The following is a 118574-nucleotide window of genomic DNA, read 5'->3' on the forward strand; positions in this document are numbered from 1 at the left end:
TTTTAGTACTCTATTAGAGATGCTCTAAAACACTAATAGTACTTAGTACTATCTAGATGTGACATTTTGTAAATAGTTAACGATATTATATAATAATTATTAAATTAAATTATATGGGACTTAATATTTAATTATATTAATAATAATAATAATAATAATATATTATTTAGAGTCTACTAGTGCCTTTTAACACTGTTTTTATTACCCATATAGAAAAAACATCATTAATATCATGTGATGGTGAAGTTGGTGTTGTTACCTATCATGTATAATTAAATAATATAGAAATATATACAATGTTTATTATTCTAAAAAATAAAGTCATCATGCTTCGCTAATGCTTGGCATGAGCATGCGTATGAGATATGGTTTTTAAAAGTATTTTGGAGAAATTTTTAGTTTTGTTTTTCTTTTATTTTCAACTGTGTACGTTATAGTTATTTAAAATTATTTATAAATTTTTTAAAAAAATTAAAAATAATTTACGATGTCGAAAATAAAGATCAAATAGTTATTTACCATGCTACGTAAATATTTGAATTTTATTTTCAGAACTAGAAACTATTCAAATTTTTTTAAAAATTTATTAATAATCTAAAATAACTATAACGTACATAATTATGAAAAAAAATAAATTAAAAATTTCTTATAAATAAATAGTAAGGGATCTAGTTACATATTTTTTTTATTTGGGTAAGTCTATGATCCTAAAAAAAAAAAAGGTTTATTATAACATAATAAAATATGTATGTAAATATATTCAAGATTGAACAACAATGATCAACTTTCTGAATTTGGAAAAGAAGGATCATTATTTATTTATTGATGAAAGAACTATCATAATTAAAGATTAGAAATAACACCTATAAAGGAAAAAAGAGATTAAATAATATTATCACATCTATCGATCTACTACTTTTATATAGATTTATAAGGGAAATTTCATTTTTAATGCTTAATAAAATACCTTCTAACAAAATTTAGACTCATAATTAATTTATACAATTTAATGCTATTGTTTTCAATTTCTACCTAAAATACCCCCCTTTCATTTTCCTTCTCTCTTTGTCTCTTTCTCTTCCTCACTCTCTTTCCCTCAAACTCAGGCAGACCACCAACCACCACCACTGAACCTCTTCTCCTCCACCACCGAATCTCCTCATCTACCCAAAACATAATCCAACAACCCCCAAATCTCAACTACCCAAATCTTTTTCTCTTCCTCCTCCTCGACTTCTCTCAACCACCATCGCCGTTCGCCACCGCCCACTTAACCCTCCCCCAAGCAGAAGCTCATTGAATTCGTATTTGTTCGAGACATTAGATGGTGGTGGAGGGTATGATTTTCTGGCCAAAATGGAATTATCGATGGGTTATCGATACTTTGTCGATAGTTTATCGATGGTTTTGTCTGTACACTGCTTTTTTTTGTGTGCAAACAGAAATCATCGATAACCTATCGATAACCTATCGACAACTTATCGATAAATGTCATCGATATACTATCGATAACCTATCGATAAATGTCATCGATAAACTATCGATAACCTATCGATAAATGTAATAAAAAAAATCCAATAAAAAAAATAAACACGAAGATGAAGACGGAGACAGAGGTTCGGGGCCTCTGGGTTTTTCGATGCTTGAGTGCTATGGAGGTCCGACCGGTCTTGGGCCTCTGGATTTCGTCTGGGTTTTTGGATAGATGAAGAGGTTCGGTGGTGGAGGAAAGGAGGTTCGGTAGTGGTGGTTGGGTGGTCTTGGTGCCTGGGTTTGGCTGGTCTTGGTGGTGCGAGGAAGAAGAAGAGAGAGTGAGGAAGAGAAAGAGACAGAGAGAGAAGGAAAATGAAAGGGAGGGTAGTTTGGGTAAAAATTGAAAATAATAGCATTTAATTGTATAAATTAATTAGGAGTCTAAATTTTGTTAGAGGGTGTTTTTTTTAGCATTAAAAATGAAATTTCCCATTTATAATCAGGGGCGGAGCCAAGCCCTAGGGGCCAACTATTAATTTTTATTTAAAAAAATTTATCAGTTTTGACATCTAAAAAAGTCTTTTAGTACATTTTTTTATTTCATAATCTCATACTTTGTAGTTTTCTCGTACTACTTGTAATTTTTCAAAATTTTTGTATAGTTTACGATACCGAAAAATATAGTTTAAATAATTACTACCACACAAATTAGAAAAATAGTCACGTATATAACAAAAAAATTCTTTATTTTCGGCACTATAAATAATTAAGAGTTTTCTAAGAATTCTAATTAAATATAACCTAAATAATCTTGAAAATAATTTGGACTTAAAAATTTTCTTGGATACAAAAACAAATTAAGAGTATACCAAAATAGTTTAGAAGATGTAATATAGAATTACCCAATAATTTGTGTAACATGTAATAACTAATAATTATATAAAAAAAAAATACTTTATTTAACATATAGTACACCTCTTAAATGGTCGTTTTGGTATATCACTATCTATTTTGGTATATCAAAGAAATTTTTTTATTCTATTTTGTTTTTATGTTAGTGTATATTTGTAATTATTTTGTTGCACTTATATTTTTTTCTTTTATATGCGTGGTAATCAGTTGCTTAAACTTTATTTTTAGTATGTAAAATATTTAAAAAAAATTTAAAAAATTATTGGTAATCTTAAATAAGTACAATGTACACAATTATAAAAAAAAGAAAAAACTTCGTTTGTAATATAATAGAAATTACAGAATAAATTTTTAATTTTGATAAAAAATATATAACTTAATTGATTTATTTTTAATTTAATAAATTAAATATTTAATTATATATTTTAATAGAAAAATACTAATATTTATATTAATTATATTTGTATAAATATATATTTATCACATCAAAAAGTAATAATAAGTTACTAAATATACGTGTATATATATAATTTCATTTTATTATATATCCAAATATATATATATATATATAAATATATATATTTATAACATTTAGGAGGCGTTTGGTTGGGGGGAATGAAAATATAAGAATAGGAATGAGAATAGGAATAGGAATAGGAATGGAATGGAATAAAATTTAAAATGCATAAAAAAAATTAATAAAAAAATAATTAATTTTTTTTTCTTGTTACATTGGAATGACCATTCCTTTCCTTTTTAAAATGGAATAGCCATTCCACCAAAATGGTGGAAAGAGCATTCTATTGGAATACCATTCCAATACTTTAAAATGCAACCAAACAAAGGAATTGAATGAAAATTATTTCTGCAAGAAATTAACTATACATATATATAATGAATTCATTTCTTTAAAAATTTGAGGGGGCTCCACGGCCATCCCACCTTATACACTGCCTCCGCCCCTGTTTATAATACAAGATTAATTAATTTGATGATGTAAATAAATGAGCTAGCTATATATATATATATATATGTTGTAGTGAATATATTTTATTGTTAAGTATTTGGCTGTATTGGCTTGGCTTATAAGAAATTAATTGAGTGAAAAATTGTATAATATATATTCCCATGGAATATATATTATTGTATGATTCTTGCTTTTTTTTTTTAATAATTATTATAGTTAAGCTTGGAGTGTACGAATAGCAAAATCATTTAGGCAGAAGACCAGTTTGGGACCAATTGGAGGTGGGTCCAAGTGTTTTAAATTAAAAAATATATAAAAATAAATAAAAAAGAATGTGTTATATTTGATAATGACAACATTAATATGGGTTAATTTTTGTAATTTTTCAAACTGTAACTACATCTCGAAACTGTATAAGTTACAATGCAAAATTTTTGTGTAGTAAAGTGTAAGCAGTTTGTACTAATTACCAAATAATTTAATAATTGAATATATAATAAAATTTTAAAAATTTATTACTAAAAAGTGTTGAAACAAAGCAATACAAATTAATGACAAACTAATTAAGTTACAATTTATGATAGTGAGAATAAGATTTACGATTTATTATTATGGATGTATAAATTTGGAGACAATATAAATTATGTGAATCGATATGTATATATTATGATTACTGTTATGATTTGTATATGTTGTATGTTGTATGCTAACGATAAATAAATGACCATAATAGGATATAATAATATGGAATAATATTGTTGAATATAGAAATACTTTACCCTGTATTTATTTGATTCGTGTATGATATTATAATAATAAAATATGATACAACAATGTATTTTTTTAATAAATAAGAATTTTATTAAAAACAATCAACTTTTATAACTTTTTACAACCAAATGAGTAAACTATCTAAGTTATACTCAAATTGTACAACCAATCAATATCTTCTATACAAGTTTTCTCCCTTTTAAAATGAGAAAACTTAAAACAAATCTTTCTCTTAATTTTACACAAGAAATTTTACACTATACACATAGGCATTCCAAAGAGCATTATTAAACTAGAGCATATCCAAGACAGCCACATAAACTTCTTATCCGCTTTTAGTTCTTTTACAGTTTTTCATCCATTTCAGATTATTTGAAAGATCATGATTATGAGCAGGGCCGGCCCTGAAATTTAGTGGGCCATAAGAAAAAAAAATATTTTTAAACCCTCATTTAGAAAAAAAATATAGTATTTTTCAAAATTAATAAAAAAAAATGTGTAAATTTAAAAATGGACAAATTTTTTTTGACCCCCTGAGCTAGGTGGGCCCTAAGCACAACGTAGCCCGCCTATGCTGAAGGCCGGCCCTGATTATGAGTAGGGAAATTTGCATGGTATACTAACTTTTGTTATTTTCTTACAAAAATACTGTCAGGCGGTATTTTTTACTTTTTTACTGTGTTTTTTTATAAGTTTCATACTGCAGTATACTGTGTTAAGTTTTCACTGGTGTTCTACTGGTGTTTTACTAGTGTTCTACTGTTGTTTTGAGTTGTTCTGCTTTGTGTTTTACTGGTGTTTTATAAAAATACAGTATTTTTAAAAAAAAATCTGTGTGACAGTATTTTTGTAAAAGTTAACCCAAATTTCAGTATTTTTGTAAGTTTTCCTATGAGTATTCATCCCACACCAATTACAAAGCTCCATTTGAATATGCTTACTATACTTGCAATTAAAGAAAATATGCTGCTCTATTTCTAATAATATGTTACAAAATAAGTAATTCACCTCAGTTAAGTTGACAAGATGATCTTTAGTGTAAAAACGGTTCCAACAAGCAAGCCAAGTGATAGATTTGTGTAATATCCAGATTAAAATAGTATTTAATTTTTTTTTTTTTTTGGATATTAATTGAGCGAGGATAATTATCTTGTTTCTTTGTGTTGTTAGTGAGTTGATATTATTGCTTAGAGTAGTTGTACCAATTTTCTAGAGAGAGTTAAAGTTGTATTAACTACGAAAGTAAAATATTATGGTATTTTTACAGAGTAAGTAATCGTTTAATTAAAGCCCAATATGAAGGTCCATTAGGGTTTTATAATATATTTAGTGAGTTTAATTAATTAATGTTAAAAATTAGTAGGTTTGGATAAATTCGCAGGATTAAAAACTGTTTTACTAAAATGATCATATCTGGAGTTCTAGAGCTCAGATTGAGGTGATTTCAGTGGCGTTGGAAAGATAATTTAAAGATCTATAAATTTTGTAGAAATAACTATATCAGAATTCGTAATTTTTCTAGGTCAAAACTAAGCCCTAAAGTTACGAGATTGAGAGCTTACAATTTAAATTTAAAAGTTAGATATTTGTTTATTTAATAATTTATCATATTATTATTGTTATTATGTTTATATTATTATTATTCATAAAACTAAAGCTAATAAGAGTCAGAATAGTATAGGTTTCATTAACCCTAAAATTATATCGTTCTATTCTTCCCACCTATCTGAGCAAGACTAACCCTAAAAATTTTCAAGTCATCTTTCCATTACATCCTTAGCCAAATCTATACCACTCTTCACTCTCATCTTTGATCACCATCATCTTATGTCTATCGATCCAAGTAGCTTGATGTAAGAAACTCTACATTTACTTATTTATTGATCACAATAGGAGAATTTTCGTAGGTCTCCTTTTCTTATTTTTCAGAATGAAACATGTCTCAGTAAAACTGTCATATCTCTTTAAATACTCATCTGATTCTCGCAATCTTGGTGTCTATAGAAAGCTTATTAAATTTCCTATAATTCTTATGAAGAAAGGTTTTACTGAATCGAAATTTATCTATGTCAAAAATTAGTATTTTTACGCTATTTGTTGTAAATCGTTTTTCATATTTTCTATATAAGTTGTTTCAGTAAAATCCGAATATCTCTCTGAATAATGATCCGATTCTAGCGATCTTGGTACTGTTGAAGAGATAATTCAATTTTCCAAATGTTTTATGAAGAAACCATTCACTAATTATTGATTATTCTAAGTCAAAATTATTGTTTTATTGCTGTAGTTCGAAATCCATTTGTTTCAGGATTTCTAGAAAACTGTTTCGGTATAATATCTATATCTCTTACGTTATAACTCCGATTTTAAAGATTTTAGTGTCATTAGAAAGGGAATTTGATTTTCTAAAACTTTTATGAAGAGAGTATTCTCTGATTTGGAATATTTCAGTATCAAAACTTTGTATTTCCGATGTCTCCTGTAATTCGTTACTCCATATTCCTTCTCAGAAATAGTTTCAGTAAAACTATCATAACTCCCTCAGTTTTAATCCATTTTTAATGATCTATATATCGTTGGAAAGATAATAAAATTTCCTATAATTTTTATGAAGGAAACTTTTACTGAATTCGTGTAGTTATTGGTCAAAAATAGTATTCTTTCTGCTGTACTGTAAGAGTGTGAATTTTAATGTTAGGGCCTTGACCCATGTGTTATTATAGGTAGTAGTGACGAGATAACAAGTTTAAGCAGCGGGATTTGAGGTAAGGAAATTAGATAGTTTTGTATGTGTTTATCTACATAAATTTAAATTATTTATGTATTGAAATATGACTTATGATTTATTTTTATGAATATGTATATGGTGCGAGAATGTGTGGTATGGACACAATATGAGTTTGTGAATTGATACATAGATTATGGTTGTATGACTTGTATATGTTGTATGTTGTATGTTGTGTATTGTATGTTGTATGGTGTATGGTTTATGTTGTATGTTATATGTTGTATGCTAACGTCTCAGGTAAAGTGAGGGACCATGGTGGGGTATGATACGGGATAAGGCCGTTGAATGTAGAGATACCCTACCCTACATTTTACTGAGTCGTGTATGAGATTGTTATGGTGGGTATGATACGGTGATGTTACCTTGTTGAATATAGAGATACCCTATCCTCTAACAATGGTAGGGCTGCATAGGCCCATGTTATTATATGGGCGAGATTAGGCCCGGGATATTGTAGGGTCGAGCTAGGCCGGGTTATGTAAGTAATGGCTATGATATGCCAATGTTGTGATAATGTTATTATTATCTATAGTATTGATATGATTATGTTATGAGTATGATATTGGAGTTATGATCTCTGTATATGTATACGGTGTGAACAAATAGTATAGACTTGTATGATAAAGGTTTCCATATGTACAGTTATTTGGTTATAGTTATAAAAGAGCATGTATGATATTGCTAAAACTTAATAAATACATTAATGGTATGTGTGATATTATATGGTATTGTTTGATAAGCATTTCCTTGCGAGCTTTTAGCTCACCCCCTTACTTTCCCCCTACGGGTATTAGACGGGGAAGTATGTATAGTGAGCGGGGGTCGGTTACGTATATCGTGAGCGGCTACGGGCGGACAAACGATCTAGAACGCCGGTGGTGCCTTAGTTTTATTTTAAGCGAGTTGATAAATCTAAAACAGTGGAAATGCAGTATTTAAAATTATTTACTTACTGTATCTTGTTTTACAAATGAAGGATCCTTCTCTGTTGCATTTTGATTTTTTTTAAAATCCACTGTTGTATTTAAATTATTTTTTTTATCTTTTCAAATTATGCATGAAAATAGTATTTTTGTAAAATAAGGCGAAATATCGGGGCGTTACAGTTGGTATCAGAGCCGATCGTCCGTTAGCCCGAAGGATACTCACGGTATACATACAGAAGACTGAAAAAGATCCCTCTCACTATTATGTAAGTGTTAGTTTTAATTTTCTTGGTATTGCCATTAATAGTTTTATATGTGATACATAGATTTTTGTTAAAATATGTTTCCTAGAATTAGTGCCTCATCTGTAGTGGGTGCTTAGAGAAATTAAGAGTATATTACCTGTTATGATTGATTACACTTTTTATGAAGAATATGAATAGGTTTTATTTTTCTTTATTGTCTTGAATTGAAACTAGGAAGGACAGTGTTCCTTTCTTGAAAATTTAGAATAAATTATATTAGGAATTCATAAGACTTTGTTTGATAAATAGAATATTACTAGTTAAGCTTGACAACATTAAGTTTAGATATATTCATGGAATCTTCTCTCCCTATAATTGAACTCTTTTGTTTCTATTAAATTAACCTTTCTTGTAAGAGCTCACACATGAAACTAGAAGATCAGTTAGAATCAATGTGAAAAGAACGACCAATAGAGGTGGGGGCTAAGGATGTGTGTTCCGCTGACCCACAGATGGTTGATGTTCTAGAATACCCAATAATAGTTAAGGCTAACGATCTAATAGAGGTATTTGAAGGACTACGAGCATGACTAAGACAATTTGTTGAAGAGTTTTCACAGGCTTAGCAAAATATCACCAACACTAGTAGTGGAACTTGAAGCACATAATGAAATGTACCAATAGCCAACTAAGTACCGACGCATATATTTTCACCTATCTATGAATGGTTGAAGAAGCGGTCTCTACACCTAGCCATGAATGGAAGCCCAACATATAGGAAGTAGGGATGACTTAGAATAGTAGACGTTATACCAGACTGGGACAGTATAATTTACGAAACCTACTTATTAAGAAGGATGAAATAATAGATCTTTAAGGAGAAGGTACTATCTTGTTGGATATTCTATAAGTTACACATTCTTAAGTTAGATGGTAAGAAGTATGAGTACTGTATGCAAAGACATTGGAGATAAGTATGTTATAGAAATGAGTCAGGAGAGGACGATGCCATCATATAGAAAGGAGTGTAGTGTGCTGAATAGAATCCAAAATGAGAAGTTAGAAAGAGACATGATAAAATTACTAGAGGTAATAACTTATGAAGGTATCTTAAACACTAAGAGATAAGCAGAGCATCAACAAATATTAGATTACCGAAGGAAAGTTGTAAACTTTAAACTCAAGGTCATCTACTTGGTGGAGGAGATAATAGAGAAAAATGTGTATGGCTTCGACAGAGACTTTTTCAAAGGAGAAAGACAAAAAAAGGTCCAGGCACGGCTAACAATTTGGGTACAACATGAATGAGAGACAACTAAGAGGGTGACTACTCGGAATTGATCACAACTACACAACTAAGAGATTGTGGATGCAGCTTTGTGGCGGGTGTACAACAAACAACTATAGAGAGTAGATCGCAAATTCAAAACTTGAGAAAGAGGAGGAATTAGCATTCAAGGGTGACATCCCTAGATTCCAAATACTCACTGATGCAACAACAATAGTGTGGAGTATAGCTCAATGAGAAAATGTTAGGAAAGCCTCACTTAGAGACAGGAGAAAAGTGAGACACAATTAGGACCAAAGTAACATATATTGAAGAATGTCATGGCATGTCAAGGACTATACAAGTTTTTGATAAGTGTTGGGATTAGAAAATACACTCATGCAACATAAAGGAATTCAAGGCACAACGTAAGCAAAGGATACTACAATCCAATTACGACTTATATTATGGGCAATAGTATAAGTATGTTGGAGTGTCATCTAATGAGAAACTAAGAGGAAAACTCACAAAGTCCAGCCCCGAAAAGAGATGGTGTTTCTAGGCCCTATAGTGCCCGAGAAGAAAATGACTATGGATTTGTCAAAAGCTAAAATTGTTAAGAGCAAAAAAAAAAAAAAAAGGAAAAATATTAGATATTTTTCTCAATCTAAAAAGCCAGTAATAGAGATCTTTGGAAGGACTCTCTCAAGCTGACAATAACTAACTTATTGCACACTACTAAGTCTTGTCCAATTGAAAGTGCAAAGTTAGAAGAAGAAAAAAAAACAAGATAGGTATTGATAATTTGGTTGCGTTTGGATGTAAAATGAGACGCTTGAACAAATTATTGACTTGTGCTTAAAGGTAGTATGGGAAGTAAGAATAAAAAATTCCTGACTAAAGAATTATAAATAGTGAGTCTCCCGTAATAAATCAAATACAAGTAGGGATATAGGAGGTATAATAGTGATGGACAGAGTAAGGTCTGTTCGGCATAGTTTGCAAATTATATATATAGTATCCTTACCCTGATAACTTGGATGACCAATACATTATGAGATTGGTATGGTTGACTTATTGTTAAAAGTCAACAAATAATAAATAGTTGAGCTACGATAAGCTATGGTAGGATTGAACTTATTTTAAAGGGGTTATTAGTGTGCTTTCTATGTTTTAATACATATATGTTATAGTCTTAAGTAAATAATCAGTATTGGAATGTATGTTTAAGAGATTTGGAAGATTTAGAGGTACAATTAAGAAGTTGAGATATTTTTTTTTTGGTGAATTAAAGAAGGCTACAATATATATAGGATATGAATATGGCTGGAATAATCAATGCTATGATAAGTATGAAGTTATGTGATACCTCAGATGGCTGGTATATTAGAAGAAGCAATCATTGAACATAACTATCAGAATCTATCGGCATTACAGATTTAAACTTCATCACTATATCGATGTAATACCAAAGTAGATAAAAGTTAGTATAGAAAACTAGCTAATCTCATAATCAAGTCAACTTGATTGAAGGGGGTAATGGAGGACCAAGCACCATAAGAGAGATTAGCAAAGAAAATACAATAGAGTGATACAAAAATCAGACAACAAAAGGATCCAAAGACGATTATCTTGGAAAATGGGAAGTCATGGCAAGTGCAACGAATGCATGGATAAATGAAATTAAGAAGTGAACGTTAGACAAAAAGGTGGTCGGATAGATAGTTCAATATTTATACATAGAAGACCTTTTAAAGAGATTCCATGTTTATTTCCAAGTGCCATGGAAAAAGTATCTATCGATGAGTAACAACTATGAAACTGCAAGAATGACACTGTAGCTTTACAGTGGGAAAAAAAAAAAAAAGACAAAGAGAGAGTAAGATTTTAGTCTGTAATAACATTCAACGAGAGAATGGGAATAATTAAAGAGAAGTTTGCATAAGATCTTTTACCCTACTCTTTGTGTTTGTTATTTTGTATTGTTTAATGTGTTCTCAAGTGACATGTAAGGATGTTCATTTAGAGAATAAATATTGTGACTCTAAATGGCATGTGAGGATGCTCATAGAAGAATAAATAATTTCACTCTTAATGGCATGTAAGGATGCTCATAGAAGAATAAATAATTTCACTCTTAATGGCATGTAAGGATGGTCATAAGAGAAAGAAAAACTTTTCATATATTACGAGCATGTGATTGCAAAACTTATGTATTCAAAGCATGTATATGTAAGTTATTATGATGGAGTATATTTTGGTATTTAAAGTAATGTATAGAGAAATAATAATACTTAATTAAGTTGTGTATATTTTATGTGTTATGGATTGACCGATAAGACATAGGTTAAATGCATGTTTATTGGGTCCATATATATATGGTAGATAATGAGGTAATGTAGTAAGTGGTGAAAGACATGACGACTCAACACCCCGAGTGTTGGTAAGTTAAATTTCGAGGACGAAATTTCTTTTAAGGAGGGTAGAATGTAATATCCAGATTAAAATAGTATTTAATTTTTTTTTTTTGGATATTAATTGAGCGAGGATAATTATCTTGTTTCTTTGTGTTGTTAGTGAGTTGATATTATTGCTTAGAGTAGTTGTACCAATTTTCTAGAGAGAGTTAAAGTTGTATTAACTACGAAAGTAAAATATTATGGTATTTTTACAGAGTAAGTAATCGTTTAATTAAAGCCCAATATGAAGGTCCATTAGGGTTTTATAATATATTTAGTGAGTTTAATTAATTAATGTTAAAAATTAGTAGGTTTGGATAAATTCGCAGGATTAAAAACTGTTTTACTAAAATGATCATATCTGGAGTTCTAGAGCTCAGATTGAGGTGATTTCAGTGGCGTTGGAAAGATAATTTAAAGATCTATAAATTTTGTAGAAATAACTATATCAGAATTCGTAATTTTTCTAGGTCAAAACTAAGCCCTAAAGTTACGAGATTGAGAGCTTACAATTTAAATTTAAAAGTTAGATATTTGTTTATTTAATAATTTATCATATTATTATTGTTATTATGTTTATATTATTATTATTCATAAAACTAAAGCTAATAAGAGTCAGAATAGTATAGGTTTCATTAACCCTAAAATTATATCGTTCTATTCTTCCCACCTATCTGAGCAAGACTAACCCTAAAAATTTTCAAGTCATCTTTCCATTACATCCTTAGCCAAATCTATACCACTCTTCACTCTCATCTTTGATCACCATCATCTTATGTCTATCGATCCAAGTAGCTTGATGTATTTGAGGTAAGAAACTCTACATTTACTTATTTATTGATCACAATAGGAGAATTTTCGTAGGTCTCCTTTTCTTATTTTTCAGAATGAAACATGTCTCAGTAAAACTGTCATATCTCTTTAAATACTCATCTGATTCTCGCAATCTTGGTGTCTATAGAAAGCTTATTAAATTTCCTATAATTCTTATGAAGAAAGGTTTTACTGAATCGAAATTTATCTATGTCAAAAATTAGTATTTTTACGCTATTTGTTGTAAATCGTTTTTCATATTTTCTATATAAGTTGTTTCAGTAAAATCCGAATATCTCTCTGAATAATGATCCGATTCTAGCGATCTTGGTACTGTTGAAGAGATAATTCAATTTTCCAAATGTTTTATGAAGAAACCATTCACTAATTATTGATTATTCTAAGTCAAAATTATTGTTTTATTGCTGTAGTTCGAAATCCATTTGTTTCAGGATTTCTAGAAAACTGTTTCGGTATAATATCTATATCTCTTACGTTATAACTCCGATTTTAAAGATTTTAGTGTCATTAGAAAGGGAATTTGATTTTCTAAAACTTTTATGAAGAGAGTATTCTCTGATTTGGAATATTTCAGTATCAAAACTTTGTATTTCCGATGTCTCCTGTAATTCGTTACTCCATATTCCTTCTCAGAAATAGTTTCAGTAAAACTATCATAACTCCCTCAGTTTTAATCCATTTTTAATGATCTATATATCGTTGGAAAGATAATAAAATTTCCTATAATTTTTATGAAGGAAACTTTTACTGAATTCGTGTAGTTATTGGTCAAAAATAGTATTCTTTCTGCTGTACTGTAAGAGTGTGAATTTTAATGTTAGGGCCTTGACCCATGTGTTATTATAGGTAGTAGTGACGAGATAACAAGTTTAAGCAGCGGGATTTGAGGTAAGGAAATTAGATAGTTTTGTATGTGTTTATCTACATAAATTTAAATTATTTATGTATTGAAATATGACTTATGATTTATTTTTATGAATATGTATATGGTACTGAGAATGTGTGGTATGGACACAATATGAGTTTGTGAATTGATACATAGATTATGGTTGTATGACTTGTATATGTTGTATGTTGTATGTTGTGTATTGTATGTTGTATGGTGTATGGTTTATGTTGTATGTTATATGTTGTATGCTAACGTCTCAGGTAAAGTGAGGGACCATGGTGGGGTATGATACGGGATAAGGCCGTTGAATGTAGAGATACCCTACCCTACATTTTACTGAGTCGTGTATGAGATTGTTATGGTGGGTATGATACAGTGATGTTACTGTTGAATATAGAGATACCCTATCCTATAACAATGGTAGGGCTGCATAGGCCCATGTTATTATATGGGCAGATTAGGCCCAGGATATTGTAGGGTCAGGCTAGGCCCGGGTTATGTAAGTAATGGCTATGATATGCCAATGTTGTGATAATGTTATTATTATCTATAGTATTGATATGATTATGTTATGAGTATGATATTGGAGTTATGATCTCTGTATATGTATACGGTGTGAACAAATAGTATAGACTTGTATGATAAAGGTTTCCATATGTACAGTTATTTGGTTATAGTTATAAAAGAGCATGTATGATATTGCTAAAACTTAATAAATACATTAATGGTATGTGTGATATTATATGGTATTGTTTGATAAGCATTTCCTTACTGAGCTTTTAGCTCACCCCCTTACTTTCCCCCTACAGGTATTAGACAGGGAAGTATGTATAGTGAGCGTGGTCGGTTCGTACGTATACTGTGAGCGGCTACGGGCGGACAAACGATCTAGAACGCCAGTGGTGCCTTAGTTTTATTTTAAGCAGTTGATAAATCTAACACAGTGGAAATGCATTATTTAAAATTATTTACTTACTGTATCTTGTTTTACAAATGAAGGATCCTTCTCTGTTGCATTTTGATTTTTTTTAAAATCCACTGTTGTATTTAAATTATTTTTTTTATCTTTTCAAATTATGCATGAAAATAGTATTTTTGTAAAATAAGGCGAAATATCGGGGCGTTACAATTTGTGCCTGGGTAGCTTTGCCTATTCTATATAAGGGAAAATCACTTTCTGTTCCCCTTATCTCTCGACCATATTAGATTATAAATGGCATAAATACTAAATTTCATGCTAGTAAAAGTAGCAGCTCTGTTTTACCTCTAATGTTATTTTTTTGTCATTATAAGTTTCTTCTAATACCAACTAAAGTTCCATGGAGCCTCATAGTTCTATCAATTTTGATCTTTGATATATAATGAATGTGCCTATTTTACCCAAAAGTTATCCTTCCTCGTAGCAACATTCCAAACATATTTACTAAGGGCTCCAATATTCCAGTGATATATGTTTCGAAAACCAAGCGCACCATCTTTTTTTAACTGACAAAAGAAATTTCAAGTAATAAACTCAGACCTAGTTGAATCTACCTCACTCTTATGTAATTTGAGCCCAATATGTATGGATCGTACAACGATGTTGGTGTTGAAGGTAGAGATACACTTTTCTATAGCAATGGTAGGACTAATTGCCTAGATTATTGTAATGTTTCCGCTTCATGCTTCTATTGGGTCTTCCCCCATAAACTAATGACTTTTATACACGAGTGCGTCATTCTAGCTACTTATTAGAATGAAGACTAATCCTACAAACCAACACTGGTATTTTTAGTAGTGTGCTTTGTCCTCACTTAGACACACCCTAGGAAAACCCATTTTAAAATTACTCCAAGTAAGCACACTTAATTGTAGAGTTCTTTTATGATGGACTAACAGAAAATAAGATGCACCTTGTTAATATATGTAATACCAATAAATCTATTTAAGCCCTCTTCAACTGTGTAGTCCCATACCTACACCAATGCCCCTCAAATTCCTAAAATGTATAGATAAATATGAGTTTATAAATTAAATTACAATATTATTATCCCAGCACCTTCTAGAGGTGACGCTATACAATTTGTTAGTAATTTTTCCTAAAAGTTATTACATTAAATTATATGGGTCCCGATACTTAATTGCACCAATGACGATATCACACATAGGACAGTGACAGTCAGAGTCCCACAATCCGCAAAGAGAAAGATTGAGAGCTGTACAATCCGACATCGCTTGGGAAAGTGAAGTGTAATGATTCTTAGACCGTGTAGGCGTGGGACTACACAATTGAAGAGGGTTTAAATTGATTGATTGGTACTACCTGTATCAATAAAATGTATCTTCTTTTTGGTAGCCCATCATGAAAGAACTCTGAAGTTAAGCGTACTTGACCTAGAATAATTTCAAAATGGGTGACCTCTTGAAAACTTTTTTCTATGAAGCAGGCGAGTAAGGACAAATCACATTGGAAAGACTCGTATTAGTTTGCAGGGTCAGTCGTCATTCTATGAAATAGCCAAGAGTGACGTTCCCGTGTATAAGAGTCATTAGTCCGTGGGGGAAGGCCTAATAGAGGCTTAAAGCGGGGAGGTTACAAATGGTATTAGAGTCTTGACCTAACTAGAAGTGTGGTCGACGAGAATATCGAATTCATAAAGAGAGGTGATTGTGACAGTCAAAGTCCCGTGATTCACAAGGGGAAAGATGGGAGCTGTGCAATCCAATATCGCCTGAGAAAGGTGAAGTGTGATAATTCTTAGACTGTGTAGGTATGGGACTACACAGTTGAAGGGGTCTTAAATGGATTGATTGGTACTACCTATATTAACAAGATGCATCTTCTTTTCGGTAGCCTATTATGAAAGAACTCTAAAGTTAAGTGTGCTTAAGCTGGAGTAAATTCGGGATAGGTGACCTCTTGGAAAGTTTTCTCAGAAAGCGGGTGAGTGAGGACAAAACACGCTGGAAAGACTCGTGTTGGTCTACAGGATCAGTCGTATGAAGCAGCGAAGAGTGGCGTACCCATGTATAAGAGTCGTTAGTCCGTAGGAGAAGACCCGATGAAGGTTTGAAGCGGGACGTTACAGAGGGTACTAGGCACCAGTGGTGCTTAATTTTTAGTATGCCTAATACTACTTACAGGTATCATATCATTATTCACTACAAAAAATGTCACTTTTGCCGACACATTTTTGTGCTGGCAAAAGTTAGTATTGTACTAGTAAAATAGAATTTACTTGTGCTGTGTTGGCAAAAGGGAGTTCGCAAATCAATGTTGGTATTAAAACTTTTGCCAGCATAAAATGAAAAGCACTGGCAAAGATGACTTTTCCCAGCACGTAAATGCGCTGGTAAAAGTTAGATTTTAACCACTGCAAATATACGCTGGTAAAAATTTGACCTCTTTGCCAGCGCAGTTTGCAAAATGCGCTGGTAAAAGTTACTTTTACCAGGGCAATAGCAAACTGTGCTGGTAAAAGTAACATTTCTTGTAGTTTTTGATATAAAATATTCACGCATGCAACACACTGTTTGAACGTAGTTTTTGATGTATTAAATTTTTTCGAATTTCTTAAAATTTTGCATGATGTGTTAAATAATTATAATTTACATGACCATAAGAAAAAATTTGACTAAAAATTAATTTCGGATACTAAAATAGATAAAATTATATTTGTGCATTCTTCTTATAAGGGGGTGCAATATAAAATTTTTCCACCCTATATAACCCAAAGAAAACCTAAAAAATAAAACATGTACACTTTCCTAATAAACTCTCTTTTCATTTCACCGAGAGTTTTTGTATCTATTTTTTTTTATATATAAATGTATGTTATTTTAAGGCCATTTATAAATTTAGTTTAAAATTTTTTTGAATAGTTTACTCTTTTTAAAATAAAATTTAAATATTTTATTGTATGTACGTGTGTGCTAAGTAATTATTTTAAATTTATTTTCAGTATTGTGAATTATTAAAAAAAAAATTAAAAATATATACATAATTTTAAATAACTACTTCGTACGTAATTATGAAAAAAAAATTAAACTAAAAAAATATTTAAATATCGAAACAAATAAAAATATACTGAAACACCTTAATAGTAGCCACCCTTGAGAAGGTATTCTAGCATACCACCAAATTACATAATTCTGATTGATTAAAATGTGAAGACATAATATCTATGATGGGGTATTTCAACTACTTCTTATATAAACATTTAATGGCTCGTTTAGAACGCCGTATTAGGTCGTATTGTATTGTATTGTATTGTATATTGAATTGGATTATGTATCATATTTTTATATAATACTATATTAAACTTTAATTTATACTAAAATATTATATATTTAGGTGTCCATAAAAGTTAATATCACATATAGTTTTACATAAAAATATCGCATAAAATACAATTCAATATAATACAATACAATACAATACGACTTAATACGGCGTTCCAAACGAGCCCTAAAATATTAAATAAGTGCAACACGTGTATGTCACCACATATATATACATCAAATTTTAATTATATTAATATAATGTATTTTGTATCATGCATCAATAAATGTTAGCAATCATTTCTTATATTCTTCTTTTTTTAGAAAAACTTCACCTCATTAAAATCTTCCGAATCATTTTTTATTATTGGACACTACTAATTAATTTAATTTATGGTGTTTTTATATTATATACTATTTTTTTTTAATTTTTTTTTTTAATTGTGGGATAGAATTTTTTTTCAAAAAAATTGTATATTTTTTTATACTGTATACTGTGTTAAGTTTTTACTGTTATTTTTCAGTTGTTGCGCGGTTTTTTCTAATTGTTTTATTTTATTATTTTACGGTTGTTTATAAAAAATATATATATTTTTATAAAAAATTTCGTATAGTAATATAATTATAAACTTTTGTCTAAAATTCAGTATTTTTGTAAAAACTCCTAAATTTATTTATAGTAGAAGAGACCTTTCACTAAGAACTAGGGATATATATTTATAAAATAGCTGATCCAATCCGCACGATCCAATTCAATCCAATTTGCAAAGTGCGGATATTCGCACTTGTGCGGATTAGATTGGATTGAAAAATTCAAAATTCAGTGCAGATTGAATGTTATTTGACATGTAAAAGTAACAGATCAAATCCAATCCACACACATTTATAAAAAAAATTAAAAAATTATATATACAATTAATATTTTAATGTGAAAAAATAGTAATTTAAAAGTCTAATACATATAATATAATTTATTAAGTTTTTTTTTTAATAAAAAAAAAATTTAATAAATTATACTCCATTCTTATATATAATATTTTTTTATACATACAATTTAAAAATAAATTAAAATTTTTTTTATACATACAATTTTTTTTTTTGAATTTGTTGTTAGAGAAATGAAATAATAATAATATGTTTTATTGTTTTGCTGAAAAAAAAAATATGTTTTTTATAAATATTATATACTAAAAGTAACCAATCTAAAATAACTGATCCAATCCACATTTTTGCGGACTGGATTGAATTGGATTTGAGCTATTGTGCGTATTAGATCCAAAATATGAAATCCGCACTTTCTGCGGATCGGATGCACTATGAGCAAAATAGGACGGATTGGATTGAATGAGCACCCCTACTAAGAACTTCTCAAATCTCAACTTATATATAAACTACTCTTTTTAATTAACTCACTATGGTTTCACTTTAACTGAAATAGCATACAACATACAAAATACAACATGCAACATACAATATATATATATATATATAAATCATAAATCATAAATCACTTTCTTAATTTTTAACTCAAACCCAACTTTTTTTATTTCTCTCTTAATCCGATGGAATAATCTTAACCATATAATTCATAAATAAATGATTTTTTTTTTTTAAATAGATAGCAAAATTAAGCATAGTTATTTCTCAAATTTTCTAATATTAATACTCATACGTGCCAAATACAAAGCACAATAACATTAAAATACAAAGCACATGAACACAACCATATAGTGCACCCATGCATATATATAATTTTACAATTACAATCTCTTAGCAGAATTTGAGCACAATAACATTAAAATACAAAGCACACATGAACACATATACTAGTACTCTAAAAAATACCAGCAAATTGAAATTATTCTTAGTACTATTAGCTTAGCTAGACTAATATTAATTAATAGCATTCATATAACTTGATATCCATCTTGAGACGAAAGTAGAAATCACCCTGCAAAGTATCAGTCTCTATAGTAACAATTCCTCTAGCCATGAAGAAATCTCCAGTGCCACCAACCACTGAGAGATCTCTAGTCTTTTGGGGCATCAAATCTGCTCCCATAATGTTCAAAGTACCTTTGTACTCACTTGAGTTGAACACCAAAGTGAAAGCAAACCAAGCATTGTACTCATTTTTCTTGTCATAGAAGAAAAACCCTTGTGCTCTACCAACTGGGGGAGAAAGCAAGTGATTATCTTTAGTCATTGGATCATCGAAAACCACTAACATCCCGAAATTGAAATCACCTAGACGAGTTTTGTTAGCTACCGTTGCAGATGTGGCATTGGCTGCATCTGTGCCGTTGAAGAGGGTGTCATGGTAGTAGAGCACAAATCTCTTGCAGGGTGATTTTTCATTGAGTGGTAGTTTCTTGGATGCCAAGGTAGATTGAGATGATAATGCAATAATGATCAAAATGGGGAAGAGAATGAAAGAAAGGGCTAACTTTTTTGAAGTTTCTCCTCTCATCTCTTTGGATCGATGATATTATTGTATGACTTCTAGAGTATTTATAGGAAAAATTTTGAATTGGGGTTTCACTTTATTTATGTTTAATCATATGAGTGAAGAATATAACTTGTTGATAGAGTTAGTATGCAAACCCATTTATGAGAAATGTGAAGGGCACCATCACTACGAAATGTAAATATATTATAATTAATTATTATAAAAAAGAAACTACTAACTATTCATAAGATTATTGGAAGAATTCTTTAGTTTAATTTCTTTTATTGTCGTCTATATTATAGTTATTTAGAATATTCAATAAATTTTAAGATATTCAAATAAATTTAACATCCGAAAATAAAATTTAAACAATTTATTTCATAGATATAAAATAAAAGAATCTCGTTGTAATATTTAAATCTTGTTATACATTTTGAAATCTCTCAAAATTTTAGAGAACATAAAATGACCATAAAAAATTGAACTAATAAAATATCTCATGCATCGATAAACCCTTCTGGGTGCATATGGTACTTATAGTGCTTCTTTGCAGTTACATATATATAGTGTTGCTGCAAAAAATAAAGTCATGTACTTATTACTACTATTTGCATGTTAAAAGTAAGCACGCTTAACATTGTTTGAACTTTGAAGCACATACAAATATGTACGAACAAATTCATGCAGGTCATCACTACTATAGGTATAGGCCACAATCATTTCACCAATATTTTTTTACTTATAATTAGATTTGTAAGAGAGAAATATGTTTAATTTCAAAAATGTTAATTAAGAGTAACTTGAGGTGTCAAGAGATCATCGTATATTGTTATTAGTGTAATTTAATATCAAATCTTACACATTTTGATTTAATAAATAATATAAAAATTTATTACCACTCACAACTTATTATAATCATTGTGGTGTTAATAATCCAATAACAATGCTTAGCATGTGTCTCACTTTTTTTTTTCTTTTGGCAAATATATATATATAAATGAATTCTTTTGGCCAGCGGCTAAACTATTCCAATTATCGTTTCACTTAATTTAATCCTTTAAACTCAAATTTTGGCAGTAAAATTTTCCAAATTATTAAACTGTGTTAGTAAATTATTTCAATTTGTCATTTGATTAACTGACATTATAGACTACTTATATATATACACTTTTATACACATGATACTTTATATTGGTACACCTAATCTTATTATTTTAAAGTTTATTTTAAAATTAAATAAAATTATTCTTGAGAGAAATATTTGTAAAAAGATCATTGATATAAGCTTAATAAAGTTGACTAATGAACTATGACTCGTTAGCACATAAAAATTGCTTGATTATTTCTTTTTTGTCCTTAATTTAAGCTCTAAATCTCTTCTTTAAATCAGTTTCTAAAACACTCAGCAAACACAAACTAATGTCAATTTTAAACTCCTCAAAAAAAAAAAAAAGGTTTATATATTAGACCCACACACACATATTAGAGAACAATTACATCTAAAAAATAATGAACCCTACAATAATAAATAAATATTATTAGTTGAAAGTATTTGTCACCGTATTAAAGAAAGTGTGGGAGCTATAGCCCCCACTAAAAAAAAAAATTAGTGTTAAAAAAAATTAAATATCTTCTATTTAATTAAATAATTATACAACAAAATAGTAAAAAGCACCCCCCCCCCCAAAATAATTATAATTTTAATGTAAAGTAAATAATAAATATTTTTATGATAATTAACCCCCACTAATTAAAAATTATGGGTCCGTCACTGTTTGTCACATATATAAATGTGTGTGACACACCAAAAATTCACACTAGAAAACTTAACTTTCACTCTCCCAACTTAAAAAAATAAAAATAAAAAAAAAAAATTATGTGCTTGTTTTTAATTAATAGATGAGGGAGTCTTGTCTTTTGACACCGTAAATGCGTAGTTTTAAAATTTTGAGCTAGCCCACAACAAAAATAATAATAATTATAATATGCAAATCCAAGAAAAATGCTAACCAAGACGACTCTTGACTAAAGCAAGTTAAGCTCGTGCCTAAAACTCATTCATATAAGGCTCAAATAAAAAATATATTTTTTTAATAAATATACATATTTCTTGTATTTTTTTTAAAATACCATATACAAGTCCAAAAATTTAAATCAACTCAAGGCCAACTTTGATGCCAATATATTCACTGTTTACATAAAACCACAAAATGAAAAACTCACTATAAATATATTTACAAAACCTCTTAATCAACAAATACATAAAACTCTTTTAAATTGACTCACCCTATATGTAAAACAAGTTCTCCCTCATAAAAATGGCATAATTAATTTCCTATATATATGTATATACATATTATAATAATCCCAATACATCAACTCCACCACAAATACTAATTGCCTCTTGTCTAAGTTGATCAATTTCAGCTTGAGCCTGTGCCCTAATCTCTGCATTGTATGACTCCAAACTTGGCCTCAAGCTTTCTATTTTCCTTGTAATACTTCTGATCTGTAATTAATTAATTAATAAATTAGACCCCATAATATATAATTGTAACAAAGTTTATAATATATATAAATTAATTAAGAATTAATTAATTAACCTTTCTATAAGGCCATCTATGCAAACCACTTTTACGACAAATCTTTTTTAGAACAGTTGGGCAAACATTCATAGCCTTTGCAGCATCCTCGATTGTAAGATGAAGATAATCGCGTAGATCCATCAGTGTCAACCTTCCTGTTCTTTGTCTCTGTATTCAATCCAATCCAATTCATCGAAATATAAAATTTTGATTTTTAATTTCGACTTTCACTACAAAAAATCATAATAACTAAGAAATAAAAAACCAAATAAGCATAGAATTAAGAATAAATTTTAGTGGATGCACACACATTTTACACACTTAATTTGTACACTATGAATGGTTTTAAATGTATGGTGTGTAAATTAAGTGTGTATCTATTATTAACATTTAACTTAATAATCACAAATTATAATAACTTTGACTTTGACTACAACAAAATCACAGTAAAATATTGAAATTTTTAATAGTCAAATTATATTATATATTCCAATCTACTCTCCTAAAAATTAATTAGTAATAAGAGAAGAAATTAAACAGTACTATTCACTACACTCAATAGATGCACACACATTTTTACACACTATTAAGTATATATCTATTATTAACATTCATTTTAATAATCACAAAATATACTAATAAATTAAGACACAGATTTCAAATTACTAATCAGCACTAAATAATTTTGAGTTAAATCATATATTTAAGAAATAATTAAGAACCTGTTGAGCAAGAGACAGCCTGGTATTATTATTCCTTTCTAAATCACTCTGCTGGGCTGGTTCAGTTTGTTCTGGCCTTATCACTTCTTCTTCTTCTTCTTGTTCCAAAAAATTAAAATCTCCTAATAATAATTAACAAAAACACATAAAAATGTAAATGATAATAAAAAATGGTATTTTTCCAATTTATTTTTAAAAATGGTATTTTTCTAATTTTTTAAAAAATGGTTACCTGAATTGAGTGGAGAAAGGGGAAAGAATGGAAAATCATCCCATTCTAAACCAACACACAAAGCCTCATAAAAAGTAGCCAATGGATCATTTATCATAACATAACCTTCTCTCTTTCTTTCTGAACAATAATCCACTAGAAACCTCTTCACTTCTTCTATGCTTTGTCTACAAAAACTGTTCAAAATTCATATTTTTATTATCCATACATATAAATATAATCATTAATCTATATATATATATAATCATCACTTACTCAAACATTTGAAATCGAGGATTTTCTGAAGTAGAAGTAGAAGTAGAAGACTTAGTCTCACAAAGTGCATGACAAATCATACCAAGTCTTCCATGAATCTCAAGTTTCATGTAGTTGTTCAATAATTCTTCAAAAGAGACAAAAACGACATTAAGTTAGTCAAAACGACAATGAAATCACTCATAATAAAATGTGACAATAATTAGTTACCATTGACATGAATGATTTCTCTAAGAACTTGACAACAACTACAATTGAATGGAACAGGAGAAGGAGGCCAATTCTGAAGCAACATTGGATAATTACCACCACCACCACCATTATTATTATTATTATAATTAATATTATCATTATTATAATTATAATTAGTACTAGTATTGCCTTGTTCAAAAAATGAATGATTATTCTCTACTGATAATAAAGCAGGATCAATATTAGGATCAATTGGCAAACTATCCCAAGTAATCATTGGAGGAGGAATTTGATTATTATTATTATTATTATTATTGTTATTATTATTAATATTATGATCGTGTGGCGGTGGTAAATCCATCAAGGTTGGATTTTGATCTCCACCGTTCAAAATCATTGAAATGAATTCTGAAAATGGGCCATCAAATGATTCGTACAGAGATAAAAACAGGGCCTCTTCATCTGTTGCCATACATGGCGATTTTCCCACTTTTTTTTTTCTTTATTTGGGGGAATTTGTGTATATATATATATGTATATATGTATGGTGGTAAGTAGTAGTAGTAGTGGCGGCGCGTGTGAACCAAGCGCCACCACTGAAGGGGGGTGTTGAAGAGAGCACCAGTGATGTTTGGTGATTCGGAGAAATTGAAGTTTTGAAGTTTGAAGAATTTTATGTGTGTGAAGAGATGCTTTGGTGATATTATAATTTAAGAGGTAGTTACTTACCGTTTGGTTGGATTCAAAAACGGTTATTTTGGTCTTTTTGAAAAACATTAATTTATTATTTAAATATCAATGTTTGTTTGTTTGTACTTCAAATGATTTTAGCAACGTCACCACTTCTTAATTAGTTTGTTAATTATGGTCTTAATTATTATTATTATTATTATTATTATTATTATTTGGGAAATTTACATGGTATACTAACTTTTGCTATTTTTTTACAAAAATACTACCAGGCGGTATTTTTTACTTTTTTACTGTATTTTTTTATAAGTTTCATACTGCAGTATACTGTGTTAAGTTTTCACTGGTGTTCTACTGGTGTTTTACTAGTGTTCTACTATTGTTTTGAGTTATACTGCTTTGTGTTTTACTGGTGTTTTATAAAAACACAGTATTTTTGAAAAAATTTCCGTGTGACAGTATTTTTGTAAAAGTTAATCAAAATTCCAGTATTTTTGTAAGTTTCCCTTATTATTTTGAGATGATGCTTAACTAATTGTAATTTGTAGGTTACGGGCTTTTATCTAATTTCTTTTTACTTGAGAGTGGAAAATTTTACAATGCACCATTTTGGAAGAGGTATACTGATGTGCACTTTTTTTTTTTTTTGAGGGAATACTGATGTACACTTATTTGTTTTGGTATCTTGAAAAAAAAAATTAGTCTATTGTTTTTTATTATTGTATATGGTGTAATTATTTAAGATATTCTGTAAAATTTTAAGAAATTTTTAAAAAATTTAACACGTTCAAAATAGGGTTCAAAGAGTATGTTGCACGCGTGATCTTTTTATTTTAAAATAATTAGTATTTTTGTCTTCTAAACTTTCAAAACTACTTAATTTTGCTCTCTAAAATTTATAGTTTGTTAAAAATCCTCCCTAAAATATAATAGTTACATAATTATGCCTCTTCTGTTCGGTTCTATTTCTTTTACCGTAAAAATTAGTATTTTTACCTCTTAAACTTTGATCTATACAAAATTTTGTTCTCTTTGATAAAGAAATTAATTTTAAAAATTGTAATGCTATATTAATTAAAAAAAAATTATTAAAAAGCCTGATAAAAATATTAAGTTTACTTAAAAACCTAAATTTTTTTTTTTAAAAAAATATTTTCAAATTTTATTTTATTTATAAACATGAATCTTAAAAAATCAAACTAAAATTATTTAAAATTCATCAAATAATTTAAACAAGCTGAGATTTTTTTAAAGATAAATTAAACTTATTTATATTTATAAACTCATATCTTAAAAAATAATTAAAAATTCTGTAAAAATATAAAATTATTTTGGAAAAAAAAATTGAAATTAAACTAAAAAGAAATATTATGTTTATTGAATTCTATTACAAATTGACCTTTGAAGCTCTGCTAAACAACCAATTTTACTCTCTTTTATTTATTATTTTACTCTCTTTTATTTATTGAACTTCACAGCAGAGAAGTTGTTATTTTCTTTCTTAATTTTGTTAATAATTTTAAGACAATCACATATTATACAAGACTAATTTGTGTCTTTTAATATTATAGAATCTATTACAAGAGTTTAAGCATCTTTAGTATGTTCCACAAAAGTTTCATTTGATGCTAACCAAATAAGAAAATAGCTAAAACATAAGTTTAAAACATTAAGAAAATCTCATATTTTTTATTATTATTATTATTACATATTATCTCTAGCTAGACTAATATTAACTAATAGCATTCATATAATTTGATATCCATCTTGAGACGAAAATAGAAATCACCCTGTAAAGTATCAGTCTCTATAGTAACAATTCCTCTAGCCATGAAGAAATCTCCAGTGCCACCAACCACTGAGAGATCTCTAGTCTTTTGGGGCATTAAATCTGCTCCCATAATGTTTAAAGTACCTTTGTACTCACTTGAGTTGAACACCAAAGTGAAAGCAAACCAAGCATTGTACTCATTTTTCTTGTCATAGAAGAAAAACCCTTGTGCTCTACCAACTGGGGGAGAAAGCAAGTGATTATCTTTAGTCATTGGATCATCGAAAACCACCAACATCCCGAAATTGAAATCGCCTAGACGAGTTTTGTTAGCTACCGTTGCAGATGTGGCGTTGGCTGCATCTGTGCCGTTGAAGAGGGTGTCATGGTAGTAGACCACAAATCTCTTGCAGGGTGATTTTTCATTGAGTGGTAGTTTCTTGGATGCCAAGGCAGATTGAGATGATGATGCTAAGACAATAATGAGCAACAGAATGAAAGAAAAGGCTAACTTTTGTGAAGTGTGATCTCCTCTCATCATTATTATGTTTGGATGATATTTTTGTATGGCTTAATTCTTAACAATTTTTCTAAGACTATTTATAGGGAAAACTCTTAATTGGGTTTTATACTTTGTAATTGTTTATGCTTAATCATTTGAATAAAGAACACTTTTTTATTATTATAACTAAGTAGAATATTATTTAGTTTCGGATTTTTTTCTATTTATTATAATCATTTATTTGTTATAATTAATTGATTGTTGTCTCTATCAATCAAATAAAAGGATCGTTTCTATGGAAAGAACTAATAACAAAATTTCAAAATATGCCCTTGTTGATAGAGTTAGTGGTTAAAACAGTGATAGCTAGACTAAGCCTAATAGAAACAAGAAGAAAGAAATTTTATTAAGTCAATATTAGGAAAGTGCATAAATTGATCCAATTTAATTATAATTGACCACTAAATATTAAATATGTAAATGTGATTGTTGGATCATATTGAATGTTATTTTTGAATATTAGATTGGATCAAATTAGATGTTCGATGGAGTGTATAAAAATCTATTACATCCAACATCCAATCAAACTAATTAATATTTTTATTTTGTTTAGATGAATAATTAAATTTTATATTGTCATACTTTATATGGATATAAAAAAATTAAAATTAAACTTTTACTTTTTTTTTATTAGATTGGATGGATCTAATTCAATCCAATAAATATTAGATCTAATACCTTGGATAGATTCAATCCGATCTAAAGATACTAGGTTTAAAATATTGGATAAATTTAAACAAATTCAAAAAAATATACAAGAAATACATTCAATGGATGTTGAATCAATCGGTTAACTGAAATTAACTGAATCTGATCGGATAATAAAATTTAATATTCAATATATAATTAGATATCGAATATGAATATTAAATGTGGTCCAATAAATACCCTAAGGTAATAAAACTAGTCAAATCCCCATCCAATGTATTCTTTTGTGACACTGCAATTTTCCATTTCCTTTTTGGCCTTTTCTAGCTAATTCTTGACTAATGACATATAGAAAAACTGTTCAGAAGAAGATAATAACAACAATTCTATAAGATAATTCCTTGTTGGGCGGCTGGTGTGGATTTTAACTCATTTGTGTTCTTTTCTGAAAGTGGAAATAAAAGGTTATGTTATGAAGATTAAGAACTTAACATGGCTAAGATTATTCAACTATGTGTTATTAGATCAGATTCGGTAAGAAATTCAGTGCTGGTTTGGTAGGTTTATTGTATTGTATTAATTATTACGATGTAAATAATTATTCGTTTGTATCATAATATTGTTCCTTAGTGCTTGAAAAGTCAATTTAGATTCGTCATGCTAACTTGCTAAGCCAATAAATATATGATTAGCTCAGCCAATAATTCTAAGTAAGGCAACTTTACTTGTCTTGTCATTTTCATCTATAATTTCTATTGATTAGTTCAAACACAACACTACTGATCTAAAAGTCCAAAAGTAAGAATCTTTTTAATAAATGAAACCCTCTAAAGTCTAAACTAAGAAAGACCCAGGTTCTCTTTTATGGCTATGTATGTAAATAATATAATGAGGTAAAAAAAAACAAGTCCAAAACTCATAAAACCAGTAAAAATCCATGAACTAAAATTTAAATATATGTTGTCACATATTTTATATGATCGTGTGTGCTAATTTCAAGGGAGTTAAAAGGAGGATTAATGTTACTCAAAATGGAGAACCAAAATATCAAAGGCGCATTAGACCCAGGTCGGGATTGAGATCAAATTTGTGGTAAAAATAATGTAATTTTACACGAGTTATTAATACAAGTCAATATCAAACATAATATTATATAATAATACTAATACAATATAATTCAACACGATAAAATACAACACAATACAACACGACGTACCAAACATACCCTAAGAGACTAAATTTGACTGCTGCAGGTGACATAACAATCCTACAGTGGCTAAAAGTTTCAACTCGGCCAAAATACAAGCTAAAACAGGGAAGACAGTTATCGAAAGGACTGCACTCATGAAGACACTAATATATAAAATTAAGAAAGACTTGATCAAAAATCTAGATACGTTGAGTTTCTTTGTAAGCTGTCAATGACTATAAAATTCAAGCTAAACTCACTTTGAACCACATAATTTACTTCCATAAAATCTGTCCTAGTTTTCATAGGCAATAATCGTTCGTGACAAAACTATAAACTCAGTTACATTACATTCAAGCAAGAATAAGAACGAGAAACTTACGATAATCTCAGCAATCACATGTGGTTGTCTTAGCAGCTTCTTCATGAGGAATGCTAGAAGTCCAGTACAAGAGGAACCTCTCCTTGAATGCACCGTTTGAAGTAGCCCTCATAGGATAAGACTCGAATAAATGTGTCCTACTAAAGGCCGACTCTAAGAATATATGAGCCTAAGGACATTTAATAATGTATCATACGTACTAATCAACTAAGATATAAGATGTGATTATTTACTATTTACAATACACTTAAATAAAAGACTAATAAAACCTCTCATTTTGTATTTTGAGCTCCCGTAATCTCATTTTTTATTTTGAGCTCCCGAAAAATGTAGGCCCTAAGCACAAGCCTAGCCTACTTATGCCTAGGACCGGCCCTGATCCTGCCAACGTTGGTGGGCATTTTAGGAGATCAAGTTCTATAATTGTTTCATTCTTTTCTTGTTAGGCCATTAGCAAAATGATATGCAACATAACAGAAAAGAAACACAATCAACAATTCCAAATGCAAATCATTCTAAAATTTAAGGGCTTTATCAACAAACCCATTTTGAGTTTGATTCCTTTTTTTTTTTGGTAGATGAGTTTGATTCCTTTGTTTCATCTATTTCGTCAAGTATTACATACATATACAATTGAACTTTCAAACAGTTACTGTCAATTAATCAAACTCAAATCTAAAACAAAAGTTACAATATATTAAGTTACAGGTTTAGTCATGGACACAAATTGACCATATAGATCACAATCACCTTGCCATTTTGAGAATTGTTTCTTCAATAATTTGTATGCCTTCAACTCCTTCATCTCAAAATTCATAGCAAAAGTATCATCAAACGACAGCTTAATTGGGCAAACACTATCGAAAAATTCTAACCCCATAGTTTCCGTAGTATCAACAGAAGCATGCTCTTCACTTACTTTAGAAATCAAGGTACCAAATACCTCATCCTTGTAAGCAGATTGCTCGTCTGAATGGCTGATTGTTCCGGTGTGAAATGCACCCGGATGGTGTAAAAAGAACGGTTTTGCTGTTTGTGAGACATTCTCTTCTCTATCATCATCAAGGGAGATGACATGATCTTTGTGTAGTTCAGAACCAGAATCTGAATTAGCCACTTCGCGTGCTACTTGCTTAACCTCATCACAACAACGTCTGAGCTCTGCTTCTGCTGTGAAACCAGCAGATTGCTCTTCTGTACTTTGACAACCATTATGAAACTCGTGAAGGGCAAGTAAAATAGGAAGAGGAAGCACTGGACCGACAAGGAGATCGGGAGGTTTAACTTTCTGTGACCACTTATTGCTCCGCAACGAAGGGTTCCTAAGAAAGAAAGGAGGCAGTTGAGGATGGTCTGGTACAGCCAAAAATTCCAAAGACATTCGGTTACGAGCCACAAGCACTTCAAGGACTTCAGAGTAGTTTGAAAATGCCATCTGTAAAAAATCCACAGGCAAGTCTGCCCACAATCTCCTCAAAGCAACCTCATGAATACTTGATGGCAAATTGATATCTCTGAAAACAACAGTAACTGTAGGAGATGACCGTGATCGACTAAGCCCACACAAATTCAACTTTTCACATAATATTTCATGAAACTCTAGACTAAAATATTCTTTTACAACTGAACCTGAGCCTGTCAATGGAAGCTTCATTTTCGAAACTATGATTTCATCAAGATTACCATTCAAATAGCTATTAAGGTAGCCAAGATCAAGGTAATGATAAGTTTTTTGAAATTTGTATTCCTCATCGAATGGTGGGAACATTAAATAATCTTCAAACTGAGACAGCTTTTCATGGGGTTCTTCTATAAGTTTTATGGATTCCCATGAGGCAGAGTATCTTTGTAATTCAAGTTTTCCAGAAGACAAAAGCCTTACCAGCATAAAACCACCAAATTCATCAGGTTTCGAAACCAAGGAAGATAAATCTTTGTTTATGATCCCAAATCCTAAAATTACTTCTTTCTTCCGCTGCCAGTCAATCCATGCTGGAAGATCATCTTTTAAGAACTCTTCTTTCACAAGACAGCTTCCACAGGGACACACATGACCCGACAACAAGAGATTCGACGGGTATCCCCATGCATAATAAGATTTGTCAAACTTAGTTGCTCTATTAACTGTTGATCCATTTAAAGCTTGAGATGAAGGTCCATAACAGAAGAGATTAAATTCACAATTCCAAAATGATCCCACTATAATACAGAAACCTGAGTCAGAAGCCCACTTGTAAATGTCATCCTGCAAGTTGGATCTTAAATCAGACAACCTAAATACATCAATGTGGCGCGGATTAGAAACACCATGAGCCCATTGCAAAACTGGTGTTAGTGGCTTCCGCACATCACAGAGAAGTAACAAACTATCAGAAGCTAGAGCAAAATGGAAACCGTCAGGTCCAGCCTTTTTCACAGCTTGAAATCGTTCATTTCCAATTGATGTGTACATATGCAACATCTCAATCTTTGCCAAGCAATTCACATTGCATTGATCATATCTAAAATCAACTATAAAGACTGCATCAGAACGTGCAACAATAAAAATTCTCGGATGCCAGCTAAACTCGCAACTCAGCCACTTATGATCTCCAAAATGACTTGAATCTTCCCAGGAAACTTTCAATCTACTTCCTTTGCAATTACCATTCAAACCATCTGTTTTCAAGGCAGATTCCATATCAAACAAGAATAATGCTCCATTCTCTAACAAAATAATGCTTTCTTCCGGTAAATGTGGACTCCAACATGCATGAACAATGCAGCAAGTTTTAAAGACCTTAGAACCCACATAAGTTAAACTTGGAACCTCAGTGTCTGAACCAATTTCTTTGACTTTTATAACATACCAATGAATAGAGTACAATGTACAAGCAAACAAATATCCAATAGTGCCAAACGAATTTTCTCTCGAAGTTGAAAACTCAGAACCAGAATCCAAGACAGGGTTTACTGAGATCCTCAAAATCTGATGCTTTAAGTTAAAACTAGCCATGAAAACATCACCATTGTCACGAACATTAGAACATGAATCTTTCACTTGCAAAAGAAGAAATCCAATTTGGTCTGAGTTTTCACCAGTAGGAAAAAAGATAATGAGGTTGTTTGTACCTGGGCAACGAAGTAACTCAAGGCGATTGTTTAAGAAATTAGAAGTAACATTAGTTTGGTGATGGTTAGTGCCAAAGACTGAAACAATGGAGGAAGAAGTAGAGGGTGGTAGAAAGGAGTCAAAAGAAGATGTGAGAAGGAATTGAGGAAATGAGAGTTGGGGAAAAGGATGGGAAGGAGGCAAAAGAGAAGAAGAGAAGGAAAGGGATGATATAGTATTGGGTATGGGGTTAAAGACAAGAGGACCTAAAATGGGTTTAATGGAAGGGCTTGAAAGAAGGAGTGGAGACTTAAACACTGCTGAGATTGGGAACAAGGACTTCCACTCCTCCGATAACTCCATTGTCTGCGGTCAATGAAGTCCCATGAGAGATTCCATGTAGTGAAGCAATCTGAAACCTGTTAAATCGAAAGCAAAGTTATGAATATAAGCAATAACACACACACAACAATAACAATATATAACCCACAAACAGTTTGAAGCAAATACTTATTAAGGAATTTCATCACACAGTTCATGTGCACAAAAATTTTGTAAATCTTCATGCTTTTATAAGAACATATTATATAATCAAAAGAACCAGTAATAACTCAATAATTATGTATAAAAAATATATATACATAAATACACACAAGAGAACTCAATAATTAATGTTCTTGCTCATAGGGATCAAACACAGCATCTGAACTTAGTGGAAAATTAGAGCCACCTCACTCACTAAATGGATCAAAACAAAATTAACCTTGAAAATTATCACAAAGACCGTATTTGGTAGGGGTTTTAGGGTCCGAACAGTCTCGAAGTTGAACCCGAGAATAAGGAAATCACAAGAAAAAACGAGGAAGCTGAAAATCCGTACGAATCAAACTCGAGATAATATATTGAAATTCAATCAAAACACATTATTTATTCATTTATAAAAGGCAAACAGAAATAAATACCAAATGAGCTCAGATTCAGAACAGGAAGAAAAGAACAATGGCGTGGGAAAGAGGCCTCCTATTTCTTGCCGTGAAGTGCAGACCAACCCCAAATCTGATCCTCGAAGAAGAAAATCACACGGCCAACGGCGAAAGCGGCTTAGAACGGCGGAGGTTTTGGGGTTTTAGAAAAAGAAATCAAATCAAATTATTTTTTAAATTTTATATTAACCTAATTATTTTTAAAAAAAAAAAATTATATTTTTAACCTTTGAAGAATTTTATTTTTTTATATTTTTACGGTTTTTCGTAGATTCAAGAAAATAATAAAAAAAATTACATAAAAATAACATCAAACAACAACAAAAAAAATAACTTAAAAATAACAAAAAATCAACAACAAATTAACAAGAGTACAACATAAAAAGACTGTATTTTCTGTAAATAAAATCAAAAAAATTATAAAAATTTTTAAAATTCCGTGAAACTGTATTTTTGTAATTTTTTTTATTATTTTTGTGTATTTTAAAAATAATCCCGAATTATTGAGACAGTTACATTAAAGAATTTTTATTTAATATTAGCCGTATTTGCGGCGAATTTTTTTAATATTTATGATTGTTATATATATAATTTTAATTAAAAAAAATGGCAGTAATATTTTTTTAGATTTTGTTGCAACAATACCCTTTTAATTGTTAAATGTTACATAAAACACAAGTGTCAATATATTATTATACTACATGTGAAATACTTAATTATTTATCTTATTTTTAATTTTTTTTTTTAAATAAGATTAATTGATAAACAAAATAAATTATAAATAATAAATAATTTTGTAAAAGAAATGTAAATTCTCTCTCTTCTTTTTCGTCGATGATTTTTCATAAATATTAAGAGAATTTTACTGTAAATATCACATTTTATTATTAATTATTTTTGTATCAAATAGTCTTTCCTATACTTTAATATGTGTATAAAATTATGCTTATAAATTATCATTCACGTCATATTTCTATTAAATAAAATTAAAAAGAAATCCTTCAATCTAATAATTTTAATAGTTCAAAAAAAATTTTAACGATTTATAAATCCAAAAAACATAATTTAAAAAATGTCAAATTTTGAAAGCGAAAATACTAAGTAGTAATAATAATAATAATAATAATAATAATAATAATAATAATAATATGTTACTTTTAATATTTTTTTTTATGTTTTTTAAATATTTTTACTATTTGCAATTTTAAAATCGTATAGTGCAGTCGCGGTTTGGTTTAAAAAAATAAACTAAACCTGTCGCAAATACCAAATAAAGATTTGATTCAGACAAATAAATTAAATATCAAAAAGTGATTCAACCAAATAAAAAACAAATACTCTTAATGAATACAAATATATCATATTTATTTCTTTTTCTCTTATTAAGTACAAACAAATGCATCTATACCTAGTAGGAACAAGAAAAAGAAATCTTTTAAATTTATATAACCTCCCTTGAGTGGATTCTTTTGTGACATGTTATTTTTCTCTTCATAAAAGCAAAGCATGTTTTCATATCTTTCTGACTAATTAGGATTTCTGTCTCTTAAACTTCCACATGTATCAAATTATGTCCCTGAACTATTTTAGTCATTAAAAATTCGCCTGAACTATTGAGATTGTTAGATTTAAGGACTTTTGTCTAATTTCATTCAATTTTACTAATTTCATAATTGTCCATGTACTAAATCATGCTCCCCAAATTTAAATATCTACTAAATCATATCCATCGAATTTGACATGTACCAAATCATATCCCTAAACTTTCATCCATATTAAACTTTCTTCACTAAATTTAAACAAAAACCCTTAAATTCGCAATCTCAATAATTCAAGAAAAATTTTAACGACCTTAAAAATTTGAGGGACAAAAATTCTAATTAGCCAATCTTCCCTTTTAAACCTTTTCTAAATGATCTCATTTGTGTATTTTAACTCATGTGTTCTTCTCTCAAAGTGGCAATAAAATGTTATGTCATCATATATTATTCATTTGTTGTATTACTAATTCACACAACAAAGAAATAAAACATACAAAGATTTGAACAAAAAAAATTATGTACTTACTACTATTCAGCATGAGGAATAACAAAAAATTGTTTATGAACAAACTTCTTTTCTCTACTAAATTATGTGAAACAACTACATCTTGTGATACTAAAGACAACTATTTTCTAGTAATCAAACACAAGAAAAGACATTATTTTGAAGATAAAAATGTGGGGTGAAGCTGGAATATTCAGCTATGTTGTTATTAGATCAGATTCAGTAATAAACTAAGACACTAAAGCTAAGTTGTTGGTTGATTTTTTCATTCTCAATCTGTTGAATCTTCCCCATTTTCTGAATCCAAATCCAATGGGACTTGACCACTGTATTGTTGCACAACCAAAACTGATGCTGCTGTAGAGAAATCTGGTGAAGTCAATAGACTACCAACAGGCCCCAGTTCAGGACACTCACTCCTCTTGTTCAAAGCCAAGGCTACTTCACCAACTGGATTTCGGCCAACCAAATACAGATTACAGTTGCCAATTTCGCGAATGGCAGCAATGACTTGTTCTGTGTTTTGAACTAGTTTCTCTTCGTATTTGATTGAGTTGTCATTGGCCACCTTAGTCTTCTTAAACTTGGCCAAGACATCGTTGTCCAGTGAAATCAACTCGGTGTTTGAGTTACTTTCCACATTAACAATGGCAACATCCCCTGCAATGTTTGGTTCCACTAGAAAGCGGATGACCATTAGTCTAATGCCCGGGTGTTCGGCCATTCTGCAGCCATAAGCAAGGGCTTCCCTGTCATCTTGGCCACCAAAGAAGAGAACTGTGACGAAACATGACACATTACTTGCAGCCACATGGCTATTTCCACCGAGCCCTCGATCAACAAAGATTCCAACCGAGCAAGGTGCATGCTCGAGTACCCTTCTGTTAACCCAACGAAAATCACTTCTTGTAACTTCTAATGAGCCATCCAACCTTTGGTGCTTGTGGAAAGGAAGGATAACGATTGCAGCCCTTTTCGCCTCAGCAGTTGAACAAACATCCTCATGCATATTTGACATGGAAGAGATTGATGTCATTGGCTTAACCGACACCCTTCCTAGTTGTCGGTAAGTCTCAAATGCCACAACAACATTCCCAGAGTCTGAACGATTGCCCTTGTGCCAAAAGGGCAATCCGTTTCTTCGTGCTTTGTGCACCATCAGAATAGCTGATGACCTCTCGGAAAGCTCCATGAGGTGAAGTGCATAAACAGAAAGTTCTTCTCTCTTTTCGGTTCCTCTTGAGGCCTCAAGCAGGTTAAGCAATGATGCAATGTTTCTTGTACTATGGAAACAAGCCAATATCCTAAGTTGGGTGTTTGGATTTTCTCTTTCAACTGTTCTATGCTTGTAATTAGCAAGTATTGCCCTTTTTGCTGGCTTATACACTGCAATGACAACAGGTGTGGTGATGAATGTAGTAAACACAGCCATTAGTACCATAATGGAAAATGTTTGATCATTTAAAACCTGCAAAGTTAAGAAACATAATGTCAATATTTAGTTACAAAAATAGTATCTATATTCAAAAAGGCAAAGAATCAAAAACTTACATTTCTGTCTTTACCAATGTTAAGAACAATGAGTTCCACCAACCCTTTAGTGCTCATTAGAAACCCGAGTGTTACAGCTTCACGAAAAGGAACTTTGCAGAAAAGGGACACCACAACAGTTCCAACTATCTTCCCAAAACAAGCTGTGAAGGTGACTAGACCGAAAAGACCCCACGATTGGAGCCCCCGAATGGTGGCTATATTGGTCTTCAAACCACTTGAAACAAAATATAGAGGTAGAAACAGACCGGACACAAGATCCTCTACTTTCTCAACGAGAGCTCCTGCGAGTGGACTGTCATTCGGGACAAGTATTCCAATGACAAAGGCACCGAACATGGCATGAATTCCTATAGTATCGGTTATAAATCCAGCAGCCAAGACAGCAGCTAGTGTTGCACATATGTACACCTCATCTACTGGCTCGCCTTCATGACATCTCAATGTCATCCATTTGAAGATTGGAGGGGCAATGAGAACACAACAAATTACAAAAACGCATCCAGATAGAAACACCCATAAGGAGATAAGAGGCGATTGACCAGCCCCAGATAGAGCAACAGCAAGAGCAAGTAGAATCCAAGCAGCTACATCGTTGACTGCTGCAGCTGACATAGCCATCCTACCAATATCAGTAGTTAAGAGTTTCAACTCAGCTAGAATACGAGCTAAGACAGGGAAGGCGGTTATTGAAAGGGCTACTCCCATGAATACTAGAAATGCAGCACTGTTTACATCTTTAGATATGGTTTCTTTAAGTACAAAAGAGGAACCGATTCCTAATCCAAATGGGAGGCTAATTCCTGCCATGGCAATCATCAAGGCTTTTTTCCCAGTTCGACGAATGGATTTAGGATCTAATTCTAGGCCTGCTAAGAAGAGAAAGAACAAAAGACCAAGATTTGCTAGAGTTTCTAACACAGTAAGACTTTTTGGTGGAAAAATATAGTTAATATACTTTTCATTCCTTCCTAGTGCTGATGGCCCCAGTAAAATTCCTCCCTGAAATATGACAACATATAAGGTAAAACAACTCAAAATACAATCTTTTTACTAGAGGTAAGTGTTCTTAGTTTTCATAGGCAATAAAAACAGCTATATTACATTTTAAGCAAGAACAAGAACAAGAACAAGAACAAGAGCGCGAAACAACTTACGATGATCTCAGCAATCACACGAGGTTGTCTTAACGGCTTCATAAGGAATGCTAGAACTCGAGTGACAACAAGTACTAAACATATCTGTAAAATAGCTAGAGGAAGTGCAAAATGAAGAGGATCATCTCCTTGAAATGCACCATTTGATGTAGCTTTCATAGGACCGGGACAAAGGTGTCCTACCCCATTAGTAATGTTGGTAACCATTTTAGGAAGATCAAGTTCTTTATGACAAAACCAACTTCAGTTAAGATCATTCAACACAAGGGTGGCTATCTGAAATAGACTTCAGTTCTACAATATATTCAACATAACAGAAAAATATATGATTACTTAACTTATCAACTGAAATCAAAGGTTTGAAAGAAACACAATCAACAATTCCAATAATAAACAATAACCAATGGTTGTAAAATCAGGATCCAAACAAGTCATTATACATGTTTAATCTTATCCACACGAGCAAAAAACATACAATAATTTGATAGGAACAAAATCAAAATTCCTCACTCAAAACCCAATTTGAATCTATCTCTTTACACTTAACACAAACACTTTCCATACAAGTTTCATTAAGTGGTACATTTTATACTATTACATTAGAATTTACAACAGTGAAAGAATCTTTAACTATTCACAACAACAAAGACGTTAAAGAAAGAAAAATATGGGAAGTCAACCAGAGAAGAAAAGCAATAGAACAAATCCAACAAAAACCATAGACAATGGTTGAAAAAGCTTACCTTTACAAATGGGTCTGTGTTGTTTTGATTGAAACAAACTTAAATCGCTTAGAATCAGAGCTATGAATATAAACCGACTGAAAAAACAGAGCAAAAATAAATAAAAATACAAACTTGAAGATGAAGTGAATGACAGGCTTTATGTAAGTGTGAGAAAAATAAAGATTGTATTTTTAACCTTAAAAAGAAAAAAAGATTGAAACTTTGGCAAATTGGCTTTACTCCTATTCCAAATGTAGTTAGAAAATTTTGGAAAGAAAAGTAAAAAAGATTGAAACTTTATTCCTAATGTAGTTAGAAATTTTTGAAAAGAATAAAAATAATACATTTACTATGGATCACTCTTGATTTTATTTACTATTTAATTTAAATTTAAAAATAATAAATATAATAATAATAATCTTCTACTTCTGGTCAATGCTGTCGACATTAATAATAAATATACTAACAAAAGTCAAACAATTCCACTTCCAATTTGTTTGTATATAATTTTGGAGACTTTTATTTAAAATTATTTTAGGATTTTATTTATTGTTTTTGATTTGTATAAAAGATATATTTTTAATTTATATTCGTATTCCCTTTATTTTTTTTTTAGTAATGATATATGTAATGACATATCATTAATCTTTTTCTTACTTAGCGTTCTTAAAAAATACAAATTTAGAATAAAAATATTTTAAATATCAAAATAAATATCTATATGTGCAATTTTATTAATGTAAAAATAAATACCTATATTATTTTAAACACAAAAAGAAATATATATATATATATATGTATAAAATATGAATAAATTATAAAAATCAACTAATTTTTTTTTTTTAATTTTTCTAATATTAGGTTGCCAATATAAATTTTTAAAGTGTAGTATATTGACTCATATATATTTTTAGTAATTAAATAAATATTATGTGTGTGATTGAACACGACAAGATTTTTATAGAATAGAGTCAAGAAAATTAGGTACGAGTCAAAAATTAGTTAACACGACTAATGCAAAATAAAAATAGGTCAAATATGACACGATTCACTTAATACGGACTTTACACATTTTATACGTTTTTTTTTAATAAAATTAAAAAATATTGATATGTAAATAATAATAACAATATAGCTATGTAAAACTACGACAAGACTCAAATACAAAATAAAAATAAGTCAAATACGACACGGTTCACTTAACACAGATTTAAAACATTAATATTTTTTTTTAATAAAACAAAAAATATATATATTAATGATAATATAGCTATATTATATAAAACTATATATACAGTGATATAATGTTAAGTTAAAAAAATTTAAAACTAAAAAAATTAAAAATATATTAAAAAATGTTTTTATTATACATATTAAAAAATTATACATACATATGTATAAATTTTTTAATGGACTTTAAATTTTTTTTTTTTTTGTACAACTTCAACTTTTATAATAATAGTAAAAAGGGTGTGGGTCAACACAAATATAGTGTGTTTTTATATAGGGCTATTTACAAAAATATGGGAAAATAAATATAAGTTTTGATATACATGGCATAAAAACTTAATTACACTAAATATGGCATTTTTTAAAAAAACTTACAAATATGGGAAAAAGTCTTGAGGAATGCCATAAAAAACTATAAATTTGTGTTTCTTTTTATTTATTATTTCTTTTTTAAAAAAATAAAATACTAAAATAAATAAAAAATGATCTCAACTATAGATATTATTTTTTTTTTACAGAAATTAAACTTGTTTTTTTTTTATTTAAACTACTATTTTTTTTCTTTGTTTTTTTTGTTAAAAACTAATTATTTCATTAAAAGCAGAAAAAAAAAAACTAGTTTCATCAACATCATCCTGAAGAAAAACAATCTAAAAAATTATAATCTAAAGATAATATAAACTTTAAAAATCAGTTTCATCAACATTGAAAGAAATTATTAATTTCATTAAAAGAATAAAAAAAATAGTTTCATTATGTTATTAGAATTTTTTTCAAGGTACTTTTTTATTATTTTTTTTCTAGGTTGGAAACTTACATTTATATTTTGTTATTAAATTATTGGTAGGCATTATGTGTTGTTTTGATTATATTTGTAATTAGTATTTTTTTTTTTTTTGTATATTTGTGTGTGTATGGTTTTATTTGATTGTCTGATGAAACTGGTTTCAATTAACTTTATTATTAATATTTATATTTTGTTATGATTTTTTATAACGTCAAAACTGGTTTCACATGTCGAAACTGGTTTCACAGATTTTAACTGTTCTTTAATAGGGTTGCTCAATTTTTATGATATTATTATATATTTTTTAGTTTGTATAAAACCAGTTTTCTTATTGTATGATATTTGAACAACAATTTTTATTTTATTTTAATTAATCAGTTTCTGACACACATATTATTTTATTATTTTCATAACTGGTTTTTTTAAGTAACTAGTTTTTATAACTAATTTTTTTTTTATTGTTGTTCATAATTGAATTTTATTCAATTTTTTATTAATTTATTTCAAGAAACTGGTTTTTATTTGTTTGTTTTTATTTTGGTTGTTTTACTAACTGGTTTCTCACATTCCACTGTTTTTTTTTATTATTCTTTTATGGTTTTTATTGCACTTTTGTCTCTTTAATTTTCTTTGTTTCTTTTTTTTTTTCTCTTTCATTTTAATTTATGATTCTCTTTGTTATATTTGCTGCATATTGTATGTTTAAATTAACTCTAATTTTTGAACAAGCAAATAAAAAATTAAATGCCAAAATAAAGAATGAAGTTAGAAGTTTGATTATTAGGTCTTGATATAAAATTTATATGTTCGAAACTGGTTTTAGTATCGTTAATTTGTAAAAGTTTAGTTATTAGGCATTGTGTATTTTTTATTATGTTATTGATGAAACTATTTTTTTTTTTTTTGCCTCTTTTAATGAAATAATTCGTTTCTTTTAATATTGATGAAACTAGTTTTTAAAGTTAGTATCGTCTTTAGATTGTAATTTTTTTCATTATCTTGTTGATGAAACTATTTTTTGTATTCTTTAAATGAAATTATTAGTTTCTTTCAATGTTGATGAAACTAGTTTTTAAAGTTTGGATTCTTTTTAGATTATGATTTTTTATATTGTTTTTTTTTTCAGGATGATGTTGATGAAACTGGTTTTTTTTTCTGCTGTTTTTAATGGAATAATTAGTTTTTAACAAAAAAAAAAAACAAATAGTAGTTTAAATAAAAAACAAGTTTAATTTTTGTAAAAAAAAATGAAATAAAAAAATGTACACTTATTATATATATTAAGAGAAAAAAATTAGGTTGAGAAAAAAAATTTAAAAAAAAAAAAAGAGAGAGACACAAAAAGAAATTAAAAAAAAAACAATAGAGAGAGATAAGCGAAAGAAAGAAAAAAAAAAGTAGCTACTGACTTAAAAGTTGAAAAGAAAAAAGAGAGCCAAAATTGACTAAAAAATATATAAAAAAGACAAAAAAAAAAAAATTTGAAGTTTCAATAAGTAAAAAAGAAAAAAAAAATTAATAAAAGTATAAAAATAAAATGTTCTTGTCAAATTAAAAATGTAATATTTGGTGTGAATTTTTCAAATAAAAAGAAACCCTAAAATGTAAGTGTAAAATAAATTAAAAAATAAATAAAACTAATTAAGCTAAAAACAAAAACATAAAATATGGGATTGGATAATAAGTTTATAAAAATATGGCATATCAAATACCATAAAAAATCTTAAATGTAAAAAAATGCCATAGAAGAGTGGCAAACTTAAAAATGCCATATTTTTCTAACTTTGTTATGAAATCCCATATTTCATGTAATTTTCACTTTTATATATATCCGGCTAGGATTGAGAAAATTATATGCAAAAAAATATGATACAAAGATAAAAATTATCAAATAAAATATTTTATTAGTTAATTATTTAATTTTTTTGAGGCATTTCTTATTCATATTATATACTTGAATTAGCAGTTCGTGTATATACTCAGAGTAGATGACGAGTCAATTTGGATAGATATTTTCACATTTTTTTCCGATGTTAATGTATTTAATTAAAATTATTTTCAATGAATGTTCATTGTCAAAAAAAAAAATCTTGCCATAATAATAGCTCCTTTTATTTTTAAACAACACTAATACACTTTCAAAAATTTTGTTTTTCGTACAAAATGACATGTGGATCTACTTATTATTTTTATTTTTCAGAAAAGGCATCTACTTTAATTTGACGTATCATAAATAATAAAAATAAATTTATCAAGAAAAAATTGATGATATGATATGAGAATTGATATAATTCAGTAGTGTCTTATGCTTTTAATAATGGTGATTTCTCACTCTTTTATTGAATCAATCAATGTCCTAGTTTTTATTTTGAGTGATAAGAAATTTTAAATTGTTATTAACCCCTTGTTTTATAGATTTCGATAGATTTGATAAATTTTCTTTTATTCTACTTTGGAAAATGGTGTCTCTATCTAAATTTTATTAAAAATTGATATATAAGTATAAGTTGATACATATTAATATGAGAGATAATGTAATGAACTATGTGTGATTTACCCATTAATAAAAATTTTCATTTACTTTTCAAATAATAATAATAACACCATATAACAAAGAAAGAAATAATAACATGTACATTATAGTAATCTTCGTAAATGATACTTTCATGATAATTTTTAATTTGCTTCAATAACAATTATCACCTTTACGTAATGTTTGGAAGAGATTGAATATAATTAAATTAGATTAAAACGATAAAGAGAAAAAATAAATGATCATTTGTCAATAATAATAAGATAATTATTCTAAATTTTTCGAGGGACTAACTATTAAGTTATCCCATACCAAAAATTATTTATGTTGTTATTAGAATATTAATTGTTTCAATTAATATCTCTAATCATTAATATATCAAACAATCAATAGAGTATTTTAGTGGTATGTGTTTCAATTTTCTAGTACTTAAAGATGGTTTTTTCAGTTTACCATTAAAGGGTGTAACTGTGTAAGGCACTACTGGTGCTATTATTTAGCATTTCTCTTTCTATTTCAGAACATTTATTGCAACCTCTCTATATATTTGGAATTGCTCCATTTATTGAAAAGTATGAGAATAGAGAGAATAACAGAGGGAAGAAATCAGAGCTGTTTTATTATATTCTCAATTGAAGATTACAACTGAAGCAAGAGCTTATATAGCTCTGTAAGATAGTTAAACCAGCAGAAAATGTTAGTTGCAGAACAACTAACTTACAACCGACTCTGACTAAATAACAAACTAATTAACAACTCTAACAGAACCTAACTAACTTGTACCAAAGTGTTTCTAAGAGCCCCCCTCAAGATGGAGTGTAAATGTTAATTAAACCCATCTTGGATACAATATTGGAAAAATGAGTAGGCAATAGAGCTTTGGTAAAGATGTCAGCGAAGTTGTGTTGAGAAGAAACATGCATTAGTTTGATGGAGCCATCTTGGACCTTCTCTCGGATGAAGTGGCAGTCAATCTCCACGTGTTTGGTGCGTTCATGATAGACGGGGTTTTCGCTGATGTGAATGGCAGCGGTGTTGTCACAATAGAGTGAAGCGGGAGTGGAGTGGTTGATGCCAAAGTCTTTGAGGAGAGCGAGGATCCATGTGAGTTCGGAAGTGGCATTGGCCATAGCTCGATATTCAGCTTCAGCAGAAGATCGAGAGACGGTTTGTTGTTTTTTTGATTTCCATGAGACGAGGGAGCTGCCAAGGAAGAGACAATAACCTGAAATGGATCTCCTTGTGTCTTGACAAGCCCCCCAATCAGCGTCAGAAAAGAAGGAGATCTGAACGTTTGAGGGAGATAAGCTAGTTTCAGCATATGCTGAAATAGATGGTGTGGTGTTTGATGGAAAAAACAATCCTTGTCCAGGTGTTGTTTTGAGGTATTGCAAGATGCGATGCGCAGCTTGGAGATGGGGGATTCGAGGACAAGTCAAGTATTGGCTAAGATGGTTGACGGCATAAGAGATGTCTGGCCGTGTTATGGTTAAGTATATTAGTTTGCCAATCAGACTTCGAAAAACAGTAGGATCGGGAAGGATGTTTCCTTTGTCCTTACTTAGTTTTAAGTTGGTCTCCATGGGAGTAGAAGCCGGTTTGACACCTATATATCCCGTGTCCTTGAGTAATTGGATGGTAAATGGTCGTTGAGAGACCGAGATGCCATTTTTTGTTCTTCCAACTTCAAGATCAAGGAAGAATCGAATGGTGCCAAGGTCTTTAAGTTTGAACTTGTCATGAAGATATGTTTTAAAAAAGGAGATGGCATTGTCATTGTTGCTAGCAACAATGATGTCATCCACATATATCAAGATGGCAAGAAAAAAGGTGTTGGTTCGTTTTGTGAATAAAGAGTTATCTGAAAGGGATTGGGAAAAACCATCAGAAATGAGGGTTTGGCTCAATTTGCTAAACCATTGCCTAGAGGCTTGTTTTAGGCCGTAGATGCTTTTATTCAATTTGCATACCGTGTTGGGAGGAGCCTTGTAACCTGGGGGAATTTTCATGTAAACTTCCTCATGAAGATCCCCATGGAGAAAGGCATTGTTGATGTCCAATTGGTGAACGTTCCAATTGTTCATCGCTGCAAGGGCTAAAAAAATTTTGAGAGTGTTGAATTTAGCCACGGGAGCATAAGTTTGAGAGTAATCAATGCCATGTCTTTGAGTAAAGCCCTTGGCAACTAGGCGAGCTTTGAACCTTTCAACAGCCCCACTTTCATTATATTTGACTTTGTACACCCACTTGCATCCAATGGCTTTATGGCCAGGGGGTAGTTTAGTGACAACCCAAGTATTGTTTTTTTCAAGGGCATCAGTTTCTTTGTCCATTGCTAATAGCCAATGTTTAAATTGAGATGCCTCAGCATAAGATTGAGGTTCAACTTGGGAATAGGCTGCAAGGACAGCTGCTCGAAAAGTGGGATGTAATTTAATGTAGGAGAGATATTGCTCAATAGGATGAGCAGTTGAAGAGGCATGGCAGACATAGTCTTGCAAATGTTTTGGCTTGTTTAATGCTCTGCCAGTCCTTGTGGTATTTATGGAAGATGGTTTAGGAGGGATGAAACCATCTGTTGTGAGATGTGATGAAGTGGGTGCTGGTATGAGTCCAGCAGGTGGTGGATCGGGTGTGGTCTGTGCTGATGCATCAGGCGTTAGTGCAGCAGGTTGTGGTGTGCAATCATCTGCTGGGGTTGATGTTGCATCTGAATTTGATGTGCAACCATTGGCTGGGTGTTGTTTTGTAACCAGAGCTGGTGATAAAACAGCTGCTGGAACATGTTTTGGTGATAAATCTGGTGTTAAAACACCAGTTGGAGTGACACGGGGATGTGTAGATGGCATGCCAACAATGTGGTGCTGTTGTGAAATGGAATTTTTGGTAGAAAAAGGTAACAACACATCGGTAGGAGCATGAATGTGTTGAGTGACTGGTTTTATGGTGGGAAGGACATTATCAGAAAGGATTTTGTTAACTTCAGAAGGGGATGTGAGTGAAAACAATGGAAATATTGTTTCATAAAAAATCACATCTCGTGAAGTGTAGATATGTTTACTTTCAATGTCAAGAAGGGTATAGGCTTTCATGCCTTGAGGGTAGCCAATGAAAACGGAGGCTCGACTTCTTGGTGTGAATTTATGCCTTTTAGAAGGAAGGGTAGAACCATAGGCTAAACACCCAAAACTTCTAAGATGGTCATATTTGGGGGTTGTACCATGCAAGAGTTGATATGAAGTCAATCCTTTAAGCATTTTTGAGGGGGTTCTATTCATGAGATAAGTGGCGGTTTGAACTAGGTATGGCCAATAGACCAGAGGTAGATTGGATTGGAATCCTAGTGCCCGTGCTATGTTTAATATGTGTTGATGTTTCCGTTCAACTACGGAATTTTGTTGTGGTCTTTCCACACAAGAATGGTAATTGAGGATGCCTTTGGAGGCAAAAAAAGATTGTAAATTTAATTCTTTAGCATTGTCAGATCTAATTGCTTTAATGGAAGTGGAGAATTGGGTACAAACCATATGAAAAAAAGAGGGAATAATATGTTGAACGTCAGATTTATTCTTGAGCATATAAAGCCAAGTAAATCTAGTTTTGTCATCAACTATGGTGAGAAAATACTTGTAACCTTCCACACTTAGAATGTGAAAAGGGCCCCAAATGTCCATATGAACCAAATCAAAGATATTCTTTGAAAAATTATGATTGGAGATAAAGGGTAAGCGTTTTTGTTTAGCCAAATGGCATATATGACAATGTTTAATAGAATTTGGATGTGAAATATTATGTTCTTTATTAAAGAAACTTGAGATACACATCGAAGGATGTCCAAGGCGATTATGCCATTGATTTACATTGGTTTTATTGAAAGAAAAAGGGAAAGTAGCAGCTGCTGTAGCAGTGGAGTCGTCTTGTTGAATCAAGTACAATTTCCCACATCTTTTAGCTGTCCCAATCACCACATTCAGAGTAAGATCCTGAATTTCACAAGAATTTCGATGAAACACAATGTCATTAGGATTATTGAGTATAAAATCGGTGAGAGAAAAAAGGTTGAGAGTGAACTGTGGGATGTATAACACATTCTGTAGAGTTATGTGCGAATTTAGCTTGACAGTTCCAACCTTTTGAACAGGTATATTTTGTCCATTTGGTAATGTGACAAACTTGGGAAAGGAAACATTAGTAAAAGAGGAGAAACAATTAATGTTAAAACACATGTGGTGGGTAGCCCCACTATCAATTATCCAAGAATTTGCAAAAGAAATGGATGTTGTACCTGCTAGATTCGAAGCTGCAGGGGTCGGGGCTGGGGTTTCAGCATTGCTGGTTTGGCCAAGTTGTTGGCTAAGTAGTGAAATTAGATGTTGGCATTGAGAGGTAAGATCAGTATGCACATTGAGACCTTGAACATCAGATTTCGAGTTGTTTGTAGAGGCAGTATTGGCCTTGGCTTTTCCCTTGTCTTGCTTTCTTTTGTCACCATATCCAGGAGGAAACCCATGTAGAAAATAGCACTTATCAACTAAATGGCCTGGTTTTCCACAGTTGGAGCAAGATGGGCGAGGCTTCTTGGATCTAGGTGGGTTGGTGGAAGTCGAGGCAGCAGCAAGGGGAATTGTTTCAGATGAACCGAGGGATCTTTGACGCTCTTCTTGAGTGATCATAGCAAAGACTCGGGACAAGTTAGGGATTGGGTCATTGAGCAAAATTTGGGCTCTAACTGAGGCATAGGATTCATTCAAACCAGTCAAGAACTGAATGACTTGGTTTTGATTGTAAGAATCCAAGAAAATTTTCATTGCACCACAAGTGCAAGTTGTGATTGGTTGAAACTCTTTCAACTCATCCCATAGGGATTTTAGTTTGGTAAAATAAGCAGAAACCGAAGAATCACCCTGCTGAAGCCGAGTGATTTGGGTCTGCAATTGAAAAATTCTGGGGCCATTGCCCTCGTTGAAACGCTCAGCAAGATCGTTCCACATATCAGTGGCTAAATCAAAGTACATGATACTTTGTGCAATGTCGGGTGAAACAGAATTAACTAACCAAGACATTACCATATTGTTGCACCTTAACCAAGAATTGAGATTAGAATTACCAGGTTCTGGCCGAGGGATAGAGCCATTGATGAACGAAATCTTGTTCTTGGCAGTCAGGGCCATTGTAATTCCTCGTTTCCATGGTTGATAATTGGGGCCGTTGAGGACTGTGGACACAAGCACAAGGCCGGGGTGATCACCGGTGCTGAGGAAGAAGGGGCTGGAATGATCATCAGCAACTGAACGGGAATGAAGTGCTTGAGTTGTGTTGTCTTCAACAATGGTGGCTGAATCTTGCGGAACCGGATCTGGGTTTTGAGATTGAACCCTAGGTTGTGGATTGAGAGATGGAAGAGCTGAGTGATTTGCAGCAGGAAGAGGATCGGAATTGATCTCTGCTGTTTGGGTGTCGACCGTCGATGGAGGAGCACCATCTTGAGAACGTGTCGAAGGTCGGGCCATGGAAGCTAAGGGCCGAAAATCGTCTGATACCATATGAGAATAGAGAGAATAACAGAGGGAAGAAATCAGAGCTGTTTTATTATATTCTCAATTGAAGATTACAACTGAAGCAAGAGCTTATATAGCTCTGTAAGATAGTTAAACCAGCAGAAAATGTTAGTTGCAGAACAACTAACTTACAACCGACTCTGACTAAATAACAAACTAATTAACAACTCTAACAGAACCTAACTAACTTGTACCAAAGTGTTTCTAAGAAAAAGCATTTACATGTCAATTAACATTTAACCTGTACAAGTATATATTTTAAATTTTCTAATCTAATTCAATAGATACTTTGAAGATTGAATTAAATTGAATTTACTATTTTATAAATACTCTAATTAATTATTTTCTTTGGGAAAATTACATAATTTATACAGAACTACTAAATATATCTTAAAAAATAACATTGTTCCAAACTCAACCTAACAAAATCATTTTATAATTTCATTAATTCTTCCAATTCTACAACAATAGACCTCATCATCCATTTAAAACTCCAACCCAATTAGAGTATAGATTGAGTAACATATATAGAAGTAGAGTTTTTCTACCAATATAGGTTAATAGAGTTTTTTCTTCTTTTCATTTGATCCATAGAAAACACAACACATTATAACCTTTTTAAAAACCTTAAAAAAATTATTAAAACACTTTAATCAAAAGAAAAAAAAAAACCATATATATAAACAATCTAAACGCATAGCCAAACTCATATAATTAAAGATAGTTAGATTCCATAGAATTGATGGCATACAATTAATCAAATTACCAATTGCAAACTTATTGAAAGAGCTCCATTAATAAAAAATAAAATAAAGATAAATGATTCTATAATCTATTACTTTTGTTTTAGTTATATATTAATAAAATATATAATAATTTAAAAAATAAAATAATATTAGTTAAGTAAAAACTTAAAATTTTAAAATATAACATTTTTGATTAATTTATTATTTACTTTATAAATCATACACTACAAAAAAAAAAAAAAAAGCTGCTACTTTTAGTGACAACATAAATTTTTTGTAATTAAATGTGACTTTTAGTCACAACAAAAGGTTACTTGTGACTAAAACATAGTATTAAGTAACAAGTATTTGTCACTAATTTAGTTTTATTTATTGTGACTAAAACACATTTAGTCACAACAAATCGTAATTTTTTGTGACTAATACTTTTAGCTACGGACCTTTTAGTCACAACACAATAATGATAATTTATAATTAGCCACAACTTTTTTTTATCTTTAATCACAAGTTTTGTTATGACTAAAAGTAAGTGTGACAGTCAGTAGTCTCGTGATCCATAAGGAGAAATACCGGGTAAGCTGTGCAATCCCACACCACCTGAGGAAGGTCGAGTGGGATGATTCTGAGACTGTGTAGGTATGGGACTACACAGTTGAAGAGGGCAAAAAATGGATTGATTGATACTATACTTATATCAACCAGGTGCATCTTGTTTCCTGGTAGCCCATCATAAAAGAACTTCACAGTTTGGGGTAGTTTTAAGATGGGTGACTTGGGAAGTTTTCTCAGGAAGTGTGCGAGTGAGGACAAAGCACACTGGAAACACTCGTGTTGGTTTGTAAAGTCAGTCATCAGTCCATGAAGCAGCCAGAGTAACGTACTCGTGTATAAGAGTCATTATTCCGTGGGTGTAAAGGCTCAATAAAGGCTTGAAGCGAAGACGTTACAGTAAGATTTTTGTAGTGATAATAGGGATCCACTCTCTCCATTTACCTTAATATTGGCCACACTCATCTTAACCCACTTTCTTTAACTATTAAAAAAATTGCTATCATCAATTTTTACGTTTGAAAATACGTGTGAAATACTTTTTTCATAACAACATTTGTTATAATTATAATATCAAATTTATAAAGTTTTAAGAAAATTTGAATAATTTACCGTGTTAAAAATTTGAATAAAATAATACTCTGGCATATATATTTTTAGAGTGGAGTTTGACATGAACCAAATTATGCCCTACGAAGTTTTAAGGACATTAAAAATTTGCTTTAAATTATTAAGATTATTGAATTTAAAAACTTCCATCAAATTTTGTTCAATTTTACTAATAGGCGCCTAATGTGACAATTATCCATATAAATCTTACTTTTTGAACTTTGACATATATATGTCAAATAGTGCCCTCGAATTTCCGTCCACATCAAGAGTTTATTAGTATAATTAAATAAAATCAGAATAAAATTTTTGAATTCTAAATTCAATAGTTAATTCAGAGAAATAACTTCAAAGAATAAATACCTTTAGTGATAATATTTTAGTCACAACATAATTTTTTTGTGACTTAATGTGACTTTTAGTCACAACTAAATATCACTTGTGACTAAAATATAATATTAAGATACAAGTTGTCACTAATTTAACTTTAGTTTAAACAAGTATAGTGACTTAAAATATATTTAGTCATAACAAATTATAATTTTTGTGACAAATACTTTTAGCTACACGAACATTTTAGTCACAACATAAGAATAATGATTTATAATTAGTCACAATTTTTTTACTTTTAGTCACAAATTTTGTTATAGTAAGATTTTTTGTAAAGAATGTTTAATGACCTAAAAAATTCTAAAAATATGATTTGATACTAATTCCTAATTAGCCAAATTAAATACATTATATATGTATGTATAAATGCAGAGACATAAATATACACTCATGTGCTAATTTTTTTAATCAATTGTATTTATTATAAAATGAGTCCAATTTATTGAAAGTGACAGGTGATTTTGTAGTATAATTTATGTGTACATTAATAAATCAATTAGAATATTGACTAGGACTAATTTTTATTTATTTATTTCTAAGAAGTGAGACTACAAATTTAATTAGTAGCAATAATGAGAATGAATATTTTGTCAATACCGCCATAATTATAGAATATTAAAATGTATTAGATTATATAGTAAGTACGTAGAGGAAAATGCATGCTATAGAAATTGGCATGCAACTTAATTTCACTATAAAAAAAAAAAAAGTTAATTTTAAGGATAATTTTTTAGTCATAATATAATTTCTTTTTTATAATTAAATATGTTATTTAATAACAACAAAATGATACTTGTGACTAAAATATAGTATTTAGATTTAATTTTAGTCACAACAAGTATATATAGTAACTAAAAATACATTTAGTCACAACAAATTGTAATTTTTGTAACTAATACTTTTAGTCACAGATATTTTAGGCACAACATAAGAATATATAATAATTTATAACTAGTCACTTCATTTTTAGTAGGGCTGTACAGAAATTTTCGTAAACCGCCCAACCCGAATAACCCGACTAAACCAAACCGACAAAACCGAAAAAAAATACAAACCGACATAACTTGACAAAATTCTAAACCGCCCAATCTGTAAATTGGGCGCGTTGAATTTTGACCCAAACCGCCCAATGAACCCGCCCAAACCGATTTAACCCGATTAAGAGTTTTTTTTTTTTTTTTTTTATATATATATTATATATATTATATAATATATAATAATATATAATATATATTAAAAAAAACCCAATCCCTAAATTGAATTTAGATTTGGAATATTATGTATTTAATGTTATTAATTTTTATTTTAGTTGACTCTGAAAAAAAAAAAAAAAAAAAAAAAAAACACTCCTAATTCGGTTTGGGCGGGTTAACCCGCCCAACCCGCCCAACCCGTCGGTCGGGTCCAGAATTTTTTTTTTTTAAATTGGGCAGTTTGCATGCAGAATTTTATAACCCGATCTTTATGTCGGGTTGGAAAATATATAGTATAAACCGACTAAACCGACCGATGTACAGCCCTAATTTTTAGTCACAAGTTTTGTTGTAATTAAAAATAAAAAATTTTATAGTATTAGTTGCATATGTATGTTATAATTATTTAAGATATCTAATAAAATTTTAAAAAATTCAAACATGTTAAAAATAATATTCAAATAGTATGTTGTACATGAAAAAAAAAAGTTAGTACGCACGATTATTTTTTCTTATACGCGTGATACTGGTAAGTAACTGTTTAGACTTAATTTTTAGCGCAATAAATTATTTAATTTTTTTAAAAAAATATAAATAATCTTAAATAACTATAACATACATAATTATATAAAAAAATAATAAATAATTTTTTTTAAATGTTAAAATAGATAAAGGATCTACACCCTCATAAATTTCATATATATATTAAATGTTAAAATAGATAAAGGATCTACACCCTCATAAATTTCATGAATTTCATATATATATTAAATAATCAATCACAAAGAATTTTGAAGCCTTATTATTTTTATTTTGAAATTCGATTGTTAAATTTATTCCTTAAAAATAAAGGAAAAAAAGAAAACCTTGTAGTACTTCTTTTTATTTTATTTTATTTTATTTCATGTGTGTAGCTTTCACTTTAAGTTGATGAGTCCTTACTTGGACATCATATATATAAATCCTTAAACTGTCCAAAAATCTAAGCTTGATTTCTCATCATCAATATTGGTGGGGGAGGGGAACCCAAATATATATTATATATATTAATTAAAATGGCAATAATGCAAGCTTTATTATTAATTAGCTAATTATATTTTATTTGCTAATCATACAAACCTCAAACCTCAAATCAACTTATATAATATTTCTACTTGTACATATAATATATGAGGATTGTTATTGGGTACCAGTAGTATTTAGTATTTTTTATAGGTAGTATCCCATAATTAATTAGCAATATTTTTTAAAAATTATTTTTTTAAGTTATATGAGACCCAATATTTAATTACATCAATAACATTTAATACTAAGGAACGTGTTAGACACTAATAATATATTTTAGCAATTCACGTAATAGTTAATATAAAATGTAGAAGATGAAGGAGAACTTTGGGATTGCTTTTTGTTGAATATTAAAGAGTCTCATGTTATAGGACTTTATTTTTATTCTCTTAAAACTTGACACGTAAACACATTGTTAGTTTTTGTTAAATTATATATGTGAAGCACTGAATTAGTACTCGATTATTATCTTTTAAGAAGAGCTAGGTCTCTCTCAAGCTAATTAGTGGTTTTGGGTGAGAAAAATCATTATTAGATTTTTTTATGTAAAAGTTTTTATTTTTTTTTTTATATATATATATTTAGTGGTGAAAAATCAAAAATATAGTATTTAAAAAATAAAAATTGAGTTTTTTTAATAAAATATTAAATGTAGTATTTTTTTAAAAAAAATAGATTAGGCGTGAGTTCTTGCTGTCCTACCCTTGAACCGGCTTGAGAAGAGCCCACGGGTAGGGTACGAGCTGTTTTTGGCCATTGAATGAACGACACATGTTGTTGTTTATTTGAATAATTAATTTCTTTGTGTTTTATGTTGTCTTCACCGAGCATCTCTAACAGTAGTATTTTTAAGATGTCAAAAACTTCTACATCATTGTTTGTTGCAATGTCATATACAAAGTTGCAACTAAATTGAGATGCTCCAGATTGAAACATGTTCTTCCTGAGTTAGTGGCACAAAATCAAGGGGGCTTTGTATAGTGAAGATTCATAGCACACAATATTATGATTTGTCAAGATCTAATCAAGAATTATGGGAGAAGAAATACAAAGCCTAGTTGTGTGATCAAGTTGGATCTACGAAAGGCATATGATACCATTGAGTGGGATTTCTTGGAAGAGATGTTGAGGGCTTTTAAGTTTCCTAATAAGTTCATAACTCTCATTATGAACTGTGTTAGGACTCCAAAATTTTCTCTAATGTTCAATGGAACAATACATGAATTTTTTTAATCTAAAAGAGGATTAAGGCAGGGGGATTCACTTTCCCCTTTGCTATTTGTGTTGGGAATGGAGTATCTCTCAAGGATTATGACTAAGATTGGCCAGAAGCAGGAATTCAAGTTCCATGAAAGATGTGGAAGTCTACAACTCAACCATTTGAACTTTGCAGATGATGTTCTCCTCTTTTGTCATGGCGACTTTAAGAGTGTGTACTTCATGATGCAAGGCTTAAAATTATTCTCTCTCACATTGGGACTTCAACCGAACCCATCAAAGTCAGTGTTCTATTGTAGTGGTATGCAAGAAGCTGAAATTCAGAGGATAATCAATGCAACTGGATTTGGTAGGCAAGTTCTTCCTTTCAAGTACTTGGGAATTCCTATATGTGCTAAAAAGATTTCAGGGAAAGAATGTAGTCTACTTGCAGAAAAGATGGCAGCTAGAATTAAAACTTGGAGTACTAGAAACATCTCATTTGCAGGAAGAGTTGTACTCATCAACTCGGTCTTACTCTCCATACATACCTATTGGAATCAAATCATGAAACTTCCAAGGGAAGTAATTACTGAACTTGAAGCAATATGCCGAGCCTTTCTTTGGAAGGGTCAAAGTATGATGCAAGGTGCAGGACTTGTGGCATGGGAGAAGGTTTGTTCTCCAAAGAAGGAAGGGGGTGTAGGCTTCAGAAAAATACCAGAATGGAATCAAGCTGCTTTATACAAGTACGTGTGGGCATTTAACAAATAAAGAAGATAACTTGTGGGTTCGATGGATACATAGTGTATATATTAAACAAGGAGATTGGTGGGAATATAAGTTCCCACAAAATGGCAGCTGGTATTGGAAGCAGGTGGTGAATGCAAAAGACAAAATCAAGAGCATGATGGATATTCAACGGTTTGTTGGAACCCGATATTCCATTGCTGAGGGATATAAGATGCTCTGTCCAGTTCAGCCGAAGATCACCTGGGATAGAAAGGTTTGGGGAAGGCTAGATGTTATTGCTATATTTTCTAGTTAGCAATGCACAATCGGTTGAGAACAAAAGCAAGATTGAAAGCTCATAACATAGTGCAGGAAGATACTTGTGTCTTGTGCAACCAACACCAAGAAAACATTGAGCATTTATTCTTCACTTGTTCGGTTTCAGCTCACTGCTTGCTAGAAGTAAAACAATGGTTGCAATGGGGCTCGCAATGCAACTCAATGCAGCAGCTGGTGAGAGGGATAAGAAGAGCAAAGCTGTCAAGTTTAAGGAAGAAGGTATTTTCGGCTGTCATTGCTTCTTTGATTTATAATCTTTGGAAAGCAAGGAATGAACACATATGGGACATGAAGATAGTACGCACAAATCAGATTATTCAGCACACAAAAGAGGTTGTAAGGACCCATGTAAGGATATTCTGGACGAAGGAAGTCAAGAAGAAGGATCAAGATTAGTTTTTCAATTTTTAAGATAGAGTAACTAGCATTGATGTAAATAATGATAGATCATATATGATTCATACAGGTCCTTATTTCAATGAGGATGCTATTTGTTTGTACAAATGAGATTTATGAGCAATACAACACTTGATTCATCAAAAAAAATAATAAAAAAAAAACTTCTACATCATTTAAAAATATAATATTTTATTTTATTTCTTTTTTATATTATTTTTTATTGTTTTTGTTCTAAAATATTACAATAGTAAGCTATTATTATTTAATATAGGGGAATCACTTTGTTTATGCTTTTTTCTAATTTATTTTCTATTTTTATGACTTTTTTTTTAGATTTTTCTATATTGTATTTTTTTAACATTTATTTTTTTAAAAAATACTTTTCTATTTCAATTTTACGGTCTCTTGTTTCCATTTTCTGTTAAAAATTTATTAGGATCACAATTGTATATATAAAATGTGTGTTGGGTTATCAAATAAATAAGTTAAATTTATGTGGTCTATTTTAGAATAAAGTTTATAATTTAAGGGCATAATTGTCATGATTTTAATATTGTTGATACTATAAAGACAATTTCTAATTTGATGAGGGGCCAAATAAAAATAGTCAATAAATATTATTAACTATTTTGTGAGTTAGTAATATAAACGGTATTAATAGTTCCCAATTTGCAATTTCCTATCTTTTTATTCTCTTGAAACCCCATCATCAAGAGATAAAGGTTACAAAGAAAGATTTGACTACAAAATTAGAAGATCATACCATTACAAAATCAATTATATGGACACGGTAAGCTTCCTCTCCTCTCTAATTTATTGTTTGATTCTCATAAGACTAAATTTTGATTTACAGTGTTGTTAACATTTCCCCCAATTCTTCTGTCACTCACTCTTTTCTTATTTTTATACTTTGTCTTCTTCTACCCTCTAGTTTCGCTAAAGACCACCAGAGACCATTGGAAGCCAACACCATTACAGACCTTCAGCATCTCTTCCTTCTGCTTTTTTTTATTTTATTATTATGCTTGTTCTCTTATTTGATACCCATTTTAGCAAAAACAAAACACAAAACATTTAAGCCCAATTCGCAACCCTAAATCCCTATTTCAACCCATACCACAAGATTCCTAAAATTGAATTCAATTCACATATTGCAACGCATATTGAAATTGTAGAACAAGAACAGCAAAGGCTTAATCAGGGGTATATATTCTTTCGTCTATTTATATATATAATCAATGTTATTTGAAATCTAATACATCTATCATTTCTTCTTTTTGTGTTTCCTCATCGAAACCAGGCCGATTTTCTTCTATCATTCTCATTCTTTCTTAGCCAAAATCAGATTTGTCTCATCTGCAACCACCTACAATTGCCTAACTTTGAAAAGCCCTCTTATATTATTATCTTTGCAACCTTAAATCGCAACATGAATCTCAGCTCAAATCGTAACCCTAATCGCAACTCAAGATGCAACTCACCAACTCACAAGACATATATATGTTTGCAACAAATTGCAACCCCAATCGCAACACAAGTAGAAATCTATTTTGGTAAATAAAATAAAGATTAATTAAGATTTTTAATTTTTTAAAAAATTATGATTTAGTATATGTGAAAGTTCGGAAAAAAAAAATCTTAATTAGCTTAAAATAAAATAAGAGATATAAAAATTATTCTACCCTTATGAAGATAAAAGTGTAATAAAAGTTAAATTTTGTATTTTTTATATAAAAATTCTTAATTATTTATTATCAACAATTATGACATTTGTTTATTAATTTTTATTTTTTAATTTATTATTATCACTATACTCAAATAATTTATATATATATATATTACTTAGAATAGAAATTTTCTTATTTTTTTAATCATATTTTAAAATAGAAAGTTTTTTAGATCTTCATTCTAGTAGAGTAGCACTCTTCTCTCTTAAGTTATTTGATCGAATTAAATATTATCATGTATCATGTATGTGCTCCATTTTTGCCATAAATAAATATATACATTTGTCACATGGACAGTGAATTTTATGTATATATAATTTCTTTTATTATTATTATTATTATTATCTGTAATCTCTTAAAAAAAAGAAATTTTTACACCAAAAATCTGTTTTGCACATTTTATTACTGTTTTACTCCTACACGCCTACATCAACATTTTTACTTACCATCTTTATTTTATTACAATAATACCACTTACACACCATTCTCATGCACAGACACATGTGTCATCCCCATCACACATCAATCAACTTCCACTCTCTTCTTTCTCTTTTTTTCTTTTCTATCACACATCAATCAACTTCCACTCTCTTCTTTCTCTTTTTTCCTTTTCTTTTCATTTGATTTTGGATTTTCTTTCAGTTTTTTTTTTTGTTTGGAAGATCAATAACCTCCATTGTTGAAGCATAACTACTCATTATTCATCACGATTTTTTCTCTCTCATTTTTGTTCTTCCAAAAAATTTCAACTCTCACTCAACCCACGATTTCTCAAGTTTTTTTCCCTCTCAGTTTATTCTTGTTTCAAATTTCTTTATAAAATGGTCATCACTCGTTCATCCTCATCTCTTTCCCCGATTCGAAAAAAAATCGAAAATGGGCTTGAAATCTTTGGCTAACAAAGCAAAGGGTAAACGTCCGATTGTTGAAGAGAAGAAATCGAAGCTCAATGTGGAGGAGCAAATGGTTGAAGAAATTTCTAGTGAAAAAGCTAGTGCCTCTGCCGAAGTTTGAACAGAGGTTGGTTTTCAGTTTCATTTTCGTTTCCCCCCATTTTAAACATTTTCTTGTATTTCCATTTCATCGTTTTGGTTTTTTCTGGTTTGTGATATTTTAGGTTTTTCATTTTAAAATTTCGTTTGGTTTTCTTTGGATTTTTAGGACTTTATTTTTGTTTAATCAATTTTATTTTGTTCTTGGGTTTGGCATTTTAGTTTGTTTCTTATTATTTTCGTTCCATTTTTGTTGTGTTTTATGTTCTGTTTGTGTTTCTAGTTTTTTTTAGATATTTTGAAACATTTGTTTTTGTTTTAGTGTCTCTAATCAGTGGGTTTTAGTTTTTTTTTTCTAGTTTTTTAATAGTTTAATATGTTTATGTATGATGTGTTTTGGGAATATTATTAGGTATAGTTGTTTGCTGTTCTTTTTTAGGTAACAATTCGATTTAGATGTTTGTAGTTTATATTCGTAGAGTTGTTTCGCTTGTCGGTTGTTTTTAGTTTTTTTATAGTTTTATTATAGTTTGTATACTTGTTTATTTACAATTTATATTTATTGCTGTTAATAAACTATAATAAAACTAAAATGAAACTATTAAGAAACGTTTAAATTTATTTCAGAAACTAACTATTTCTCAAAGTGTTTTCTCCTTTTCTTATTTCCAAAATAAATTCTTGCAAACAATTGAATTAAACTAATATAAAATAATGATGCAACTGTAAATCAACTTGAAAAACCACAACACTTAATTCAATTTAATATAGTTGTGGTCATTGTGCTTTTTCATCAGTTTTATTTGAATCAGATCAATTGAATTAATAGTTGTATTTTTCTCGCTTTGGTTTCATTTTGGTTGTTTTGCAGTTTTGAAACGAGCGCGTATTTTCATCTTCATGGTTCGCTCTGTACAGCTGAAGGCTTAGTGCATGTGGTATTTTTGTAAATATTTGTATGTGGACTGTATAAATGTTTAATGGGCCGGCCCAAAGTATTTTTGTAATTTTTTTTTCCTTTTTTGTATTTTTTTGTTTTTTTCCCTAAAAAAAATCAGTAAAATTAATCATCAAATCTGTAATTTAATAATAATCTTCATGTATTTATATATGTGGTATAGTTTTTTTCTAAATAAAAAAGTCTTCCAAAATTATTATCATTCCTGAAAATTGTTGACTTGCGGATGCAGGTCCTGGAAGGTTTTCTTGTCCTTCCAAGAAGGATCTTCAGGAAAGCTAGCCTTCCTCCAGAAAGAAGTTCCGGCTGGTTAGTTGTTCCTCCTAGAAGGTAGTCTCGGATAGTCGACTTAAGTTAGTTCTTTCCTATCCCAGAAGGTCCTTCAACGAGTGCCTTGAACTGTGTTTTCGGAAACCCTTATACGCTCCCGGAGGCACTCTTACTTAGGCTGAGATTGAGAGATAGAGAGAGATATACAACAATCATATTGAGATTGAGAAATAGAGAGAGAAAAGATTAAGAAGTAGAGAGAGAGAGAGAGAGAGATACAGAAAAACGAGAGAGAATGGGATTGAGTTTTGTAAGAAGAATCTTCTGTAGATGAAAATGATTCTTGAGTAAGAGTATGAGAATTGAAACACTTTGAAAGAACTCATCAGAAAATCGATCTCGACTGTTTTGTACTTGTTCTTGCTCAATCAATAAAGAGAATTTGGTGTTCAAGAATTGGAGTTAGATAACATCTATCTATCGAACTTGAACCAATGTATATCTTGGTGTTGATTTCTTTATTTTACTGCTTTAATAATTTTTTGGTTCTTACTTACTCTGTTCATCCTTGTTTTTTCTCCGATTATTATTTTTGATTTAGTTATTTTATCATTACTAATTGTTAAATTGTTCAAAATTTAGTTAGTGTGATTAGCGTTTTAATTCGTACAATATATATAAAAAAAACCACAAAATATCTAATAAGAAAAGAAATGTGAAAAACAAAATATAAAACTTGAAATCATCATGAGACCATGCCATTATTGAAATTTGTAAACATACATTGTTGTTGTTTTTAAAGGACAACTACTCAGAAACAACCTCAACCTTATGATCATTAGTGGGATTAGAGGTTGTTGGGGTTGAAAACATTTGATGATTTTGATGTTGTTGAACAATCAAAACTGATGCTGTAGTTGAGAATTCAGATGAAACCAACAAATTCCCTAAAGCCCCAAGTTCAGGGCATTCACTCTTCACACTCACATTACTATTACTCAAACACTCACCAATCACACCTTGAGCTGTTCTTCCAACCAAAAACAAGTTGCAACGGTTAAAATCTCTAACACCCTCTACAACATCCCTAAAACTATCCACAAATCTCTCTACATATTCGATCGAATCGTCTTTACTACTCTTCTCCTTCACCTCGAAAATCGCCTTGTTGTTTTCATTTTCACTACTAACAACATCTACTCTCACATTATCTTTACCATCATCATTCAAAAGTTTTGAACTTGGTAAGAAATGAACAACCTTTAAGGAGTTTCCGGGGTGTTCGGCCATTCTTAACCCGAAAGCAAGAGCTTCACAATCATCACTCCCACCGAAAAACACAACGGTTAATTCAGAACAAACATTGCTAGCTGCAATGTGTGTTGTCCCACCAAGTCCTCTGTCTACAAAGATACCAACTGAGCAAGGAGCTTGTTCAAGAACTCTCTTGTTAACAACACGAAATTCGGCCCGAGTTGTCTCAAATGTTCCATCCCATTTTTGGTGTTTGTGAAATGGTAAAATTATCATTGCAGTGTTTTTTCTATCAGCACTTTTGATTATGTCTTCATGCATTGTTGTGAAAGTTGAGATTGCTGTCATTGGACGAATTGAAACTTGGCTCAATTGTTGAAATGCCTCAAAAGCAACAATGATTTTGTCACAATCATTGTTTTTGTTGTTGTTGTTGTTCCAAAATGGCAAGCCATTTTTTCTTGCCCTGTGAACCATTAGAATTGCTGATGTTCTTTCTGAAAGTTCCATTAAATGCAATGCATAAACACAGAGCTTTTCTTTCTTTTCTGTTCCTCTTGAAGCTTCAATGAGATTAATCATTGAAGGTACATTTCTTATGTTGTGAAAACATGCCATAATTCTTAGTTCTGTTTTTGTGTCTTTCTTCTTCTCAATTGATCTGTCCTTTGAAATTGATTTACTTGTCTTTCTAATTGGCTTGTACACTGCTATCACTATTGGAGTTGTGATGAAAGTTGTGAATATGGCCATTAAAACCATGATTGCAAAGGTTTGGTCATTAAGTACCTGCAACACATCAATTAATGATTTGTAATATTAGTAATCAAACTATACTAATTATAAATAGAAAAATGGTAACCTTATAAGAGGTGACATATTGTTATTTGTACAATTTAATGTCATATCTCACATATTTTGATTTAATAAATAATATAGAAAATCACTAATGACTCACAATGTATCATATCAATGCCAAATAACAATACTTTAATAGTATTTGGTAAAAAAGTATTTCTACTTGACTTGATGAGTAGAATTTAGTATTGAATCCTACATATTTTAATTTAAAATATACTATGAGCGACTTATTGCTCGATCGTGTGCCTAAATCATTATTTTCAAATAATTATTACAAAAATAACTGATAGAAGTGGAGAATATTTAGAATTCAATTATAAGCTTTCAAATTAGAATTTAAGTTAGAATTCAATCAAATAAAAAACCAAAATTATAAGCTTTAATACATGAGCATCATAGTACACTATAGGAATAATTTATGTGGTTATAGGAAGATTAGTACTACTACATCTCAATAAAGAATATGTTCCAAGTACGAATTGAAAAAAAAAAAAAAAGCATAAGCTTCATACCTTTCTATCTTTGCCAATGTTGAGAACAATGATCTCCACTAAACCTTTAGTATTCATTATAATCCCCAAAGCCAAAGAATCTTGAAATGGGATTTTGCATAGGAGAGAAACACCTAAGGTACCAAGAATTTTTCCACTACAAGCAGTCAAAATCACCAAGACAAGGAGGCCCCAAGATTGAGCCCCACTTATTGTAGCAACATTGGTCTTCAACCCACTTGATACAAAGTACAAAGGAAGTAAGAGACTAGACACAAGATCCTCAACCTTTTCCACCATATCCACAGCAAATGGCCCTTCTTTCGGGACAAGAATACCAACCACGAAAGCACCGAAAAGAGCATGAATTCCAACAGCATCGGTCGCTAAACCGGCCACCAAAACTAAAGCAAACGTGACACAAACATACAATTCTTTAATTGGCTCTCCCTCGGGGCATCTCTTCGCCATCCACCTAAAGATTGGAGGAATAACAAAATAACAGAAAACTACGAAACCCGTGCCACACAAGAGAACCCACAAAGAAACCATTGGAGAACTCGAATCCCCTGAAAGAAAATATAGAAAATAGTAGAAATGTGAAAACAAGCTCAATAAAATATAGAGGCTGGTTGATTGGACTTTTAAAAGTTACTTTAGAGCTATTATTAGTTTTAAAAAACTATTATTATACTAAGGTACTTGAGAGAATCACTTAGCTCAAGTGATCATAGGAGAGTATGTGTTGGAGGTCAAGGGTTCGAGTCCCAAATTATGCATTGTAATAAATAAACGCTTGAATAAAAAAAAATGTACCTGAGAGTGCAATGGCAAGAGCGAGAAGAATCCAAGCGGCGACATCATTAACAGCTGCAGCCGACATAGCCATTCGGCCAACATCAGTGGTTAAGAGCTTGAGCTCGGCTAAAATCCGAGCCAAAACAGGGAAAGCTGTAATTGAAAGAGCAACTCCCATAAACACAATGAAAGGAAGCTTTTCAACTCCTTTGGAAATTGTTGCCCTAAGAGCAAAAGATGTCCCAATTCCAAGTACAAAAGGGAGACTAATGCCAGCTGCAGCTATACAAAGAGCTTTCTTTCCAGTCTTTTTTATGGCTTTAAGGTCTAATTCAAGCCCAACAAGGAATAGAAAGAAGAGAAGACCAAGATTGGCTAAGGTATCTAACACTGTTAGACTTTTTGCTGGGAAAATTGTGTTCAAAAATTTTGTATTTCTTCCAATTAATGAAGGCCCAAGTATTATTCCACCCTACAATACAAAATCAAATGATGCATATTCAAAAAACCATAAAAACCTAAATATTTTGGTGTTAAATTACACAAACATATCAAATAATCTGGCTCATAAACAACATAGTCATTTCAATATAATAAAAATTAAATATTTTTTTGTACATATAAAAAATTTGATATATATTGATAAAATTTCTTACCCTATTTAAGTATTTAACAAATTATATTATAGGTCTATCAACATTAATATATTTGTCACACTTGAAAAATTAATAATATAATAATTAATTCATGAAAAAATCAACAAAAATCAAACTCTTCAAACATAAATTTATACATATATAATTTATAGAGATACATAGAAATAGTTTTTGAATATTTATAAAATAATTATGTATAACACTTGGAAAAATTAGTATCTTTTCAAATGTCTTAATCATATACACATATGGAAAAACTACATATAATAACAAATTCATGAAAATTTATGAAATCAAACTCTTCAAACATAAATATGCAGTAATTAAGCTAAAGATAATTAGGATTATGTGATTTAATAATTAATATTTACTTACAACAATTTCAGCAATGACACGAGGTTGTCTCAATGGCTTAAAAAGGAAAGCTAGAAATCGAGTGAGTATAAGAACAAGAACTATTTGAACAATGGCTAATGGAAGTGCATATTCAAGAGGATTATCACCCTGAAAAACCCCATTTGAGGTTGCTTTCATTGCATGTACTGAAGAAGAATTAGAAGAAGAAGAAGAAGAAGAAGAAATAGTACTATTATTATTAATTATTATTCCACTCATTTTTTTTTATTTTAATTAATCCCAAACCAAGAGAGAAAAATTATTCTCCAACTTCAATAGGGCCCTTTTCCTGCATATATATAAATATTATTAATTAATTAATGTTTGTAACAAACAAAAAACAGAAAGCAAAACAAACAAAAAAAAAAATAATATATGTGTGTATGTAAATGTATCGAGGAAATTAAGGTTGTAATAAAGTACAGGACATTTATGATGATGAGAGAGAAATCACTAGCTGGTCCCATATGCAATGCATGCATAGTTAATTGCTAATTTTGCTTAATTAATTAATATATTTTTAATTTGCAGTAATTAATAGCAAATTAGACAACGAAATTGGGATGACAAATCCTCTAATAATTAATAAATAAAAAAAATGAATAAACTTTATTCATCAATTACAACTGTCTTGGCAAAATTAAGGGAATGTTAAAATGGAAATAACAGCAAACTTAATCTAATAATTTTATTTTATTAATATCAATCTCTAGCTATTTTTGTTGGAATGACAATTTTATTCTTCATCAATTTTTTTCCTTATATAATAACAATTTTTTTATATAAGTTTTTCTCAGTCTCGATGAAGATTAATATTATCCAAAAAAAAATCATATAAGGAATAATATATAGCAATTATTTAATTAATAACCAATTATTCTAAAATTCCAAATTACCATATATACAAATTTACACCAAGTGGAAATTTATTTGACATCTTATCTTATCTTATAGTCATGACATATTATATTTGTAAAGGTGTTGAATAGTCACAAAAATTATAATTTGTTGTGACTAAATGTATTTTTAGTTACTAAAATTAAATTAGTAATAATTTATATCTAAATTGTCTATTTTAGTCACAAATAATTTTTTATTGCGACTAAAAATTACATTTAGTCACTAAAGTTAGCAATTTGTTGTACTGGGAAAAATAAAACAATAAATACATATAATTAATAATATATAGTTTCATATATATATATATAATAAAGGGAAAGGAATAATAATTATTTGTAAAAAAAAAAAAAGAAAGCAAAAAGAGTGGAAAGTGAAGCTAAATATAATTATATATATATATATAAAAATATATTCATTTAAAAAAATTAAAATAAAATAAAAAAATCCACTCTCCATGTGGAAATGTATATTTATTCTAAAGTGGGGTACATACATGCATTAACTTAAATAAGAAGTACGTATACTAGATCTACCTTAATTTCTATTCTAATTAAATAATATATATTAATAATTATTAGAGTATATATTGAGTAAAGTTAATAAGTTAATAAGTTAATAATAATTATAATAAACAAATTGTTTCATGCAAATGGGTCTACGTTACATAAAAGTTATTAATAAAATATTTAAAGTCAATATATATAATAATAACAATAATTGTGTTCAAGGTGGAAATGCTCTATATATTCCACATCATCATCCCTATAAAAATTTTAACTTCTAATTTTATTCTCATATTGCTGAAAAGTTAGTATTTAATAAGAAAATATTTTTTATAAAATATTATTAATGAAGTATAGAACGTTAAACATAAAAAATATTGGATATCACTAATGTCCAATAACAATACTCGTTTACTAAAACCAGAAAAAAGAAGAACAAACAAGAAGAAAAAATGTATTTATTATTTTTATTCATTGAAACTAATAAAATGACAATTTCAAAGTAACAACATTAATTAATAAAAAAATTTTGTATAAAGCATACCATGCATGAATCAACAAGTGGGAAAAGAGAGAAATTTCACCTGTAAAAATATGTATAATAAATATTCCTGCTTTGATAAAATTGTTAAGCTCTGCATATAATGAATATATATAAGTTTGTATATTATTCACAATTGAGTGAAAAAAATGATATATTTATAATTTTCTCGGGAAAGTGAAGGAAAAAAGTTAGGAGAGTGAAAGTAGAGAATGTTATGGAGGCGATTTAAAGAGAGTAATGAGGCTAAGGAATAGAAAGACTCAAGAGAAGTGAGACACTTATAAATTGATTCGAAATTAGAGGAGTTATATATATATATAGAGAGAGTGATATGAATATGGGAAATTTTATTTACACCCCAAAAATTTCTAAGTACACCTCATTTTAATAATTTTTATTTTATATAAAATTTATATCTTTAATTTTACTAAGTATTTTTAACTTTTTTCTTTCAATTTATATTCTTAAAAAATATACTTATCAAACAAAATTAAATTATATTTTAAAAATTATGACAAAAAAATTAAAAATAAAAAATTATATGATTAGAAAAAAATAAAAAAATATATACATGAGTTTAAAAAAATTATAAAAATAAAATCAAAATAAGTATTGAAATTAACATAAAATAATGTGAGAAAAAATTTTAAAAAAATATTAAGAGTAATTTTTAAAAATTATTTAAGTTTATTTTTTTTTAATAATGGGGTGTATTTATAATTTTATGGGGTGCAAATATAATTCCCCTATGAATATATATTATATAATACCGATTATGCCCTTCGATTATTAATTACAATTATATTCAGATTATATATATAATGAGATTATCCACTAACTATATATAGTAATGTCAACTTTAATTTCCTTAATTTTATGATTCAAAAATAGATAAGAATGTTTTTCTTTACAAGATAAAAATGTATCTAGCTATATAATAATATGTAGGTACATACAAAGTAATATTATTATTATTATTCATTAATCAAATTTAATGATTGTAATAATTATATGAGAAATGCAATATTAATTAGTTCGATCCTTACATTTTAACCAAATACTTTATTTGATTTATACACCTGATTTTGCTCAAGTTTTTAATTTCTTACAATTATTATAGTTTATTTGTTAATTTTTCAAACTTAAAGTAATTAATAATAAAATTAAAGAAATTTAATTAAGAAGTGCAATATGAAATTTTAAAAAATAATATTAATTGTTGTGAAATTTATATAATATGCTTACAAGTGTACAAATCGATAAGTAATCAAAATTAATTAAAATAATTAAATACATGAATATTAAAACTTAATTTTATCTAAACAATTGATTTCAAATGTATTCAGGAATTTAAAATAAATTAACAAAGATGAAAAATAACAAAATTAAGTTGAGAATAATCAGATAAAAACTATTATCAAGATTTCGATTTCACTCTAATCACTACTAGAAAAATAATGAAATTAAGTTGAGTCCTTGATTGAATCTTAAAACATGAACATGCTCAAATTAATGATGTTTTGCTTTGAATTTAAGAGAAAATTTTCAGGGGTTAAGTTGAAAAATACCATTTTTATTAATTAATTAATCAAATTTACCTCTAATTTTATATTTAATTGAAACATATCTCTTTTTATATGTATTGTACCCAAATTACCCTCACATAAGAGAGTCACATGGAGAGTATCTTGAAGTGACATGGGCAAAATTGGTATAATATTTGAAAAAAGAGGTAAAAATGATAGATTTTAAAAAAGAAGGTAAAAATAAAAGAGGACAATATAAAAAAAAAAGGTATAGAGTGTAATTTACACTACTAGAAAATCAGGTTTTAGTGACACACATTGAGTAACTCTAAAAGTGTATAGTGCCACTTCAACGCGCGTCACTAATGAGGGTGACTGGAAAGACAATTTTTAGTGACACTTCACACGTGTCACTGAAACCTTTTGCATTCATTTTATGCGTGTCACTATAGATGTATAGAGTCAGGCTTTCCCAGACGGAAAAAGTAACAGCCACACACATGAAGTGTCACTATATCCTTTTTTTTTCTTTTTTATTAATATTTTTGGAGATATAGTGACACACAAAAAGTGCCACTACATTAAATATTTTTCTAAAAAAAATAATACTTAATTTTATTTAATACAGAATTAAAAATTTAAATGGGTATAATTATCAATTTAAATTACAAATTATATAATTACATTCAGATTTTATTTAAATAATATAAATACATCTAAATTAATAACCAAAAAAATACACAAAAATAATTACATTATAATTAATAGCATTAATACAGTAAGTGATTCAAAAAAAATACAAGTATAATTGCTTTACAAAATATTTTACTTTGGTAAATTGGTACTCTCAAAAGGATAGTTAAGGAGAACTCGCCAGACAGCACAAAATACCCCCCTTTTCTATGGAATTCTCACTCAGATAACGACTAAGCCAATCATACAATAAATAGGTAGACAAGGATCTTATTCATGTGGATCTATAGATAGGTGTTTATTTACAACCAATAATCTTTGTAAATGAGCTCAAAAAAGTCACCATCCATGATAGCTGTACAAAACAGTGCATGCTCTTTGGTGGTGGCAAGATTAAAATGCCTTGCTCCAAATTGAGATAGTTCAAGAAAAACAAAGTGCAAATGATGACATACTTATCCGCCTTTCTCCAGTTGCAATGAGCTTCTCATCACGAAAACTTTCTGAACAACATACTTTCCAAATGGATCTTTCATCATGGCCTGTAAAATTTCATGTAATTTGATACTCAATAATCTACTTTAAGGCCTCAAGACACCACCAGAAAATCCATTTAGTTTACATCCAGTCAGCTTAATACCAAATATATAATAGGATGCCTAAAAGTCTGCCCAATGAGACAAAATTTCATAAATTTAGCTAGTATATATGATGTAAAATTGCCTATCGTTATAATTGTTGGTTTGGATAGACAACAGCATATAAGTAATAAAAAATATATTAATAATGTTGATCTATAAAAAAGATATCAATTCAGCCATATATGATAGATATATATGTTATAATAAGAAAGAATCAGGTATACCTATAAGGGTTCATTTTCCTTGGTGTAACCAAGCATTTCATTCACCAAAAGTTGACGCTCCTCAGCAGCACCGAAAGATAAGCACTTCTTAACAACATTAGAAGCAAATTTCTGCTGACTCATCCGTACAATTCGGCCAGCAAGTTGGCGTATAATTGCTGTCCTCCCTAGTGGTTTACAAGTTAACATAGATTTTATATACATTACTAAAGATATATACACATAATTTCAAACTGAAAATTATAAATTAATCACATAATAACATACAATAGTATAAGCTAAATACAAACCCCCAAAATCAGTTTCTATCAAACAAATAAAAATTGAGATTGGTTATACACAGTTTATATTAATCCAAGATGAATTGATTTTAACTAAGAATTAAAAAAAAAACCCAGAACTAGCAGCTAGTATGAACACATTTCAAACAAAAGAGACCTAAAAAAATTAGATCCAGTGACGAGATTCAAACACTTAGAACCAAGGATTAGATTCAAACAATTTTCACAATCAAAGAGAGAGAAACAGAGAAAAAAATACCGATTGAACGCGCGAGACAAATCACCGGAGGCCATTTGGCCCTACGATTGCACGAGTTCGCCTGAGGAGCAGAGGTGTTGAGGTCGATTGGTGTTTGCACGAGAGAAATGGCCAAAGTTTGGCCTTTTGTAGCACAAGAGAAAGAAGGAGAGATAGCGGTTGAACAATTAGGGTTTTCAATTTTGAGTGATGATGGAGAGAGAAAGAGATATATATGGTATTAATTTTGTGTTTTTTTCTGTCCGAATTTTTTTTTATAATGCTTGATATAGTGACGCGCTAAGAGTGTCGGGTTATGTATACCCAATCGCGTTTGGCGCGTCACTATAAGCCAACATTTTTTTTTAAAAAATAAATAATAGAAATTATGGGAGTTACTCTTTAGTGACTCCTCATATTTTTAGTGACACGCATTATAGGACACTAACACTGAATTTTTAGAGTCATTTTGTGTGTGTCACTAAAACTCACTCCTAACCTTTTAGTGACCCGCACTTTTGTGCGTGTCACTAAAGAGTGTCACTAAAACCTAATTTTGTAGTAGTGTTACTCAATTTTCCGTCATCTAAATTATTCATTGAGGAGCAATACTAGCCCAATGACATGTGTGCCCAACAGGCCCATAATTGATTATTTTTTGGAGTATGTTGAAAAATACTACTTTTATTAATCAATTGATCAAATTTATCTTTAATTTTATATTTAATTGAAACATACCTCTTTTTATATGTATTAAACCCAAAATACCCTGACATAAGATAGTCACATGGAGAGTATCTTGAAGTGACAAGGGCAAAATTGGTACAATGTTTAAAAAAAAAAAAGTAAAAATGATAGACTTTAAAAAAGAGGGTAAAAATAAAAGAGGACAATATAAAAAAGATATAAAATGTAATTTCCTCTTATAGGTACAAAGAAGAAATAGAATTAATGGGTTAGGCCCATAATTGATTATTTTTGTACGTACAAAGAAGAAATAGAATTAATGGGTCAGGCCCATAAATGATTATTTTCTAACTTACACTTTTATAAAAGGGATTATTAAAAAATATATACAAAAGCAACGAAAATAATATAAAAATATTGTTATACCAAATTTTAATATTTTATAATTTTTTAAATTTTATTTATATAAAATATGAACTTTTAATGTATTTTTATGTTGTAGTTTATTGTTGATTTTTTTGTTGTTTGTATGTATTTTTTTTTTATGTTGTTTGGATGTTATTTTTCTTTTTATATAGTTTTTTTTTTTTTTTGCTTTTATAAATACCTTAAAAATATTAAAAAAAAAATTAAACAAAAAATTGTAAAAAATTTACAAAAAATAATAATTTATGTAAATTTTTCAAGAATTAATGGGTCATGCCCATAATTGAATGTAATATAAACTATAAATGTTGTAGTGCATGAAAATGGTTAGTTTTTTCAATTATTATTTTCAATAAATAAAAAAAAAAATTACTGGAGGGCTTTAAATCTGATAATATTAGAACATTTTATCACTTTCAAATTAAACATAAAAATTGTTTCAAACAAAAAAAATAAATAAACATAAAATTATGAAGCATTGACCTATTATTTTTTTGTTTGAGATTGAGAATATCTGATTTTTTTGATATAGTAAATAAAATAATAAACAAGAACTGAATATGTTATAAGTAGGTGTACTTGTACTGTAAGAGATCTATGATATATATCTTTACTCAAAAAAAGAAAGTAATAATTTTGAAATGGACAATGGAATGGTTATGGAGTAGTAATATTCATATATATATATATACTAGCAAAAATCTACGTGCGAGTCACGTATATTAAACTTTATGCTAGTTTTTTTCTATGTTATTTGAAAGTGATACAATTAAAAATTAAAGAAAAAATATTATTAGTTATTAGGTGAGATTATTATTATGTGTATAGGAAGAAATCACAAATTAATTAATCTTATAATCTTAACTTTAATCAAATAGGGTTCTAGATATATGAACAATAAATAATCACGTAAAAATCAAAAATAATTATTTGAATAAAAAATTCAATAAACACAGTTATATATATGAATCCTATTAATCAAAAATAATTATTCAATATATGAACAATAATTTGTCACGCTATATGTTTCCCAATAAAGAAATTCACCTCCTCATAATCGAAAAAGGTTAAATGAACTAAATAATGATTAAGAAGATCTAAATTACAAAATGAAAATAACATATCTATATGAGTATGATTTTTTTGCTATATCAGCATGATTGATCTAAGAAAAAATAGATAAACCTATAAACATATAAATATACTTAATATTAATTTTGACAAAGAAACAATTCAATTATAAACAATTCTAAATATCAGTTTGACAATTTCAACACACTAATTACTCATTAAATAACCATAATGTATACATCATGATAATTTTATTTTATTTGATATCAAATGATAGAGATTATTGAGGTTTTCAGCCATGGAAAACACACTATGATAAAAAAGTAATGCTCATTAATTGTATATTTCAAAGAAACTTAAATTTCCATGAATGTCCCTAATAAGATATAAACAATAAAGTTGTAAATTTTTTTAAAAAAAAAGTAGCAAAATTTCAGTTAATATAAGAAATAGAACAAATTGAAGATTTATACAATACTGGAATTTGAACTCTTAGAGGCCATTAGCGAAGGGGCGAAACTCGTTAGATCCCCTAGTAGAACACTAATTTAATGGTCTGAACACAAAAATTTTAGAAATCAAAATATGAATAAATTAGCATCATCAACAAAAGAAAAATTAAAGGGAAAAGACTTAATAATTACATGACAAATAATTATTAATAATTGAATTAAGAAGTTAAGATTAAAAGATTAATTTAAATTATTATTTATATATTGATTAATCCATTAATCCATTAGCTAATATAAATATAAGTAGGACTCTTTGCAGTGGTCCCTATTTTTTTATTAATTATTAATTTATTTATAGGTGATAAATATATATAGCTATATAAGCCTGATAAAGGTTGCAGCAGAGCATATACAACACGCCAAGGAAACAAAGATATATATATTTGCAGAGAACAATCTATCATATCATAAAAATATTAATGGAAATTTATGTATGGATAGTATTGGTAGATTTGTTATCTTTTTAAGTATTGTGAAGAATTTTGAGTTTATTTTTTTTTTTTTAATGATAGTATAGTAGTTTTTTAAGATTATTTGAAAATTGTAGAAAATTTTGAATACCTTATCGTGTCAAAAATAAAGTTTAAACAGTTATGTATATAAAAAAAAAATAGTCGCGTGTGCAACAAAATATATAAATCTTATTTTTCGGCGTTGTAAACTACTTAGAATTTTCTAAAAATTTATGGGTGGTCCTAAATAGCTATAACGTATGCAATCACATAAAAAAAAAAAACTAAAAGACTATCTTGAATGCCGAAATAGATAGAGAGTCTACTGAAACATCCCTTTAAAGAGTGCACGTATACATGAATTTTAATTTATTGTTATCAAATGTATAGGAAATTTTTACAATGCACTCCTTAATTAAAAGGGATGCACCGATATATTCTTATCTATTTTGGTCTCTGGAATAATTTTTTAGTCAATTTTTTTCTCGTGATCATATATGGTATAGTTATTTAAGACATCATGCAAAATTTAATAAGATTCAGAAAAATTTAACATGTCGAAATAGGGTTCAAAGATTGTGTTGCATACGTGACTATTTTATTTTATACGCATGTGAAATAAACTGTTTGGACACTGATTTCTACATTGTAATTATTCCGAATTTTTCAAAATTTTATAGAATATCTTAAATAATTATAAAGTACGTAGACAATATGAAAAAGAAATCGACATAAAAAATTATTCTGAATACTAAAACAAGTAGATGATGGATCAATACATTTATTTTAAGAAAAAATATATTGTAGAAGCACCCAAACGTATATTTTTAATAATAATAATAAGAGTAATTTATGACACAATTACACAAATACGTAAGTTTAATTATCAGTTGCAAATAAATACTTAATTTTAATTTTTGACGGTAATAATACATAAGTTATATTTTTGGAACTCTGTAAGTACATAGCCGTTAAATGTCGAATATCATCCACACGTTATTTTATTATTGGTATATAAACTATTTTTTTTAAAAAAAAATTATATAAATTTAATGACGTGGACGCATTGCCACGTGATAATTTACTCAACACTTAACAGTCATGTACCTACGGAAGTTACCGAAATATAACTTAGGTATTATTACTGCCAACAATTAAATTTAGGTATTTATTTACAGCTAGAAGTTAAACTTAAGTCTTTATGCTGCAAATTACTCTTATTTGTGTACTCGTGTCTCTCACTCACTTTTGTGTGACAGACTCCATCGTATTACTATGTTCTACCACTAATATTTTACTATATAAACAAGTGTTATTATTAAGGTGATGTTTGGTTCATTGTAATAGTAATCGTAATGGTAATGAATAGGTCTATTACATTGTTTGCTTTTTATCCTTTTTAACTTTGGTAATCCATTACAATGCATGTAATACTTATTTACATTGAGTATTGTAATGATGCTTACATACTAAAACCAATGTAATCCCCATTACAATTACACTTCATTACAAATAAAAAAAAAAAATATTTTAATAAAAATATAATAAAAAAAAGTCAAAGCCTATATTACCCATTTTTCTTTTTAATATTTTATAATTTTATAATAAAATTATTGGTTTAATTTCTTTTCATATCTCTTGTTATACTTCTATCTAGGGGGGCTTAATTAATCATGATGGTGTTTTGTTAGATTAATTATATTATGGCCTATAGGAAAATAATTAATTCAGTGTGTATAACAAATATTTATATTTCTCAATAAGAAAATACGTGTAATATAATTTCTAATTATAAACTTTTGCTATCTAGTAATAATAGAAATATGTTGATTGGATAACATAGAAATGTACAATAACCAAGTCATAATTTTGGAAAATATCATCAACAAAATTATATTTAATTAACTACACATATTTAGAAAATAAACTCAAAAAGTTAGGTTAGAGAATCTCTAAGTTAATCTTATTTTATAGGGAGTCTTTTTTATTTTTTTAGTTTTTGGCTCCAATTATCTCTTTATTTTAGGTGATATTTATTTATTTTAATAATATTTTATAATTTAAATTTATTAAATATGAATTAATTTAATAAAATAATATTAATTTTAATTAAAATAATATGAAAAAATTAGCAAATATTTTTTTTATTCATTCTCTATTATAGATAGTCATTTTTTTGTATGGTTGAAACTCATTATTTTAAAACTTATTACTTCTTATTGTAATGAAATTTTTTTATTTTTATGATTTTTAAAGTATAAGTTTGCAATATTACGACTTTTCCTAAAAAAAAATTATTTATGGAAAAAATTTAGAAAAAAAGTTAAAAAAAAAATATATAAAAAAAACAACATAAGATATTTGGTTAACCCGTAATTAGTTACCCATTGGTTACCATAAAAGTATGTGGTTAGACTTACCTACTTCTTTTTATATATATTTTTTAATTTTTTTTTTTCAATTTTTCCATAAAATATTTTTTTTGAAAAAATAAACTATTTTTTTTTGTACAAAATAATATAAAAACCAATTAAATTTATAATTTTCTTTATTTTAATTAAAGAGTGTTTAGAAAACATAGTTAAAGATGCTCTTGTGCCCACTTATCTTAGTGTGTTTCCTTTTTTTCTCTAATGAAGCATGTAGTATGAGATTTAGACTTGAAAGGAATGACTAATGAGAATGTAAATTTAAATTGAATTTGAATAACAAGGAGTTTTTGTTTCCAAATAAGATTCACTTTTTAAATTAAAATAGTGGTAATATTAATTCCATTAAATACATGAGATTCATATTCTCTCTAAATTTACTCTCTCTAATTTTCATGTCTTTAACTGAAATTCACATAACATAAACACCATCATATGACGTTTGGTTAGAATAAATAAAAACATAACTAGAATAAAAATAACATTTTAAAATTTTAAAATAAAACTAAATAAATAAATAAATAAAAATTATTTTATTTTTATTCATCTTAATCAAACATAGTGTATTTTTTTTTTCAATGCTAAATCTCATTGATTTGGTCACTCTTAACTTTGTCCTTTGTATATATGTGACAGCTGTCCAAGTGTAAACAAATAACAAAACCATTCATTGTGCTCATTCATGTTCACTAGCCGAAAGTGCATTTTTTATTTATTTATTTATTTCCTTTGTTTAAAACAACCTAAAAAATAACAAACAATACCAAAAGAGGAAACAAAATTTTATTAAAATAAATTAATTAGTTAAATATGTGTCTCCATTATTCTTGACTGCAACAACAAATCTCGGGCCTCACCATATTTTCATTATTTCCCATATCTAAATTAACTAAAATAATTAATAGTTTTTTTTAAGAAAAATAAAATAAATAAATAAAGAGAGAATGATTTCTCTTTTCCTAATTTTGTAAACATAATTTTAATCTATAATTTATAAATATTATTTAATTTCATAGTACAAAAACTTTAGACAATTTTCCAATTAATAATATTCTCATTTTCATAAAAACAATTTATGTAGTACACTTCTTTAAAGTGTTATTATGATAAACTCTTTATTTATTTTGACATTTAAAAAAGTTTTTTAATTCAATATTTTCTTTTAATAATCATTTATTTTATAACTATTTAAAATTACTTGTAACTTTTTTAAAAAATTTAAATAGTTCATAGGTTTAAAATAAAATTTGAACATTTACATACTACTTGTATTAAAAAATATAATCATAAATACAATAAAATATTTAAATTTTATTTTCGATAATTTTTTAAAAATTTACAAATAATTTATAACTATAACAAAAAAAAAATAAATAAATAAACTAAAAAAATAATTGCACTATGTGTTAAAAAAAAGTCAAGAAATTTAATCCAGGGACTAAAGTAGTTGCAAAGCAGGTGATAATAACCCTAACTCAACTTTGTGAGTTCTCCCATGGTGATCCATGATATGATCATTACTCCAAAAAACAAAAAACAGAGAAATTTCTTTAACCCAACAAAAACCCTTCCAAAAAGGGGGAAAAAAAATTAAACCCAACAAAAAAAAAATACAAAATTGATGAGAGAGAAAGTAGGGAATAATCACTGTACTAGGGGGAGAGGAGGTGAGTGTAGGTAGGTAGGAGAGAGAAAGTTTGAGTCTTTAAGAGAGAGAAATGAAAAGGGTAAGAGGAGGTGGAGGAGGAAGTGGGGAAGGGGTAGCAGAAAAGGAGGAAAATTTGGGAGAAAAGTTAAGGAAAGAAGTTATTTTGGTAGGGAAAAGAGAGGGTCCCTGTATTACTACTCCAGTAGTGTCCTCATGGAGACTTTTTTCACTTTCTGGCCACCAAACCATCATTAAAGACTCTTCTTTTATTACTTCTCAACCTCCAATTTCTACTACTTTTGCTTCTTCTGTCTCTGTTAGAAAGCTTGGAGCTGCTCTTTGGGAGCTTCACCATTACTTGCCTCTTGCTAAAATGAACCGGGGTGTGCACAGTAATGGTGGTGGTGGTGGTGGTCCTCCTAGGCTGAGGCACAACCTACACCCTCATCATCACCTTCATAGAGGTGAAAAGGCTGCTCTTGACATTTCTAATTTTCTGGGTGATAATTCTCCAAGCTCTCCTGAACAGGTTGGTATCTGTTATATGTTAAAAAGTGACTCTTTTTTCTTATGTGGGGTTTCCATTTTTATCAATTTTTTTGTGAATTTTGATTGATTTGGGAAGTTGGGTTTTGAAGGGTTTGGTTTGGTTTCATCTTAGGTTGGACAATTTAATGAAATGAATGCTTTAATTCCTTACTTGTAAAGAATTTTGATTTCAAGAGCTTTAAAGCTTAGTACTTTTTGAAATTCCTTGCTAGTGAGACTGTGTTTGGTCCTAATTATATTATTGTTGGCTGTGTTTTATTATTTTATCATTACCCAACTCTTTAAACCTTTTGTCTAAATTAATGTTCAGGTATAAATGTAGACTGGTATCATTCAAGAGCCATTGTTTTCAGAAAACTATACAAAACAAAACAAAACAATTTAATGCCATGCTAAAAGTTTGAAGCCTAATCTCCTGTCATTGGTGTCACTTTTTGTTAACTTGGTAACTCTAAAGTTCTAACAACATGTTTAACACAAATGTGTTTCAGCATTGGCTTTGTGTAAATAATGGTAATTTCTTAAAGTTTCCCAGTTGGAGATTATCTCCTTGACCTCTGATTTTTCCCTTTGATTAAATACCATGCCAGCCAGCTAGTGCAAGCAGTTTGAGGAGGCATGTCGCGGCATCATTGATGCAACATCATCGAACAATCGAAAGGAACAATCATCACGCCTTGCAACCTGTATCTCCAGCAAGTTATGGTAGTTCTTTGGAGGTAAGAATTGTTATTATTATTCTCATTTTTTGACCTATGCTCCTTTCTAATTGAGTCAATTTATGTAATTGATCATATAATTCTGTTCACCATTGCTTTACATGCTTTTCTGTTTCAGGTAGCACCTTATAATCCTGCAATTACTCCTACAAGTTCTTTCGATTTCAAGGGAAGAATTGGTGAATCACATTATAATCTTAAAACATCGACCGAACTGTTAAAAGTATTGAATAGGATATGGAGTTTGGAAGAACAGCATGCCTCGAATATGTCATTAATAAAGGCATTGAAAACAGAGCTGGATCATGCCCGTTTGAAGATAAAAGAGCTGCTTAGGGAACGACAAGCAGATCGACATGAAGTAGATGATTTGGTGAAGCAAATCACCGAAGATAAACTTGTAAGGAAAAGTAAAGAACAGGATCGTATTCATGCTGCAATTCAGTCTGTGAGAGATGAGTTAGAAGACGAGAGGAAGCTAAGAAAGCGATCTGAGAGTCTACACAGAAAGTTAGCTAGGGAGCTTTCTGAGGTAAAATCTACACTCTCTGGTGCTCTGAAAGAGCGGGAAAGAGAGAAAAAGTCGAGGAAAATGTTGGAAGATTTGTGTGATGAGTTTGCTAAGGGCATAACAGAATACGAACAAGAAGTACGAGGTTTGAAACAAAAAGCTGATGGTGATTGGAATGGAAGGACCGATCATGATCGATTGATTCTTCATGTATCTGAATCATGGCTTGATGAACGGATGCAGATGCAGGTAGAAGAATCTCGGTGTGGTGTTTCTGACAAGAGTTCAATAGTGGACAAATTAAGGTTTGAGATAGAAACCTTTCTTCAAGCTAAACATATGCAAACTACGAAAGCTGAAAAATTGTTGTCTAGAGAGCGTAGGAATTCACTCGAGTCTGTTCATTTGAATGAAGCTGTGAGTGCACCTCAAGATGTGGATGATGACGACGATGATGATGATTCGTTAGGCAGTGGTTCTCAATGTTTTGAGCTTCAAAAACCGAGCAACACAGCTTTCAAATCGAATGGGAATGAAGCTGAAAACATGAAGAAAAAAATCGAGTCCAGTGAAAGGATTAAGGGACGTACTCCATCGAGCTTGCAAGTTAAGTTCGAAGAAAAAATGGCGAAGGCTGTGTCGTGTGATGGAAACAAGATATCCCATTTAGTAAATGAAGAAGAGAAACCGAATGAAATCAGTATATCCCAAATGCCTGAACATCACGAACTGACTGAAGAGGCAAGCAACGAGAAAACAAAGAAACACGACGAAATACAGCTGCTTAATTCGAACCAAACTGTCGATAATCTTATAAGAAATCAATATTTGATGTCAGATGGAGGAAATCTACATCTCGAGAATAATAACAACAACAACAACAACGGCGAGGCTTCTTGCAGTAACTTAGGATGGAGGAATCAAGCTAGTCCAGTACGACAATGGATGTCAAAACTCACATCCCCTGAGCTTGACATCCCAGAATCTTCCTCGAAAATGCCTGTGGGATTAAAGGACAACACTTTAAAGGCAAAACTTCTTGAAGCAAGGTCAAAAGGTCGACGATTGCGTCCAAAAGCTTCAAAATTTTCCTTTTAAAGATCCTGTTTTTTTAAGTTTTTGTTGAAAGTTGTTTATTCAGGGCCTATTAGGTGTTGGTTGGTTGGTTGGTTGGTTGGTTGGTTGGTTGGTTTTGCATTATTTCTCAAGTATGGGAAGTTTTGTTATGTGAATATAGAGGCCATAGAACTCACCTATTCGGGTTCTGAATATCTTTGTGTTGTTACTACCATAACTATATATGTATACAGTTCCATCTTCATCTTCCTGTAATTTTGGAAATTCAAGCTTGTATATTAGTGTAATGGTGTTCCAAGATATAGAGACCAATAATAGTGACTGAAGATCAACTACAATTTTGGATATTTATTTGGGTTAATACTATTTTGGATACTGTATTTTCTAAAAGTTACCGATTAAGGTGCCGTTTGGTAACACTTTTGTTTTTTAATTTTTTAATCACAAAATGAAAGTAAAATTTTTGTTTTTAAAAAATTTATTTTTGAAAAACAAAAATGCGTTCTATAACCACTTTTGTTATTCAAATTTAAAAACAGAAAACAAAAGTGTGTTCTGTAAAGTTCATTTTTATTTTTATTTTTTGATTTTATTTAAGTCGGGTCTAGGTCCGGGGTCGGATTCGGGTTCAAGTCAAAAGCCGGATTTAGCGCCAGGGCCGTAGGGGGGGATTTGGGTCCGGGTCTGGTCGTAATCTAAAAGATTGATTAAGAAAAAAAAAAACTGTTTAAAAAAAATATTGAAAGTGATTTTTTTTGTTTTTAAAATTTTGATTTCTAATTATAAAATTGAAAAGTAAAAACAGTTTTATAGAACATGTTTTTGAAAAATATTTTCACTTTTCTACTTTTAAAAACAAAAAAACTCATTAAAAAAGTGTTACCAAACGCCACCTAAATTTTCTGTTTTGTTAAGTAATAAGAAAGATTTTGAATTTTTTAAAATATTACAAATAGGACTTTGAGTTCAATTTTTGATTTTTTTTTTTAATATGACTAACTTAAAATAATTTTCTGCATGAACCAATGTAGAAAATAGAACCAATTTTATTATAACATATGTATATTAGGTTATTATTAAGTTTTATTTTGATAAAAGACAAATTTAGGGTACTATTTAATATTATTTTAAAAAATATATAGTTTAATTTATTATTTTACAAAATAAATAATCAATAATTTTTACAAAACACAGAATTTACGATGATATTTGCCCTATTTATTTACCTGTTGAAATGAAATCCACAAGAGAAACATAACATCATGGTTGGTTGGACCCAGCTAGCTCTCTCTCTTAGAATACTTGGTTCTAACAAAGGTGACATGGTGTGTTGTGTGAGCCATTTTTGTGTTTAGTAACACATACAACAAATTTTCAACACACTGCAAGCTGTTTCAAGTCAAATTCTTAAGTGGGTCTTTTCATATAATGATTTTTTTTGCCCTTTTTGAAAAAAGAGTTTAGTGGGTCAGTTTGTGTTTCCTTTGAGGCCTTGTTTGATGTTTCAAGAGTAATACTCTTTAATAAGGGGTCCTTATGACAAAAATTTAAAATGTTTTTTTCTTCTATAGAATGGAGAGGAGAACACTTGAAGAGGGCAAATCTTCTCATTTGAGAGGAATAATTGTGAGAAGAAAAACAAAGATGGGAAGATTAAGAGCATGTTTGGTATTGTTTTCTGTTTTTTGTTTTCAAAAAATTGTGTTTAGAAATGAGAACAAAAAATAGTTTTTGAAGTTTTTAAAAACAAGTCATGTTTGGTTAGTGTTTTTTAAAAACAATATTGACTAAAAGTGAATTGGTTTTTAAAACAGAAAACAACATTTTGTTGTTTTCAAAATTCTTGTTTTTTGTAACTTTGTTTTCTGAAAACTGTTTTCAAAAAACATGGCCAAACAAGCCAAATTGTTTTCAAAAAATAATTTTCTGTTTTTAAAAACAAAAAACTGTTTTTTAGTTATTATGCCAAACATGCACTAAAATACTCTTAGAGATTGTTTCTGTTTTTATAAGTGAGAACAGAAAATAGGTTTTTGTCATTTTAAAATTTTAATGGTCCTGGGTCGGGGTTAGGGTTCAGGACCGGGTCCACGGGTCTGAGGTTCGGGGGCCAGGTTCAGGTCGGGGTCGGTCTAGGTTCTGGGTCTGGGTCCTTGTTCAAGTCCGGATCTAAGTTTGGGTCCAGAGTTTAGGTTCGAGTCTGTGTATTGTTCTGGGGTCCGAGTCTAGGTATGTGAGCAAAATGTAAAAAATAATATAGTAGACAAAAATAAAAATTATTTTTAAAAATAGAAAACAACATTTTAACATTTTATGTATTCTAATTTCTTGTAACTCAGCTTTTAGAAATCTGTTTTTTTTTTAAAAAAAAAAAAGTTGGCCAAATGCACCTCATTAATTTTTAAAAGATGTTCTCAACTTTTTGAAAATAGAAACAGTTTTTAAGTTATAAAATCAAACAATTATTTATATTCATTATATATTTTTTTTTGTAAAGCTAATAATTATTTTTTTCCCGGTTAATAAATATGTTAACTATCTATTATGTATGTAAAATTACTATAAACATGTTAACCTTACATTAATGATGTATGTAAGCATATTTAAATGTTAAATTAGTATTTATTTATCATAAAATATACAATTTTTTTGTACAATATATTATGTATATCTTGTCGTATTCTCTATCCATTTTCTTACTTTTTTTTTTTTTTGTTCTTTTGGAGGGATTCATGTTAGAATTAGAAGGAGACAAGAGACACTTATCCCTCCAGCTTTCTCTCCCACCCTTTCAAAATTCCCTCCCTCCAACCAAACATAGTGATCTTATTACTCTCCACTTTCTCTCCCTTCCTACTCTAAATCCACTATTGTAGAAGAGGTTTTTGCTCAGTAATGGGAGGAACAACTATGTTGGAGTTATTTGAAGTTGGGCCATGCAAAGATGCTTACCAAATGGGCTTTCTAATAGGCCAAAGATTTACAAACCAGATTAGAAGCAGGTTGGCTAATGATCTCATTCTCCAAAATCAACTTCTCCCTTTTGCCCAATCCAAACAATCACAACCCTTGATTCAATCTCTCTCTTCCAATAACCAAAAGAGATTCCCAAGATATTGGGATGAGCTTGTGGGTTTGGCTGAAGGTAGTGGTGTGGCTGCTCTTGATGTAAGTGACTTGATTCTACAATCGACTTTTCGAGTCACCTTTGATTTTAGAGTGCCACGTTGCTCGGAAAGCTAATTTCATCATAATACATAGACTATGGTTGGTTGGAATTTTAAAATCCAGTTTTAGTAACCAATGAGCTTCAGTTCTTAGCATAAGTAAAATCAAACTAAACAGAGCTATTTTTAACTTTGCTTGGAAAACTTCTTTCATCATGATACATAAGTTTTGATTGGTTGTGCTTTTAAAATTGCTTTTGGGTTTCTGAAACTCCGAAACTTCAATCTTTAGCAGAAGCAAAAGTCCAGCTGAACAGGGCCTAAGCAATTTTGTATTTCTTATGTTGTTTGGTTCTAAAAGGAGCTTTTCATTTGCAGATAATACTGATTAATTTCAGGAAAGAGATTCTTCCATTTATTCCAAAGACAGAGTTGAGCAATGATGTTCCTACTATGGATGATATCTCAGCTGATTGTTCAAGTGTTCTTGTTGTTAGTGATTCCATGGCCATTGCTGCTCACAATGAGGATGCAAATATTGCTCTACTTGACCACACGTATAGCATAAAACTTCATTATACCAATCTCATAAGTGTTCGACAAAATGCCAAAGTGAAATCTTTTTGTGTTTTTTTCTGGGCAGATATTTGATTAAAGGAACTCTTTCAAATGGGCTATCATTTCTTGCTTACACCTATGCAGGAGAGCTCCCAAGTTGTGCATTTGGGGTCAACAATCTTGGACTAGTAAGAACACTCTCTTGTTTTGAATTTGTCTAAGCAATTCTTTAACTCCAATGTTATGTGATTTTAACAGGCATTTACTCTGAATTCGGTTCCCCCATCTGAAAATGAGATTGAAGCTGGAGGGATCGGACGAAACTTCATTTCGCGAGACCTACTCGAAGCAACAAGCATCGAGGATGCATTATCCGTTAAGTGTTTTAACATAACAACTTCTTGAGTATTCATGTTTGATTTTTTATGATTCTAACTTATAATCAATCATATGATTTGCACTTCAGAAAATTTGTTCTTCTGAAGTCTCTGTGGGACATAGTTACAATCTAATCGAAACACGAACACGTAGGATTGTCAATGTGGAAACAGCTTCTAGAAATCGAGTTTCGATTTATGAGATTGGCAAAACACCATTCTTTCATGCAAACATGTATCTACATCTTCAAGTTCCTCAGGTAAGTTTAAAACAAAGTTAAATAGATTGAAATCATGAAATGAATTTTAGTTCAATTAATAACAAATTGAAATCATTATTCCATGAAGTTACAAGATGAGAACTCAATAAGCAGACAAACAAAAGCAGCTGTGTTACCAAAAACTACAAAAGAAGAAATCCTAGCCGTTCTTGGAGATTCAGAGGACCCGAAATACCCCATCTACATGACAGGTATGTACTACTAGAGTCTGGACATAAAGCTAACAACTTTGATTCCTTACAACATAAAGTTAACATCTTTGATTGCCTTCTCTTCAGGTCCAACACTTTACACATTATGCACAGCTGTAATAGACATCGACCGACAAACGCTATCGATTATTCAAGGAAATCCACACAAAAATGAAGTTTCACACATCTTTGATCTGTCTTCAAGAGATTTGAAGTTGCTATAATAACAAAAAGCTTATTAGCAAATTTATTACCTTTAAAGATTGTATTCAAAGAAGAGATGTTTGTACAGCTCCTATGCACGTTCATAGAGCCCCAACATGTGCCCATCAACACATCTCATTGCCGCAACCTAATCACAATCAAATCATTCCATCATTGTTTTTTTGTTGAACTCTGAATAACATTATTATGAAGCAAACAAGTCACTGATTTTCCTTTCTTCCCTATTTATGTATTTGTTACTACAAGAGTGCTACCATAGTACCATTAACCTCTTATTTCAATATCCGTGTCCAAAAATACATGCCGAAATATTTATTTTTCTAAATTTTTTAGTTATTAAAAAAATTCTGAATAGTCTACAATATCGACAACAAATGTTGAAATATGAGGTTATAATTACCTTTCCATGGATTTCATATTTGATTGGACCATCTAATTCAGCTCCTAATGCCATTAATTTTGTTACTGTACTGTTGATATCTGTTACTGTGAAAGATAATAATGAAGAGTACTCCTTCTGTATGGCATGATCACTGCCAGAAACATAACAAGTAATGAAGAAGTATAAAACAAACACATATAATTACAATTGGGTGTAGGAGAATTTTAGGCATGATCAAAAGAAAAATGATGTTTTTTTTTTCTTTTAGACAAATTATCAAACACATAGAGGGCAATGGAGAAAGATCATTTACATTGGAGATTGCATAAGAGCGAGCTTAAGTGGACCAGATTGAAGCTCAGCCCATCGGAGAGTACAGACATTGACGGTGAAATCAAGCCCCTCCGAGTAGAATCGAGCTGCTTTGGGCACGTCCTTGTGAAGCTGCATTATCCATCTAAATGAAGCTGCCATTTTTCATATGCAGAAAGCTTCATACATAATATTTCTTTTCCTGTTAAGATTTGTTACTGAAATGTTCTGCTATTTCTATTGGGCCGAATTTGGGCCAAATACAGGTGGGCTTACAGTTCAGAACAATCGACTGGATTTGGGCCTGTCCTATCCAACCCAAACACTGTTTATGAAAAAGTATTGGAGTATGAATTTGAACTTTAGTTTTATTTTTTTATTGTATTTTTTTTTTATATATATATATATAAATCACATAAAATATAGTATTTATCTAAGAAGCATAATTCATTTTTGTATTGTATTTTAAATAAATGTATATATGTTGCTTTATTTTTTATTTTATTTCGATAATTAATTAATATAATTTAAATACTAGTAAATTTAGAAAACTTTTTTGTCTAAAATAAATTGATTAATTAACTGTTATCTTTAGCTGGTTTTGAAAAAAAGAATAAAACCTTAAAGATTAGTATTGTCCAAATAAATTAAAATAAAAATATATTTGCCCTTTATACTGAGAATAACTAATAAATATATAGGAACTTCAATGAAATATTATAGTTAACTTGTTCATGTCAAGAAATTATTCTATGATATATATATTTTGTAAAATCATATTTTTTTCAACTAAAGTGATTGGAGGTTGAGCACTCTCTCCATCACCATCGTTACTCTATGAGAACATGTAAGTTTGTGCTATAGAGAAACAAAATTCATTCCTCTTTCCACTGAAGACAACAGAATTATGGGTAAATAATCATACCAGCCTACTCAGAAAGAATTAAGTACAACTGGTAATTGAATAGGTGAGTAGAATACTAGTCCATCATTTTACATAGGACAGCATGTCTTGCATAATTCAGCTATACAGGCTGCTTTGACATCTGCCAATTGCTATTTGAATCTTTTGAGGCTTCCAAAGTTGTTGGAGAACTCTTGCCCAAGTGGAGGGTTTTGGTTGCAAAAACTTTCTGACCATTATTTGTATAATTGTGGAAGCACCTTTAATCTTTTCCTGCTTCAGCAATCGAACAACAAGCTCATCTAGGAACTCCCCTCCATCTTGAGGTGGTTGTAGATTTTCTCTTAAATTTCTCAATAAAATATTGCATGTAATTAAGTCAGGATCACATCCTCGATCCAACATACTATTTAAAAGATCAATGATCCGGGAAATGCTTCTGGTTTTGCAAAACGCATTGAGGAGTATGTTATAAGTGACCACATCTGGTTGAGAATTGGGCTCTTCACAAAGCATTTCATTGAAAAGCTTGAAGCTTTGTTCCACCAGCCCATTGTTGCAGAGGCCATGAATCATTGAACTGTAAGCCACAACATCAGGTTTGAACCCTCTGCTAAACATGTGTTTCCACACCATCAACGCCTCACCGAGTTTCCCATGCTCACATAAACCATGAATTAGTACACTGTAACAAAATTCATTAACTGATAAATTATTACGTCCCATTTCTTTCCACAAAAGAATTGCCTTATGGGTTTGGCCTGTCTCGAAGAAACCCTTCATCAAGGAGCTATAAATATAACAATTAGGCTTGAAACCATTATCTACCATTTCTGCAAGAACTTCCTCTGCTTTGTCTGGCTTCCTTTGTCGACACAGACCGTATATTAGTGCACTAAATAAGACAGTGTTGGGCTTGCGCCCTTTTTCCAACATATCCTTCCACAATGTCATTGCCTCTTCATATTTTCGTTCCTTAAACAATCCACTAATAAGAGTAGAATAAATGTGCTCATTTGCACGATGCCCTCTTTCCTCTATAGAAATCAATAACTTAACTCCATCAACAGCTCTTCTATGCTTAACAAGCCCATTGATAATGGTTCCGTAAGTAATATCATTAGGCATGCATTTATTCATCACCATGCGATCTAAAAGGCTAACAGCCTTCTCCAGCTTACCCTTGAGACACAAACCATGGATAAGGGCATTGTAAGTAGCCTCACTTGGAACACAACCTTTGAGAAACATGTTATCAACGAGCTTCGCCGCACGTCCCAAATCCCCACTCTTGCATAACGCACTAATCAAAACATTATAAGTGACAGGACTGGGAAAACACCCTTCAATTTGCATCTCATCTAACAAAGAAACTGCTTCATCGATCCTATTCTCTTTGCACAAACCATCCATTAACGTAGAATATGTAAACACATCAGGATTGCAATCCCTAAGGGGAATTTCTCTAAACACTTGAACTGCTCTATCAACCAACCCCAACTTACACATGGCCTTTATGACAAGATTAAAGGTCAAAGCATTTGGAGAGATATTCATATTCTTAGCACCAACAACAACATCCGAATAGAATGCCAACGCACGAGAGTAATCACAATCTTGTATAATAACATTAAGAACCGAATTGAAAGATACAACGGTTCGCTTACATTGGTACTCATCAACCATTATATTAAACAACTTGACAGCCTTCTCAGGAAAATGAGCTTTCCCATAAGCCCTAAAAACTGTAACAAAACATTTCTCAGTTAAAACCCGCTTTTCACGTTTAACCTGATCCAAAACCTTTTCCATCGACCTAAAATCGCCCAAACTCGCATAGTTTTGGATGAGTGAATAAAATGTGGAATCCCCCAATTTATAGGAGCCCAATCTGGGACTTTCTCTGAAAGCCTCCCCGGATAATGGGTTCTCGATTCCATCATCATCTTCGTTATCTAGATGAAGGTCCTTCTCGGAAGCTTTATTCAGTGGAATTGCAATAACAGAAAAGTAACAAAGTTGAAGTGGAGGAGCTGATTGAAGAAGTGATGAGAAACTTGTTAGCTTCTCTGGACTCTTTCGAAACGATTTGCGTAGAAGACTTGAGTAACATATCGAGCATTTTAGCATTGATTTCAAAAAGGCTCCTTTCTAAGTTATCTAATTGAAACTGGAAATAGGTTGCAATGGATGAGAAAATAAATGAATAATAACGAGTTTTTGTAAAATCATATTTTGATGTACACAAGCTCAAAAGATAACATATTGATTTATTCTCTAAAAAATATGATTAATATTTTATGTTAATCTTAGCCAATTAATTAATTAACTAATTAATATTAGTATCAAATAGAAAGTTTGTACATGTTTATACCTTCTTTCACCGAAAGAAATAGTATAAATATATATATATATAATCAAAACTATCTTCTCAATAATAAGAATATGTACATCAAATCTGATTGGATTCAATTGGATATTTAAAACAAGTAATTACTCTAGGCGAATAGAAATTAGAAAAAAAAATAAAATGTCATAGCTACATATTGAAATCAATGAAAAAAAAAACACCACATAATTTTATTTACCTGAAATAGAGATTGAGAGAGATGATTTATTGGATTGCTCTTTACCTGAAAAAAAAAAAATATATAATAAAATAAAATTAATAATCCATTAATAATAATAAAAATCGAGTAGAAAACAAGAATATATCTGTCAACCAAGAATAATTGTATTATTATGGTATATTTGTCTTATATGTCTATATGATATACCCGAATTTATTTTATTCTATAAAAAATTTTAGTTTAATTTTGTTTTATTATATTGTACTAGGAATGTAAAATAAAGATTAGAACTTCTGTAACCTGATGTTGATGAATGGATTCATGGTCTGAGGTTACTTGACGGAGAAATAGAGCCGGTAACTATTAGGTGAATTCCGAGATCAAATCGGTGTCTTTATTTTGTGTTTATTTTTCTGGGATTAGTGTTTCTGGTAAAACAGAATTAGAAAAATCTTAGAACCCTACCCTAAATTTTGTTTCGGCTGTAGCAAGAAGAAGATAAGCTCGAAAGAAAAAAAAAATTTAGTAGAGATAGTGGCTGCCGTGTATATTAGAAAGTATATAGCTTTTATATTAGGGTTATAATATTGAGAAATTTGTATGGGCCATCTTATTTTGGTAATTATTTTTAAAAATAACTTTGTTTTTGTTATGTTAAGTTTTTGTATATATAATTGTCGTTTTTTTGGTAATTTTTTATTTTTAGAATTAACAGTTGTGTTTATGTTTGCAGGTAATTGTGGAGGAGATGATGACGTGTCACGTCATTTTGTGTGTGATATATTATTAACGTTATTTTTGTAAAAACTTACCTAATATAGTATATTCCTAAAAAAATCCCTATAATATATTAGTTGGGCTGCTATTATGTTTGGGCCCAATTACTCTTGTGAGAAAAGAGTTGTTGAGGAAATTACACTCTATACCTTTTTTATATTGTCTTCTTTTATTTTTACCTTCTTTTTTAAAATCTATCATTTTTACCTCTTTTTTTAAACATTGTACCAATTTTGCCCCTGTCACTTCAAGATACTCTCCATGTGATTCTCTTATGTAAGGGTATTTTGGGTACAATACATATAAAAAGAGGTATGTTTCAAATAAATATAAAATTAAAGGTAAATTTGATTAATTGATGAATAAAAAAGGCATTTTTCAACTTACCCCAAGAGTCTTTGACTCTTATTGGTTGGCTGAAGAAATAGGATAGTCTTACCTTTTTTTAGGAAACTTTACATAATCATACACTATTATAAACTTTATTACGAAAATAACTTATAAAACATATTATAACATGATATTTAGATATTTTATCAAATATACTAAATATTAATTAATTAATAATTCATAAAAAACTTTTCATATCTAAATTTCTCTATTTATTTCTATATATATATATTTTAAAACTAATAATATATTAATTAAAAAATTATGACGGTGTGCAACTTTTTTTACACTAATTAAGAAAATAAAATAAAAAGTACATTATCAACAGTATAATATATTCTTTGTGTAAATTACATATAACTTAGATACGAACAGTTGATTTAAACATTGATACTACATAGTATAGTATGTAAAATATACCAATTATATAAATATTTATATTAATATAGTTATTTTAATTTATATATATAATAATAATTTTTACATGTTATTACATTTTAATGAGAAAATAGCGGCATAAGTATCCAAAGTTTCATATTTATATGACTTAAGTACCCAATTTTTTTTTTTAGTGGCAAAAGTGCACAATGTTCACTTCTGTTAGTATTTGTTAGTACCCAATGCAATTCTGTCAGTTTTTGTACACGTGTACAACTCATATTAATTCACCCATTTACTATTATGACTTTTGTTTTTATCTCATCATTTTACATCTTAGTAAATGAGTGAATTAATCTGAGTTGTACGCGTGTACACAAATTGACAGAATTGAATTGGGTACTAACAAATACTAACAGAAGTGAACATTGTGCATTTTTGCCACTAAAAAAAAAGTTTAGGTACTTAAGTCTTATAAATATGAAACTTTGGGTACTTATGCCGCTATTTTTCCTATTTTAATTAGTGTGATATATATATACTAGAAAGTAGTTATAATCATATCTTGTAATTTTAACAAATTATGTGATTTTATATATACTAAAAGGTATATATATTTTAGACATTATGTAATATTGTATATTTGTATATATACTTTTAGGTATATATATTTTAAATTGCATGTGTATATATTTTTAAATTGTTGTGTATAGATACTAAAACACACATATATATATATATATGGAACATTTCTTAATGGGTATTACCTATTGACTAAACAATTTAACTATAAATATTAATTTTTAAAATATTAAATTATTAAATTTTGATCCAATGACGAATACTAAAAGAAAAATTTTAATTTCTATACTTACTTTAGCTATTTAATTAAAAAAAATATCAAAAAATATCACTTCCTACACTAGATTAAAAATATGTTTATATACAAAATACTTAAGCCAAATTCAACTTTTTTTTAGTCAAAAAACTTTTTTTTTTAATTTTTTTTTTCAACCGATGGAACAATCCCAACTCATATAATATAAAAATGAGAAATTTTTTTAATTAGATAATAAAACTAAGCATAAAAACTCAATTTTTCATAATATTACTCATGAATGTGTAATACCCATTAAAAGTGTACCCAGGGCCGGCCCTGGGCATAGGCGGGCTAGGCCTGTGCCTAGGGCCCACCTAGTCCAGGGGCCCAAAAAAAATTTTGCCCTTTTAAAATTACACAATTTTTTTGCTGATTTTGAAAAATACCATTTTTTTTCTAAATAAGGGCCCAAAAAATAATTTTTACTCTATAGCCCACTACATTTCAGGGTCGGCCCTGAGTGTACCCATATATATATATATATATATATCTATTCTATATAAAGTGTGCCTATATAACTAAATTCTTGGTTTATGAGAAATTCATGGGTGTGACTTTTTATTTATATTTAATAAAATAATAAAATATTATTTATATATAATAAAATAATAAAATAAAAATTTAAACTGATATTTGATATTTGAACTGATATTATTTATATATATATACAATATTATATATTGTTATCGTGTGATATTATTTAAACCATAAATTTACTATCCTATTTTGAATTTAATTAAAACCAATAAAATATATATACCTAATCTTGTACGTTCTCATTTTTTCTAATTTTTTTTTATTAAAGTTAATTATTTTAAATAAATAAAAATTCATAATAAAAATCTAATTTCTAAATTTTCTCTATTACTATACTATTTTGAATTTAATTAACAACAATAAAATATAAATTTTCTCTAAATTTTCTCTATTACGTATATTTTTCATTTTTTTAATATAAATTTTCTATATACATATATATTTATACAAAAAAAAATAGAGATAAAAAATAGTAGTGAAGAGATCCAAAAAATTTCACATAAGCTTCAAACACACTCTAAAAAAAGTATCATTTATAATTCTATGTGTAACTAATTTATTTGTTTATTTGGATGATTTTAGTCTATATATCTCAAATTATACTTTTTAATTTTTATAATTCGGTTATAGCAAATAAGAATATTTGGGTTGATGTAATCATAACAGTATATATATAGCTTTATTAGTTGAGCATGAATTGTCCATTTGATTTTGTTTTAAGTTTAGATTTTACAATTGTATTTGAATACTTAGCTATATATATGTGGATCTTGAGTTTATCGGGTTAATTTGTTGAAAATATATGTTTACTGATTTGCTCAAAATAAATATACATAAACACATATATTTTGTTGAATCCAAATATACATAAACACATATATTTTGTTGAATTTATCATGGAGTGCTATGAGATTGATGAGAGGCTTCAAGAGAATAATGATATTAAGATAAATTTGGAGAGCATTGTTTTGTTATAATATTATTTGGAAGCTATCATATTTCTTGTTTTTTATATTCTTTCTTTCATATGTCCAGTTATATGCCTGATACCCTTATTCTTTATAATTTTATTATTACCGGCTCGAGTTAAGTATCCATAGTAAGTGTGTAGCATTATTATTTTTTAAATATATTTCAAGCTAATCTCCATTCTCCTCTTCTCTTTCTGCAAATTTTAAATTTGACTTTTCACTATTGATTTTCAAATAACTCCACACACTAATTAAAATTAGTTTTTAAATCATTTTAAATTATATGATTATTTATCGAATTTTTCTTAATTAAATTATAGAACACATAACATAAAACTAAATATACGTGCCTTGCACGTAACTTTCTTCTAGTATCTTTATATATTAAAAGTGCCTATCTAACGGCAATTCTTGGTTTAACAGAATATACCTAAAAATAAAAGAATATTCTGTTAAATTTAACGATTAGGTTTGATCTCCCGTTAAAAAATAAACCCAATAATTAAACCCAAAAAATTAAACAATCTTTTAAATATTAATAATCTCTTTTTAAATTAAAAAAATCATCTTAGCCACATATCTTTCTAACAAACTTATCTTGGGAGAATATTAATATTTTTTTTTATTTATTTTTTAAAAAAGAAAAATCTTTATATATTAAAGTTAACCTCACGCTATCTAATATTTTCTCTGGATAAGCATAGGAAGCAGAAATACCACTTCTATTGCAGATATACCACTTTTGTCATTGACCCACTTTTTAGCTTTATAAATGGAGATGTTCATATAATATTAACACTTTACAGAATATTTATAGATATATCTTTATATATTAAAAGTGCCTATCTAACGGCAATTCTTGGTTTAACAGAATATACCTAAAAATAAAAGAATATTCTGTTAAATTTAACGATTAGGTTTGATCTCCCGTTAAAAAATAAACCCAATAATTAAACCCAAAAAATTAAACAATCTTTTAAATATTAATAATCTCTTTTTAAATTAAAAAAATCATCTTAGCCACATATCTTTCTAACAAACTTATCTTGGGAGAATATTAATATTTTTTTTTATTTATTTTTTAAAAAAGAAAAATTTTTATATATTAAAGTTAACCTCACGCTATCTAATATTTTCTCTGGATAAGCATAGGAAGCAGAAATACCACTTCTATCTTTGTGTGATTGCAGATATACCACTTTTGTCATTGACCCACTTTTTAGCTTTATAAATGGAGATGTTCATATAATATTAACACTTTACAGAATATTTATAGATATATCTTTATATATTAAAAGTTCCTATCTAACGGCAATTCTTGGTTTAACAGAATATACCTAAAAATAAAAGAATATTCTGTTAAATTTAACGATTAGGTTTGATCTCCCGTTAAAAAATAAACCCAATAATTAAACCCAAAAAATTAAACAATCTTTTAAATATTAATAATCTCTTTTTAAATTAAAAAAATCATCTTAGCCACATATCTTTCTAACAAACTTATCTTGGGAGAATATTAATATTTTTTTTATTTATTTTTTAAAAAAGAAAAATCTTTATATATTAAAGTTAACCTCACGCTATCTAATATTTTCTCTGGATAAGCATAGGAAGCAGAAATACCACTTCTATCTTTGTGTGATTGCAGATATACCACTTTTGTCATTGACCCACTTTTTAGCTTTATAAATGGAGATGTTCATATAATATTAACACTTTACAGAATATTTATAGATATAAACTTACATTACAATGCTATGTTAAAAAAGAACTAAATAGAATAATCTACTACTCCAATAATAAATTTATTTACAATTTTATAATTACACTAATATTATTTTTAATACATTATTAAATAATATTTCAAATATAAATATTTAATTTTTTCAAACAAAAAATTTGTAATCTTTAAAAATAAAATACATTCAAAATCTTAAAAAGACCAAAATCTCAAATAAAACTAACAATACGTGGCTCGGCACGTACATTCACCTAGTATATATTATATATATATATTTAAATACATTATGTGATTGTATATATACTAAAAGGTATATAATTTTTAATCTAATGAAAAAAAAAAGTAATATTAACATATATTATAAAATATAATTTATTATTATTTATTTTTATTAAAAAATTTACATTTATTATGTACTATAATTACACGTTTTATTTTATTAAATCTAATGTGAATATAAAATTAAAAATACGTTAGTAAAATAATATAAAAAAAACGTTAAAAATGAAAATAAATAATAATAAACTATATTTTTATAAAATATGTTAATATTACCTTTCATATATATATACAATCACATAATGTATTTTTTAGGGTGTATGTTATCCCAAAAATGACTCTCTCTATAAGAACAAATATCTTCTTATTAAAGTTTTTTTTTTTTTTTATTATCCACAAGTAATACTGCACAAACAACCATCTTACACAAAAATGACTCGTGTAAAAGAAGAATTAAATAGTAATATATTAAATTATAAATATTATAAAATTATTATTATTTTAATGAATCCTTGGTTTTTAATAAATGCATGCATTATGATAGATATGATTTTATCTTATTTTGTGTGCATATATTTTGCACTTTAATTTTTTTTTTATTTAAGCCACATTTTACAATGCCACATTTTCTTTTTTCTTTATAATCCTTTTTTCCTTTTCTAAAATAAAAAACAGAATATTGTTTTTGTTGCCTAATTTTTCCACCTACAGCTACATGATTTTCTTTTTTAAGTGAGATTAAGAAAAAAAAAGTGATCTTTGCTTCTCTGCTCAACTATGGCTCGTTCTCCTCCAAATGGGAAGGATTCTAGGTTTCACAAGATACTAATTTTTTTTTTGGTTATAATTTGTGTTATTTTATTGTGATTAATTTCTAGATTATAGAGTTTATAGATCTTTGAATTTGGGTGAACTCTATTAGCCTGTAATTTTTTGTTTACATAAACTCATTTACAGAGTTAAATTGACCTTATTCTCTAATCAACAAAGAGAAAAAAAGGTATCTCCGGTGAGAAAATTTTGTCAAAATGGAGTTGAGTCTTCTTTTCAACTTTCAATTACATCAAGTATGCTTTTTAATTTTTGATCTAAAATTTTGAAATTAGTTTTTTGTTGGAATCATTTCATGGCAAAGATATGATCTCATATATTTTGGTAACTTGAACTATTTATTATTATTATTATTATTAGTCAATTATTTATTCTTATAATTCAACTTTTTAATTTATATTTATTAATTATTTAATTTTAATTATTTCTCATGTTTTATATATTAATTTTACTTTTCATTCCTACAGTATTTATTTATTATTTTTGTAAAATTTCTTTTTCAAAATATTTTTTATTTATTATTTTATGCAAATTTTATTCTTCTTCTTTAAAAGAATTTATCTTCTAATTTAACATGTTACTCATTCTTTTTTCTTACTATTTTTCATTTTTATATAGGTTATTTATTTTAATTTCTAATATTACTAATTTTTTAGTATTATTAATAACAATATATACATCATAGGTTTATATATACAATTATGGCATTCTTAACAAGTTTACTTTTATAAAATAAATCTTTTAAAAAACAATTTACAATTAGTTATTGAATTCTTAAAAAAAAATCACTAAAACTTAAATAAAACTAATATTTACGTGGCTCGCCACGTAACTTTCATCTAATATATACATATATATATATATATATTCAAAACTATCTTCTCAAGAATAAGAACATGCATGATACATGTAGCATCTATTTATATATATTAATTATTAGATTTCATGAAAACTCACCTTAATTTTCTACTAAGAAAGAACACAGTAATATGAGATTTTGTCGGTCCTTAGAGTAACTCATATTACAATTGCGTAATCGCGATGTGTCTGTATAAGAGTTACTCCAACGTAATTGTACATAGTAAAAAAAATATAACATCCAATCTAATTCGATTCAATTGGATATTTAAAAGTAACATCTAATTGGATCTGATTACAATTAGATATTTAATATTTAGCGATCGGTTGTAATTGGATCGGTCAGTTGTCGTTAGATTGGATCAATTTATGCACACCCTTAAATACCCTATGAGATTTTAAAAGGGATTTATTTTTAATTTTTTTTTATATAGAGTGTACGTATATGTATATTTCCCCTGAACTTTGACATGTATCAAATCATGCCCTTTAAATTTTTTTGGTCGTTATAAATTTTCCCTGAACTATTGAGATTGTTAGATTTAAGGACTTTTGTCTAATTTCATTCAATTTTACTGTTTCAGTGATTGTTTATGTACTAAACCATGCTCCTCAGACTTTAATATCTACCAAATCATGCCCCTCAAACTTTGATATGTACTAAATCATGTCCCCTGAATTTTCATCCATGTTATAATTTTTTTACTAAAATTAGACAAAAGTTCTTAAATCTAACAATCTCAATAGTTCAGGAGAATTTTTAACGACAAAAAAAAGTTCAAGAGGCATGATTTAGTACATGTCAAAATTTGGGGGGAAAAAATCCTAATTAGCCAATTATTTATGATCAACAACAAATTTTTAAAAAATTGTGAATAACTTATATTATTGAAAAAAAATTCAAACCGTTACATATAAGAATTAAAAGCAGACGTGTGCAATAAAATATTTAAACTTTATTTTCAGTACTATAAATAATTTAATTATTTTAAAAAATTTACAAATAACATTAAATAATTATAACATACATGATCATAAATTTTTTTTTATAAAACTTTCTTTTGTAACACCAAACTAGAGAGAGAAAGTACTATACATCCTGATGCTCTAAGTTTGTCCTACATATGGTTTTATTACAATTTTTTTTTACTTTTAGTCATAACAAAATTTGTGAGTAAAAGTAAAAAAATTATAACTAATTATAAATTATAATTTTTATGTTGTGACTAAAAAGTCTATTATTAAATGTATTAATTACAAAATTCACAATTTATTATAACTATATGTATTTTTAGTCATAATATTTATTGTGATTAAAATTATATTAGTAATAACTTGTATCTAAATATTAAATTTTAGTCGCAAATAATATTTGTTGTAAAAGTCGCATTTAATCACAAAAACTTATCTTGTTTTTAAAAATTTATCAGTAAAGATAATTTTTTTTTTTGTAGGAATTGTATCAAATTGTAAATAAAACTCAAAATAATTTAACATGAACTAACCTCATTTTATTATTATTATTATTATTATTATTATTATTATTATTATTATTATTATTATTATTACTAGTTAACATGGACTAATATAACCTACAATCTAAAATTAGGGGAAAAAAGTGATAAAAGTAAAGTAAACTTGTAGTACAAAATCCTTTACCATAGGAATATTCTTCAAAGTACTTTTTTGTGGTAAGATTTATATTTTTATGTAAATTAATCATGTAATTGAATTACTAGATATACATATAATAATTGTATGCATTATTTTATATAATAATAAAAGTAATAAATTAATAATAAAGTATATATATGACATAAAAGACATGAAATGAAATGAAATGGCATGATCTGCATTTGCCTGCATCGATAAATACATGTCTATATTCTCTGACCTTTTTACTCTCTTTTATCCTTTAATCTCATATTCCTTCCTCTTCCATTAAAATACATATTTTATTTTATTTTTTAAAAAACTTATTATTTATTAATATATGAGACACTGTTTAAATCAATCAATTGAATTGAATCTAAATCTATCTCTTTTTTTATTTTTTTAACCTTGGAAATATTCTAATCCTAGCCCTGTATATATAGCTATATAAATATTAAATATATAGCAACATCAATATTGTCACAAATTTTAACTTGTAATATAAGGTGGCACTGGCATTTACTGAAACCTTGATTCACACAATCCTTTTGAATGACATTACAACATCATATTGCATCATGCATTCATTGAATATTTATCATAACTTATTTTAAAGCATTAATAATACATCAAGGGAAATTTTATTTTTTCCCTTAATAAAACCCCCAATATCAAAATTTAGACCCTTCACTAATTTATACAAATTAATTCTATTAATTACATGAACTTCCTACTTTACCCTTTTTTTTTAAAAAAAAAAAAAAATTATTAAAAACTAAAAAAATTCCCTCTCTCTTCCTCTCTCTCTCTTCCCTCTCGTGCACCTCTCTCTTTCTAGAAAAAACTGAAAAAGCTTCCCTCTCTCTCTTCCCCGTCGAATGTTTATTTCTCGGTGGGCAGTGTTAGAAAACCGGAGCACACCCCAATCACTCAAGAATCTTACATCATTATAATGGATAAGTTGTGTTTTAAGCATTTTGTTAAATTTTATGTAGTTTGTGTTCGTTATATGTGTCGTATTTGTTGAATCTGGTATTTTTTGGTTTGAAATGGTAGATATCTTGCAGATCTAGTTTTCTGTCGAAATTTGGATTTCCAGAAGTTATCGACAGTTTATCGATAGAATATCGATGCTATGTCGATATCATGCTAAGAAAGGTCAGGGATGACCATTATCGACATGTTGTCGACAGTTTGTCGATATCATGTCGATTAAAAAGCAAATTAACATACATAATTTATTTTAGAATTTGTCAACACAAAATTGTTGACACACTATCGACATGATGTCGACAATCAATCGATATCACACTTAGCAATCACATAAAGCAATTACATCACATTGTCGCCAACATATCGACATACTGTCGACATGCTATCGATATTCCAAGTATGATCACGCCTATTTAGCAAACAAAATTGTCGACACAATGTCGACATCATGTCGACATGAGGTCGATATTATCACACAGAAAGCAATTAAATCACATTGTCGATAAAATATCGATATACCGTCGACAAATTATCGACATTTTAGGTCAAATTTTTTTTATTCTCATTGTGTCGACATCCTATCGATACACCTACGACATCTCATCGATATACATTAACAACACAGACAATTTTATTGGTCAAACTACTTTCAATTTTAGGGTTAATTTGCTTTTTAATCGATATGATATCGACAAACTGTCGACAACATGTCGATAATGGTCATCCCTGACCTTTCTTAGCAGGATATCGACATAGCATCGATATTCTATCGATAAGCTGTCGATAATATCTGGAAAACCCAGATTTCGACAGAAAACTAGATCTGCAAGATCTCTACCATTTCAAACCAAAAAATACCAGTTCCAATAATTACGACACATATAACGAAAGCAAACTACATAAAATCTAACAAAATGCTTAAAACACAATTTATCCATTATAATGGTGTAAGATTCTTGAGTGATTGGGGTGTGCTCCGATTTTCTACCACCGCCCACAGAGAAATAAACATTCAACAGGGTAGAGAGAGAGGGAAGTTTTTTTCAATTTTTTCTAGAGAGAGAGAGGGGTGCACGAGAGGGAAGAGAGAGAGGAAGAGAGAGAGGGAAGTTTTTTTAGTTTTTAACAATTTTTTTTTAATAAAAGGGTAAAATAGGAAGTTCATGTAATCAATGGAATTAATTTGTACAAATTAATGGAGGGTCTAAATTTTAATATTGGGAGTTTTATTAAGGGCAAAAAATGAAATTTCCCTACATAAATTAAATTTTTTTGTACTTTCATATGAATACCACTCTCATGAACTAATTATGTACATTTCCACACTGTACATAATAGTTATTTTAATAATCAGTAGTATATACAATCTTTAACTACTCATGAAATTGGTTTATTTATTTAATTTCTATGATTGAATCTAATCATTTCAATATATCAAGTTATATAAGTTGCAATAATTTACGGTTAAATCTTTCTAACTATTATTTTATTTACATTTAATTTTTCAATCTCAAATTTTGGTAGTAAAACCTTTCAAATTATTAAACTGTTAGTAAATTTAAGGTGTATCATCTATTTATCTCAATTAACTGCTAACATGGACTGCTTACGTCTACCATCATGTACACGTGGCACATTTATATTGGTCCACCTAATATAATTATTTAAAAAATATAAAAAATATTTGTTGAATTTATTTTAAAATTATAAAAAAATAATTTAAATTTATAAAATTATTAATAAATAAATAAATAATATTTTTTAATTCTTTATTTTCTCCTGACTCTCTCTCTCTCTCTCTCTCTCTCTCTCTCTCTCTCTCTCTCTCTCTCTCTCTCTCATTGATCTCTCTTTCTCACCCTCTCTCCCTGAGTCTTTTTCTTCCTTCCCAGATCTGTAAAGCTCAAATCTCTTCAAGCTCAAATCTCCTTCTTTTTCCACCGGCGACTGGTCCAATAGAGACCAAAGTCTCTTTTTGTAACGTCCCCGCTTCAAGCCTCCATTGGGTCCTTACACCCACAGAATGAATGGCTCTTATACACGAGTACGTCACTCTGGCTGGTTCATGGATTGATGACTGACCCTACAGACCAACACGAGTGTTTCCAGCATGCTTTGTCCTCACTCGCACGCTTCCTGGGAAAACTTCCCAGGCGGTCACCCATCCTAAAATTACTCCCAAGTCAAGCTCGCTTAACTATGGAGTTCTTTCGTGATGGGCTACCGAAAAACAAGATGCACCTTGTTGACATAGGTAGTACCAATCAATCCATTTAAGCGCTATTCAACTGTGTAGTCCCATACCTACACAGTCTCAGAATCATCCCACTTGACCTTCCCAGGCGGTGTGGGATTGCACAGCTTACCCGGTGTTTCTCCTTACGGATCACAGGACTACTGACTGTCACAATCACCCCCCCTTACGGGGTTCGACGTCCTCGTCGACCACACTTCCGGCTGGGTCAAGGCTCTGATACCATTTGTAACGTCCCCGCTTCAAGCCTCCATTGGGTCCTTACACCCACAGAATGAATGGCTCTTATACACGAGTACGTCACTCTGGCTGGTTCATGGATTGATGACTGACCCTACAGACCAACACGAGTGTTTCCAGCATGCTTTGTCCTCACTCGCACGCTTCCTGGGAAAACTTCCCAGGAGGTCACCCATCCTAAAATTACTCCCAAGTCACGCTCGCTTAACTATGGAGTTCTTTCGTGATGGGCTACCGAAAAACAAGATGCACCTTGTTGACATAGGTAGTACCAATCAATCCATTTAAGCGCTATTCAACTGTATAGTCCCATACCTACACAGTCTCAGAATCATCCCACTTGACCTTCCCAGGCGGTGTGGGATTGCACAGCTTACCCGGTGTTTCCCCTTACGGATCACAGGACTACTGACTGTCACACTTTTGCACTCTCTGTAACGTCCCCGCTTCAAGCCTTCATTGGGCCCTTGCACCCACGGAATAATTGGCTCTTATACACGAGTACGTCACTCTGGCTGCTTCATGGACTGACGGCTGACCCTATAGACCAACATGAGTGTTTTCAGCGTGCTTTGTCCTCACTCGCACGCTTCCTGGGAAAACTTCCCAGGAGGTCACCCATCCTAAAATTGCCCCAAGCGAAGCACGCTTAACTATGGAATTCTTTCGTGATGGGCTACCGAAAAACAAGATGCACCTTGTTGACATAGGTAGAACCAATCAATCCATTTAAACCCTCTTCAACTGTGTAGTCCCATACCTACACAGTCTCAGAATCATCCCACTTGACCTTTCCCAGGCGATGTGGGATTGCGCAGCTTACCCCGTATTTCCCCTTACGGATCATGAGACTACTGACTGTCACAATCACCCCCCTTACGGGGTCCGACGTTCTCGTCGACCACACTTCCAGCTGGGTCAAGGCTCTGATACCATTTGTAACGTCCCCGCTTCAAGCCTCCATTGGGCCCTTGCACCCATGGAATGAATGACTCTTATACACGAGTACGTCACTCTGGCTGCTTCATGGACTGACGACTGACCCTACAGACCAATACGAGTGTTTTCAGCGTGCTTTGTCCTCACTCGCACGCTTCCTGGGAAAACTTTCCAGGAGGTCACCCATCCTAAAATTGCCCCAAGTGAAGCACGCTTAACTGTGGATCGAGTTCTTTCGTGACGGGCTACCGAAAAACAAGATGCACCTTGTTGACATAGGTAGAACCAATCAATCCATTTAAGCCCTCTTCAACTGTGTAGTCCCATACCTACATAGTCTCAGAATCATCCCACTTGACTTGACCTTTCCCAGGCGGTGTGGGATTACACAGCTTACCCGGTATTTCTCCTTACGGATCACGGGACTACTGACTGTCACAATCTCCCTCTCCCTCTACAACTACCTAGCAGCTTAGGCCTACATTAATAAGAAAAGAAAAGCCCGCCCCATTTTAACCCTAATTGCACGAGACCAACCATCTTTTCCTCTTCCGTTCATTCTCATCCCCAACCGCACACGACCAGCAACAACAGCCGCACGAGAACACCAACTGGAGCGCCCCAGTCGTCCGCTCCTCCTCAGGCCCATCCCTAACCGTCCTCTCCTCCACCAACTCATCCCGTCCCCAATCTTGAAAAAAATGGCAATAAGAACTTATGATTTGTTCGATATGATGATGGTACTAAGATTTATTCTTCTTTTGAATTTCATATATGTTGTTTGTTTATTGAGTAAAGAAAACCCTTTAACAACACTTTGACTTTTAGATATAATGTTTGAGACTTTTAATATTCTCCATATATTTGGTTGATAAGTATATTAATACAATAAAAAATAGTGATAATTTTTTTACATTTTGACCTCAAATTTTTATTTAAACAAGAAGAAAATTAACAAAATTAATTTTTCATTATTTGATTTTTTTTTTCAAAATTGAGAAATATATATTTTTTAGTTTTAAAATAAATTTAGAAAATATTTTTTTTATACTTTTTAAATAATTATATTAGGTGGATCAATATAAATGTACCACATGTACATGATGGTACACGTAGGCAGTCCATGTCAGCAGTTAACTGAAATAAATGGATGACACCTTAAATTTGCTACTAATTTAGCAGTTTGGAAGGTTTTACCACGAAGATTTTAAGTTGGAAGGATTAAGTTCAAGTAAAATAATAGTTGAGAGAGTTTAACCGTAAATTATTCTGTAAGTTCTTGTGTCGATCATGTTTTGTCTTTCATACATATACATCATATATTGTGGTGTAAATTTTTGAATGTTATTTTCTTAGCTTTAGTAGATATTAGTAATTTTCAGCAACATTATGAAGTGTGGTTATAAGTATTTACTAATTTTTTTTATGATAATTATTAAAATTTAAATATATAAGAATTCAAGTTGGAAATTATTTTTCTCTATTTTATTTTCTAAAATACATTATTAAAAGAGTAATTTGTAGCATAGATAGATAAGTGACGGTAATAATACATAAGTTATATTTCTGAAACTTTCATAGGTATCTAACCATAAAGTGTTAAGTCAATCTCCACGTGTCAGTCTTTGAGTGGTCTAGGTCATTAATTTTTACTTTTTATTTAAAAATTAATTTAAATATACCAATAAGAAAATAATATGAGGATAATGACTTGTCACTTAACGAACATGTACTTATAGAAGTTTCAGAAATATAACTTAAGTATTATTATCATCAAAAGTTAAATTTATACCGCAAATTACACTTGTATCAAAACTTTACTTTTTTAATTTTATCTCAAACTTTTACATTATATTATACATTAACTTTTTAAAAATACATCACTAAAAAATTTACTTTTTTCGAATAAATTATATATTAATATATACACATTCACATATAAAAATAAATTTTAAAACCTAATTAATAAAATTTGTTTAGAATAGTGAATAGTATTTATAAATATAGGATATAAATAGTAAACTTCAAAGAAGTTTAAAATGAAAAATAATGAATTTAAAGCAATCAGTTTCTATATTCTATTTTTTAAAATACATTACCAAAATTTTACTTTTTATATTTTACCTCAAACTTTTACATTTTACCAATACATTAACTTCTTTATTTTTTCTCTACATAAATTTTTATATTTTAAAATATATATTTATTCGTTAATTTTGAACATATAAGATTAAGTCATACTCATACACATACAATTATATAACATAAATAAAAAAATAATAATAAAATAAGTTTAGATCGATAAATAGTATTTCTTAACATGTAAAATAACTCATGTATACCGTTTTTAATTTTTTTTATTATTTTTTTAAAGAAAAACTCATTTTAAAGAGAGCATTCACATTAAACGGTCTACTCTATTCATTAAAATTTACTTTAAAACCCTATTTTCTGTATTTAATCAAATTTTTACATTACACACCACCAATTATTTTATTTTTTTCTTTACCATTTAAATATTATTATTTTTAATTACGTTCAAAAATATATAAAGAATATATAGAAATATATGATAAATAATTAAACTTGTTTTAGAACATAAGAACACTTACGTTAATTAGGTGAATTATAATGTTCCTTTCTTCAAATAGAGAAGAGAAAGATGAAAAATGTTTAAAAAAAATGGTGTTTTAGCTCAAAATTTAAAGAATGTTACAGTGTTTCTCCACATATGGAGAAGTATTATTTATTTTTCAAACAGTATGTTAATAAAATTTAATTAAAATTTTATTCAAACTTAATTATTATGTATTTTATATATATTACAAGAGTAATATTTAAATAACTGTAGAGGAAAAAAAGTAAAATAATAAAAGTGTAACGTCCCCGCTTCAAGCCTCCATTGAGGCCTTACACCCACGGAATGAATGGCTCTTATACACGAGTACGTCACTCTGGCTGCTTCATGGACTGACGACTGACCCTACAGACCAACACAAGTGTTTCCAGCGTGCTTTGTCCTCACTCACACGCTTCCTGGGAAGACTTCCCAGGAGGTCACCCATCCTTGAAATTGCTCCCAAGCCAAGCACGCTTAACTGTGGAGTTCTTTCGTGATGGGCTACCGAAAAACAAGATGCACCTTGTTGATATAGGTAGTACCAATCAATCCATTTAAGCCCTCTTCAACTGTGTAGTCCCATACCTACACAGTCTCAGAATCATCCCACTTGACCTTCCCCAGGCGATGTGGGATTGCACAGCTTACCCGGTATTTCCCCTTACGGATCACGGGACTACTGACTGTCACAATTAAGATACTAATGTTGCCTTTATTTTTTTTTAAAAAAAAACACTTTTCAAAACATGGGTACCCAGTTGAAAATAAAGTATTACCACTTAGGGAAAAGAAATAGAAAATTTAAACGACAACATCCTCGATAAGTTTAATAAATTTGAAAAAAAACTTTCAGCGGAAGATGGCCAAGACCACACGCAGTTACATGATCACACGAGATACACCCCATGCTGCCCACACTCAACTTGTCACCGAAAGCTTACAGGCTTACTTATCTGCACATAGGGGGTAAATAAGGGGTGAGCTGCAAAGCCCAGTAAGGAAAAACACAATACTATGTACCAGCATTCACACATCATAGCACAAACATATACATCAAACATACAACAACCTAATCATAAGTATAAATAGAGGCAGCCACACAAATACTGAAATACCACACACTCACACTCACAATCACACACCAGCTTCCATACAAATCTGGAGTGTCTTACGTTCTTAACCAGAACGCAGTACCAATAACCAGTGCACCCTTACGTACACTGCCTCACTTACCACATCACCATACATGTGTGGTTTCCAACCACTTCCAAGTACCTGGAACATGATTAAACAGCCATATACAATCCATCGACAAAACACTAATATTTCACCGAAACTATCACATTCCACAGTTTCAATACAATTTATTCAAGCAGTCATACTAGGTACTCAAACCATATAAAAAGCAAGTATAAAGTATAATTATTTTTCCTTACCTCAACTCCGCTGTAATTAACTCCTACGATACCTTCTAGGCCCTATAACAATTAGTGAAACCCTTAGTCCACCGATAAACTCAATATATTTATTATTCTTACTGTACAGCAAGTTTAACCTAGAATTTGACATATAAAACGTTTGAATTAGAAGTCCTACTGTTCACAAAGTTTTTAGTTAATTGAAAGACCTTTCTAACGGTATAAAGATCACCAAAATCGGAGCTATAACCTAGGAGTTATGCATGTTTTCTCAAAACAGTTTCTTTAAAATCCTGGATCACGCCGATTTCTGAATACAGCCTAAAAATAAATGTTTTAAAAATAGTTACACCCTGATCTAGACAATACTTTCTTCATAAAAAATGTAGCTATTTTCCTAAGCTTTAAAACGAGATAAAGATCTTTTAAAATGGATCGAAACTGAGAGAGATATTGAATTTTTACTGAAGACACTTTTTCTGAAACGAAACTTAAAACGAAATACCATAACCGAGTAAAGATCCTAACTTTTGACTGGTAAGAACTCCGAACTAGGGAAAGGTTTCTTCAAAGAAAATATGGATTATTGAATTATCTTTCTAACAGTACAAGAATCGCTTGAAAATAATAGATATCGAGAGAGATATGACACTTTTACTAAGGTAATATCGAAAAGAAATTTAAAAAAAAACTGTAATTCGAAAGTCAGTGTAAAACATGAATTTTTGACATCGAAATACTCAGAATTAGGAAAGAGTTTCTTCATAAAAAATATAGATCATTAAATTATCTTTAAAACGGTACCTAGATCACTGAAAACGGACCTATGGGGAGAGAGATATGATAGTTTTATGAAAGCCTATTTCTCTGAAAACGAAAATAAAAACAAGTACGAATTTTACCTGAAGATTTCGAAGACACGGAACGATGATCGGTTGATTGCTAACCCCGAAGCTCTTAAGATTAAAACAATTGATTTGGTTCAATAGAGAGAATAAAAAAAGAAATTGAGAGATGGTGAGAATAAGGGAATACGATACTATCTGGCTGCTAGGGTTATAGAGTATATACGTATATAACATATCGTATAATAGGTTTAAATTTAAAAATAAATATCTAACTAATCAGATAAAATTATGCTGATTTAAATTTAAATTTTAAATTTTAAACTAACTAACTAATCTAATGCTTCACTATTTATTTATCTCACTATTTAATATATATATATATCATTTTTTTCTAATCACACACGCACAACAACAACAACAACAACAACAACAATAATAATAATAATAATAATAATAATAATAATAATAATAATAATAAAAAATAAACTGGATATTACATTCTACCCTCCTTAAAGGAAATTTCGTCCTCGAAATTAGACTTACCAAAAAGTTCGGGGTACTGTTCTTTCATGTCTCCCTCCATTTCCCACGTTGCCTCCCTTTCTGAACGGTTGCTCCACAGAACTTTTACTAGAGGAATACTTTTGGACCTTAACTCCTTCGTTCCTCTCTCTATAATGCGAACTGGTCGCACTTCATAACTCAAGTCCTGCTTTAGCTCCATTCTTTCATAGTTCAGCACGTGTGATGGATCCGACACGTATTTTCGTAGCATAGAAATATGGAACACATTATGCGTCTCAGCTAATACTGGTGGCAATGCCAGTCGATAAGCTACCTGTCCCACTCTGTCCAATATCTCAAAAGGACCTATAAATCTTGGACTTAGCTTTCCTCGCTTTCCAAAACGCATAACCCCTTTCATAGGTGACACTCGAAGGAACACTTTATCACCCACTGCAAATTCCACATTCCGTCTCTTTGCGTCGGCATAACTTTTCTGGCGGCTTTGTGCAGTTACCATTCTATTTCGAATCTTTTCTACCGCTTCAGTGGCCTCTCTTACTAGGTCTGGGCCTAAGTATCGCTTTTCGCCAACCTCATCCCAGTGTAGTGGTGATCGACACTTCCTCCCATACAACATTTCATAGGGTGCCATCCCTATTGTAGATTGATAGCTATTGTTGTACGAGAACTCCATTAGTGGCAAATAGTTGCTCCAGTTACTTGGGAAATCCAACGCACAAGCTCGTAGCATGTCTTCTAGTATTTGAATAGTTCGTTCTGATTGTCCATCAGTTTGAGGGTGGAATGCTGTACTCAACTTCAGTTTTGTGCCCAAAGCACTTTGCACACTTTCCCAAAACTTAGAAGTAAAAACTGAACCTCTATCAGATACAATGGTCTTTGGGACTCCGTGTAGCCTTACAATTTCTTTTACATACAGTTCAGCATATTGCTCTGCGTTGTAATTAGTGCGCACGGGCGAGAAAATGTCTTTGATTTAGTGAGTCTGTCGATAATCACCCAGATGGAATCCTGTTGTTTGCTGTTCTTCGGTAACCCTGTCACAAAATCCATAGCAATATCTTCCCATTTCCACTCAGGAATATCAAGAGATTGCAACAGCCCTGCAGGTCTCTGGTGTTCGGCCTTAACTTGCTGGCAGGTAAGACATTTTGCTACAAATTCTGCTATATCATTTTTCATTCCCGGCCACCAATACCTACCTTTCAGATCATTGTACATTTTGGTTGATCCTGGGTGTAAAGAATAGGGTGTAGTGTGCGCCTCTTGTAAGATTTTTGATTGCAACTCCGCTTCCTTAGGTACACACACCCTTGTCTTGTATAGTAGAATACCCTCTTCATTAACTGAGAAGTCCCCGGCTTTCCCATTTTGTAGTTCGACCCGCTTCTTGATTAAAAACTCATCTTGGGCTTGTTCTTCTTTGATATTCTCTAATAAATTTGATTCAATTGTGAGGTTAGCTAGCTTTCCTGTTACTAACTCTATTCCAGATCTCTCGATTTCCTGTTGCAACGGCACTTTTAATGCCCTTAACATTGATAAGCTTGCATAGTTGCGTCTGCTAAGTGCATCCGCCACTACATTAGCCTTTCCAGGATGGTACAGTATCTCACAATCGTAATCTTTTACCAGTTCCAACCACCGCCTCTGTCTCATGTTGAGCTCTTTCTGCGTAAAGAAGTATTTTAGGCTTTTGTGATCTGTGTATATTTCACACTTCTCTCCATAGAGGTAGTGCCTCCAGATTTTCAATGCAAAGACCACTGCTGCCAACTCTAAGTCATGAGTTGGGTACCTTGTCTCATACTCCTTTAGCTGCCTAGAGGCATAGGCTACCACCTTCTCATTCTGCATCAACACACAACCGAGCCCTTGCTTTGATGCGTCGCAATATACTACAAATTTGTCTTTGTTAGTTGGAACACACAGGACGGAGTCTTTGTTATGAGTTTATCTTTCAATGTCTGAAAGCTTTCCTCACATTTATCTGTCCATGCAAATTTTTGTTGCTTTCGAGTCAAATTCGTCAATGGTGTGGCTATTTTTGAGAACCCTTCAACGAATCTCCTATAATATCCAGCTAGTCCGAGAAAACTCCGAACCTCACTTGCGGTTTTTGGTTTTGGCCAGCTCTTCACTGCTTCAATTTTCGCAGGGTCCACCTCTACCCCATCTTTGGACACTATATGGCCTAGAAACGCCACTTTCTCCAACCAGAACTCACACTTTTTGAATTTGGCGTACAATTGGTGCTCTTTGAGTCTACTTAGAGTTAGCCTTAAGTGCTCCTCATGCTCTTCCATTGTCCTTGAATAAATGAGTATGTCATCAATGAATACCACCACAAACTTGTCAAGATATTCCTTGAATACTCTATTCATTAAATCCATGAAGGCTTCTGGGGCATTGGTTAACCCAAATGACATCACTAGAAATTCATAATGCCCATACCGTGTTCGAAATGCCGTCTTTGCTATATCTTCCTCTCGGACTTTCAATTGGTGGTACCCAGATCTCAAGTCGATCTTTGAAAAGACGATCGCCCCTTGTAACTGATCAAACAAATCATCGATGCGAGGCAAGGGATACTTGTTCTTTATAGTCACTTTGTTCAGCTCTCGATAGTCTATACACATCCGCATACTACCGTCCTTCTTCTTGACGAACAACACTGGCGCACCCCAAGGTGAGTAACTTGGTCTAATGAATCCCTTGTCTAAAAGATCTTGTAGTTGAGCCTTCAATTCCTTCAATTCATTGGGAGCCATGCGGTATGGAGCCCTCGAGATTGGTGCCGTGCACGGCGCTAACTCAATCACAAATTCTATCTCTCTATCTGGGGTAGCCACAGTAGGTCTTCCGAAAAACTTCTTGGAATTCACATACTATGTGGACATTCTCTCGGCTTCGAGGGTGGTTTCTCCGGACTTGTCTACTATGCCGGCCAAGTATGCTTGACATCCCGCACGTATCATCTTTTGTGCCTTCGTGGCCGTAACTAGCGGTAAGCTTGACTTGACTTTGATTCCTTCAAATATGAATGCCTCTCCGGATTCGGGGTGAAAGTCACCGTCCTCTTTCGGCGATCTATTGTTGCTCCATGTCGTGATAGCCAATCCATACCCAAGATAAGATCGTAATCCCTCATCTCCAGCTCTATCGGCATCTCCACTAAGTTCCTTGTCTGCAATCCTTATTGGCGCATCCCGCACTCCTCTAGATGATATCATAACCTCGCCCGAGGGCAACTCCGTCATGAACTTATAACTAAAGTTTACATACGGTAGTTCTAACTTATCTATCATCTTTAAAGCAATAAATGAGTGCGTAGCTCCGTAATCAAATAAAACGGTACATAGTTTTTCGAAGATAGAAATCGACTGCAACCACGGTGTTACTAGTCTCGGCCTCCCCTGCGGTTAGTGCAAATACTCGAGCCGGGACAAGTTTGTCATCCTTGAGTTGATCACCTTTTTGTGGACGAGTCCTTCTTATAGTGGCACGGTTGCCCACACTTGTAACAAGTCTTGCCTTTCAGTCGACATTCTCCCGGATGCTTACGACCACATGTTGGGCATAGCGGGTACTCCACATATGGCTTCTTCCCTTTGTAGTTATTGGACCCTATCTTGTTTCTCTTGTCGGCTTCGTTGTGTTGGTTAGTTGGCAGTTTTCTTTTGTTATCACCACCTCCATTACTGGCCTTTACGGCCTCCCACCTTGCTGTATTGTCTTTCTGTATACGACTTTCACACAACTCAGCTTCTAGGGCTTTTTCTAGTACCTCAGCATACGTGGTTGCCCTTACTCCTGACATCGCTATGTCCCGACTTATTCGGGAGTCGAGCCCTTCGCAGAAACGATGAATCCTCGAAACTCGGTAGGAACCGGATCCGTGGCAAACTTTGCTAATCCGTCAAATTGGCGAGCATACTCGTAATCGTAGACTTACCCCGCCTCAAGTTTGTGAACTCATTAACTCTAGCTGAGCGTATTGCTTCACTGTAGTATTTTTTGTTAAAAAATTGTACAAAGTCGCCCAGTCATTGCGGCCACATCCCGTGTTTGTTTAATAACATCCCACCGGCATGCGGGCATCCTTTTTCAATAAACTAGCGAGACAAGCTACACTATCTCCGTTACCGAGCCGCATGTACTCAACAATACCTTCCACTGTTCTTAACCATTCCTCAGCTTCCATTGGATCTGAGCCCCCTTCAAAATTTTGTGGGTGTTGCTTGCGGAACCTTTCATATATTGGTTCCCATCGACCCTCCGGCACAGGCATGTATTGCACCGGCAAAAATTGATGTTGTCCTTGATTGGGTTGTTCCTGACGGTTGAGAGCCTCTTCATCTCGCTTCCTAATTTCTTCCTTGAGACGAGCAACTTCTTGCGCCAAATCTTCTTGTTGTGGTGGCACCACTACAGGGGCATTTTGGTGTTCTTGACCAACTACCCCAGCAGGGACTTCGTGGTTACCCCCACCTTGACCTGGTTGCTGTCCATTTACAGGGGCATTTTGATTCTCCTGGATCACCGCCTCGGCAGGGACATGCTGGTTTCCCCTGCCTCGACCGCGAGCACATCCTCGCCCTCGACCTCTAGCTCGGTCTCTTACAGCCGCTCTTTCATTCAAGCGGGTTGATCTTCTGGGTTCACCGTTTTCCATCAAATCCCTTAACTTGTTCTTCAAAAGAAAGGAGATGGTATCGCTAAGAAAAATAACCAAAGATGTATCTCGCTCAAAAAGGAAATATCTATACACTAAATTATATAAACTAAAAAAAAACGTAAATCATCAAGCAACAATTCACCATGTAAAATAAATAAATAAATAAATAATCTTCACTCATAAAAAAAAATTACACTAATAAGAAAATTGTTTGAGTTATACTAAAATTCTAACTCCGAAGAATCAGTTAATTGTTTCGATTAACCATACCCTAAACTTCTAGCTAACTAAAGGAAAATTAAAAGATAAAGACTAAACCAAATTTAACATATAAGACATAACATATATAAAGCATACATACTTGATGACAAGTTGATCCTTTGCAGCGATGGTGTGTATGTCGCGTGAATTCAAGATCAATGTAACTGTGGCTCTGGTACCATTTGTAACGTCCCCGCTTCAAGCCTCCATTGAGCCCTTACACCCACGGAATGAATGGCTCTTATACACGAGTACGTCACTCTGGCTGCTTCATGGACTGACGACTGACCCTACAGACCAACACAAGTGTTTCCAGCGTGCTTTGTCCTCACTCACACGCTTCCTGGGAAGACTTCCCAGGAGGTCACCCATCCTTGAAATTGCTCCCAAGCCAAGCACGCTTAACTGTGGAGTTCTTTCGTGATGGGCTACCGAAAAACAAGATGCACCTTGTTGATATAGGTAGTACCAATCAATCCATTTAAGCCCTCTTCAACTGTGTAGTCCCATACCTACACAGTCTCAGAATCATCCCACTTGACCTTCCCCAGGCGATGTGGGATTGCACAGCTTACCCGGTATTTCCCCTTACGGATCACGGGACTACTGACTGTCACAAAAAGTTCGAGATAAAATAAAAAAAGTAGAGTTTTATTAGGTATTTTAAAGAATAGAGTAAAAAAATTAATGTGAATGTTCTAATAAATAGTACTATTTATTAGAGCTAGAGAAGCTAGACAAGTACTATTTTTGTATGTAAATTTTGAAGAAATGCTAAAAGGTATCATGGTACCTATTAGTACTCTTGTGATCGTGATATTGTAATTTTATATATTTTACTTTAATAAAAAAAAAATTACTGAAAGGTACTATATATGTCTAACACTTTTTTCGGTGTCATATTGATATTAGTATAATTAATTATTTAAAAATAATATTTAAAAAATCGCTAACTAATCGTGGAATACAACTTATAGAAAGGTTAGACACTAGTAGTATGTACTCTAATAACAATACTCTAATAAAAATTATAAAAAATTGTTAATTAATTATAAAATGTTATGTTAATAATGGTAGTAAATTTTGTTGTAAAATAAAGTTTTATGATATTTTTTTTACTTAGAGGGAGTGATTGGACAAATGGAATAGTAAAGAAAAAAGAAGAATGGGTTTTGTGATGAGATGGATGATATTAATCTGTTTGTTTGTAGTAGAAGAGAAGAGGCAGCCTTTTGTGTTGATAAGACACTCAGAAGAATCTCTCAATTAATATATATATATATATATACTAGGTGATTGTTACGTGCCAAGCCACGTAGTGTTAGTTTTATTTAATATTTTAGTTTTTTATTTTAATTAATAATTAAAATAGTATAATTATTTGAACGATTTGTTTTATAAAAATAAAATATGTGTCAGTATATTTAGTAAGTAAAACATAATTGTGTTATAATAATGTATGTTATTAATAGTAAAATGTACATTAATCTTCTAATTGAAAAAAGTTCTATTATCTCATTTCATATCTAATAATAGCTACACAACTATATATTTATAGACTTTCACATTCTTTGGAAAATTACTAATAAGCACCAATAATATTTTCATATTCTAATATTTTTCAACCTTCTCCTCTTGGTGGTAAAATTAAAAATAAAACTAAAAATAAGCACAAACATATAAGGTAAATACTAATTACAGCCATTTCATCTTTTTTTTTTTTATTATTTTTTTAAGCCCAAGCCCAAAAATCTCTAAGCCAACACAATGAATCTTCTTTTATATTATCTTTTCTAGATATTTTATCTATATTTTTCTTTTTTAAAAAATAAATAAAAAAATTATTAATATTCTCCCAAGATAGGTTTGTTAGAGAGATATGTGGCTAAGATGATTTTTTTAATTTAAAAAGAGATTATTAATTTAAAAGATTGTTTATTTAAAAGATTGTTTAATTTTTTGGGTTTAATTATTGAGTTTATTTTTTAACGGGAGATCAAACCTAATCGTTAAATTTAACAGAATATTCTTTTATTTTTAAGTATATTCTGTTAAACCAAGAATGTTAAACCAAGAAATGCCGTTAAATAGGCACTTTTAATATATAAAGATATTATTATTGAATTATTTATTTATATATATATTTTTCTTTTCTTTATTGTCATCATATATATTTTTTCTTCTTGCCGCCCACCTCTTCCTGTTCCCCTAATAATTTTAAAAAATATCATTTCAATTTTATTAGGGGAGTATTGCTAAATTATTTTACATATATATAGTCATGGTACTACTTAACTTGAATGATTAATTATATATTCAAATAAGGAATGGTAAGAATTAAGACAGTTAGGGCTCGTTTGAAACGCCGTAGTAGGTCGTATTGTATTGTATTGTATTATATTAAATTGGATTATATATCATATATTTTTATATAATACTATGTTAAACTTTAATTTATACTAAAATATTGTATATTTAGGTGTCCATAAAAGTTAATACCACATATAGTTTTACATAAAAATATTACATAAAATACAATTCAATATAATACAATACAATACAATACAATACAATACGATCTAATACGGCATTCCAAACGAGACCTTAAAGATGTTGCTTTTGTATGCACTCCCAATAGTTACTCCATTCAATTATTTAAAATATTTCATCAAAATATTATTTTTTTTATTTTACCATCATTTATGTTTTTTTATAAATAAAATACGTAATTATATTAAAGCTAAAAGTATTAAATCTCTTGATCATTACATAATAAATTAACCGGTATGGAGAAAAAATCAACCATACCAGTTACATTATCGACAAAAACCTATTTAACCACGTCATTTATGTTACTCTATATATGAGATTCTCTATACTTTTCTTTACATTATTTAAATATTAGAGAAATTATTTCATGTACTATTTTTTAATTTTTTTTTTTTTAAATTTGCAGTTTAAGTTTTTTAGTGGTTTTTATGTGTGTTGTTATGTGAATTTTTATTGCGATTTAAGTTAGTCTGTTAGTTGTTATGAAGATTTCTATATAGATTTTTGTAAAAATTAAAAAAAAAAAAATTATTAAAGTGTAAAATAAAAAAATTCCAATAAAAATATTATATTTTTAAACTTTTTTATTAATTTAATATTATGAAAATAACAATAATAATCAACTAAAATATTAATTTTTTAAAGAAAAGATAAAAGCATATGACATAAAAAAAATATATAAAATAGTTTTAACTCATGAATAATAGTTGTAGCTATATTTAACTAAGAGTACTCTTAATAGATAAGCTAATAAAATAACTCAATCTTTAAATTATAATTTTCCTATATAATATGGTCGATTTTAATGGTGGGTCAGAAAAACTCTCTTTATAATAGGAAATCAAAGATATTAATAATAGCACATGAGCACATCATATATAATATATACTAATTAAATAATTATATATATTTTTTTTGATAAATAATGATATATTATATATATATTTTATTTAATTTCAAATATAGAAAATGGCTTACTTACGTACACAACTAAATATAAACACATAATGATATATGTTATTTTCTTAACAAAAGATATATAGATCGGCTTAATTATAAATTAATTTACTAATATACAATCGAATACTACATGTACCATGATAAGGTTTTGAATATATATTATATATAATATTATTTATTATTTATTTTTTCGAAATGGGATATGTTCTTCATATTATATTTGAAGACTCTTTTATATATTATATATGGATCATATGAACAGTCAAAATTAAAACCAGACTAGATTTGATTATACACTATTATATATACTATATGCTTTGTGTTGGCCTCTTGTTTTTATTTAATTTTTTTGTTTGGTATATTAATTATATATAATATATATATATATTCTTATACGTGTACATAATTAAATCTGCGCCCACAAAACTTAAAATACATAATATAATAAAGCATAGATCTCCAAACTCTGTGATATGAATATAAATGATGATATAAATGACCTGCATATGATAATAATAAATATAAATAAAGTATAATTAATTAAAATAGAAAATGTATGTGATATGTTAATGGGTTTTTTGCTACGAAAAAGCAATGGTACACAGTAGTCATAGCAATGTTTATTAATTAATTATGGCATCAATATGTGATATTAATAATTAATAATAAAATTATATATTAATTAGGGCATCAATCTGTGATATTATAGTTAATAATAAAATTATATATTAATTAATGTAGCACGCATTGTGCTACAGTACATAATATTATTCCAAAAGCATGTACATATATATATTTGATTTATTAGTCTTTTTTCATCTGCAAAGCAAATTGATTCTGTATATTAAAATTAAAACAAAATTATTATATAATGATATATGATGATCGAGTTTGTTTCTAGACAATGCTGAACTGTACTATTCCTGGCTTTGTGGTTCATATTAAATATATATATTAAGATCTAACTCATGAAATTTCATTATATATTTATATATATACTATATATTATAACATGTGTCATTAAGCAGTTTGTACGTACTAATATTGTACTATATATGTATTGATTAATTAATATAATTTCAGTAAATGGATTAATTGTTGGATATCAAATATGGTAAAGATCATATATTATATATGTGTGATCATAAAATACTTATTAAAAGTTGAACTTGGAAAGGCTACTGGAACTTTTGTCAAAATATAGCTAGGTTTGTAGCTGCAGAGTAATTATAGTATATATTTTATATTATTGTTTTGGAAACCCTAGCTAGTAAGACATAAAATTAATTACACTGAATCTCCAAGGTTTGTTTTTCCATATTAATCATTTAAACTACTTAATTAATTTCTTTTGTAAAAGGGAATCATATATATAATGGGAAAATTCTATATATAAAGCATTTTAAGTTTTTTTAAGTATTTGATAATATTTTAGTCTAATATTGGTCGTGTACGCTGTAGTTATTTAAGACATTCTGTAAAATTTTAAGAAATTCGAAAAAATTTAACACGTTCAAAATAGGGTTCAAATTGTTATTGCACGTGCGACTCTTTTATTTTATATGCGTGTGAAATAGACTATTTTTGAACATTACTTTTTATATTGTAAATTATTCTGAATACCTATAGATAAAGAGTGCA

The 118574-nt window shown here is 29.8% G+C and overlaps 11 protein-coding genes and 2 long non-coding RNA genes across 14 annotated transcripts; 4 read left to right on the top strand and 9 right to left on the bottom strand.

Annotated features, from left to right (window-relative positions):
- Positions 1–19431: 19431 nt before the first annotated feature.
- LOC115716167 (dirigent protein 5) lies at positions 19432–20368 on the bottom strand. Its single transcript, XM_030644913.2, has one exon. The coding sequence runs from the start codon at positions 20259–20261 to the stop codon at positions 19689–19691; it is 573 nt and encodes a 190-aa protein (XP_030500773.1). The 5' UTR covers positions 20262–20368; the 3' UTR covers positions 19432–19688.
- Positions 20369–22596: 2228 nt separating this feature from the next.
- LOC115718120 (uncharacterized) lies at positions 22597–24329 on the bottom strand. Its single transcript, XM_030647080.1, has 6 exons — positions 24245–24329; positions 24035–24161; positions 23780–23946; positions 23548–23645; positions 22844–22993; positions 22597–22749 (listed from the first exon to the last, which is right to left on the bottom strand). Exons 1-6 carry the CDS (start codon positions 24327–24329, stop codon positions 22597–22599), a joined length of 780 nt encoding a protein of 259 aa, XP_030502940.1.
- A 2127-nt stretch (positions 24330–26456) lies between these two features.
- LOC115716168 (dirigent protein 5-like) lies at positions 26457–27331 on the bottom strand. The gene has a single exon (XM_030644914.2). It carries the CDS (start codon positions 27226–27228, stop codon positions 26653–26655), a length of 576 nt encoding a protein of 191 aa, XP_030500774.2. The 5' UTR covers positions 27229–27331; the 3' UTR covers positions 26457–26652.
- Positions 27332–30107: 2776 nt separating this feature from the next.
- Positions 30108–33707, bottom strand: LOC115716139 (uncharacterized). Its single transcript, XM_030644874.2, has 2 exons — positions 33522–33707; positions 30108–32978 (listed from the first exon to the last, which is right to left on the bottom strand). The coding sequence occupies exon 2, from the start codon at positions 32920–32922 to the stop codon at positions 30166–30168; it is 2757 nt and encodes a 918-aa protein (XP_030500734.2). The 5' UTR covers positions 32923–32978; positions 33522–33707; the 3' UTR covers positions 30108–30165.
- Positions 33708–35582: 1875 nt separating this feature from the next.
- On the bottom strand, positions 35583–39695 carry LOC115716141 (cation/H(+) antiporter 18). Of its 2 annotated transcripts, XM_030644879.2 has the most exons (5): positions 39218–39695; positions 39040–39116; positions 38297–38590; positions 37140–38141; positions 35583–37056 (listed from the first exon to the last, which is right to left on the bottom strand). In XM_030644879.2, the coding sequence occupies exons 3-5, from the start codon at positions 38501–38503 to the stop codon at positions 35860–35862; spliced, it is 2406 nt and encodes an 801-aa protein (XP_030500739.2). In that variant the 5' UTR covers positions 38504–38590; positions 39040–39116; positions 39218–39695; the 3' UTR covers positions 35583–35859. The 2 variants fall into 2 exon arrangements, with proteins under 2 accessions (XP_030500739.2, XP_030500738.2); XM_030644878.2 differs by lacking the exon at positions 39218–39695 and having other exon boundaries at positions 39040–39198.
- A 15276-nt stretch (positions 39696–54971) lies between these two features.
- LOC133038516 (uncharacterized) lies at positions 54972–56456 on the top strand. The gene is made up of 4 exons (XM_061116685.1): positions 54972–55627; positions 55740–55895; positions 56056–56168; positions 56416–56456. Exons 1-4 carry the CDS (start codon positions 54972–54974, stop codon positions 56454–56456), a joined length of 966 nt encoding a protein of 321 aa, XP_060972668.1.
- A 2486-nt stretch (positions 56457–58942) lies between these two features.
- LOC133038066 (uncharacterized) lies at positions 58943–60751 on the top strand. The gene is made up of 2 exons (XR_009688022.1): positions 58943–59095; positions 59939–60751. It is a non-coding gene; the product is annotated as an uncharacterized LOC133038066 (long non-coding RNA).
- Positions 60752–61025: 274 nt separating this feature from the next.
- LOC115718121 (cation/H(+) antiporter 18) lies at positions 61026–65444 on the bottom strand. Its single transcript, XM_030647081.2, has 4 exons — positions 64731–65444; positions 63718–64171; positions 62923–63470; positions 61026–62338 (listed from the first exon to the last, which is right to left on the bottom strand). The coding sequence occupies exons 1-4, from the start codon at positions 64968–64970 to the stop codon at positions 61103–61105; spliced, it is 2478 nt and encodes an 825-aa protein (XP_030502941.2). The 5' UTR covers positions 64971–65444; the 3' UTR covers positions 61026–61102.
- Positions 65445–68961: 3517 nt separating this feature from the next.
- Positions 68962–70545, bottom strand: LOC115708665 (uncharacterized). Its single transcript, XR_004010054.2, has 3 exons — positions 70323–70545; positions 69783–69949; positions 68962–69459 (listed from the first exon to the last, which is right to left on the bottom strand). It is a non-coding gene; the product is annotated as an uncharacterized LOC115708665 (long non-coding RNA).
- Positions 70546–77325: 6780 nt separating this feature from the next.
- On the top strand, positions 77326–80729 carry LOC115716145 (uncharacterized protein At5g41620). Its single transcript, XM_030644883.2, has 3 exons — positions 77326–78055; positions 78666–78794; positions 78913–80729. Exons 1-3 carry the CDS (start codon positions 77597–77599, stop codon positions 80401–80403), a joined length of 2079 nt encoding a protein of 692 aa, XP_030500743.2. The 5' UTR covers positions 77326–77596; the 3' UTR covers positions 80404–80729.
- Positions 80730–83078: 2349 nt separating this feature from the next.
- LOC115716153 (uncharacterized) lies at positions 83079–85405 on the top strand. The gene is made up of 7 exons (XM_030644892.2): positions 83079–83550; positions 83928–84106; positions 84193–84295; positions 84366–84482; positions 84574–84744; positions 84833–84956; positions 85044–85405. The coding sequence occupies exons 1-7, from the start codon at positions 83278–83280 to the stop codon at positions 85178–85180; spliced, it is 1104 nt and encodes a 367-aa protein (XP_030500752.2). The 5' UTR covers positions 83079–83277; the 3' UTR covers positions 85181–85405.
- Positions 84780–89705, bottom strand: LOC115716170 (uncharacterized). The gene is made up of 6 exons (XM_061115984.1): positions 89650–89705; positions 89368–89412; positions 85877–86200; positions 85582–85714; positions 85211–85308; positions 84780–85070 (listed from the first exon to the last, which is right to left on the bottom strand). Exons 3-5 carry the CDS (start codon positions 86035–86037, stop codon positions 85252–85254), a joined length of 351 nt encoding a protein of 116 aa, XP_060971967.1. The 5' UTR covers positions 86038–86200; positions 89368–89412; positions 89650–89705; the 3' UTR covers positions 84780–85070; positions 85211–85251.
- Positions 86613–89870, bottom strand: LOC115716146 (pentatricopeptide repeat-containing protein At4g20090-like). Its single transcript, XM_030644884.2, has 3 exons — positions 89650–89870; positions 89368–89412; positions 86613–88949 (listed from the first exon to the last, which is right to left on the bottom strand). The coding sequence occupies exon 3, from the start codon at positions 88907–88909 to the stop codon at positions 86897–86899; it is 2013 nt and encodes a 670-aa protein (XP_030500744.2). The 5' UTR covers positions 88910–88949; positions 89368–89412; positions 89650–89870; the 3' UTR covers positions 86613–86896.
- Positions 89871–118574: the final 28704 nt, after the last annotated feature.

Source organism: Cannabis sativa, chromosome 5 (assembly GCF_029168945.1).
Source record: "Cannabis sativa cultivar Pink pepper isolate KNU-18-1 chromosome 5, ASM2916894v1, whole genome shotgun sequence".
In the NCBI taxonomy this organism is placed as follows: domain Eukaryota; kingdom Viridiplantae; phylum Streptophyta; class Magnoliopsida; order Rosales; family Cannabaceae; genus Cannabis; species Cannabis sativa.

What these genes read in the sequence shown, in the direction of transcription:
- LOC115716167 (XM_030644913.2), bottom strand. Translation starts at nt 20,261, where the DNA reads ATGAGAGGAGAAACTTCAAAAAAGTTAGCCCTTTCTTTCATTCTCTTC.
- LOC115718120 (XM_030647080.1), bottom strand. Translation starts at nt 24,329, where the DNA reads ATGTTGCTTCAGAATTGGCCTCCTTCTCCTGTTCCATTCAATTGTAGT. An exon ending in GGCTGTCTCTTGCTCAACAG is followed by an intron (nt 22,994 to 23,547) that starts GTTCTTAATTAT and finishes GATTGAATACAG; the next exon opens with AGACAAAGAACAGGAAGGTT. An exon ending in ATAGATGGCCTTATAGAAAG is followed by an intron (nt 22,750 to 22,843) that starts GTTAATTAATTA and finishes AATTAATTACAG; the next exon opens with ATCAGAAGTATTACAAGGAA.
- LOC115716168 (XM_030644914.2), bottom strand. Translation starts at nt 27,228, where the DNA reads ATGATGAGAGGAGATCACACTTCACAAAAGTTAGCCTTTTCTTTCATT.
- LOC115716139 (XM_030644874.2), bottom strand. Translation starts at nt 32,922, where the DNA reads ATGGAGTTATCGGAGGAGTGGAAGTCCTTGTTCCCAATCTCAGCAGTG.
- LOC115716141 (XM_030644879.2), bottom strand. Translation starts at nt 38,503, where the DNA reads ATGGTTACCAACATTACTAATGGGGTAGGACACCTTTGTCCCGGTCCT. An exon ending in GTGTGATTGCTGAGATCATC is followed by an intron (nt 38,142 to 38,296) that starts GTAAGTTGTTTC and finishes GTCATATTTCAG; the next exon opens with GGAGGAATTTTACTGGGGCC. An exon ending in ACATTGGTAAAGACAGAAAT is followed by an intron (nt 37,057 to 37,139) that starts GTAAGTTTTTGA and finishes TTAACTTTGCAG; the next exon opens with GTTTTAAATGATCAAACATT.
- LOC133038516 (XM_061116685.1), top strand. Translation starts at nt 54,972, where the DNA reads ATGGAGTATCTCTCAAGGATTATGACTAAGATTGGCCAGAAGCAGGAA. An exon ending in AATCAAGCTGCTTTATACAA is followed by an intron (nt 55,628 to 55,739) that starts GTACGTGTGGGC and finishes ACAAAATGGCAG; the next exon opens with CTGGTATTGGAAGCAGGTGG. An exon ending in TGTCAAGTTTAAGGAAGAAG is followed by an intron (nt 56,169 to 56,415) that starts GTATTTTCGGCT and finishes TGATTCATACAG; the next exon opens with GTCCTTATTTCAATGAGGAT.
- LOC115718121 (XM_030647081.2), bottom strand. Translation starts at nt 64,970, where the DNA reads ATGAGTGGAATAATAATTAATAATAATAGTACTATTTCTTCTTCTTCT. An exon ending in GTGTCATTGCTGAAATTGTT is followed by an intron (nt 64,172 to 64,730) that starts GTAAGTAAATAT and finishes TTTGTATTGTAG; the next exon opens with GGTGGAATAATACTTGGGCC. An exon ending in ACATTGGCAAAGATAGAAAG is followed by an intron (nt 62,339 to 62,922) that starts GTATGAAGCTTA and finishes GATGTGTTGCAG; the next exon opens with GTACTTAATGACCAAACCTT.
- LOC115716145 (XM_030644883.2), top strand. Translation starts at nt 77,597, where the DNA reads ATGAAAAGGGTAAGAGGAGGTGGAGGAGGAAGTGGGGAAGGGGTAGCA. An exon ending in CTCCAAGCTCTCCTGAACAG is followed by an intron (nt 78,056 to 78,665) that starts GTTGGTATCTGT and finishes ATACCATGCCAG; the next exon opens with CCAGCTAGTGCAAGCAGTTT. An exon ending in GTTATGGTAGTTCTTTGGAG is followed by an intron (nt 78,795 to 78,912) that starts GTAAGAATTGTT and finishes TTTCTGTTTCAG; the next exon opens with GTAGCACCTTATAATCCTGC.
- LOC115716153 (XM_030644892.2), top strand. Translation starts at nt 83,278, where the DNA reads ATGGGAGGAACAACTATGTTGGAGTTATTTGAAGTTGGGCCATGCAAA. An exon ending in GTGGTGTGGCTGCTCTTGAT is followed by an intron (nt 83,551 to 83,927) that starts GTAAGTGACTTG and finishes TTTCATTTGCAG; the next exon opens with ATAATACTGATTAATTTCAG. An exon ending in TACATCTTCAAGTTCCTCAG is followed by an intron (nt 84,745 to 84,832) that starts GTAAGTTTAAAA and finishes TATTCCATGAAG; the next exon opens with TTACAAGATGAGAACTCAAT.
- LOC115716170 (XM_061115984.1), bottom strand. Translation starts at nt 86,037, where the DNA reads ATGGCAGCTTCATTTAGATGGATAATGCAGCTTCACAAGGACGTGCCC. An exon ending in GCTCTTATGCAATCTCCAAT is followed by an intron (nt 85,715 to 85,876) that starts GTAAATGATCTT and finishes TGTTTCTGGCAG; the next exon opens with TGATCATGCCATACAGAAGG. An exon ending in AATATGAAATCCATGGAAAG is followed by an intron (nt 85,309 to 85,581) that starts GTAATTATAACC and finishes GATTGTGATTAG; the next exon opens with GTTGCGGCAATGAGATGTGT.
- LOC115716146 (XM_030644884.2), bottom strand. Translation starts at nt 88,909, where the DNA reads ATGCTAAAATGCTCGATATGTTACTCAAGTCTTCTACGCAAATCGTTT.